The sequence below is a fragment of the Phragmites australis genome, chromosome 14 (assembly GCF_958298935.1).
Source record: "Phragmites australis chromosome 14, lpPhrAust1.1, whole genome shotgun sequence".
Classification (NCBI taxonomy): domain Eukaryota; kingdom Viridiplantae; phylum Streptophyta; class Magnoliopsida; order Poales; family Poaceae; genus Phragmites; species Phragmites australis.
This window is the reverse complement of record NC_084934.1, coordinates 28,468,358-28,602,987: the sequence shown is the minus strand read 5'-3', so window position 1 is coordinate 28,602,987 and position 134,630 is coordinate 28,468,358. Positions and strand designations below refer to the sequence as shown.

General features: G+C 43.4%; 11 protein-coding genes and 3 pseudogenes across 19 annotated transcripts; 7 read left to right on the top strand and 7 right to left on the bottom strand.

Annotated features, from left to right (window-relative positions):
• The first annotated feature begins 6,775 nt into the window (after window positions 1-6,775).
• On the top strand, window positions 6,776-10,404 carry LOC133891254 (cytochrome P450 734A5-like). Of its 2 annotated transcripts, none has more exons than XM_062331961.1 (3): window positions 6,776-7,297; window positions 8,685-9,524; window positions 9,637-10,404. In XM_062331961.1, exons 1-3 carry the CDS (start codon window positions 7,009-7,011, stop codon window positions 10,116-10,118), a joined length of 1,611 nt encoding a protein of 536 aa, XP_062187945.1. In that variant the 5' UTR covers window positions 6,776-7,008; the 3' UTR covers window positions 10,119-10,404. The 2 variants fall into 2 exon arrangements, with proteins under 2 accessions (XP_062187945.1, XP_062187946.1); XM_062331962.1 differs by having other exon boundaries at window positions 6,786-7,297; window positions 8,685-9,520; window positions 9,637-10,398.
• A 66-nt stretch (window positions 10,405-10,470) lies between these two features.
• Window positions 10,471-15,821, bottom strand: LOC133891255 (uncharacterized). The gene is made up of 11 exons (XM_062331963.1): window positions 15,629-15,821; window positions 14,186-14,350; window positions 13,992-14,110; window positions 13,530-13,604; window positions 13,120-13,213; window positions 12,962-13,021; window positions 12,668-12,733; window positions 12,494-12,592; window positions 11,480-11,524; window positions 10,946-11,048; window positions 10,471-10,769 (listed from the first exon to the last, which is right to left on the bottom strand). The coding sequence occupies exons 1-11, from the start codon at window positions 15,734-15,736 to the stop codon at window positions 10,693-10,695; spliced, it is 1,011 nt and encodes a 336-aa protein (XP_062187947.1). The 5' UTR covers window positions 15,737-15,821; the 3' UTR covers window positions 10,471-10,692.
• A 1,334-nt stretch (window positions 15,822-17,155) lies between these two features.
• On the bottom strand, window positions 17,156-19,100 carry LOC133891033 (probable galacturonosyltransferase-like 4). The gene has a single exon (XM_062331719.1). It carries the CDS (start codon window positions 18,712-18,714, stop codon window positions 17,635-17,637), a length of 1,080 nt encoding a protein of 359 aa, XP_062187703.1. The 5' UTR covers window positions 18,715-19,100; the 3' UTR covers window positions 17,156-17,634.
• A 6,996-nt stretch (window positions 19,101-26,096) lies between these two features.
• On the top strand, window positions 26,097-29,491 carry LOC133890995 (probable protein phosphatase 2C 65; annotated as a pseudogene).
• Window positions 29,492-30,621: 1,130 nt separating this feature from the next.
• Window positions 30,622-41,691, bottom strand: LOC133890152 (SAC3 family protein B). 2 transcript variants are annotated; one of them, XM_062330601.1, is made up of 16 exons: window positions 41,097-41,691; window positions 40,030-40,158; window positions 39,207-39,401; window positions 38,144-38,272; window positions 37,260-37,457; window positions 36,835-37,065; window positions 36,497-36,735; window positions 36,270-36,370; window positions 35,944-36,159; window positions 35,170-35,397; window positions 35,009-35,100; window positions 34,834-34,927; window positions 33,936-34,028; window positions 32,899-33,860; window positions 32,693-32,807; window positions 30,622-32,549 (listed from the first exon to the last, which is right to left on the bottom strand). In XM_062330601.1, the coding sequence occupies exons 1-16, from the start codon at window positions 41,540-41,542 to the stop codon at window positions 30,786-30,788; spliced, it is 5,232 nt and encodes a 1,743-aa protein (XP_062186585.1). In that variant the 5' UTR covers window positions 41,543-41,691; the 3' UTR covers window positions 30,622-30,785. The 2 variants fall into 2 exon arrangements, with proteins under 2 accessions (XP_062186585.1, XP_062186586.1); XM_062330602.1 differs by lacking the exons at window positions 39,207-39,401; window positions 40,030-40,158; window positions 41,097-41,691 and having other exon boundaries at window positions 38,122-38,221.
• A 7,033-nt stretch (window positions 41,692-48,724) lies between these two features.
• On the top strand, window positions 48,725-56,489 carry LOC133891293 (uncharacterized). 7 transcript variants are annotated; one of them, XM_062332009.1, is made up of 6 exons: window positions 48,726-48,852; window positions 49,546-49,706; window positions 50,540-50,681; window positions 51,256-52,085; window positions 52,183-53,257; window positions 55,442-56,489. In XM_062332009.1, exons 5-6 carry the CDS (start codon window positions 53,171-53,173, stop codon window positions 56,093-56,095), a joined length of 741 nt encoding a protein of 246 aa, XP_062187993.1. In that variant the 5' UTR covers window positions 48,726-48,852; window positions 49,546-49,706; window positions 50,540-50,681; window positions 51,256-52,085; window positions 52,183-53,170; the 3' UTR covers window positions 56,096-56,489. The 7 variants fall into 7 exon arrangements, with proteins under 7 accessions (XP_062187987.1, XP_062187993.1, XP_062187990.1 ...); XM_062332003.1 differs by lacking the exon at window positions 55,442-56,489 and having other exon boundaries at window positions 48,725-48,852; window positions 52,183-53,202; XM_062332006.1 differs by lacking the exon at window positions 55,442-56,489 and having other exon boundaries at window positions 48,731-48,852; window positions 49,546-49,569; window positions 52,183-53,202.
• A 6,208-nt stretch (window positions 56,490-62,697) lies between these two features.
• Window positions 62,698-63,425, top strand: LOC133890499 (uncharacterized; annotated as a pseudogene).
• A 2,466-nt stretch (window positions 63,426-65,891) lies between these two features.
• On the bottom strand, window positions 65,892-69,554 carry LOC133890498 (uncharacterized). The gene is made up of 3 exons (XM_062330885.1): window positions 68,693-69,554; window positions 67,932-68,155; window positions 65,892-66,834 (listed from the first exon to the last, which is right to left on the bottom strand). Exons 1-3 carry the CDS (start codon window positions 69,141-69,143, stop codon window positions 66,175-66,177), a joined length of 1,335 nt encoding a protein of 444 aa, XP_062186869.1. The 5' UTR covers window positions 69,144-69,554; the 3' UTR covers window positions 65,892-66,174.
• Window positions 69,555-76,175: 6,621 nt separating this feature from the next.
• On the top strand, window positions 76,176-80,390 carry LOC133890135 (uncharacterized). Its single transcript, XM_062330582.1, has 4 exons — window positions 76,176-77,047; window positions 79,350-79,557; window positions 79,736-79,865; window positions 79,956-80,390. Exons 1-4 carry the CDS (start codon window positions 76,326-76,328, stop codon window positions 80,153-80,155), a joined length of 1,260 nt encoding a protein of 419 aa, XP_062186566.1. The 5' UTR covers window positions 76,176-76,325; the 3' UTR covers window positions 80,156-80,390.
• An 846-nt stretch (window positions 80,391-81,236) lies between these two features.
• Window positions 81,237-84,621, bottom strand: LOC133890134 (NADH dehydrogenase [ubiquinone] flavoprotein 1, mitochondrial). The gene is made up of 2 exons (XM_062330581.1): window positions 84,429-84,621; window positions 81,237-82,945 (listed from the first exon to the last, which is right to left on the bottom strand). Exons 1-2 carry the CDS (start codon window positions 84,480-84,482, stop codon window positions 81,485-81,487), a joined length of 1,515 nt encoding a protein of 504 aa, XP_062186565.1. The 5' UTR covers window positions 84,483-84,621; the 3' UTR covers window positions 81,237-81,484.
• A 1,007-nt stretch (window positions 84,622-85,628) lies between these two features.
• LOC133890402 (protein DMP1-like) lies at window positions 85,629-86,179 on the bottom strand (annotated as a pseudogene).
• Window positions 86,180-87,493: 1,314 nt separating this feature from the next.
• Window positions 87,494-109,935, top strand: LOC133891595 (uncharacterized). Its single transcript, XM_062332321.1, has 36 exons — window positions 87,494-87,805; window positions 88,444-89,171; window positions 89,244-89,372; window positions 89,469-89,554; window positions 90,411-90,519; window positions 90,993-91,088; window positions 91,281-91,343; window positions 91,420-91,479; window positions 92,044-92,112; window positions 92,534-92,615; window positions 92,719-92,771; window positions 92,875-92,937; window positions 93,014-94,243; window positions 95,050-96,042; window positions 96,126-96,461; window positions 96,603-96,861; window positions 97,209-97,431; window positions 98,271-98,646; window positions 99,273-99,422; window positions 99,516-99,737; window positions 99,836-100,057; window positions 100,147-100,794; window positions 101,273-101,533; window positions 101,650-102,006; window positions 102,518-102,921; window positions 102,992-103,421; window positions 103,569-104,870; window positions 104,960-105,220; window positions 105,308-105,598; window positions 105,694-106,164; window positions 106,724-107,155; window positions 107,385-107,663; window positions 107,786-108,188; window positions 108,266-108,414; window positions 108,793-108,999; window positions 109,557-109,935. The coding sequence occupies exons 1-36, from the start codon at window positions 87,742-87,744 to the stop codon at window positions 109,674-109,676; spliced, it is 11,628 nt and encodes a 3,875-aa protein (XP_062188305.1). The 5' UTR covers window positions 87,494-87,741; the 3' UTR covers window positions 109,677-109,935.
• Window positions 109,936-110,857: 922 nt separating this feature from the next.
• LOC133889923 (uncharacterized GPI-anchored protein At5g19250-like) lies at window positions 110,858-112,655 on the top strand. The gene is made up of 2 exons (XM_062330344.1): window positions 110,858-111,062; window positions 111,946-112,655. Exons 1-2 carry the CDS (start codon window positions 110,990-110,992, stop codon window positions 112,455-112,457), a joined length of 585 nt encoding a protein of 194 aa, XP_062186328.1. The 5' UTR covers window positions 110,858-110,989; the 3' UTR covers window positions 112,458-112,655.
• Window positions 112,656-115,333: 2,678 nt separating this feature from the next.
• Window positions 115,334-120,866, bottom strand: LOC133890710 (uncharacterized). Its single transcript, XM_062331212.1, has 7 exons — window positions 120,447-120,866; window positions 118,738-118,937; window positions 117,932-118,567; window positions 117,005-117,155; window positions 116,610-116,759; window positions 116,093-116,259; window positions 115,334-115,852 (listed from the first exon to the last, which is right to left on the bottom strand). Exons 1-7 carry the CDS (start codon window positions 120,745-120,747, stop codon window positions 115,745-115,747), a joined length of 1,713 nt encoding a protein of 570 aa, XP_062187196.1. The 5' UTR covers window positions 120,748-120,866; the 3' UTR covers window positions 115,334-115,744.
• Between the last annotated feature and the right edge of the window lie 13,764 nt (window positions 120,867-134,630).

Below are 134,630 nucleotides of genomic sequence, written 5' to 3'. Positions count from 1 at the left end.
CCCACTGGCCCCCGCGTCGTCCGCTCCGGCGACTCGGGGGGCGACCACCCCCTCAGCCCAACACCCCGTTCAAACTAGCTAGATCCGACTGCCAGAGGCGGCCAACGGCGGCTACGAAGCCGGAGCATCGCGGACGTGTTTCCCGCTTCCTCCTTCCTCGTTCTCCCTCCTTCCTCCCCTCCCCTACCCTCTTCAAGTTGTCTCTGTCGTGGCACTTTCGGTCGTCCTCGGCTCCGGCCGGCGGATCTGGGCTTCCTAGGGCCCGATCTATCTTGCGCGGGGGTGGATCCATCCTCGGGAGTCCGGATCCGGGCTCGAGGTACTTCGGCCGCAGTCGCCGGCTGTCTGGCCTGGCGGGCCGCTCGCCGTCACCGGGTCGCCTCTGGTGCCTAGCTCGAGCGACGGCCTTGTGCTGCCCTGTGGCTCCGAGCTCGGGCCCCTTTGCTTGTTGGCTGCAGGTTCCTCAGGTTTGGTTGGCTTTTGTTGCTGCTGCCTGCATTCCCGGTTGTGCTCTCTGTGGCCTCCTGATGTGCCTGTGGTGGCCGTTCGTTGTCATCAACGTGAGGTTCAACCCGTGCATTGCTGCTGGCCAGGCTTCATCCCTGTCGTCTCTTGCTGATTGGAGGTGTCCTTGTGCTCTTGTGCTGCCTTTGTGCCTAGCGCTGCCAATTGTATTGGTCATCTCTCGCCGGGGCCTTGTGCTCTTGCTGGTGTGTGGTCTCTGGTCGACCTGTCGAACCTTTGTGTTCGTTGGGTTGTGCTGTGGTTCGGGGGCTTATGGGTGAAAGCCTTGTCTGGCTTTATGCCATTACTGACGACGGTGGTGTTGTCGAGTGTCATTAACTCCCTGGAGGCGCCATCATTTAGTCCCCCCTCCCCCCCCCCCCGGATCTCTTCGGGTGAAAACCTTGTTCGGCTTCCGAACGAGCGACAACGGTTTCTTTACTACTTCCTTCTTGAAGGCGTTGTTTTGGAGATTTCCTGTGTCTGGTTTTTACAACTAGTGGCGCTATTTGCAGGACGCACCTCTCTCCTTTCCTGCTCGACCCATTCGTTCTCCTGTTCGGCTGGTGTTCCCTTCACCTTGCGGCGCTTCGCGTCAGTGGCCGAACTCCGTCATCCCAGGACCCCATCTGTCGGAGGATGAACTCCTGTCGCAGGGATCCCGAGAGACCCCTTTTTAGAGATTCGGCCGGGGGGATGATCCTGAACGACTTGTTTGGGAAATAAGCGGGAAACAGAAAGAAATGCAGTGGCTGGTGGGAGATGATCGTCCTAGTACGAGAAAGATGGGTGCACTGGAGTTTATACAGGTTCGGGCCGCGCGGGGGCGTAACACCCTACTCCTGTGTGAGTGTTATATCTCTCCTTGAAGGGAATTCTTTAAGGATGTATCTGGTTACAGAGGTGAGCCGTCTACAGAGAGCTTGAGGCTCTTGTGTGCTTCTTGAGGGTTGTCGGGGCTTTCTTGCCTTGTTCACTTTGATTTTTCGGTCTCTTCTCTTGATCTCGTCCTGTCTAGCTTTGTCTCCCTCTTTTCTTTTATAGGCGCGCCGACCTCGACCTATCCAGAATGGAAAAGAGGGGGCACGAACGCCAAGGCGCCACGGAGAAAGGCGTCATCATTCCGTTTTGGCGAAATGACAGGGGCGGTGGAAAAATGCGGCGTGCATCTGTCCACACGCCACTGCGGATGTCCTCCGGCGTCATTAAGAGGGCTCACCGGGTAGCCACAGAGGTGCTCGGTGCGCCCACCCTGTCTTGTTCTTCTGTCAGGGCAGGGTGGCAGGCGGAACGCTTCGATTTTGGCAACGCTATCCCGAGGCACCCAGGTGAAACCGGACGGGACCTGTGCATTTAATGGATCCACGCCCCCCTGCCAGAGCATGGCAGGATCTGACACTAGGGCGTGGGCAGCTGAGAATGTCAGGATATCAGGATGTCAGGCCGCGCGTGCCTATTAAATGCGGTATTGGGCCTTTGACTGGCTGACACCTCGACGATGGGATCCCTTGGGTCGTCGGACGATCTTGCGCGAACCTTCGGGGAACCGAGTCCTCGGGGGCTGCCACGTGCAGCCCCGAGCACTCTCTCCCGAGCACTTGGGGGAGACCTTCGGGGAACCGAGTCCTCGGGGGCTGCCACGTGCAGCCCCGAGCACTCTCTCTCGAGTACTTGGGGGAGACCTTCGGGGAACCGAGTCCTCGGGGGCTGCCACGTGCAGCCCCGAGCACTCTCTCCCGAGTACTTGAGGGAGACCTTCGGGGAACCGAGTCCTCGGGGGCTGCCACGTGCAGCCCCGAGCACTTGGGGGAGACCTTCGGGGAACCGAGTCCTCAGGGGCTGCCACGTGCAGCCCCGAGCACTCTCTCCCGAGCACTTGGGGGAGACCTTCGGGGAACCGAGTCCTCGGGGGCTGCCACGTGCAGCCCCGAGCACTCTCTCCCGAGCACTTCGGCTGTTTGGATCATCGGGGGAATACAGTACTCGGGGGTAGGCGAGAATCCTTCCGATCACTTCGTTCCCGGTACTTGGACTCTGGGGATCATCGGGGAACTGGGGTGCTCGGGAACCAGAGGCGGCGGCTCCGAGCACCTTCTCCCGGGACTTAGCTTTTTCTTATCTCGTAGGGTGGACCTCGCGGGATGGTGACGCATGGCGGACGGCCGGCCCGGTCTCGGGACTCAGGGACCCCTGGTTCCTGATACACCGACACCATCTTTCTTGTGGTTTGGCGTGGGAGCCGTTGACCATCGAATAGTCAGGTGTGTGAGCGGGGCTCCGCCTGTTAGGTTGTCCGGGTGTTCTAGTTGAGGTGCTAGCTGGGCACAGTTGCTTGTTAGGAGGCTTTGCGTGGTGTGGGTGCCATTGGTTGTTCAGGTGTGTCGGGCGGTGTCCTCGTTGTTTGCTGGGTTGTTTGTTACCGAGCCTCTATCGGCTGGTTGTTTAGAGGGTCTGGGGTTTCTTTCTTTCTCTTTTTGTCTTGCGTGCGAGCTACGCTTCACAGACTGTAATGCTTTGCTTGTAAGGTTTTCGGGCTCGGTTTCTCGTATAAATTGGGTTACTCTCTTTCTTAATGTAATGACACGTAGCTATTCTGCGTGTTTGAGAAGAAAAAAAAACTCCTTGTTCAATTTGTCCTCAAGGTGTCTTCCTTGGTGACCTTGTTTACATTGCTTTAACGGCTGATACACTTCAGTTACTTTTAATTTAAAGTAAAAATCTTATGTGCAAAAGGTCAAATGTTGAGAAAGTAGTTGCTGTTATACTGGTTCTATGTTAGAGAACTAGCTTGGGGGCATCTTTGCCCCTTTGAAACGGTTAACATATTGTCATCAGATATCATATTTCTGTCTAGTGTAGTACCAAAGTTCATACGAGGTGATACCGCCCTGCTTTTTTACGTTTGCCAATAGCATTGTACAACATAGTTGATGGTATGGTGATATCGTTGTCGGTTTTGTGTGTATCATCATGATACTTTACTCAATGTTACTATTCATGTGCATTGTACTCTTGCATAGTTGCTTCAGTTTCTATTCAACTTTTGGTGGTAATAAAGCTAGGGTAAGACTTCCCAACTTCTTTTTTTTCCTCTAGAATATGTAGAGAACTACGTATCTTTGTATTAAGAGAAGGTTTGGTCAGAAGACCTTACAATGATGCGTTGCGCGCTAGGCGATCGCCAAAAAACAAGTTTACATGAGGAGTTGTACGCATGATAATGACAACCAAGTTACATAAAGTTCAAAGACTACTCTCTCACGACTAAGCAACCTAGCTGTTTGGCGCCTACTGCAAGCCATAGACTCGCTTCATGTTTGATATTATCAGCCAGCTGCGGTACTGAGGCAGTGGCTTCCCAACTTCTGGGTAACTGTCATTTGAATTTGTTCTGAGTTTACTGATTACCTTGCTTTGTGTTGTGGAACCATTCCTCACTATCCTCAAGAACTGCAAGTAGAATTCTAGTTTCATTGCTGGACTTCTGCGGGAAGCTGTTGCTTCGGCAATTGTTGCACAGGCAGGCTTGCTGAATGGTCGCCTTCAGAGATGCCGTTGGCTGTGCTGGACAATATTCCCTAGCTAGGTTTCAGTTCTACACTCATTTGCCTGGTGAGATATAATTCATCCTTTTATAAAATAAAAAGTAGTAAACAGGAGTATGCCCCTTCTTTTGCAAAATAAAAAGTAGTAAATTCCCTAAAAAACTGAGAGAGAAAATTGTGAAATCAGATAGTGACAAGCTGGGTTAGTTGTTTGCTAACTACGTATCTGAAAGATATTCTGGATGAGATTTGCAGAAATCTGAACAAATCCAAGTATAATTCTCGCATGAATCTTATCATATAATTCCCGTGTTCCTCGAGGGCTGTGAGCAACAACACCTGGTGACAATCCAGTGGCTGCCCTGCTCACCTGCTCTGAACAGTAAACAATTGGCAGAGCATTGGTCAGTCCTTTGAATCCATTCCCAGGCTTTTCTTCCTCTCAAAAAACAAACAAAAAAAACCAGAGGCTGCTAGCTTAACCTGCACCCCCTGATGATGCTGCTGCACCGCGCTGACCTCGACACCCGGCCGGTTCAACCAAACCCACAGCCTAATCATGCCCCACGCGATGTCAACGGCGACGGGGTGGCGGCGCATGCATGCTGTGAACGACGGCGACCAGCTAGGCTGGTCTGCCCTGCACCGCGCGGCCGGTGGCGGAGTACAGCGCGTGGTGACGACGGCACCGAGCTCCCATTGGCCCGCGAGGGATTAGCACAGGCGCCCGCGGAATATCAATCACGTCACGCGCCGGCCCTGCGGATTGTTAATGGCTCGAGTGACAGCCAGCCGGCGGGCCGTCGTTGCGGCAGGAAACGATCGATGAACACAGCGCAGCGCCGCGCAGAACGACCGACCTGCGCGTAATCTTATCTTTCTTTCTCGCGCGCGCGTCTCTGGCTGTGCTGATTCGACGAAGCGATCGGTTCCTCAACGCCCAAGCGAGCGATGAACGAAGCGACGACTTTGAGAGGGCGACGGCTATGACAATGACGATCAGTGCGGTGACGAGTGCTTAGGAGTCAAGCCGGTTTGCCGGATCCATCGTCTAGAAAGAATGCGTGCCGGGAATTAATCTGAACGGTCCAATGACAGAGTGCTGACAGTGGCATTGATGTCGTTATTTTTTGTAGGCGTCACTTCGAGAAACCTTGCTCTCCACGTTTGTTCTGTCGGCTTATTCTGTAGGTTTACTTCTACGTCCTCAATTCATGGCGACTCTTATTTCTAGTTCGGCGCTTTTCGATAGCGATTTGATTTAATACGTGCTGTGTGACAGATATGTGCGACGTGTGAGCAGGGCTTTGCCGATCGAGTTGTGAGAATAATAGTTGTTTGGTTAGTTAACACGCGAATTAAGTTATGTTGGTCTTGTCTATTATCTATTTGTGCTATTTGGTGTGAGGGTTGTCTGTTGAGTTTAGGTTGTATCGTCATCTTAGAGTTGAGTACTGGTTTTCCTCTCTCAAACTGTATTTTTTAAAGATTTTTAGATCTGATTTACTTTATAAATTAGGTTATTTTTTTCTTTTTTATATACATATATGCTATTTTATATCTTAGTTATGAGATATTATTCTGAACAAACTTTCAATATTATCGAACAAAATTTCAATAATAAAATATCAATAGTTACTACTAAAATTTTGTTATAGAATAATATACTGCACTGTAAATATAAAATAAAAACTACTTTATATATTCGGATAAAGGTCACTTACTATGCAGCAGTGCAGTATGGTGACGAAAGCAGAGAGAGTGAGCAGTAGTTTACAGGAGACGACGACGAAGCTTGGTAACTACCGACCGGTGCGGGCGGACAGGCTGTGGCGAGCCAACTGTGCGCGGCTGGCGGCGACAGGAGCCCGACCGCTGCAACCCCTCGCCGCGATTTTCCCGGAGGGAACAGCAACAGAACAAAGGAGCAGACGCAAATGGGCAGCAGCGCCCTCCCCTCCCGGCCGTCGGCTTCCTGGAAGAAGAAATGCGCCGTCACATCCCACAGGATGCAGCAATGCCCGAGAGAAAGAATGCATGGGCAAAAGAAGTAAAATTGGTTTCTGGGGGCTATTGGTAGCCAGCTCCTTTACTATTTTCCTTAGATTTTGAAAGGTGTACGTATTGGTGTGATCCAACATGCCTTGGTTTCCTTTTGAATTCGGGAGAATAAAGGCTTCCGGGATAAAGCACTGACATTGTGCGCTCTACCTTCTCTTCTTAACGCCGGTAATACTGATTACTGAAGCTTGAAATGGCTCTGTTACATTAGCTATCATCAGGGATTAAAATTTCGATGAAATTTTATAAATTTTAAAATTTTTGGAGGATAACGAAATATTTAATTTTAGATTTTTCTTTCAGAACCCACAGAGTAAAGGATAAAAATGATAAAAAAAATTTGGTAAATTTTTGCGAATTTCAATTTTTTTGTTAATGAAAAAAATTGTAAAACGAAATTGAAATCCTTGACTAGCACTGTCAGTTGAAACATGGGAGTAATTACTACTAGTGACAATTGTCACTTAGGGCCGTAGGAATAAAGATATTTACAGAACCTCCGGTATTTCAAACTTCTCCGACCAACCCATCAATTGTGGTAATCCAAACATTATATATGGAACATTACTTCTCCGAGATCAGACTCCATAAATTTTTGTCCCGCTTTCCAAGTTTCCGTCCAAACTTTGTCCTCCAAAAATAAGGGGATCAGACAATGCATAGTGACCTGGACGACAATAAGGTTTACTCAAATACGAGTTCGAAAAACGAAGCTGAAAATAACTTTAAGGCAACACTGATACCAAGAACTCCTCTTCTTCTTTTTCTAGATAAAGATTTCCTCTTATGTTGCCCAGCTATATATATATATAAGCCGGGAGATGGCGGCAGCATATGCCAGGCCTCCTGCCTCCACGAAAAGGCGGGGCAGGTACTACCGGAGCACACCCACGACGTCATGTGGTGGCCGTGGCAGTGGAGCGCGCTCGCCGCCGCGGCGGCGTGCTTCTGCCTGCACGTGGCGGCGGCGCGGCTGATGGAGGCGCTGTGGTGGCGGCCGCGGCGGCTGGAGCGGCACTTCGCGCGCCACGGCGTGCACGGGCCGGGGTACCGCTTCTTCGTCGGCAGCTCCATCGAGCTCATCCGGCTCATGGTCGACGCGTCCTCCCGCCCCGCGCCGCCCGAGGCGCCGCACGACGTCCTCCCCAGGGTGCTCGCCTTCTACCACCATTGGAGGAAGCTCTACGGTAATCTGAATTTGATCGATCGAGCACCGATATATCCTTTTAATTCCTTCGTCCCTTTCTTCTATCTTTAATATTCCAGCTCATCTTTTAGGAACAGATTGATCAAACTTAATCACCAATTAGCCAGCTAGCTTGCTTGCCATTACGGTTTCTTGGTAGCAGAGATTTCATACTGTTCAAATTTCTTTTTCTAATCTTGGTTTCATGGGACAAATCAAATTAACCAGTGGTGCAACTTTACAATGTTTACTATTTTCAAGTTCAATTAAAAGTTAAAGACAAATTAAAAAAACTTGCATGCGCGTATATATAAATATTATAGAAATAAAGAGTAGACGCTCACGCGTAAACCGCAGGAAAGGAGGGGACATGCTTCCATGCTTTTGCAAATAGAAACAAGAACGCAAACTCTAAAGTATGTTCGATTAGGTGACGTTGTTACCTTCATTTCCTTTCATTTCGCTTTGGTACTATAATCCTACCACACCACCACTTGCCTCACTTTAGTATCGATGACACTAGCAAACTCATCTGCAACCTCTCAAGTCAAACCTGGTGGTGTGTTGTCTCCATGATCCATCGCATCGATCTTTCCACCAGGCTGTCAATGTAGGTCAATGGTAATGCGAGTAGATTAACAAGAGTGGTGACTTGGTTTAGCTAGCCGTGCAGATCCATCCGGCAATTCAGAGCTAGAGCACATGCATGCAGGCTTGCTTTGTGCTTCAGTTCTGCACGCATATGATCGAGTATGCAGCATGCCAGCATCAGAGCACTTCAGTTCAGGATCGGAGGATCCACACCAGTTGTTGGTTACTCGCGGTTGGGATTAGTTTATGTTAATCATTGCGGCGATCGATGATAATTCCGCTGTTTGAACGGTTTGTGGAGTATAATACAGCTAGCCCAACCTACAAGGCATCTGCGTTTAATCCAAGTGACGAATCTTGTTGTTGGTCAGTTAAGGAATGATGTGATTTGTCCACATGAAAATACTCAAGTTCAGTGCTGGCTTAGCTTAGCTCTACGGCAACCCATGCCAGTAGATCATGACCATGGTATCACATGCGTTAATGCTGCTTGATTCGTTGTTAATTGCACATGTCTACTTGTTTGATGAGAAATTAATCAATGCCAACACGATTGAGGTGTGTCTGATTTTGTCAAAATTACTGCATATTTTTACACGTGATGGAAACAGGAAACATGTACTTTCCGCTGGCGACAATCCCGACCGTCCAAATTTCTAATTAAAAAAACGCGAAATGCATGGTCATGCTTTGATTTGCACAGTGCCAATATGTACATATCGTGCTGGTAATTTATTGCGGTTTTCTTATTTAATTAGTTTGTGTTAATTTTGGCGCGCGCTCATGCATGCATGCAGGTCCGAAGTTCCTGATTTGGTTTGGGAGCACGCCGCGGCTGACGATCAGCGAGCCGGAGCTGATCCGGGAGGTGCTGCTGTCGCGGGCGGAGCACTTCGACCGGTACGAGGCGCCACCGCTCGTTTGCCAGTTCGAGGGCTACGGCCTCACCAACCTCCACGGCGACGAGTGGGCCCGCCGGCGCAAGACCCTCGCGCCCGCCTTCCACACCGAGAACCTCAAGCGACTCGTGCCGTTCGTTGGCGAGACGGTGCAGCGGATGCTGGAGGAGCGCGTGCTGGAGGCGGCGGGCGGCGGCGAGGTGGAGGTGGATGTCACCGAGTGGTACCCACGCCTGCCGCAGGAGGCCATCACTCTGGCCACGTTCGGCCGGAACTTCGACGAGGGCAGCGTCGTGTTCCGGCTGCTGGACGAGCACGCCAGCTACGCCACCGAGGCGCACACCAAGGTCTTCATCCCCGGCTACAGGTTCCTCCCGACGAGGAGGAACAGGCGCGTGTGGAAGCTGGACAGGGGGATCAGGAGGCTCCTGGCCAGGTTTGTCGCCGGCATGCAGAGCCGCGGCGGCGACCGCCAGGGCGAGAGGCGGGAGGACGGCGGCGGCGTGAGGGACTTCATGAGCTTCATGGCGCCGGCCATGACGGCGGATAAAATCATCGAGGAGTGCAAGAACATCTTCTTCGCGGGGAAGGAGACGCTGACCAACCTCCTCACCTGGGCCACCGTCGCGCTCGCCATGCACCCGGAGTGGCAGGACCGGGCGCGCTGGGAGGTCCTCGCCGTCTGCGGCCGCCGCGGCCTCCCCACCAAGGACCACCTCCCCAAGCTCAAGACCGTACGTACGCACTGCCACAGCATTGCACATGTCATGCACGAGAGTTGCATGCGGCAACGATCGTTATCTTTTTGCTTATTCTTGCGCCAATCGACGGCGGCGTGCTTGATGTGCAGCTTGGGATGATCGTGAACGAGACGTTGAGGCTGTACCCGCCGGCGGTAGCGATAATCCGGAAGACGAAGCGGGACGTGGAGCTCGGCGGGTGCGTGGTGCCGGCGGGCACGGAGATCCTGATCCCGATCATGGCCGTGCACCACGACACCAACGTGTGGGGCGCCGACGCAACGGAGTTCAACCCCGCGCGGTTCGCGGACTCCGAGGCGGGCAACAACCGGCCGCGGCACCCCATGGCGTTCATGCCGTTTGGCGGCGGCGCGCGGGTGTGCATCGGGCAGAACCTGGCGCTGATGGAGGTCAAGGTCGCGCTGGCCGTCGTGCTGCAGCGGTGCGAGTTCCGGCTGTCGCCGGCGTACGTACACGCGCCCCAGGTGCCCATGATACTCAATCCGCAGCACGGCGCGCCGGTCATCTTCCGGCCGTTGTGACCCACGGCTATCCCACATATCAGCTCAGAAATCCTATTGGATTCCATTGATTCCTTCCTGTAAATTATCATCTCTCGTTGTTAACTGCAAATATATAGAAGTATACCATACGTGACAAGTATCGGATTTAGAAAGAAGGATAGAAAAAAAATCTTTTCTAGCTGTTACTTTTCAGACTTCTTCGTATATGTTATTTGGCTCTTTCGGTTCTGAACAGAAAATAGGCAATGCATCTGCCGGCTTTAAGGACTGGGTGAATTCGAATCTTCAACAGTCCTGAATTTCACACAAACAAAATAATGTGCAGTATTTGCAAACATGAGACATCAAAACATGACAAGCGTACCGCATTCCAAATGCCAGACATTATCTCCCAATTCTTAATGGTATCAACACCACTCCTTAATGCGAATTATTCCATATATGGAATATGTTGCAATTTCCATTTAATAGTGTATCATGTCGACAAATCAAGAAAGCAATGCCAAATTGTTCTTGTGAAGAATGCACTTCTTGGGCAAACTTTTCCCCTATGACAAGCAACATCTATACAGGGCGGCATATTACACAGGGCGCCTTCAAAATATTATGGAGCGAAAGGGATATTTTTAGATTCCCAAGGGCCTATACTGATAAGCGCACGAGCTTCTCGATTTCCTTGATAATTAAATCTCTCTCCTCATCAAGTTGTTCATCTTCACCTGTGAAACGGAATGCATTAGTATCGTTACAATTTGCATATCTCAGCAATCTAACAAGGAATCTTCCTTCAACATTGAGTTGCAGTTACGATGTTTGGTTGTATTACTGGCATCAATTGCTTGGTCAAAGAATAGACCTAGGGTTAAGTTGGAAGTTGTAGGGAACACATTAGTACCTTTGCTTGTGGGAAGGTTGTGGAGTAGCTTCAACAATTCTCTGTGATTGTCAACCAAAACTTGAACAATATCACGAGGTTTGTTTGGATTGGCAACAAATACCTGCTTCCATGCAGCCAAAATGAACCTCCAAAAATGGTAAAAGAAAAATGTCTATAGAGTCATAACTGATTAAGAACAGCAGCTAGTCCAACATCAATTTTCAAACTCAAATAAAACCTGATCAAGTACAAGAAGAAGAATACCAGGTTAATAAGACAATGACAAAATCAAGTCCCAGATGGATTATGGTTTGAAATGTTCAACACACAAACTTAACAGAAAATTCACAGGATCAGCAATCCCAGGAGTTTCCATAGCAAAAACATATCACAAGAAAAAGAAAGTGTGTGGAGATTATAGCCATTGAAAGGCTAAACATACGAAACTTAAAAGTGTGGACATGTGATAACTGATATTGAAAAATTATATGGCATTAGGTGGTTAATAATAACTAGTATACAATGGGTGGAAGATAAAAAAAAACATATTACCTTAAAAATGTGGAAGGCACATATCCTGATATTTTTGCTTGAATCCTACCAAAAATTCAGTTTAGTGGAGGCGTTAAGAAAGGATGCACATAGACATGAAAAGCCAGTGACTAGTTATGAAGAAAAAAAAACTATCTATAACTAAAGTGTGTTGTTTCATCACTCAATTGTCTTAATAGAGAAAAATTGTAACACTGTTTTCTTGGGAGTGCATATATTCACAAACTATTTCTGTATTGGGAAATAATGGCTGCTTAAATTTTCACTTTCAGAGATAAATTGCTAGGGGAAGCAAATTGATAGTTAGTGTTGGACATAAATAATGGTGCTATGAATTTTAGATATAAACAGAAAGCCATTCAGGCCTGGATCCCTGGTAGACACCAAAGAAAAACCGTAGTCCGTAGGTGTGTAATTTTGTATATCTTACGAAAACCTTTGGTTGGTGACAGGGATGGAGCTTAGTGACGGCCAACATGGGCCATGGCCGCCCCTTCGAATTTGCAAAGTCATTAGATAATGTATTGGGCACTTGACCTATGAAGTGTTTGAATATGTCTTCTCATGTAATTCATTGCTTTCTTGTGCTTGCCCCTGCTTGTTTTGTGAGCAAGCTCTGTCACTGGTTGGTGAGTTATCCCAAGGCCAGTAAAAGAAAGCAGGATTTCTCATGTCTTGTACTAGTACCAACATCCACAATTGTATTCACTTGACAATGGCACTAGCATATAATAGCTGCTTGGATAGAAAATCGAGTGGCAATTACCCTGTGCTCCCTAATTTTTTAGAGAGCTTGGGCGAAATGTAGTAACTACTATAAATAGACTGAGAATTAACATATACAATGTTCCTTTTTCTTTTTGAAAATACAAGTATACAGCAAAGTTGTATAATCTATACAAAGAATTAAATATCAAACAATCAAGAGGGGCAGAGGAAGTGAAAAGGAAAATCAGTATCGTTACTGATTTTTTTAATATATAAGCAGGAAATCTATAGCAAATAGTCTAATACCTTCAGCAGACCAATCATAATATTTAAGTAACGAACTTCCAAAATGTACCGCTTCATTATTTGGGCATTTGGGGTCTCCAACAGAAACTCTGAAAGAAACTGGAATGAAGCAAATCACTTTTAAGCATCCTATTTCAGTGCTCTACAAGAAATTGCAATACAAAACAGTCTAACCTTCACTGATTGTCTTCTTGTCACATAATTAGTTGAAGATAAAAGCCTTGTGTAGAGTCCAAAAAACTGCACATGTTTTACATTATCAGTAACACAAAGTATGGATCGGTATTTCAAGATTTAACAATATGAAAAAACAACTTTTCATAACAACAAAAATCAACATATATAAAAGATGGTATGGAAGAAGATACAACGAACAGGGTGGAGAAAATCCATTGATCATTTTAATCTGTTGGCATAAAACAAATGTGCATTTATCTGATTTCTCAGAAAGATATTGCCCTCGCTGACCTGTTCGTAATGGGAGCTCAGAAACTCAGAGACTGCATCTTCATGTTTGGTTAGCAGATCCTGCAAACATCTTGTCAACAACAAACATCAATCCTGAGGAACCAAAGATAAAGTCAAATAGTAGAAAAAGAAGATCAAACCAACAAGATTGGATTTACCTTGAAGGTGTTCAGAGCATCAGAAGCAATATCAAAGTTTGGCAATTCAACATACTGGAAAAACAACTCGAAGCTACTTGACTCCAATATATATCTGAAAGAGCACTACAAAATCAAATGCATGAAAAATTAATCAATTGCGAAATTAATTAAACCATCTACAATATTTCCTTTAGTTTTGTTACTAAGTCCAACAGCTGCAGTGTGCACATGCATGTTAGCAGTGGTGATTCTGAGGTGTGCATGTGTTATTTTACTGTATATGTTCATGCTTATAACTATAATGTTTTTTCGGACAAAGGCATATACGTTGGAATATGTTATTGCATGCAGCAATTTTAAATTGCCACTAAATCCAAGTAGTCGCTAAAAAGTAGGAAATGTAGTAAACAAATACTTTCAAGCCTTACTTTGCAAGTGTAGGATATTTTATGCATTCTCGCAACATGTTCCCACAGTTCAATGCAACTTCCAAGTTCTTGTAGCTGATGGAACATAGTTAATAAATCAAGCACACGAGTATTACAACGGCATATACATAGGCACAGATCATAAACAAATATACAAAATAATTTAAGCACAAGCGGGAAAAATACATATGGAAAATTTTCCAACACCAAACATTAAAGATGGCAAGTTGTAGGTAGGAACCGATAGCAAGTTAACTACTGACCAACAGTTCATTACAGAATAGAAAATCATATAAATTCGTGAAGAGAATGAGGAGGCTAGAAGAAAATGGAAGGAACAGAAAGAAGTGAGTTACAGGAAGCAAACAGACAGCTGGTTCTACAGAGCAGTACTACCAAAAACAAATCAGCATGTTCCAATTGATTGTTTTCCATCCTTAACTCGAGAAATATAGGCCTTACCAAACAACAAGGAAATCCAAAAGGTCAACATGATTTTCAATATACTGCACACAGCAATAACTCTCATCAACCTTCTGCCTCAATAAAATGCACCAGCAGTGGACAAGATCTTTTCTACCCTGCGATATAGAACTAACAAGGTTAATAAACTGAATAAAAAGGGGCATCACGATCTATTGATGAAAATACCATACCTCCCAACCCAAGGAAGGTAGATTCTGAACAAAGAGCGAAAGGACACCCTCCCTGCAAATCTCAAGGGCTATCTGCAAAACCTGCTCTTGATTTGGTTCTACTTCTCCATCACCGGAAAGTGTTTGCCTCAAGGTAAGTACATTTTTCTCAACATCTTCGAGAGCCTAATACGAAACATACACAAGTATATGAGCAATCAATCTTTTGTACCATGGTGGTCTGTGTGCATAAGAATGTGTACAGGGACAACAGAAATCACAAAACAACTACAACTGTAAAGCAATGAAGTAATGTTATGGTCGGCAAGACATATAGTAAGAGGAGAGGAAAATGGGCAACAGATCAAAGTGGCGGCTGAGTTTCCATATTAGGATTTAAATAAATTAGGATGTTTAGATTGAGTCTAGTCGGATTGGTTAGGAGATCAAATTCATGAAGCAAATTCTATAGGACATGAAGCAAATTCTATAGGACCTGGTCCTACGAAAAACCATTTCCCCTATGATGACACGTGTCCACTCACTCTCTCTCCTCTTCAGCTCGGCCATTGGATCACGGGATGGATGGTATGGATGATGTTTCACGAGGGTCTTTCTGGACAGGGTCCTGTAGAATTTGCTTCCTCAAATTCAAGTCGGACAGTAGAGATAAGTTTGGAAGGTTTGTTTTGTAATCGGTTAGGATTGTGCGTGGAGTTGGATTAGGACTCGGAATTAGAGCAGGATTCGGCTATTGCCGATTGGAGTCTGTATGCGGCTGCAGCTCTATATATAAAGAGCAGTAGGCCTCTTCAGGAAATCAAGCAATAAATCAATCTAATTCTCATCCCAATTCTCTATTACCTCATCCCTCTGCTGTTGTCGACTTCATCAACCAAAGCCGACACCCCAGGCGTCTTCCAGACTTCGGAACGGGCAAGAAACCGGTCAAAGACCGGCCGGCTACCTCTCACTCCTATCCTCTTCGGTCGCTTCCCCGCGGACGTGACAAGTAAACAAGCCCAATGCTAAGTTGCAAACAGAGCCCAAGTGCCAAATTATCCATTTGATGAACAAGTAAGACAAAAGCGTCATCTTAGTGTCATGATTACTGGCTTGAACCATGGGATCGCAGAGCCACGCAAACCACCAGCAAAACACCCGCATAATCACTTCTCCTCCCAAATTTGCTATTTTGCGGAAGCTCGACAAATTATCACGCAAAACCCCGACCAAGTCCAGCACACTTTTCACTACTAGTTACCAAGTAACATTCCTCAACCAGAGACCTGGAGCATTGTCACCATGATCCAGGGAGTCTGGAGGACTCTACAAACAAAGCAGCCCGATCGCGTGAACAGCAGCCAAGATCCCAACTCTGCCCCCCCCCCCCGTTGGGGTGACCAGAGACGCTATCAGGAAACCGGCACGCGCGGATCGGACGCGAGGGGAGGAGCCGTGTACCTTAGCGCCGGTCTTGGTGTCGAGGGCGACGAGGGACTCCTTGATGGAGCGGACGATCTCCTGCGGCGACGGGCGCAGCCGCGTCGCGGCGCGGAAGAAGAAGGACATCTCGCCGCCGGGCGAGGGAATCCGATGAATCGGGCGGGATTCGGGAGCTCCTCCTTGCTCCGGTCAAGTGCTCTGACGAAGGAGAACACAGAGAACAGGGAAGTGGGCTGCGCACGTTAAGCTTCCGTCTATAGAAGGTCGCCGCGTATAGACTGGAATGCGTCAATCAACGCTGAAAGCGTAAACAAAATGAATCACCTGTTTACGTCAAAGGTAGGAATAGCATCCAGATGCATGCCATTCTAGGTTCTACCACATGAGTAACATATTACAGCAACACTAACAAATAGAAATAAGGCATTAATCTCTGTTGGATGCTAGCTCAACCCTTAGTGCGTCGAGTACACGCATGTAGCTCATTGGGATTAGTTTGTGTGTATAAAGTCAAAAGTGCTATATTAGCTTTGTGTGTATACAGTTGAAAGTGCTATAGTGATGCTATAGTTGTATCATGACTTCAATATTCCTTTATGGCGTAACGGCAATAAATGGCTCTTATGTCTCTGCCTTTTGTATGGGATCATTGCCACATGAAAAAAATCGTAGGAGCAAATATGGTAAATACCACCATCCCACATTTATAAAAGAGCTATCAAGGACAAGGGGAAGCAAAACTTTCCATTCATCTGTATCCCCTCTCTCTCTACTCTCTTGGCTCCTCACTCGCCTCTCTCTAGTCTCTAGTCCCATATAGAGAAAAATGGTGGCTAAGCTTTTTCATCTGTGTTTGTTACTATAGCAGTCTTAAAAGAAAATTCAATAGGTGTTAATTTGGTTTCAAGTATACAAGTTGGATATACTTAAAAACTATCAAAGAACTATGCAATATTAAAATATTTGCTAAGTTTCTCACGGTGCTAACGATCGGTCAAGCATGATCTCACTGAGTTGACCTGTGTTCGAGGTGTGATATCCTCTTAATAAAATCCCAGAGGGACGTCCTTCCTCTCGGTGCTCATTTTTTTTTTTGCTATATCAGAATATTTTGAACACACTGGTGCAACGAATCAATGACACTTTTGCAGCAAAACCAATACAGACACACAAAATTTCTGTGAAAACATTACTTTAGCATTCAAAATTACATATGACATCTAGAAAAAAAAAGAAGGGCACAACATTCTGTAACAAATTAATATTTTGTGGCTATACTACAATAATTAGATATTGGAATAACATTAAATATATCGTTATCAACATCTGTTGTTCTTGCCAATTAGTGACACATCAGTCATACAACAAATCCTTGTCAGTTGATAATATTTGCCATTATCCTTGATTGCCCAACTTTGATGTTTGCAATATAAAGTTGAGCTAAATCCTTTCATGCTATTGCAGATTCTCCAAATCCACGCATGGTGTGCACAGTACGTACATGTACGGTAAACATACAACGAAAATGAAGGAACGAAGGCTCTTGATTGTTTTTTTTTCCCTGTCTGTGTGTGTTTTCAGTAGTGCATGCAAACATACATACATGGTTTTGTTAATGTTTAACTTTCCCCAACTGCACCACGCTAATCTCTTCACAACACACCAGCCCGACTGACCACATGACCTCTACAAACACGACGAATCGAAGGGCAGAATCGTGTGAGAACCCAAAGCGAGAGGGAAAAAAGAGAGCTACACATGTATTAATATTCCCTCCTCCGGTCTTGATCAATATCTTCCAAACTAGATTCGTCCTCCAGTCCTCCATCCTTGAGCTCCCACCTCGATCGAAGTTCGTTGCATGCATTTGCATGATGCATGCACATGTCGAGATCGAAGTGTGCATGCATGCGTGCATTTCATTGCATGCGCCGAATGCGTACGTACACCACTTCCTCTCCTTCGTCGCCGATGTGCCCTTCGGACTCGATCTGTTCGCGGCGGCGCACGCACGGTTGGGTGGTTCACTCCTCGAGCGCGGTCGCCGCGGCCTTGTAGAGGTCGTAGGGCGCCCAGAGGTAGTCGACGGTGCAGGGCTTCCGCGAGTCGAGCCGCAGCCACGGCTTCCCCTTGCCGCTCCAGTGCAACAGGCTGATGGGCCCCGGGTGCAGGCTCCGGCACTTTCCCTCCATGTTGTCGCCGCCGAGCCCGTGCTGGTTCCACCGGTGGTCCACCGGCTTGATGTCGCCGGCGAGCACCAGCAGGAACGGCGGCAGCGAGCCGAGGTGGTAGATCCGCTTCTGCTTCTGCACCGCCATCCACTCCTCCACCCGCCTGGTGTACCCGCCGAGGCGCCACTTGGCCACGTCCATCACCATGACGCCCGTGTTGAAGTAGCACGGCCGGCGGCCGCGGAACGTGGCTCTGAGCTCCGCGTCGGACCAGAACGCGTCGGAGAAGTACTTGGTGAAGTTGGCGTGGCAGTACTCGGGCGCGGCCACCACGTGGCCTCCGAGGTCCACGGACCAGAGCTTGCGGACGTCGTCGACGACCACCACGTCGGAGTCGAGGTAGATCACCCGGCCCACGTCGGCGGGCAGCGTGTCGGCGAGGTAGATGCGCGCGTAGTTGAGTGGCTGGTCCAGCGCGTGGCGCACGGAGCGGGAAATGCGGCCCCGCACGCGCGAGGGGTCGAAGCGGTACACGCTGGGGTCGAGGTACGGGAACGTGGCGCGGATGGCCGCCAGCAGGTCCGGGTCCCGCCGGGCCGCCAGGAAGTGGAACGCCACGTTCTCCGGGCACGCCGTGTGCTGCAGGATGGAGAACACGGCCGCCATGGTGCCCCGGAGGTAGTTGGCGTCCAGCGTCATGGCGATGTCCACCCGGCCGTCCGCGGACCCGCGCGGCGGGCACTCGTCGCCGTTGCGGAACGCCGGGGCCTCCCTGAAGGCCGGGAACGGCGCCGCCGACGGCAGCCGGATGACGTCGACCCGGATGCTGGACACCTCCGTCACGCCGACTAGCAGCAGCGCCAGCAGCAGGAGCCCGCCGGGCATCACCGCCGAGGACCGGATGAGGCGCGGGGCGGCTGTGGTGGGTGCCATCCTGGTCGTCCTTGCTGCCACGGGAAGGGCCGACCGGGCGCGCGGGGAGACGGGTGCTGGCTAGCTAGCTAGCAGGGGGAGGGTGCCACCATCGCCGCCCGGTGGTGTTTGAGGAGGGAGGATAAAGTTGGCAGGGGCGCGCGCGCGCGGAGGGACGGGAGACAAGCTAGGCAGCGACGGACGGACGGAGGAGACGCAGACGCCTAGCGATGGCCTGCCGGCGTATGTGCTCCAGCTGCCTATACTTAGATGGCACATGCACTAATCATCATCATCCCAATCATATCATTTCCCACATGCATGTTAATTTCCTACTTATCTGGTTTGGACTCCAAATGGACAGGGTGTTTAATTTGTGCTTGATTGAGATTAGAGGGTTGGAGGAGCCGTGACAACAACATAATTAATGTCCGAGAGTGGACGGAGTTTATTTATAGAGGGGAAACGAATGTGAGAGGAACTGATGGAGCAGCAGCAGCTAACATGTTGGCTCGCACTGCTCCAGCTTGCGCTAGCTTTTGCGCGTCGAGGGTCAAGGGCCTCCACATCCACCACGCGTGCATGTTTTCCTTCCGCCAGCGTGACGTGTGGTGTTGGTTGTGTTTGTATGCTCCTCTTGTACTGTACAGTATATATGGTGTTGCCATTCTTCATCAACGGTGGTTGGAGGGTCCTGGGATTATTTATATATATATTCTTCAGATAGAATGGTTTCGAAAATTATTCAGAGAGAAAGCTGACTAGACCTGCTCGATCACTGTGCGTCGATTTATCTCGTGAAGGACGTGCAACTGAAAAAATGATGGACGATGCTCAAGTCAATGCGTGTGTCGCAGCCTCACAAGTGTTAGCTAGCTGCAGCTAACAATGGCATCCAACCGACAAACACAAACACTACTTAGAAAAAGCTAATCATTGTCTGTTGCAAACATAACCTTATTATGACTGTCGGTTTACTTAGAAAAAACCGACAGTGATAATTAATATATCAATTATTGGTTGTTAATGAAAAATCGTCAGTTATAACTAGCATTAATTTTAAAAGACAGAGAAATGATTCACTTACAACCATTCGAGTACAATTCAAATACAGCTATATATTTAACCATCCGACGTATTTATGAGTTTTCATCCAAATGATTTCAGCCATTGAAATGGTTGTACGTGTAGCATTATTCTTAAAAAACCAAATCACAGCTTTTTACCTAATGATTTGGGCATCAATGGAAGGCATAGAGATCAAGTCAACTACATTGAACATTGAAATAACAACTAGCTTTGACAATAAATCTTGCCATACAGTACTAAGATCAACTGCTATTTCTAAAGTGACATTAGCTCTTTTTATGCAAGCTACGGCTGTAAGCCTCCATTCCTCCGTCCAAGATCATGCATCAGAGCTGGAAGTCTACAGTTCCTCCCGTGGAGCAAATCGATAAATTTTAGCATGCAAAGTTTGGTTATCAATAGAAATTGATGGAAAGCTTAAACAATTTTACAATAATATATATGAGGAGAGAGAGAACAAGGTGGGAGATATTTACGGGTGCGTTGTCGGTTCACTGACAGTTTTTCTTAAGAACTATAGTGATACTAGAACTTATCAATTCCGTTTCTTTGAAAAAAACGACGATGATGCTATCACTATTGGTTTTTCTTAAGAACTGACGATGAGAAGTTAGTCTTATCGGTTTTTTCCTTGTCAAACATATAAGCAGGTCCCATCGAATGAACTGACAATGAAAATATTTTAATATTGGTTTTTAGAAAACCGATAATGATAGCCGGTCGTGGATTGAGGTTTATGTAACAGTAAAAGTTGAGCAATGATTAAATCGTGTCAAATTAAACCGATCCTCTATGTTAGGAGAGCCAACAAAAGAAATACTTTTCTTCGAAAGAAAACCATATTAATTACTCTTCTAACTACACATATCTGTTTCTGATGCCCAAAAGTGCTTCCCAACCATGACACTAAAGCTGGCTGCAGCTTCCTGTGAGTTTTTTTTATTGATGGACATTGGCGCCACTAACCTTGGCTCAACGAAGGATTCAATCAGTGTACGTGCCTGTTGTCCTTTCTAGCAGTTTAATCTATTTAATAAATCATTAATTCGTCTAATCAAGTTAGAGGAATCATGTTCCCAGGCCAGCTACACACCATCAGATTTCAGAAAGATCTTTGATGCAGCGACTTTCTGTTTTTCTTTTTTTTTTTGCGAGTTGATTCTATGTAGTTTTATGGACACCTCCTGTGTGCTATTTTTTGTTCTTGGATGTAATGTAAGGCTGTTATGGTTGCCATCCACGACGTTCTCTCTCCCCAAAAGAAATCGATGGGTCGAGAAGTTTCAGTCGACGGTGTCGGTGAGTCCTTCAATTATTCAGACTTCCAGATCATGCATTCCCCGTGCATGCAGAACGGTAGCAAAGCATTTGTCCACATCAGAGCATGGCGGCATGGAGCGTTGTTCCAACACTCAACACGCAGAATTCAGGCATGCACAACACGGGGGAAGGAAGGCCTTGGAAACAAGAGCGGGGGAATAATATCCGTGTGTGTCGGTGCACGCTGTGATCACATGTGTGAGCTGAAAAACAACACACTGCAGCACCGCAAATTTGCAACCAGATTTGAAAGTTGCAAACATACCTGACCGGACCCAGAGCAGGTGGTGCAAAGTTTGTTTCTTCAGGAGAGGGGAAGGCCAGCTCCCAGTCCTCCTCCTGCAAATCTCACGATGCAACTTCTGTAACTGCAGACCTGCAATTGGTCTGGGACTTGAGGAGCTTCTCATCGCTGCGCGATTTCGGTACTTTGTCAGCAAAACAGCACAAATATTGGGGATTGCTGTGCAAGCCGTGAGATGATCACTTGCCTAATGCAGACTTGTCGAGTTGTGCAGAGTCAGCCGATTCAGGAAGCAGTCTTGCAAGACCAAATTAGCGAAAATTGGTAACCGTAGCGTAGCCTCTATTCAACAAGGGTATCTGACAATTGCCCATGAGATTGCACAGATCATGCTCCATCTTAGCTTTGTGCATCATACGAAAGAACTGCATCTGATGGTCCAGTTAAATTGAAGATGAAGCCAGCATCTGATGTTTCACTTTGCACCAGGTTTGGCACACACTTTCATTTTACACCAGGTTATGTCAAAATAAATTCCACTTTGCACTAGAGTAAATGAAACATCGTGAAACATGTCTGAAATTCATGAAGTTTCACGAGATTTCGCTGATATATCATGAGGTTTCACCAAGATTTGACAGCATAACCTGGTGCGAAGTGAAACATGTTTTGACTTACCCCTGGTGCAAAGCATTGGCGGGCACAAGGGACAAGGGTGTACATATGTACACCCAAAATTTTGTTACAATTTGTTTTATATATCAATTATATGAACACACAAGTTGGTTCACATATCATCTCTTTACTCTATCCTCCTCTCATCTAATAAAAATCTCCAAAATTTAAATAATTTACCCACTTTGAGGCCAATGGGGTGGCGACGAGCGCGGCAGGGCCAATGGGGGCAAGCGATGAAGGGAGACGACGACGAAAAGGAGGGGTAGGAGGCGTAAAGTTTCATGTCCGAGCCCTTGTCTTCCGACATGGACGTCCTCGTTGGTCGCCATCTCTCGTGACGATGGCGGAGAATAGTTGTGGCCACGGCCCCCTAGCCCAACAAATTTTATGTATTTTGCAGTATATTTTCCCTCAATTCGGTCTCTATAATTTAGTTGGAACCTATTTAACTTCACTAAGGTTCTGTTTGTTTCAGCTTCGGATTCTGGCTTTCAGCTTTTATAATCCGAAGCTGAAACAAACAGACAGCTTTTGGTTATAGCTTTTTAAAATCTGCTGGTTGGATTGTGAGAATCTGAGAAGCTGGTTTTCCTCAGCTTTTGATAGATTGTGAAAGTCTATTTTACTAAACTGTCCATTAAATTTTTTTAGAATCTAGTCTAAAAGCTTTTCACAATCCAGCTTTTTCACAATCCAGCTTTTCACAATCCAACTTTTATAAGCTGTTTTTCAGAATCTTTAGCTGAAACAAACAGCCCTAACTCTCTGATTTTGGATCCAAGCTCTGCCACTGCTCGTGACGATCTCTCGGCGAGCACGGTCGAGGTGTGGGTTTGGTGCGCCGCGCTTTCCCTCCACTAGTGCGGGTGCAGCGGGCCTCTAGATGGGCCAGTAGAATGTGCCTTTGGGCTGTGAGTTTTGCTGTTTTTTCTTTCATAGAATGGGCCCAAGTGCTGTTGCGGTGCACTGGGTGGACGAACGTTTCTTGGGATGGGAGCACTTGATGTGATGTTAATCAGCACGAAGTGCTCAGTTGTGAAAAGATATAATTACTCTAATCAACTTGGAGGTAAAAAGCACGTAAGTGCGGCACCATTTTTTCTTAGCATGGGGAGACCCGTTTCCATTACATAGCAAAGGAATCACGTCTTACAACCGAGTCTCACAGCAAATAGAGAAAGCGAAACAGAGTACAGACTGGACATAGAACAGACCAACAGAAGCAACGACCGAAGAGACTATGATTTTTTTTTAAAACATCAGTACAACTTATAAACATGAGTACACACTTATACAACATCTATGAAAAACCAGAGATATAATGTTTAAAGATTAATAAAGTCATCACACATATCTCACTATCAATAGGTATATCTTAATAAGACAAATAAGAAACTAATGGGAAGTTTGATCTTAATGAGTAGGGTATAACTATCTCCACTAACCATCCAAATTGGAAGTGAAAATTTTACAAAGTGGTGCGTAGCACTGTCTATTTTAGTCGTGCATTTACGTTAAGATTCATACTGTAAAGTTAGATTAAAAAAATATAGAAAAGATAAAAAATTAATAGATAAATAAGAGAAATGAACGATAGAAATTGAGTATGCGTACACCACACGCGTCTTAGATAAGAGACTAAGAATTTGGTGACTTGGGCCAACCAAAACAACCAAGACAAGTGCGGCAGCCAAATAAGTAGATTAGAAATGACTGCCGCTTTTGTCTTTTTCACGAGAGATGCGATGCACGAATCAACGTGGTACTGCTACGTGCGTGCGTGCATCCCTGACGCAAAAGTGAAAGCTCCCAAAAGTAACAAAAGAGCCGTGCTTGCATGCGTGCACCGGACACACGCGGGTTGTGCGTCTGAGTTCACTCGGGTACTGAACGCGCAAGCGCATCCCCTTTTACCCCTCTCTTTTTAAAACCGACGGAAATGACCTTTCTTTGCTTTATTTAGACCACGGCAAGGACTTTCCTTCAGAGTTTAAATTTTCGTCGCGATGGAATTTTCATTCTTATTTTAACGGGTTTTTTTTACGGTTATCGTCACGAATGTATTCTCAAGATCATTCCTTTCAAGGTGTGATTCCCTCATATTTCCTTTCACGATTCTTCTCGAATGAAAGTTGTTGAAGATAAGAGAAAATAAATAAAATAAAAATAAAGAAGAGAATCAAAAAGAAAATGAAATAAAAAAAATATATAATTAAAGATGATCTTACATCTAGCCACGCATACGTGACATACGTCTTACGTTCGGTCACCAGAATTTGTACAACCAAGTCTTTAACTACTAATCTCTGCCTCGATATATATCTGCAAAAGCTGTATAACACACCGCTTGGTTTACCTGAAGCCTCAAGAGAGGGTGGGCACACAAAAGCTTTATGTTTCCTTTTTCTTTTTCCCTCATGACGAAAGGAAATGCAAAGCTTTTGCATGTCGTCAATGAAAATGTGTTTGAAGCTCGTGTTACATGTTGGGTTTCAAGTAGAATATATGTTGATTGCGACATCTTACACCTCAAAGTGCCGTGAACGGTTCAAACACGCTTGAAATAATTGAGAATGTGAAGGTAGACAACGGCTTTGAGAAATTTGCGTTCTTGCCATCGCTCTAATTACCGTTAAGGGTTTTACCACTACTTTTTAATTTATTAGGATTCATACCATTTATTCATAAGAAATGTTTGATTCCTGCATGAATCCTGTTGTTTCCTAGCCGAATTTGGCAAGCTCCAACTCGGCCTCACCGACGACCCACTGGGTCCTCGCTTCTCCTTCCAAATCCAAGCCACAATGAGCTTCACTTCGTCTTGTACACGTGTTTGTGCGTGCCGGTTTGGCTTTGGTCCAACACTGACACAGCTCTCCACGAGAGTAGAGCACCACCGTGCCATGGCGCTTGCCGCCGGTCATGCTTTGGTCGGGCCTGCCAGTCAAGATCCCAATGGATAAGTTCGTCTTTGCACACTTACGTTGTTTGTGCCCTCAGCCAGCCAAACCGTGCCACCGCTTGCCTCTCGCTGTGGCCACGACGAATAATAACAAAGGGCATCTAAGTCTTTTTGCACAATCAAACGTCTTGCCCAAACGTCATCCGTCTCCCATTACGCGGCGATGGCAATAACCAAACAAGTTTTTAAAACTAGTGGTATGAATCAAATAATTATAAAAACAATAGCAAAAGCTAAAACAGTAATTGAAGTGATGATAAGAACGTAAATTTTCCATCTGCGTTGGAAAACCAGGGAGTTCACAGATAAAACGAAACATACGCAGCCGTAAGAACCGCAAGAATTCCTAGTATTTTTGGTTGGCCCCTTTTCTCCCCGTACATTTGGCCACAGTGAATTGGACGCTAGCTCATGGCGGCTCTCCCTGGCGCTCCATTCTCCGTCTAGAACCTGGCCAAAGAACAGGATTTTCTTTGTGGTTTTGTGGCGGTCTGAGGTTTTTGCACTGTGCGTTGCGCTGGTTTTCTTCTGCTTGAATGGTTGTGCAGGTTGAGAAAGTCCCAGAAGACAAGATTGACAAGGATGGTGTGGAAAATGGACTGGCACTTGTTTGAAGGCTATGTCTCTCCACAAAGCACCAAATAATGTTGCTTTAGTCCAACATTGCATCAATCTCTGTAAACTCTGGTGCGTAGTACTCTTCCCTTTTGCCCATTAGTGTTACTGTTCAGCATTGAAATATAGATGTCCAAAGTAAAACAAAAGGAAAAAAACAAAGGTTTACTATATATTTTTTGTCATGCTTAGCCCATATAAGTTACTGTTACAAGTACTCGTTTTCGTGTACCTTTGTACGTAGAGATCGGGATATAATTTATCACATTATTAAAAGAACTAGAGTTGTAATTTACAGGCACATAAATATTATATGCGGTAATATTAGATGCGGTAATTTACAGGCACATAACCGTTCTTTAACTGAGTTTTTCTAACTGTTTTAGGAACTCCGCTAAACAGGCACTGACAGAGGAGAGGAGGCGATGCGTTTTACACGGTAAAGATGACACATGGCAATTTGTAAGGCGAACACAGCTTGAGCCCCAGCAGATTCACATCCCTCTGAGTCAGAGTCTACTGCCACTAGGCAGTGATCCCGACTAGTTGAGCCTGCAGCCAACGGAAAACCCGAGCATTTCCCCTGCCACCGTGCAACACAGGTTCCTCTCCCCCTTCCTTCCCCTTGCCGTGTCGCATTTGAATCATTCAATTCAATTCAATCACTTGAGCAGTCTCCGCTCCCCTTCCAATTCTGAACTCCCCAAGCATCGCGCACCCAGAGCCCCAAACCCTAGCCATCCGTTGATGGGGTGCGCGCAGGGCAAGTGCTGCCTGCCGAGGAGGGGCGGCGGCGGCGGAGTAGGACGAGGAGGGCCCGGCGGCGCCACGCTCGGTCACGCCGCGGTGCCGGGAGCGGGGTTGGTGCTGGAGTACGCCACGCTGGCGGTGGCGGGGCTGTACCCGGACTCGCCGGGGCGGGAGTCGCAGGACGCGCACCTGGTGGCCACGCGCTTCGCGGGGGACCCGGACCTCCACCTCTTCGCCGTCTTCGACGGGCACGGCGCCTGCGGGGCCGCGTGCGCGGGGTTCGCGCGGGACGCCCTCCCGCGCCTCCTCGACGCGGGGGCGGAGTCGGGGCGGCTGGCGGCGGACCCCGCGGCGGCGTTCCGGGAGGCGCTGCTGGCGGCCAACACGGAGATGCACGCGGCGGCCGGGGTGGACGACTCGATGAGCGGGACCACCGCCGTGGCGGCGCTGGTGGCCGGCGGTTCGATCCACGTGGCCAACGTGGGGGACTCGCGCGCCGTGGCGGGGGTGTGGCGTGGGGAGCGGCTCGTGGCGGAGGACCTCTCGTGGGACCAGACGCCGTTCCGCGCCGACGAGCGCGCGCGCGTCAAGGCGTGCGGCGCGCGGGTGATGTCGGTCGAGCAGGTGGAGGGCATGCGCGACCTGGAGTCAGAGGGCTGGGTGCCCGACGAAGGGGACCCGCCCCGCGTGTGGGCGCGCGACGGGCTCTACCCTGGCACGGCCTTCACGCGCAGCCTCGGCGACGTCGCCGCCGAGGCCGTTGGGGTCATCGCCGAGCCTGAGGTGAAGAGCGTGGAGATCACTCCAGCCCACCAATTCTTCGTGGTGGCAAGCGATGGCGTGTTCGAGTTCCTCTCCAGCCAGGAAGTCGTTGACATGGTATTGCTTTCTTTCTCTGCTCTATTTTCCTGTTCCTTCGTGTTTGCCTAATTGATTCATTTTAATGTTAGTATGCTAGCTACTGCACATCATATTCTATGGAATAAACAGGAAAACTGGTTGTGAACATGTAATGTGCCGAGTTTGGTAAGTAGGAGTATTAGCTGCTGCATTCTACCTGAATTTGAATTAATCTAAGGACTAAATTAATCACACGTGTTTGTTCATTTTATTCAGTCAACTAAAGCCATGATGCAGGGCTTTAGATTTAGGAACTAACCTATAATCCTATATATAATTTAGTGATATATCGAACTTAGCTGCTCACCATGGATTACATGAGTATCACACATACTTAGCCGTTTTGGTTATTCAACTGGATCACTTAATTTGGGTAAATTACAGGATTTTGGTTATTTGGTGACCACAGCAATGCATGCTGCGATGCGTAGAACCATTACATATAGTATGAATAAGTTAACTTCCTGCAGAGCACGGTATGATTTCAGATGAGCTTAGTGTATTAGTTATTAGGAATTAGGATAAAGATGGACATCAGTGGTTACTAATGAGTAGTAACAGTTAACCTACGGTATAATTGGTCAATGTTGACATGCAGCAAACAATACAAAAGACCTGGATTTCGGATTTAACTCTACTTTTAATCAAAAAAGAATTCCATAAGCCAAGTTGTTTTGCTCAAAAAGTTAGAACTACAGGATGGTGTAATGATTATGAAATGGTGAGGGTTTTTCTAAGATCGATTGATGTTGTCATTATGAAAGCGATCTCTCTGAATAAAGTCCTGCATAAGTGGAGGTAACTTTATTGAGTAGTAGAAGAATATATTAGCATTTGAGCTGTGATAGAAAATTGACTAATAAGAAGTGTGAGCAGAAAAGGGGAAGGACAAGCTAGGTAAATGACTGTAAGGACTAAGGAGTCATGTCTTACAACACTTCCCTAAAGTATTGCTGATAAAAAGGTATATTGGCCATCTTATTTGTCGCAAAACTGACAGGTCACTTCAGATTGGACTGCTGATTGCTGAATCACTAGGGCTGTACCTGCATTTTGTCAATTTTGTTCTTATTAGGCCCAAACCTGGTCTGCATTTAACAGTGGGATGGTCCCTTCATAAGCTCCTCTTTTCCTTTCCAACATTTTCCCTTAGCGTTCACAGGCTGCTAACAGCTGTTTTGTGTTATCATGCTTTTTAATGTAATAATATTCTATCTTCACCACATCTGCATAGGTGCACCTGTGGTGCGAGTCTGTTATACATGCCAATTTTGGAGCTGTCAAAAGTTTCTTGTTTTACCGCTACCATTGGATTTTTTTTTCAGTAATGATCTAATGCTAAATATGTGATTTTTCTTGTGTGGCTTTTCTTGTGATATCCTCTATGGCTCAGTCTGCATGTCACTAATTCTGAAACTTTTCTGGTTCTCTACAGGTTGCTATGTATCAAGATCCTCGAGATGCCTGCTCAGCAATTGCTGCAGAGTCCTACAAACTATGGCTGGAGCATGAAAACAGGACAGATGATATAACAATAATCATCGTGCATATCCGAGATTCTGAAAATGTAAGTGCATAAAATTTTAAATCCCGTAAGCGTAAAAATGGAATTATTCGGTGACTTGCAGAAATTTATTGTTCTTTCGAAAATTTACTCAGTCAGGTCCTGCAGGGAGCGAGAAAGTGGACTACAGAAGTGGCGGAGCATCAATAGCTTTGCACACAGTACAGTCAGCGATACCTGTATTTGTACCATCAGAAGCGAGCCACCTGAACAGATGTGCTGCTACTGAAATGCGGTCATCATCTTCTGGCTCTCCAACAGAACGAAGCCTCTCCTGCATTGTTCCTTCTCCTTCGCACCCTTCGTTGGTACACGGTAACATATCAGATGCTACCAAGCCTATGCAAAGTGAGAGCTGTATCACATCCAGCAGAAACATGGCATCAGATGGAAGGTGGTATTGAGCGGCCAGTGCACCCGAGTATGTCCCCAGCCTCCTGCTGAAGGTGGAAGTATTGCTGCCAATCTTCTAAATTCTAATTGATGAATGGAGAAAATGCTAATAAGCTCACATCAGTTTGCCCTTTTCGTTGCAGCATTTAAGCTTAAGTGGCACAAATAAAGTTGCATCGTACACGATCACCATACATAGTAAGATCTTATCATAATCCTTCTTTTTTTTTTCCAGATTTTTGGAGAATTATTATAGAGAGCTTGTTGCCTTTTGCAGGTATCTCGGTGGATTGTGATGTTGGCCAGCGGCAAATCTCGGTGTTGTTGCTCGTGTTTTCTCAGAGCACCTGCTACTGACTGGCAACATGAAGGTTCTGATCCAAAGCGGGTCATTTAACCAGGGATTGATCGACTAAGATTTCAGCATGTGTGGCGACTGGGGGGCCACCAACGTGCTGTCTGTGGAATGGAGTTATTCTCTGTTGGTTTATTTTTGTGAACTTTTACACAAATCTTAATTTAAGCTGATGCTTGCCGTGGTATGTTCTGCCGCACAACCAGAGAATCAGGATATGGAATGAAATGTGTGTGCCGTGCAGAACAAATGGATGCTTTCAGAAGAAATAACGAATACGGGACGCTTCTTTAAGCCGCTTCAGAGCCTCTTTGAGTTGAATACGATTAAGAAACGTTGCTTTCTGATAGAAACAGGTTATTAGCTTTATTCCGTTCTTCTGCCCACCGGTTGCCATTGTTGTACCACAAGGTCATCATGGCAAGAGGTCATCTATGATTTGAATCTAGACATAGAGGTGCATGTGTCACCTCTTTCTCCTACTATCTCATCTAAGAAGAATCTTTAAAATTTAAATAATTTAACTACTTTTGTCACATTTTATTAATAAAAATAAATGAAGAAATTAGAAAAAAATTAGTGGATAATCATCTCCTTTTCGGATTCTATCTGAAATCAATCTAATGCATCACTCTTAGCGTATTTGTTCGGTGGTGTTCTCATGACGTATCTACATCTCTATACATTGAGTTTGTACTTAATATTATTATATCTAATATTTATATTTTTATTGTAACACATAAATACTTAGCTATTATTACTGATGTACGGCTGAAAAAGATCACAAAGGATGGGCCAGTGGCCTGTTTGGGACTAAGGGTGCCCAGTCGGGTTCGAATTCAGTAGGTAAATGCGTGCGATGTGCTAGTGGTTTTGTATCCTTCGTGTAGTGGTTTTGTATCCTTCGTGTACTCTCAAAAAACAACCACTAGGCTTACCTAAAACTCCATTCCGATTTCTTTGGTAGCCATCGTTTCTACAGAAGTTACCATCGTGTAGGTAACCAAACTAGGGTGGCGAGATGCACTTGATTCATGAATGATCCAAGAATATGCCAAAAAAAAAAACCCCTTCTAGACAGCTATACTGTAACACCATTTCATTCATGCCAAATATGCAATGACCTGGCAAGAATAGATTTTTCACAAAATCTAATGTTACAACTTACAACAAGTGTGGGAGGATGGTGTAGTGTAACTAACACTTCCAGCCTTCCACGGGCTCAAAAGTAGATGGAAAGCGTCTCGTCGATCCTGTCCTGCAGCTTGGTGCACTGTTCCACTAGCCGAGCAAGCTTGTCATCCCTCTCAAGTGGCACCAGCTCCCTCAAGTCTACTCTTCTCGGTATGTACATTTCATCATTAACTGCATGCACCCCGTTTACCTCGCCGTTGACATCAGCAGGTGGCTGAGGCCCTTCACTAACCTGGGCAGGCAGTCGTGGCGGCAAAGATTTTACCGGTGGGGCGTTGACAGCATCGAGATCGCAACTGATCTCGATGATTTCGTCGAGTGGGAGGCTGGTCGACACAGCAGGCATACTGCTGTGATCCTCCAAAATGGACGCCTCGTCGATAGTGTAGCCGTTGCCAGTAACCCCGTGTTGTGTTGCACCATTAGAGTCAGCTGCAGGAGCCTGATAGAGGTGCTGGCTCAGAACATAAGCTTCCGAGAACTCTCCAGTAGAAAGCTTTGCTAGCCTCCAGTTGTAGATACGCCGGAAAATAGATATCCATCTGGGCACAAGGTAGTAATACGAGTCACGGAGCTCAAGGCCAACACATTTCTGCACCATGATCTTCACTTCAGTGATCACCTGGGTTTCATTTAACAACCCAGCCGATACGGTCAGATATCTCGCCAAGCACTCCTCAAGGAACAACTTCTGATCTTGGATCTGCTTGCCCATGTAAGAACCTTGGTTTAGCCAAGACAAATCATAACTGAACTCCGGAAGCTTGCAACTGTTCATGGCTGCAAGCAGTGGCTGGATTCTTGATGGCAATGACCACCCAATGCTAGGTAAGAACATTTCTGCGAATATCTTCTCATTGCTTAAACTATCCAAAAGATCAATATCAAGAGCTGGCCATTGGTTAGGGTTTGCGTAAGCTGCAGCCGAAATCTCTCCAGCGAGCTGGTTAACAGCATTGTTGAATACTGAAATGCAATCCCCAGGGCCAACTCCAGGGGTGGCATGGCTGTTAAGCTGCTCAAGTTGTGGGTTCAAGTAATTCAGAAGCAACTCATGGGTCTTTACAAGAGTGATATCAGGCTGTGGAGGCAAATTGCTTGTCAGCCACTTCAGGCCCTCACGCAACTTGTCATCATCAAAGAAACCATTTGCATAATCTTCTGTGTACTTTCCAACAAGAAAAACTATCAATAATGAAGCAATCTTTCCTCCAGAAAGACCACTGAGGCCAAGCCTGTCAATGATATACTGTGACGCACAATCATATCCTTCATTATATGTATCGCCACTCAAAATCAGAAGAGGAAGATTGGATTGAGCCGGTATGGAGGCTAACAGACTGCTAAATCGTGCCTTCTGTATTTCCCATGAAATGTTTTCAGACACTAAAAATAATATACAGCTTGTACTGTCGGCAATATCGTTACCGATGACTTGCTGATCACTGGCCCTAACAACAGATAGACAACATGTGTTTGGGAAACTGATCCACTCTGTCCAAATTGATAGTCCTGCAGAAGAAAGAATCAATCCACCATCTTCATTTCCAGAACCCATGATCTTTCTAAGTAACCATTTTGAGGCCAAATTGTTGGTCTGGGATTCCATGGCACGTTGTGGGACAAGTACAAGCAACTTCCAACAGAGGCATCTAGCATCAGGGTTCCTTTCAAGTAAAATGGGACCAGACAACTCAGAAACATTTAGTTGTGACCAAGATCTTTGTTGTCTTGCCTGTCTTTCTTTAAAGGCATGGGCAATGTCTAGCTCGTGGACTGCAAGCTTAGGTACCTTCATTGCAGAAAAGTCTGTGTATTATTATCATGTTTTGACAAGACACCGAAAAACTTACAGAAAACACCATTTCATACAGAAATTACTGTAAGCTTAAATCAGATACTGCAAAAAATATAGCATGTCTAAGGACGACTTACTACTGTAGTATTGTGAACTGGTGGGCCAAGTGACAGAGAATTCAACGCTGCAATAGCAAGAGCGTTTTTCTGCTCCCTAAGATATCTCTTGTCTGCAGCACGCTGCCTCCATTTCCTGAAAAATCACAGAAGGGATCAAAGTTTCATAAGATACCACCAGAGTCCTATTGATGGGAACATAAATAGATCAAGGATAAAAAAACAACCTCAGTATTGTCTTCAGCCTTTCATTGCGAATTTTTTTCTTGGGAGACATAACAGTTGGTAAAGGGTCATCTGCTGGGCCGTTACTATTAATATGACCCACATAGTCCTCATGACCGGACAAAGGGGAGCCAATAGGTGATCCAGGATCGATGAACAGCACTTCACGGTATGGTGGAGTTCCCTCATCCATATCTGTACCAATGCCAGAACCATGTGCCCCGAACTCATCTTCCATTCCATGCATATTGGAGTAATCTATAGATATGCTATCTGCAAGAGGATGTGAAACAATTGGCTCTTCCAAAGCTTTAGTGTGTTCTGTGTTAGCTTGTGACCATGGTATGTCTGCTATTTGCAACTCCACTTTTTTGGGGAACCCTGCAAGACCACAATCTTGGTCTTCAGTTATAAGATCATCAGCCAATTTGATCCTGCTTTCAGCTTTTGGCGAAGCCACTTTTGGTGTTTTCAAGAATATCTCCAGCTTACTAGTATGTGAAGAAACAGCAGTAGGAAAGAATGAATGACTGTCTTTTCTACCAGCCATTGGGGAAAGAGAACTTGAATACGTTGAACTGAATTGTTTATTCGCAGCTTTCGGAGAGGTAATCTGTCTGCCAGAAGTGGGTGAAACAGACCCAGAAAATGACAAATCAAATTCCCTTCTGCCATCAGCAGGAATCGCAAGAGCATACTGTGGTGGAAACAGCTCTCTTTTGCCAGTAGCGAGCCGACCAGAATATGGAACGGTGGTCTCTTTTTTCCCAATAGGAGCACAGACTGGACCGGAAGAAACATCATCGACGACTCTTTGTGATTTCTTCAAATGCACAAGTTGAGAACAGCCAGATGGGAAATCACTTTCGCTGTTAAGGAGCGCTCCTTCTTTTACTAGGTACAGCTCTTCATACTGCCTCAATCCAAAACCATAGTATTCTAAGAGACTTTCAATGTCCTCATCCTAGAAAAAAGAAAGCATAGGATGATCACTTTTCCTGTATTGAACTAGTTCCTGTCCAAGTAAGAGAACACATACCTCCATTGCAAGCCACTCCACGGCATGTGAAATAGGGATACCCTGGCCATTCTGGAGACCACTGTGCAAGGAAGCCAGTGCTTGCCTTCTCAGCTGGGTAGATAATACACTTGTTAAGCCTTACAAAAGTGCACTTGAAATTGAAGAACAAAAAGGCTACTACATGAAACTATACCAAAGTAGTGGGTGCTAAGTAGCGAAAGACTAACTACCATAGAATCATCCTATGCCCACAACCACACAATATGTATAACAATATGCACTATTAATTCACAATATAATAGATTTAGACTATTTGAAAGATAGAATTTACAAGAGGATGGAGGAAGCTTTAGTTAATTGGATGGATTAAGGCTCTAGATTGTATTTTAGGGTGGATTTAGCTCTCTCCTACTCTTTTCCTAAAAAGAGGACAAAAATATACTAAGAAATCAGTATGATGAAACAGGTATATCCATGATTCTTAAAGGGATCAAGTGAGTTTAGCACATCTCACCATAACACCCTTAGTCCTTAGGATAAATTCCTTGTATGCCCATCAGTATGATGAAACAGGTATATCCATGATTCTTAAAGGGATCAAGTGACTTTAGCACATCTAATCATAACACCCTTAGTCCTTAGGATAAATTCCTTGTATGCCACTGAACTTTTGTTTTGTGAATCAGTATACAATACAATGGTCCCACACCACAATTAAAATGAGTTAATTTTATGATAAACACAACTTTTGCCATGCGAAAAAAGTGTTCGCAATTTGAATTTATTATTACAAGGTTAATTCCAGTACATTATTTCCAGCACAACTGAGAACTAAGAAATGCAAGAGCATCTTACGAAGAATAATTTCCACTAAAAAGGTACTTAAATGAACAGCCTTTAAAGACAACAATTCTACCTTTGCAAAGTGAGCATGCATCAAACAAGCCTGCAAATAAGTTGCTTTCCTTGCAAGACGAAAGAACGCAATAAAGTTCCCCGTTCTGCAAGCTCTGAATTGCATAGAAAATGTTAGCATTAAGTTAAAGTTAGTACAAAAATGAGGTACAAATGATGCTTGATGGCAGGACTACCTTGCAACTTCTCTTGCAAACAAGATTTCCGGGCTGCCTCTAATTTCACGAGACATCTTAGCAAGGTCTAGAGATAATTCAGCAGGTTCAACCTAATTCAGATGTATGTACGAGTCAGCAATAATCAGAACACGGCCAACAAGACATTCAATTTACCTCACCTTGTAACCAGGATGCTTGTCTAACTTAAGCAGTGCATAATAACCCCGAAACTCCTTTTCTGTTGAGAAGAAAACACCCTTTCTCCTATGGTCATCATACATTTGAAATAGTTCAACTGATGTTTTATTCATCTGCTCAATGTTGAGGTGTGCATCAAATCCCTCTGAAAAACCTTCTCCCTTGTTGTACTCACATAACTCGTGCATTGCTATAATGTGGAGCCTTATCTGCTCAGATAGAAAAGACAGCTTCAGCATGATAAACTCAAAGAATTAAGAGTGCCCACAGAAAGAAACACATAGGGTGTGTTTGGTTGCCCGCACGAGGTTTCGTAGAGCTGCATCGTATATCTTGAATGAGGGGAAGCAGCCTGAGGGGATCCGTATTCTGAAAAAGAAGTGTGTTTGGTTGGTTGGATGAGCGGATGCAGATTGAATTTGAATTTGTGTTTGGTAGATTGAATCTGAGGCTATATGAGGGAGCTCGCTGTCGCTGACGAGTGGGTCCAAGCCGTCAACTGCTGCATCTGGCCGGCCTGCATGCGACCTACGACCATTTCCAGCGCATGCGCGGATGCAGCGGCCGGCCGTATGGCTGCATGAGCGGGTGCAGCCTTGCACAGCTCGTCACGCCATCCAAACGCGCAGCTCGCGGAGCGTATACGCCAATACCTGCATCCGCTGGTGCGTGCATCCGCCGGTGCGCCAAACCAAACACGCCCATATTGTTTGAAGAAATAAACACAGCAGACGCAGAGACATAAGTGGAATTACCATTTGCTCAAGCATAGAAATAGCTTCTCGATTGAAGAAATGTTGCATTCTAAGATCCATTCTTATCGCTCGCATCCTGTCCCACAAGAAGTTGTATAAGCCCAAGAAATTGTCATCATAGGTGTGATCCAGCAAACTAAGAAGGTATTCCATTGTATTCTGCAGAACTGGCAGAGGCCTTATCAAGTCTGCGTCTCTCTCAGCAGTCCTATTATACTGTATCAATCAGATAAGAACTTCAATCATGCTTCCTGTTATAGGTGATCAGAGATAATTTCAGATAAAATCCTGTCATACTGCCAGGTCGTAAGGACAACATTACATACCTTTTTAACAGCGAGAAGCTCAGTAGTTTGATTTCTGTCTCCACCTAGTCTCTCATACCTATCGAGATCTCCTTTTCTCTCACGCTCTGCCCTTTCAGGCTCTAAGAGAAACAAAGAACGCACATGCAAATTTGTTAGTAACACGTTTAAGAAAAAGGTATATTGAAGAGATGAGAATGACCGAAATAATATCACATGAAAATAAGTCAATCTAGAGCAGTAAGCACCTGGGCACATATCAGGACAAAGCCCAACAATTGCTGCTAACCCTGGTGAGTTTATGTCAGCCAGAGTTCTTTCATTGTTATCATCATTTGATATCATTGGAACCTTTCCCACTGATGTGGCTTGTTTGGGTTTGTCCGCAGAGCCCTTAATTGTTTTTACAAAATCATTAGTATTTTCCACTGGCCTGCTCAATTCAACATGAAAACGAGCCAACCGCTTGGCTTTTGCCTCTTTCTCTCTGCAAGAAACATTACATGAGTCAACACCAAAAGGCACCATGTCTCATTGAAATGTTGCAAGGAGAGAAGTAATAAGTCATATACTGGACCAAAAGTACCTCTCAAGTTCAGTTGAAGGAATAGCATGATCATCATCACTGGCATCCAAAGGAGGGGTCCCAATTCTTTTGGTAGCACTAAGTATAGAAGGCTTTGGCTGAGAAACAGCAGGCGTGTTACGTTCGTTGGAATAAGAGTCCGAGAGACAAGACATATGATGTGGTGGTGAACGTGCATCACCAATGTAAGATTGTATTTGATTCCCAAACTTGGGAACAGATGCATTATACCTGTAATAATGGCAACAAAGCCAACTATGATCAGCAGGCACAATAAGAGATAACTATTAGCTAACTACTTTTTCTAGGGAGTGAAAGGAGATATGTTGTGAGTGTGCTCTTACTAACTACAACTCATTTTCACCCTCACTGCATAATGACCAAACTAGGATGAAACAAAACAAATTCAAAGCAAAAGGCTTTACTTATGGACATCGGCATGTGCACGGAGATTCTGGACTGCATTGCTGCTGCTAAACTCTGCAGGTGATGACCTAACATTTTCTCTGATATCTGAAGGTGGTGATTTGATCATGCGTGTGAATTCTGATGAAGGCGATCTCATCCGTTTTGAAGTTTCAACATTTACATCACCAACGAAGGTATCCGTATAATCTACCAGTCTGTAAAGAAAGCAGGGGGGGAGGGGGGGATATTGTCCACGTTAGCTGCAAGCCCATAGAAAATCTGTCACAGAGCTATGTGGAGGTATGGAACATTCATGCCAGTTTACAGACTACGATAATACTTAGCCTCCTTTAGCATTTCCAGAAAACCATGTGCAAACATTAAGACAATACTAAATATTAGTAGACAATAGAGTAAAAAGAATTTTGCATTTTCCCCATTTTTTTCTTAAGTCATTCTGGAAATGCAACAAAAAATAGAAGAACTAAAATAAAGAATAACTTTCAGATAAACTTGAGTAAGGGATTTCTGCATTAGAAGCTTAAATAAACCAAAGTTCTCTGAAGATTCCTTCAGCGAGAGGTTTGAAGAAGACAAACTTTCCAAAAAAACATTTACGAAAATATTTGTTCAGAAGAAACTAGTGCTGTTGCCTTGGTATTTGGGTTTCCACTGCCAAGATGATGATGTTCAGCCTTTTCCAATTCACCATAAACAAGTAACCTAGCAAAATGGTTGCTGGTTTTTCCAACAGAAGTTACTATTTCATAGTTATCTATTTTCCTTATGAACCTTTATACATGAATAGATATAACATGGGCATGTCATCAGGTGTTGTTAATAAGTTAGCATGTTTGTTATGCACAAAATGTAACAAACCTCACAACCATTCATTAGATACCTCCTAGCATTTGCACCAGCATCATGATGAGCTTCAGCACCATCAACATCTTGATAGGACAAAGTAGGTGACCTAGACCTTTTTGAAATATTATGATCCAACGGTTGACTTTGCAATGGACCAGAGAATCTAGCAAAAGAAGAAGAAAACATATTACAATGGCATAAACACACATGCCTGCATACAGGCACAAAGGAACACAAGCACAAGGCATATGTGCATGCACCGAATGAGATGGCATTGGACAGTGAATTTACACTTGACACATATAATGTCATCAAAACAACATTTTTTTAATTTCTAATTCAACGGATATTATGAAAAGTGTGAAAGTTGGTTTCATCATTCATTGATATCCATTTGAATAAAAAAATTGACAGGAAAAATCAACAGAAATCCTTCTAACAGCGTGTGCGTCTACTGCATCACAGCACTGCCCCTTCTGATATCTGCCAGCATATATCTAGTATGACTCCAACTCACAAGACACAGAAACAATTTCCTATGTGGAAGATAATGAATTAAGGACTGTACTGGATCAGTGCGGCTGATGCCCACAAGGGGGAAAAATCATGAAAATAATTAGTTCAGATCAACAATGTGGGTATTTTGAACAGTTGTAGTTCACAGCACCTCCAGATTCACATGTGTTCACTCATCTCTTGCTGAGCCATAAGTCCATCAACGATAGAGTTGAATTACAAAAATGGTTTGCATCACCAACTATTGATGGACAAGATGCACCACTCTGCCTGTCACATCCAGGAACTAAACGATTGCTATTATAAAGAGGAAAACAAGTTTAGCGTGCATGATGGAAAGGAGACTGGTTCTGGATTCTAAACTTGGATGGTATTAAATTAGGTCTGAACTATCAGCAGCAGACAGGGAGATGACCAACACTACACAGCATGGCAAACAACATTTAGCACTGAAAATACTAATTAATAGCTAGGTAACTAGTGCGGCATTCTTTTTTTGGAATAGTTTGTATTGACATAATAAATGAAGTTAAAAGGTAACAGAGTGCATAATACGGAGAAAATTGTATCGAAGAACTCACTTGTACACATGATCACGAGGATCAGCAATCTGCACTGGATGATGATATTGATAGGTTGATGGAGGTATAAACTGGCTGGCAATGTTTGATGGTGGTGATCTTGCTCTGTTTCCAAACTCTGAAGGTCGCATCCTCATTTGCTCTGAAGATTGTAAACTTCCGTTTTCTAACAATGGATCTGCATAATTCACCAACCTAATAGAAGAACCATTAAGTTTTGAACTCCAGATGGACAGCACTGAAAAAGCTATAGTAGCGAGTTCCAGGAAGACCTTGACTGGACACATATGAAACAAAGAGAACGTTTCTAGAACTATACAACTATGTCTGCTCATCACATAGGATACTCCAGAAAAAAAGAATATTATGTCAGGTGTGCCAAGGCTAGCATCAACTACACACTATGTTGCATATTTCAACATCAGATATCATAATTCACATAGTTTTCCATTTAAGAGGTACCAGTGAAGAAAATGTATCCTACTTCTCACTGTCGACTTTGGTAAAATAACTGCTAAACATAGTGCGCATCAGAGTTTAAAATAAGTCAAGAATATTTGGTACGTCACACACTTTCCTGAGAGGCTGAGGCTTACATGATACTAACATGACACAGAATATCCAGTACCCAAAAAATAGCGAAAAAACAAATAAGCTTCAAAGGAGGATCTAGTTGCCAAAACATCCAGGTATACCTTCGCATGAAACCCTTATGTACTAATCAGTCGCACCATGGGTATAATACAAATGTATCAGATTTCAGACACCAGAATCAACATGATCTCCTTTACAACAAGAGAGATACATCAAGAAGTATTTATACCTTCTTTGTCCCATACCAATATCCTGATCTGAAGGAGAACTAGCACGCGGATTTGACAGAGGCGATTGGGACCTGCTCCTTGAGGAAATAAAAGGATCCACGGGCCTGCTTACTGATGGCGCAGCTGACCTATAAAGAATGCAAGGCATGAAAAATTCCATCAACAAGGAGGCACGGCTATCACAACTAAAACCAAATAATATGGGATGGTTAGCTACTAGTCAGCCATCCTAGCAACGATGGACCTCATCATACATGTTTTTTCATCTTCAAAAAGGTGCAGATATGGACTTTGTATGCATGCACAAGCATTCATAAGGCACCGGAATAAGTTAGATGGTTGATATGTGCAATTTGTAACAATTCTCTATGATGAGACAGCAGACCATGCCTTGATCTACAATAATGGCTTAGAACAGGCCATACTGGAGAAACTAGCTGCATCACCCGCACAATTGTGTGGGTAGATATTATGGCGTATATGTGTATATTTGAAAAATGCAGCTATAATCGATATACAACTATAATACTTACAATTGCAATTTAGTTTTATTATACAACCGCACAATTTTAGCTGTATTATACTATATATCGAGTTAATTTACTTCATTATAATCTGATTCCCCCAAAATAAGTGGCGTAGATTATTCTATTTTTCTCTCTTATTCTTTTAATTATTGTGGGATTTCTAGCCCTTGGTGCAAAGTAGGTGCCTTGAATCGCACTAGTTGCTTATACTTGTATAGATTAGAGTGGTATGATCTGCCAATTGTCACATACGACATTTATACATCCAACCAAACAAAATTTCTCATGTATACATCTACAGCTCCAGTGTAAATATCGTTAATATATGTGATGATCATCGTGAACCAGAAACTTGTGTCGGACTGTTGAGCATGCTTCACGTTTGCACTACTCATATGCCTAATGCTAGGCTACTACTATCTAAAGCAACTTGGATGCAAACAGCTAGTACCGAAACTTACTAGTCAATCACCTCACCTCGATGCCAAAAACTAAAAACACAAACACCAAGCAACGTGGCGAAGATGCACAAAACTCACCTCGGTTGGGGCTGAAGATGTCGAGCGACGTGGCGACCAGTGGCCGCGGCGGCGCCTGGGTCGAGTGCGGAACGAGAGCTTGGGAAGCGCGCGGAAGCGGCGGCGCCAGGAGCAGCCGCCGGGCGTGTCGAGGGTAAGGGTATGGGCATAGGCGGAGACTGCGGAGTGATAGCGGGACGATAGGTGGAAGCCGCGGGGGTGAGCTGGGGGCGAGGGCGAGGGCTCGGGAAGAGAGGGGCGGCGGCGCCGAGAGGGATGACCGGGCGAGCGGAGGGGAAGGGCGGGGTAGCGGCGCCAAGAGGTGTGGCCGGGCGAGCGGAGGGGAAGGCCGAGGTGGCGGGAGATGGGGCGGACGTGGCGGCGGCGCCGGCACCGAAGGCGGGGAAGGCGGAGCCCGGGCCGCGGGTGGAGGGCCCGGCTTGGCGGCCAAAGCCGGATGCGTCCATTGGCGCTGCCGGCTCGCCGAGCACCAAACCCTAGCCGGTGGCGCTCGTCGCCGGCGCGACGGAGAGGAGGGTTTCGAGTTTGAACGAGAGATCGGAGGAGAGGAGGAGGCCGGAGAGGCTCGAAGCTGGGTTAGGCGGCTCGGCGGGGCAAGGGCAGCTGACTTGTGGGTCCATCTGTCAGTGGGTAACGCTGACGTCACGCGGGAACAATTACTGCTAGGCACCTGAAGAATCATGTATTTATGCACATTCGAAGTGAAGCCCGACCTTGCATTTGATCTACACCGTCTATTCCAAAAGATATGGTCCCGATAATTCAGCATTGTCTCGCAAGTATTTTTCAGCGCTACGTGTAGATCTTCACCGTTCCGCTTTTTGGTGCACCCCAAACTGGAACCAATAGGCTCTTGCTAGCCACGCGCAGCTGTGGGAATTATTTATTTTTATATTTTTTAAATCAAAAAATTGTAAAAATATGTGTTTGTTTTGAGCAAATGTAAAAATAGGCGGACCGCAAAGATCTTGCTATTTATTGTTTATCAGGTTCTCAAGGAGGGAGCAATTGTTAGGTTCTCTGAAGAATATGTTCAGAAAGTCCAGACGGCATAGGCCGAATGATAAGTTCAGTAAATTGATCAAATAGTTTGATAAAATTTAAGGAGTGACACACGTGTACATGTTAGCACACCCCATGAGTGGAGAGAGGGAGTGAAGAAGTAGAAAAGAGGCTAATGAACGCGTGAAAAGTTGTACATTTCGAGCGAATATTTTTAGAGTGATTTGCTGTGCGGAGAAGCCACAAATATGAGTGAGTGTTTTATGTGTGTAAATTATTGTGTTAATATATTAAATATCTTATCCATATGAGAATTGTAAATGGACAAATTATGCATGAATATATTATACTAGAAAATAAAGCGCCATTGGCGCATCATATGACCGTCGCCGAGGTTAGAGTGTGCAATAAGTCTATAATCAATTTGTGAGAATACTAACATTTCAGATAACCCATTTGCTACACTTTCCTAAAGAAGTATAATTCTTTGATGATCATATGTATCTATTTTTGCATCCATGAGCTATTGCCCAAGTGAGCTAGTTTTTCTCTGTCTGGCAACTTTAGGTGAGCAAGGAATCCAAATATACCTTTTTGTGACTGTGATTCTATGCTGATCTTCTTGTAAAAGGGTACTTTATCTGATCATGTGTCCCACCAGATGTAGCATTAGTAATTGCCCAAGCAACTTCTCGTTAATCACACTATACAAGCAAATGAACACACATTACACATCAGGATAATATAATCAGCAAACATGACTGAAACATACACATGAAACTCGCATCAAAGACAAAGAGCATCTATTTAGTGTGGCGTCATATGTCAATATGTGTATGCTTGTGACTTATAAGAATGTTAAATTACACAATTACAAAAAGGATATCATTGTTTTAAGCTATATGTTTCTCCTCTCACCCTATCAATTTGCAAGATAGAAATATTTTGGTTCAAACTTTACAACCTGAATATGTTAATTCCTTGTTTCTAGCCGTTAGGTTGGAGATGTTCCAGCAAACTTCATCTTTTATGCCTTTCATTTCATTTGTAATGCATTGTACAACGGTGGTCAAGATGAAGTACTATGAAAACTTACACATAACCTTGGCATGAATTAACCCATATTTCCTTTTCTAAATGATACGCGCAACATGTTTATATACAAAAACAAGAAAGAAATAGTGTTGATGTATAAGCGGTCAATCAAATCTTCAATCAGCAACAAAGCAAAATGAAACACATCATATGCATCTATATTTTAGCTCGAGAATTTCACGAGCTAGAGATATAGTATAAAAAATAGCCTATTAACGTACTGAAACAACTGCTATTATTCGTATCAAACCAACAACGATTCATAAAAGCTAAATTTTGTAATCAATGGTGGGCCAATACTGTTTTTTTTTGCATATGTATTAAGACGCTTGATCTGATTTATTTTCTAATTAGAAGATGTGAAGTGAATTATAAAGGTTTTATTTGGTCTTAGATGCTATATGTCATCAGCAAACATTATCTTTCACTTATTTAAAGATAGATTTGATGGTGTTCCAAGAAATTTAGAGCAACATGATACTTTGTGTTATCTTAATTTAATAGAAGAAACATGGTGCCTTTGGTAGGAGCAGCATTGCCATTGGTGTGTGGAAGCACTTAAATTTTTGCATGGTTGCAGCCATCATCTTGGTCAAATGAAGAACAATGTTGAAACTTGCAAATTAGCTTCACTGCTGAATTGTAGATAAAAATGTTTGTTTCTTAGTTTGATAAACAATGCCTAACATTCCAATAAGGTAAAAGCGAATGCGTATCTCATGCTTGTGACACCGTTTTCTTTTTCTCGTTTGGTTGATCTATTGCTAACACTAAACAAATTATTGTGAGAAAGGAAAGCATTCAACTATTTAGGTGACTGCTAACTGCTAATGACTGCAAGTGCAATAAGGAAAAAAAGAAGGAACTTATCAAAAAAAATAGTGAAATATAGAAAGGTAGCAATAGATCATTCAGAAAAATAGACATATGAAGGGTTTTTTCTCTCTTCAATATCTTTGATTCTATTTTACTTGCATTTATCTAACAGTGTATATGGGCGAATTTTCTATTAGCTTTGCTACTGCATTGTAACCCCAATAGATTTATACTGAAATCACAAAGACGGAAATAACATTTTAGATTAGTGTGCTTTGACATCAACTTTACCATTGTCACTCTTGATAACCTGCATTGAATTTACAATCTAGCATATGTACTTCTGATAGTAACATATGTTGCGACAATTGCGCTGGCTTGCTCTACATCCTTCCATATTTACAGACCTGCGTAATCCATCAGCCGTCATAACCAAAACAAAGAGGTAAAAGGATACTGTCTAACGGAGAATCTATGTCATATTATATAAAGTACAACTTGCTTCCTATGTCACCTTCCCACCCACTTCCGACCCCGCCTAATAAAAAACATAAAAAGAACAGAAGAAACTCTCACAAAACCGAATAAACCCAGACCGGTTCGTCCTCCTTCCCCAATCCCCACCCACCTCGCCCGCCCTGTCCTCCTTCCCCAGTCCCCACCCACGCAGTCTGCTGGCCAGTTGGCAGAAGAATATTCTAGGCACAAACCTTAAAGACTGTAGTAGTATAAACTCATTCTTGAACACAATGAACAATCATATGTAGATCTTACAGTTGGGAATGCTAATTAAAACAGTACAAATAACTCTTTCATTACCCATTAATAGAAAAAATGATTTCATTATTGCTCATAAGAATAAACATAACGTCATTGACAAGTAGGGCTGAAAATAAAGCTCGAGGCTTGTGAGACAACTTGGGCTCGAATAGGCTCGGCTTGGTGACCAAACGAACCGAGCTCGAGCCGCCTTCCCAGCTCGGTGGCCGAATGAGCCGAACCCGAACTAGCTCGCGAGCGGCTTGATGACTCGGTTGCCGGCCTAGCCCATAGAGCCCAGCGCTAGGCCTTTAGGGTTCCAACTTCAAGCTCCAACTACTAATCCCAATCTCCTATACTCCCAGTCCAGAGATGCGTCGCCCTCACCCCTCACCCCTCAGGCCTCAGGTCCCGAACATGCCCACAACCTCACTCCCGATCATATTCCTGTCGTGCCACCGCCTCTCCGCCCGCCGCTGTCGCTGCCCGCCGCCTCTCCGCAGGTCGTAGCCCCTAGTCTCGCCGCCTCTCTGCCCATATCGCTGCCACTCGTATGCCTGCATGGATGTTGTATGCCTATATGGCTAATTGGCTATTAGCCTGTCATTGTTGTGTGCTGTATGACCTGGTGACTGCTGTATGGTATGGACCTGCCTTTTGCAGTGTTGCCATGACAATATGGTATGACCTGCTGTATGACACTAAGGTAAGTAGTAAGTTGTGTTGTTCCGTTGCATTGTGGCATGGTCAAACACAGGATGATGCTATGATGTTGTTTTGTTGCATTTGTAGTTTTAATTCATTTGTGTTGTTCTGTTGCCATGACAGTATGGCATGACCAGCACTGTCAAACACAGGATGATGCTATGCTATTGACATATCATGCTCCTTATTATTATGTACTCAATATGTGACCATCAAATCATTGAGCCTTCCTCACTTGTTCTTGGCTGTCGACTGTCTGTTGGTAGCCTAATATATCAGCTGAAATGTTCATGCTCATACCTGAATTAGTCTAACAGAACAGAATGGCAGAAGAGAATGCAAAATGAAAACCCTAGCACTCCTGGTTTGCGAGCCAACCGAGCCTGAGCCGAGCCATTATTTCAGCTTGATCTTGACTCGGCTTGGGCTAGTTTCCACCCCTATTGGCAAGTAGCACACGTGCTTGTAATAAACACTTGTTCAAATACTAGATAAATCTTAAGAAAAATAAGATAAAATTTAGTTTTGAATCACACAGAAACCCAAGACCATGGGAACGATCAACCTACTTTATTAAAGGAAAAAATCATGACTATTAGAACCTTCAAAATCATATCATGCAAATATAATCAAAGCCATATAAATAAGCAGGTCCACCAACAATAACAAAATAAACACAACAGAGTCCATGATGGCACCGGACGATCCCCCTCAAATACCACCTCGCCGGGCCCTTCTAAAACGCGCGCGCTAGGAGCCCAACTAGCAACTTTTCAGACAGTCGCCTCCACTTTTTATTTTTGGAAAATTTTCCCTCCCGCATCTTTCTATTTTTGGAAAAATTTTCGAATAAGTTATCCGAATAAAGTTAATGAGAAAAGTTTTGGAAAAAAAATATCCAAAAATGGAAAGTATGCCTGTCAGGGAGGCGACGTGATCCAGACAACGCGTGTGAAAAAGAATTTTCGCACCTCGCCCCTGTCATCACGTCAAGAGCACACAAATGTGTAGAACCCCACCGAACAAACCAAAACATCCAACATCACTTTTCCCAACTGACACCATTAACACCGGGATAACCTTGCAAAAAACCAGCAAAATTTACAAGCCTAAGGTGAAATGCAACTCCGAAAAGGAAACTTCGGAACCCTGAGATTCCACCGCTATTATCTTGGATGATGAGTAGTATAAAATTATTGTACATGACTGTCCTATATTTATACGAATCCTCTAGAGTTTTTTGGGTTCTAAAGCATACGATTGTATCTAAGAAAGTAGTCTTTGGACGTATAAAAATTATTCGCAGATGTTAAGATACTCCTTAAATAAGGAAATATATCCTTAAGTTTAAGGAAGACATAATCCTACTCGAAGAAGAGACTGGAGGCTACATATCAACTACTATATATATATACACACACGTAGCCAGAAGATCCTACGGAGGACAAGTCGGAAAAGAAGTAACAAGCGCTCAACAAGCCTCAAGCCTTCTGCAATCGCGATCTACATTAACATCTCGTCGAGACTACACACGAGAAACCTTCGACTAGGTTTATATTCCATCTAGGCTAGCCAAAACCTCCCTTAGGCCATCTCCAGCAGCTACCTCAAATTTTCATCCTCTAAAATACTATTACAGCATCCCCTATTTGTTCATCTCCAACAGCTACCCTATTTTCTACCTTCTACTCCTCTTTTCTCTCTCTCCGGACCCGCTGCCAGACTCTGTGAACAGTACTGCTACAGTAACCAGCATTGTTTTCTCTCCTTCCACTTGAAGTCTCCTTTGTAGCACTGTCGCTACAGTACCGCTACAGTGTTACGGGTGCTACAGTAGTTCCGCAAAGTTGCTGGGTCCTTCCTCTCTCCGCAGTACTGTAGCGACACTGTAGCACCGGATACCGACTCCGCTAAAGCTGCTACAGTACCCCCCCGCAAAATCAGTGTAGCAGCCGGATCTAAAAATGCAGACTCTGCTAGAGATGGCCTTATAATCTTTCTCGAGATCAATAAAGGACATATGATATAGAGCTATTATCTGTAAGAGGTTTGAACTTGTATAAATCTCTATCTTCTGATGCTCGATCTGGCACACCCAAATTTTAGAAAGTTCATCAGGGATTAGTTATTCATTTTACTTCTCTCCGTAAGGCTTCGGCCGCAAACTCAAGAAGATAAGAACATGAACCACGGAGACTAGAAGAGATTGGCTAGGTATACGCTGTGTTGTTTTTCAATTGTTATCTGGATTTTTGTAAGTTCAATGCGTTTGCTGATCTCAATATATCCTTCTAAGTTTCTTTAAGATAATCGCTAGCTCATTCTTTTTCTTATTATTCAGTGCTCTGTGCTAGTATCTACTCACCTACTGATGTTGCATTTTACTACCAAAATAAGATTTTACAGAAATGTTTTAGAGTTGCCATTACCTTATCAGATAAAGACTCCAAGGATCTGATATCTTAAGATGTTCAATTTATTATACTCTTAGTTAGTAGTGGTTCAGATAATGACAACTAATTAGCTGTAATTTCTTAAAGTAATATGAAATTTCCAGCATTGCTATAGTCAAATCATGATTTAGTTTTACTTGTAAAATTTTAATATATTTAAATTATACTTTTAACAAACTTTATACTTATATATTGAATTAAAAAATTTCCAATAGACACCCTCAGCGATGAAATTTTGACTCCGTCACTAACTCTAATCATATATTTATAAAATTAACGGTTTACTAATCCTCGAGGATAGCCACGGATCCACCAAAACATCGAAAACGAATAGTGCAACAACATGGCTATTCAGTTCAGAGGCAATCGAAACGCCACGGAGAACCTGACAGTTCGTGATGGCCCACCACACCGAGGTCTTCGCCGTAGCCATCCACCCGTATTCATCGGCGGAGAGGTGTGGAGAAGTTTGTGTTTTTTTATGGTTTGCGGTGACAGTGTCCGGCGTTGAGGTGGTCTGAGAAGGAAGGTCTTTGTTTACAAATTTGCTGCCAAGTGGAGGGGAAGCTGCTTATCAAGAGTTCGCTAGTTTATTGGAACTGGCCTAAATGAGTGCACCACTGTATTTAAGAGTTAAGGAACGTGTTTTAACTTGAGTCAATAGCAGAAGACTGAGACCCTAGACCAAATAATTGAGCGGATGAACTGGGACCCAGCAACTCGAATCTTAAAGCCTCTTGGGTGGTCGATCACCAACCAGCCAACAATGGCCGTACAACACTCCCAGTAAAAATGCCCCTCCGGTTCCTGTCTCTTAGGGCTTCGGTTTTCACTGTGCGACCAGGACCGGTCCAACTTCTAGGAGGAGAGGACAACGAAGCTTGGAACGGCGGAAGCGGCGTCTGTCCCTACTCCCAAAAGCAGTGGTACGGTCCTCGGCTCCTCGCGGTTGTCTATTCCCGACCAGTTTCTTGGCATTGAGACATTCTTGTGTTTTTTTACTACAAAAATTGATATTCTTTTTGAGGGAAATTTACTGTTTTATGTGCTCTCCGTTGGGAGAATCCATCCCAGTCCATTGTTGGGTATGGATCGTGTATTTTGCTAGAAGTTGAGGTTTTTGATGATTTGTTTGGTGTTTTGGTTACCCACAAATGAAAAAGGTGGGGATTTTTGGTGCGCAGTCCAAAGGAAGCAGCTCCCGTGCGCCCCCCATGGGCCACGGCAGTGCGACTTGGGTCGGCAGCTCGTCGGGTTGTGTTGTGCGGATCTCTAAGACTCTAACGCCCGGGGCTGCGCATTCGGTTTGGTGATCTTAGACCCTGATGGGTAGAGCTCTGGCTACATCAGATCTGATGTTTGTAGGTGAATATAAATTGATTTAATTATATATTTTTAGTTTAGAATGTAAACAAGATGAACTGTATAAACACTCCGAGCTCTAGTTTCACGAATTTCTGGGCTACAGATACCTTGCTCCAAACATTCTTGGAGCTAGAGCTCTGCCAAACAATCCTTACGTTTCTTGATCAAAATTCGTTGTTTTTTACTTTCTTGCTTTGAAAGTTTTATGCTTTGCTGTGAGCTAACAAGATCTTGGTTCTGTGCATCTCTTACAGGGGTTCTGGGTTCAGGACTTTCAGGTATACAGCTTGTGAAGACTCGATCTTGAATTCTTGTTCCGATTGAAATTCTGGTAGCTGGACGCGTGGGTGCGTGACGCCCAGACTTTATGGTCCGAGAGTAATATTTGTGATTCCATAGAAGAATAATCAATTTAGTAAGTCTTCTTTGTGTTTAAGATGCATGATGCACCACTATCTATCTATGCAAAAGTAATGCTATCAGAAGTAGTTACAGTAGGCAAGCTATCGAATAAAACTCGCATATTTGGCTCCATATTTCCATTTCTGCTGTCATATTCCCAATAAAGTTTCTCTACTAGTTATTAAATGAATCTAGTTTCTATACTAACTTGGCCGGTATGCGTCGTTGATCCTCTTTTGCTGTTTGCGGTGTGTTGAGTTTGTGGTCCTTGTACAACTGTTATTTGCTTTCAATAGAAGCAGAGCTTGTTCTCCGATAAAAAAAAAGTTTTCTATGCAAATGTACAATCCTAGATCTTAGTTATACGAGTCATTCATAGTTCTATCTGTTCGATAAAGCTTCCATGATACTTCGTCCGTCCCAAAATATAGGGCGTATTAGGATTTGGAATTTTTTGAAAGTATATTTTTACCATTAATTTATTTTGCAATATATTATCAATTGCTACAAAATCAATATCGTATTAAAAGATCTATGAAATACGGATCTATTGATACAATTTTTGTACATTAAAACATGCGTATAATTTGACTAATTGTTGGTCAAAATTTACGAAGTTTGACTTTTCCAAATCCTAATACGCCCTATATGTTTGGGACGGATGGAGTATTTCAGATGCTATGAAACATCTATATTAAAGGAGCCTTGATTGTCATTTAGTTAGTGGAGACAACAGAATGACCAATTCAATCTTATTTGGCAAATTGTAGAAAATTTATGAGGATCTTACCTATGATGTAATTATATTTTGGGAAATTAAATGATATAGCATCCTTGCAATTTTAGGTCTCCTCCCAAGTTCTCATAGGTCATTCTATCTGAAGTATAATGCCTGAAGTTCACTCATATTGCGAGGAAAGAAATCAATGAGGCTTTCTTTACATTGCGCAAGGTTGCTTCTGGGAAAGACCTGAAAACATATCTTATGGTAACCTGAGTTCTACCACCTCTTTCGTTCCCCCTTGTTTTCTGTTTTAAGTAAGCTGGTGGTGTGGTCCACTTTTCCTACTGGAGCATTTTTCTTGTAGTCAATTGCAATCCTGTGGTTCATTTATATAATTGGGAGCTGCTTCAGCTTCTTGACTCTGTCTTACACTAGTAATCTCCTTGTCTACTTTCTTGCTTGCTTTCACCTTCGTTAATTGGTATTTATCTAGGTAGAATGCTTTTTTCTATGTCATTGTCAATTTTCATATCTCTACATGTTTGTGTCAGTAGCATTATGCTTTTGGTAGCACATCTTTAAATTGGCAACTAATGCGAATTTTAGTACGTGGTAATTAGCACCCCTTGCTTTATTCCTGGGTCCACCACTGTTCGCGAACCGTGTAGCGTGGATCGGAGCCACTTATTAACATTGTTCTTTTTTTAGATGGCCGATTAATTCTTTTAATACTGACTTCCCTAGAACGGTTAGCTTTTTTTTTTTCTTGTTTCACTCGTTTGTTTTTCTTTTGTGATGGCCTATTAACTTATTTAATACTGATGTTTCACATATGCAGATGGTGGCAGCAGCAGCAGCTCCTCCTCCCCCTCCGCCTCCAGGGCCTCCGCCTCAGCGTCCGCCTGATGACAAGCTCTTTTGCCCGCGGCAGGATAGCGTGGAAGTAAGTGCTCATTTTCCTTAGGTGAAGTTACTGATCTAGCTCACAAATAGTAGTTGTTTTGAACAAATGTGAAGTTAATTTTTCGATTTTTATTATATATGTGGTTCTCTCACGGGTCTAATAGTTGAATTATCACTGCACTAGACCATTTGTTTTTCTTTTTGTAGTTAATAGGACATCATGAATGGTGTTAATCATTTGTTTAGGAGCACGATGTTAATTAAGAGCATCCCGGCTTATAAAACCATCGTGCAGGATATGCCTATTTATGTGTATGACATTGCAGAAAGCGAAAGAGCTACTGTGTACAACCGAATGCTTTTTTTCATGAAGTCTAGGCAGCGAAAACTGGCGCCGTTCACAGTTGGTCCTTATGAAGTACCTGTTACTCCAATCGAAAATCCCTAGACCCGGATGAGCAGCCACTATATTATCAGGCTCATCAATGGACAGAACCCAACCTACAACGTTGACTGCATGATTAGAGATACTGACCTATATTTTGTGGCTTTTCGCCGTCGCCTGGTTCTGAGTCCAAATGAGGCACTTCTTGAGGAGAAAAGAATGCAAGGCATGGCATCCTCCAGCGAAAAGAAGAAAAACAAAACACCACAAGGCAGGGTACCAGGTTGGGGAACCTGGTACCGCTTCAGAGGCACGGATATGGAGGTGCCGGCGTTTCTTGATGCTCAGGACAGTGGGATTTCGTGTATGTATGGCCCAAAGTAAGTGATTCGTTGCCTATTTGACTTGTGCTTTTCTATTCTTTTAAATGTTCGGATGCCCTGTTTCTGGTGTTCTGATGCTCTCTGTTCTTTGTAGGGAACAAATTACACCAGGGGGCTTCACGGCTGCTGAAGATATGTTGCTTACCATGGCAACCTTCCAAGACAACCCGGTGCCAAGCCGTGACATAATGAGAGCTTGCAACAGGTTCAGTACAATGGTCTGTGAGCCGTCAAGACTCAGATCAATGTACAGGGAAATGATGATGAGGGTCTCGACAGGCATGGATCCTCACATTCTCTCGGATCTACTGTGGGAAAACATTACTAACTGGAATCAGTTGGGGAGTGAAGTGTTGTTGGGTCATCTCATCGGCTGCCTGGACTCAAATTATCAGCTGCCTGAATGGTGTGTAACGCATCATAATCTAAAGACAATGGATGATCTGGTTGGACATCATGGGGAGATTATGTTGATCAAGCATGATTTGGCTTTAATGAGAGGCATTACTGAAGACGAGATAAAAAAGCTTGTTCAGAAAGCATTTCATTGTAACAACGGTCCGGCGGACCGCCAAGATCCTGGTATTTAGTGTCTACCAGGTCCACCAAGAGTATGTTGATTCATTGGGTTCTGTGGTCTTGGTGGCAGAGAGGATTGGGGTTTATGGTATTTTGGATGACAATGGCTAGTAACATTGCCCAAATCAAGAGCACGATTTTGTGGCGAACACTCGGTTAACACACCAGGTTTCTTACCATGGTAAAAGTCACGAGAGGGGTTCTTTCAGTGGGAATGAGCAGATTTTGCAGGCTTTTGGATGGGGAAAGGGTTGCCTTTTTGGTGTACCCGCTGGTCCACCTTTGCCCCATCTTGCAACCCAGAACTCAGTAATGATGGTGATGACAGCACGAGAGATTGACTTGCTAGGAGTGCTGCCATTAGAACAATCAGCAACTCCAACTGAATTTTTCTCAGTGCCTACTGGCTTAGATGCTTTGTCTGTCTGTTTTTCCCCCAAGATTGCCTCACTTTATATTGTTTATTGCCCTTTACATTACAGTGGCCGCTTGATGTGTTCGGTATGGTTGCCATGCGCGACAACATTGACCATAATCGCAACATTATCTTCTACCGCACAAGGGATAACTGCCAAACCCTCACCAAAGAGGTTTGTAGCATTTCTTATGCGTCATTCTTTGTTTTGTTTGCCTCATTCTATGCGGCCTAAGACAGCTATTATAATTTTCTACCAACTTTCCCATGCACATGTCTGCCTTCCTGATTTTCATTATCATGCAGGCATGCGTAGAGTTAATTACCATGTTGCTTTACACACTCGTAGTGTCTCTGCGCTCATTGAATTCTGTCGATGACCACCTTTAATGAGTTTATAGTAGAGAGCCTGTTACACATAGTGATCAGATATGATTGCTTCCTAGAAATTACCATGGCTCATGTGCGCGTAGAATTGCTATGCCTTTTGCTTGCATTGGAATCATGTAGACAGACAGCTCAACCTATGTGTAAACAAGCAAGGAGAGGAACATATGACATGCATATCATAAAAACCAGTCATATGTCTATGGTTTGATCACAAAGAAATTACCATTTCTGAACACAACACAAGTCAGACTCGACTAATTACAAATTCATTCGTAAAAAAACTAATTATTAATTCAAACTAGCGGCACATGTGTTGGACTCGACTATTACTGATTTAGCACATTGACTGAAGTTATTAACCTCTTACCTCCGTAATATTGGGATGAAGGTGTTAGGAGTATAGAATCCTAGTCCCTTATGTTTTTATTAGTAGAGTCCTTTACGTATTTGTTATTAGAGTCATTTTTGTGCACTCTCTCATATACTCTATATATTGCCCCATTGGAGGCTATTATTGAATACAAGTACTATTCATAACATGGTACCAGAGACAAGGTTAGGATTTTCTCTTCTTTAGCCACCACCACCGCCGGATCTAGGCCCACCCCCCAGGGGAGCGATCTCAACTCCTGAGGGTGGCCTTGTCCTTCTGTCTGGTGCTACACATCTTCATTTTGATATCACCAACACGAGGAGGTTGCTGTTTTGTCGCTGCTGCTGCCGGATCTTCATGGGGACGTGGCTCTGCTTTTCTGTGTGCTCTGCTGTGTGCATTTCTCTGTTCACCGTGTGGAGGAGCTCTTGGGCAGCACTTTTGGCTGCACGTCTGATGGTGCGCGCTATTTTTTTATCACATGCAGTTACAAGGCTTTTGTTCTTGTCCATGTCGTGCTAGTGCTGTTGCTTGGTATTTCCTTTGCTTCCACTGTGTCCGCCAAGTCCATAATTGCTCCTTTTGAGTTCATCTATGCCGTGCGATCCCACAAATTCCTTCGTAAGACAGCTGATTTTTTTTTTTTTGTGGTTAGCCAAATTTCATCTTTGTTTGGCTAATCTTTCCTGTCATTATTGATGCAACTGTGCTATATAGGCCTTTTTGTAGCTTTAGTGACAACGTTTGTTGTCTTGCTACTCATTATTGCTTTATTTGTAATTTTTGATCTAGGGCATTCTTTTGTCATCTTGGACTTTATGTAGCTTTGGTGACGACTTCTATTTGTCATCTTGCTACTCGTCGTCACTTTGTTGCGATTCTTGACCACAAGGGCATTCTTTTGTTGTCATCGCCATGACTCTACTCATTTGCTTCGTTTTGCACCTCTTTGGCTTGATTCGACAAGTTACCAAGGATTTTCAATTGCAACACTATTGCATACGTCTTGCATTTTGTGTGTGTGTGGGGGGGGGGGGGGGGGTTGTTAGGCGTATAGAATCCTAATCCTTTACGTATTCATTAGTAGAGTTCTTTTTGTGTACTCTCATGTACTCTATATATTGCCCAATTGGGGCTATTATTGAATACAAGAACTATTCATAACAAAAGGAACAGGCTGCCTGCAATTTTTCACCTGACTCAAAGTCCCTTAGGAACTCAGAGCCCTTTACATGCCCCCCCCCCCCCCAAAACTAGTTTCATATAATGATCGCGTTGATAGTTTCTGGCGTTTCTCTTCTAAATTTGACATAAAAACATTTCAGTTTTTTTTTGCAAGGCGTTGGCAAACAAATATTCAAAATAAGACACCTTTAATGACTCTTGATTGTTTGCGCACAACAAATATCCTATTCTTTTTGTCGCTAATGCATTGAGCTAATATGTTTCACCCATCTTTTTTTGTATGCACGCTACATCATTTATGCTATGCAGTTTCCGTTTGTTATACTGTTCCGTATTGATTATGCTGCTTAATATTCACCTCTTTCGCTCCAGTTTTCCTATTTATTCATTAATAGTGTTGCTTGCATGCAGGATCCAAATTTAGTACTGGTAGGTCCCACCCGCGCTGTTGTGGTGTTCTCACCGCATCCTGTGATCATTGAGGTTGACCTTAAAGTGAAGGGCACTACTGAAACCGAGGATAAAGACTTAAGCTTCCTAGCTGTGCCGTACGCGTGCGGTGGTAAATTATATTCACGCTTGCATAATTGTGCTTACACTAGCAAGTTTAGCACACTGGAGCTTACACTTGGCTGTATTGTTTCCTCTGTGGAGGCCACAATATTTGTGAGAGTCATTCGTGGGTCATGGCCAGATGGTTTTCACGGTCAATTTGCTGCTTTTACCACTGGTACTGATGGCAAGAATACCTTTGGCAAGAATGCTGCCAGTATTGATCACGAGAAAATTGTCTTGCTTGATTCTAGAGGTGAGAAAGTGCCTGTTACTGGTGATGGCAAGATCAAGCTTTCTCGGTGTGTTGTTTCTGTTGAAATTAGGGGAGAACTGAAAGTTTCTGTCAAGGCATGGAAAGTTGATAATGTCTTGAAAAAAGAGAAGGTTTTCACACCTTTGAAAGCCGGTTTAAGCGATGATACGCTTGACATTGGCTTCTGTAAAATGGAAGTCACTGTCGCCTGGTCGCTCATTTCGGCTGAACCTGTTCTTGCTGAGTCAGTATTGTAGCTGCTGGTTCTGAAGTGGTATGTCGTGTTAAGTTATGATTCTGTTGAAGCTACTGGGGTAAGCCCAAAGTTGGCACGTGAGACATCAGAAGGTGATAATAATGTTGTGGAAGATGAATTGGTTTTGACAACTAGGAAAGTCAATAGTACCTATGGTATGCTTGATTCAGGCTTTTGTAAGATCGTGCTTGATGTGTTTATTTTGTAAGTACCTATGGTCACTCTCATGTCATCCTGCTTGATGTTATAATTATACTGTGCAGTGATATGTTATTAAAGTTTCAGAATTGATATGGTAGCTATTGCTTCTGAAGTGGTATTTTGTGATTTATGCTGATATTGGGATGTGTTTGCTGTATTAGCTGCCAATGTGACAAATATGGTTTTCTAGTCTTGATCACCTCTATTTTAGTTTGAACTGCTACCTCTTGGGACATGGTCTTGGCATGTAGTCCGCTGTGAGTTGGGGGTCCGGGACATGTTTTCTTCTTCATCTTTCCTTTCTACTGTTTTTTTAGCACTTTACAGTCATGCGCTTTAAGACTGTAGGATAAATATTTGTAATAGATTCACCGGCAAAAGGCCCGTCAAATATTTGTATGAAGACGCAAACCAGCTCTCGCGCCCTGTACCTATGTGAGAAGCCACAACGGCGTCAGAAAAACGCCGGGGGCACGCACCTAAGATCATCTTCAGCCGCTTCTCTTCGCAAGTCCAGTTTATTTTGTAAAGGATTTCTCGTTCCATTCAGTGTTTTAACATATGAGCGAAAATAAAATGTACGAGAACAGGAAGGAGAATTAGGAAAAAAAACAAAATGAACGAAATATGGTTGGAGGTTGTCTAAAAGCCGAGTGATTTACGTACCCTTTAAGTTGAAGACTTGGACTTTGAGAATTGCATCAACTGATTTGGGCCTGACCCATGTGTGTTTAGCGTGTGTGTTCAGCCTGTTGACTGTGCATCATGATGGCGTCACGGCTTATAAGCCGGGTTTTGTAATAGGAGGAGAACGGTTACAACTTGAACTCAATTACTCTATGGAATACTTCTTCCCCACGGCTCCTCCCATGTTCTCCCTCTGAATCGCTTCTCCAGTTCGTGATCGACCTCACAGGCCGAATCGGGTTGACAAGAACGTGACAATTGATATCAGAGTCGTCCGCTACCCACTCTGGCACCACCGTGGAAGCCGTCGAAGTTGGAGGCGTAGATGCCAACCACGATGGATGGGTTGGCAAAGTATCGAGCTGATGATCCATCAGACCTTGGATAAACTCAGCGGCATTGAGGCGTGGCGTTCGACGACCGAAGAGTCCCTGGGTACGCTGTTGTTGAGGATCAAGAAAGTGTCTGCTCGAATCCAGACGTTGGAGTCGCTACCTCGAGCGTCTTCAACGCTGACAATTCCAGTCGAGGTGACTCTGTTGAAGGTGGCATGCCCACTTGGGTCGACCTTAGACTGGTCCCACGAGCACCGCGTCGAAACATTGAACCAGGATGATGGCTTTGGGATCCTTGAGACCCCGCGGCCACTCCTGGTCATAGGTGTGTATAACTCTACACATCTCAAGTGGATCAGGATGTGAGGAACCGAACCGACCAAATTGAATTCTAATTAATCATTAAGTCGATCATTTACACAATCACGACTACAATGATTAATCAGAATGCAATCCCGATAGTCCTGATATGTGTTTTGTGTCCAAGATCATAACACACACCTTTCTAACATATATCGTCACAACAAAATTTAATAAAGAGCAAGTAATAAAATTATATTATAAGTCTTTAAGTAGTTGCCGCCCCTCACTGTGCGCGCCGCCGCCATCCGGGATGGAGGCCACGCCGCTAGAGAGCCAGCAGCCGTGTATGTGGTGGTCGTCGTGGACCACCTTTGCGCCACCATGGTGTGCGGCCATGGGCGTGCGGCGCTGAAGTGGGCGCGTCCCCGCGTCACTTTGAACGCTACCGCCAGAGATGGTGCGGCTGCCAAGGACTGCCATGAAGCCTCGCCGGAGCCACGTCGCCATGAAGTAGTAGCGTCCGACAGGGAGGAGGGTGGGCGCCGACGGAGGAGAGGTGTGGCCGGAGGGTGGGTGTACCACCCTAGCGATACCGGCCGCCTAGGGCCGGATCTACACCACTGCTGGCCGCCACCTTGAGGGTGGGCTCTGCCGCCGACCTATCGCTCGACGAGCTATCGTGGTAGGCCGGATCTATGCAGTGCGGCCAGCCTCCTGAGGGAGACATGTCGACGCTTGCCGCGCCACTACTGGCCATTACTCTGGACGCCGCCTGGAGGGCGGACACCGCCGGAAAGAAATCGGCCTCCATTGTCGCCCAGGGGTTGGTACGCAGCCAATTGTCACTGCCCGAAGGGCATGAAGAAGACGCGCTAGGTCGGTGGGTCGACCGTCACCATCGCCTTAGAGGTGTGACGCCGCTGACCGAGGGCTACACGGTCAGCTTGTTGCCGCCTTGGAGAGGTGGCACCCACTCCTATCTTGGTCGGTCACTGTCATCGATGTGCGATGAGCTATGAGGGCCACAAGAAGATGCACGTCGATGATGGTGGATATGATGTCCAGTACGGCGTGGATGACGACGATGGTGTCGCTGGCCGTTGCGAGGTCGGGGAGGAAGGAGACGAAGGATGGCGACCTCCAGGGACCTTGGTTTGGTAAGGACGTCCCCCACAGTGTTGCGTTGATCATTTGTCGAATGGAAGGACATCATGATTGTGCTTACCGATGTGTACGACCTACGAGCGTAGCGTAGTCGCTGCCGACCTTGTTGATGGCGCGGTAGTTGTTGGAACCATTGACTGCCTTTCGTTGATGTTCCAGCCAATTAGCATCTTCTCTGTTTATGGAGGAACGCCGTCGTGTAGAGCGAGATGCATCTGTGCTTTGCTGTTCTTCCTTGCTTCTGTGCAGAGGCCTTCGTGCCTTTGGTTCTTGCATCTGTTGTAGTGATTGCTCAATAGAGAACAAGCGTGCGTGATAACGTATTGTAGTGTAGATTGCAATAAACAGTAGATAGAGAACAAAGAGTAGAGAGAATGATTGGTTGTATTGATTCCTGGGATATTTACATATTTATACATAATAAAAATACATATCTATTAGGAAGGTATTCTTTCCTAATAGATACTACTCTTAGTAATTGAGTGTCTTCCCAATAGATACTATTTTTAGTAATTGATCGTATAGTTGTATTAAAAAGTGTATTCATAACAGTAGCAACAACTGGGTACCCTCAGAAGTCAGAAAGAAGTAGCAACAAGTAATACCTTACATATTCCCAGGATTAGCATCTTATGATTCCAAAGAGAAAGGAAGAATCAGTAGCATCTTTGGTTATGATTGCTTTGCCATAAGAAGTATTAAAAAAACGTTTTAAGTAGACCTGATCCACAGAATAATGCCTAACGTTGGGCTACCCCGATTTGACAGGCACCGATTGCAATGCATATGCGTTTCTAAACTCTAGCCGGCTGTGCAAGTGACGTGATGCTGAGATAGCGACCCAACTCAACGATTATTTTCTGGGAAAACTGCAAACCCCCTCCCCCCACCTCAAAAGTCACTTGGATTTTGACTTTCTCCCCTAAAAATTGTTTTGTTGCAAAAACTCCCCCAAAAGTTTAACTTTGTTGCAAAAAACCCCCTAAAAATTCAAAAAAATAAAAAATTTATTAAAAAAATTCTAAAAAAACTAGAGACAATTCTAAGACCTTCTGTGAAATTTGTTTTCAAAAATAATATCATTTGCATCATATTTCATGGAGAGGAAGTTTAGAAAAAAAAAGAAAAATGTGCAGCTCATTTATTAACTCATGTTATTTTAACTTTTTCATGTCTACCATTATTTTTCCTACACAAATAATTGTTTAAGTAAACTAATAAAAGTGGTTTCACTAATTTTGGGTGTGTTATGGATTAGTTATGAATTAATCTATCTGCAACATATTTACTCAATCCTGCACTTTACAATAACTATTTCAAGATTTCATGTATTTTTACAAGATAGAGGATCATGTAAGAAGACTAAAAAAATTTTGTTTCAAGATTTTTGGATTAGTAAATAATTAACTATGCATTTAACTCGAATTAATAAATGAGTTGCACGTTTTTCTTTTTTTTTCAAACCTACTATCCATGAAATATGATGCAAAGGATATTATTTTTGAAAACAAATTTCACAAAAGGTCTTATAATTGTCTCTAGTTTTTTTAAAAAAAAATTGTGATTTTTTTTTTAATTTTTTTGAATTTTTGGGGGTGTTTTTGCAACAAAATCAAACATTTAGGGGGTTTTTTTGCAACAAAACAATTTTTGGGGGGAAAGTCAAAATCCAAGTGACTTTTGGGGGGTTTTTTGCATTTATCCCTTATTTTCTCTCCAAAATCGAGTGCCTTTTGACGCTCCAAACCCAAACCCATGCATGATTGGACAGGGACAGTCTTTCACCCTGCATCTCAGAGATCAGATCGAGCCTGGCCGGCCAAGCTCCAGGCTTGTTGCTGGCGTCGGTGGTGGCGGTGTGGGGACTGCTCTTCCTCCGGATGCCGGATGGTGAAGGACAGGGTGGAGCTGTGCACAATTGTGCATGCAAGTCATAAGGTTCTGTTTGTTTGCTCTTGACTGTAGATTTTAGATTGTAGATTTTAGATTGTAGATTCTACAAATAAACAATCAGATTTTAAAAATAAATTCTATAAATATATATCTAAATTATAACACAATTCACAATCTATTTAAGGTGAGCTTCTACAATACATGATACAGAAAAACAAACATAGCCTAAAGGGTACGTAAATCGTTCGGCTTTTAGGTGTCACACATAGGTACAGGTCGCGAGAGTTGTTCGCGTCTTCGTACAAATATTTGTCGGGCTTTTTCCTGATGGATCTATTACAAAAATTTGTTGGGCTTTTTGCTGATGAATCTATTACAAATATTTATCGTAAAAGTATCTGTCGTACACGTATTAAAGCGCATGACTGAGAAGCAGAGTTAAAAAACCTTCGGTAACCGCCCAAAAATCGCGGTTACCGACCTTCTCAGTCCGGTCCGGTTTCAGAAACCGAACGGTAACCGAAATTTGAATTCAAAAAAATCAAAAAAATCAAAAAAAATCAAAAAAAATCTTTTAAAAAAACTAGACACAATTCTAAGACCTTCTGTGACAAAAATTTCAAAAATAATTTCGTTTGCATCATATTCTATAGGGAGAAAGTTTGAAAAAAAATGAAAAAAATTGAAGCGTGCGGCTCAGTTATTAACTCACGTTAAGGAAAAGTGTAACATGCAAACACATATTTTTCTTGTATAAAACATATTTTAAGAGAATCTTTAAAATTGATTTCACTTTATTTAGAGTTTTATTAAATTCTCTATGATTTTTACCAAGTTCACAAGCATGAATATGTTAAGAAACAGCACTGTAATTAACTTTTTCATGTCTACTATTATTTTTTCTACATAAATCATAGTATAAATAAGCTAATGAAAGTGGTTTCACTAATTTTTGAGGTGTGATGGGTCAGTTATGAATTAATCTAGTCGCAACACATTTACACAATCATGCATGTTACAATAACTAGTTCATGAGTTTATGTATTTTTAAAAGATATAGGATCATGTAAGAAGACTAACAAAATTAGTTTCATGATTTTTGGATTAGCAAAGAGTAAACTATACATTTAACTTGGTTTAACAAATAAAATTTCTCATAGAAAATTTTAAATTTTTTATGAGTATAAATACTTTTATCATGTAGATCATGTTACAAGGAAGCCAACAAAATTTGTTTCACTTAATTTGAAGTTCAGATGAATTAGTTATTGATTTTACAAGATTGAGCCCTTTTTTAGATTTTTTTGTTGAACTGCGCTGAAATTCGATAAAACCGCTCGATAAATTGAGAAAACCGAGCGGTTACCGACCCAAACCGCTCGGTAACCGACCAAATCAAAAATGCGAGAAAATCGCTCGGTAACCGACCAAAACCAAGCGGTTACCGAGAGGGCAAAAACACGATTTTTTTCGCAAAAATTCAAATCTTGCCGAATGAATTTTCTCCGAATTTTTTTGAATTTTTGACCGGTAACCGCGGTTACCGCGATATTTCGGTTACCATCGGAGCTCGGTAACCGAGCTCCGGTCGGTAACGTGAAACTTGCTGAGAAGTGCTTAAAAAAACAGTAGAAAGGAAAGATGAAGAAGAAAACATGTCCCTGACTCCCAGCTAAGTCACAGCAGGCTACATGCCAAGACCATGCCCCAAGAGGTAGCAGTTCAAACCTACTCTCATGATACTGTTGGGTCCGGCACGCCCATACTAAAACAGAGGTGATTTAAGACTAGAAAACCAGATTTGTCACATTGGCAGCTAATACAGCAAACACATCCCAATATCAGCATAAATTACAAAATACCACTTCAGAAACAATAGCTACCATATCAATTCTGAAACTTTAATAACATATCACTAGAACTCCGCCTATGTTGTCTTGACATAGCCGGTCCCAAGCCCGGGTAAAGGAGGAGGGTTGTGATAGGCTTGGCGAGATAACATAAAAACTCAGCCACTCTTATGGAGATGAAATCCGAAAGAAAATCGTTGGGGCGTAACCCTCTTAGCGACGCGCCACATTGGAACCCGGATGTGGTGTTAAATGAGCAAGGGCCGGGCCGTCACTCCCTTGGTGGCGCGCCGTATCTTGATTTGGATACGGTGATAAGTGGGCAAGGATCGGGTCGTCGCATCCTTAGTGGCGCGCTACATCGGCGCCCGGGTGTAGTGAAAAATGAGCAAGGGTCTTCGCATTTGACTCGACGAGTGTGAAGGGTAAGGAAGCTAGCCGAGCCAAGTAGGATCCGCTTAGGTAGCTGGAACGTAGGGTCCCTGACGGGTAAGCTACGGGAGTTAGTTGATACAGCGGTGAGGAGACGGGTTAATATCCTATGCGTCCAAGAAACCAAATGGAAAGGACAGAAGGCGAAGGAGGTGGAGGATACCGGCTTCAAGCTGTGGTACACGGGGACAACTACAAATAAAAATGGAGTAGGCATCTTGATTGACAAGAGCCTCAAGTATGGAGTGGTAGACGTCAAGAGGCAAGGGGACCGGATTATCCTAGTCAAGCTGGTCGTTGGGGACTTAGTTCTCAATGTTATCAGCGCGTATGCCCCTCAAGTAGGCCACAATGAGAGCACCAAGAGGGAGTTCTGGGAAGGCCTGGAGGACATGGTTAGGAGTGTACCTATTGGCGAGAAGCTCTTCATAGGAGGAGACCTCAATGGCCACGTGGGTACATCTAACACAGGTTTCGAGGGGGTGCATGGGGCTTTGGTTATGGAAGCAGGAATCAAGAAGGAGAGGATGTCTTAAGCTTTGCTCTAGCCTACGACATGATCGTAGCTAACACCCTCTTTAAAAAAAGGGAATCCCATCTAGTGACCTTTAGTAGTGGCCAACACTCTAGCCAGATCGATTTCGTCCTCTCGAGAAGAGAAGACAGGCATGCTTGCCTAGATTGTAAGGTGATATCTGGAGAGAGTGTTGTCCCTCAACATAAGCTTTTGGTGGCTGACTTCCGCTTCCGGATACGTGTCCAGCGGAATAAGCGCGCTAAAGTCGCTAGAACGAAGTGGTGGAAGCTCAGGGGGGAAGCGGCTCAAGCTTTCAAGGAGAGGGTAATTAAGGAGGGCTCTTGGGAGGAAGGAGGTGATGCAAACAATATGTGGATAAAGATGGCGACTTGCATTCGGAAGGTGGCTTCCGAGGAGTTTGGGGTGACGAGGGGAGGTAGAAGCGAAGCGAAAGATACCTGGTGGTGGAACGAGGATGTCCAGAAGGCTATCAAGGAGAAGAAAGAATGTTTCAAACGCCTACACTTGGACAGGAGTGTTGACAACATAGAGAAGTACAAGGTGGCGAAGAAGACCGCAAAGCGAGCAGTGAGTGAAGCAAGAGGTCGGGCGTATGAGGACCTCTACCAGCGGTTAAACACGAAGGAAGGGGAAAGGGACATCTATAAGATGGCCAAGATCCGTGAGAGGAAGACGAGGGATGTCAACCAAGTCAAATGCATCAAGGATGGGACAGATCGACTTCTGGTAAAGGAAGATGAGATTAAGAATAGATGGCGAGAATACTTCGACCAGCTGTTCAATGGAGGAGGTGAGAGCTCTTCCATTGAGCTAGACGACTCCTTTGATGATGCCAACAGGCGTTTTGTACGAAGGATTCAGGAGTCTGAGGTCAAGGAGGCTTTAAAAAGGATGAAAGGAGGCAAGGCAATGGGCCCTGATGGTATCCCTATTGAGGTGTGGAGATGCCTTGGAGACATAGCAATTGTATGGCTAACTAAGCTTTTCAACCTCATTTTTTGGGCAAACAAGATGCCCGAAGAATGGAGGCGGAGTATATTAGTACCAATCTTCAAGAATAAGGGGGATATTCAAAGTTGTACTAATTACCGTGGGATTAAGCTGATGAGCCATACGATGAAGCTATGGGAGAGAGTCATTGAACACCGCTTACGAAGAATGACAAGCGTGACCAAAAATCAGTTTGGTTTCATGCCTAGGAGGTCGACCATGGAAGCTATCTTCTTGGTACGACAACTTATGGAGAGATACAGGGAGCAAAAGAAGGACTTGCATATGGTGTTCATTGACTTAGAGAAGGCCTACGATAAGATACCGCGGAATGTTATGTGGTGGGCCTTGGAGAAGCACAAAGTCCCAACAAAGTATATTACGCTTATCAAGGATATGTACGATAATGTTGTGATAAGTGTTCGGACAAGCGATGGTGACACCAATGATTTTCCAATTAGAATAGGACTGCACCAAGGGTCAGCTTTGAGCCCTTATCTTTTTGCTTTGGTGATGGATGAGGTCACAAGGGATATACAAGGTGATATCCCATGGTGTATGCTCTTTGCAGACGATGTGGTGCTAGTCGACGATAGTCGGACGGGGGTAAATGGAAAGTTGGAGCTGTGGAGACAGACCTTGGAGTCGAAGGGTTTTAGGCTTAGTAGAACTAAAACTGAGTACATGAGGTGCGATTTTAGTACTACTAGGCACGAGGAGGATGAGGTTTGCCTTGACGGGCAGGTGATACCTCAGAAAGATGCCGTTCGATATTTGGGGTCGATGCTGCAGAAGGATGGTGAAATCGATGAAGATGTGAGCCATCGAATCAAAGCCGAATGGATGAAGTGGCACCAAGCTTCCAACGTCCTCTGCAACAAGAGAGTACCACAGAAGCTAAAAGGCAGGTTCTATAGGACGGCAATTAGACCTGCGATGTTGTATGGCGCAGAATGTTGGCCAACTAAAAGGTGACATGTCCAACAGTTGAGTGTAGCAGAGATGCGCATGCTGAGATGGATGTGTGGCCACACAAGAAAGGATCGGGTTCGGAATGATGACATACGTGATAGAGTTGGTGTAGCATCAATTGAAGAGAAGCTTGTCCAACATCGTTTGAGATGATTTGGGCATATACAATGCAGGCCCTCAGAAGCGCCTGTACATAGCGGAAGAATAAAGCGTGCGGATAATGTCAAGAGAGGTCGAGGTAGACCAAACTTGACATGGGAGAAATCTGTAAAGAGGGATCTGAAAGACTAGAATATCACCAAAGAACTAGCCATGGATAGGGATGCGTGAAAGTTAGCTATCCAAGTGCCAGAGCCATGACTAGACTTGCAAGATCTTATAGGTTTCATCTCTAGCTTACCCTAACTTGTTTGGGACTGAAAGGCTTTGTTGTTGTTGTTGTTGTAATAACATATCACTAGGCAGTATAATTATAACGTCAAGCAGGATGACATTGAAGGAATGACCATATGTACTTACAAAATAACCACATCAAGCATGATCTTACAAAAGCCTGCTTCAAGCATACCATAGGTACTATTGGCTTTCCTACGTGTGAAAGCCAATTCATCATCCAAAACATTGTTATCACCTTCCGATGTCTCACATTCCAACTTTTGGCTTTCCCGTAGTTTCAACAGAATCATAACTTGACATACCACTTCAGAACCAACAGCTACAATACTGACTCAGCAAGAACAGGATCAGCCGAAATGAGCGACCAGGCGACATTGACTTCCATTTTACAGAAGCCAATGTCAAGCGTATCATCGCTTAAACCGGCTTTCAAAGGTGTGAAAACCTTCTCTTTTTTCACAACGTTGTTATCAACTTTCCATGCCTTGACAGAAACTTTCAGCTCCCCCCTAATTTCAACAGAAACAACACACCGTGAAAGCTTGATCTTGCCATCACCAGTAACAGGCACTTTCTCACCTCTAGAATCAAGCAAGACAATTTTCTCGTGATCAATACTGGGGGCATTCTTGTCACAGAAGGTTTTTGTGCCATGTGCACCAGTGGTAAAGGCGGCAAACTGACCGCGAAAACCATCTGGCCATGACCCACGAATGACTCTCACAAATATTGTGGCCTCCACAGAGGAAACAATACAGCCAAGTGTAAACTCCAGTGTGCCAAGCTTGCTAGTGTAAGCACAATTATGCAGGCGTGAATAAAATTGATAACCACATATGAATGGCACAGCTAGAAAGCTTAAGTCTTTATCTTCGGATTCAGTAGTGCCCTTCACTTTAAGGTCAACCTCGATGATCACAGGATGCGGCGACAACACCACAACAGCGCGGGTGGGTCCTACAAGTACTAAATTTGGATCCTGCATGCAAGCAACACCATTAAATGAATAATTAGGGAAACTGGAGCGATAGAGGTAAATATTAAGCAGCATAATCAATATGAAACAGTATAACAAACGGAAACTGCATAGCATAAATGATGTAGCATGCTTATCACGAAAAGATGGGAGAAACATATTAGCTCAATGCATTAGCGACAAAAAGAATAGGATATTTGTTCTGCGTAAGCAATCAAGAGTCATTACAGGTGTCTTATTTTTAATATTTGTATGCCAAAAAGCTGAAACGTTTTTTGGGTCCGAATTCAGAAGAGAAAAAAACCAGAAACTATCAAGCGCAATCATTACATGACACTAGTTTAAAACAGACCGAGGGACAAAATGGAATAAGAGTTCTACCAATGCATTGTTGTTCTTGTGGTGGTGGTAGTGGGTGGGTGGGGGGCATGTAAAGGGCCCATAGTATCTAAGGGCACAATCTGAATCAGGTGAAAAATTGCAGGCATTCTCCCCAAGGTTGCCGCCTATACCTGGCAACGTGCTTCTGTTCCTTTATCCCAATATTACAGATGTAAGAGGTTAAGAACTTCAGCCAATGTGCTAAATCAGTAATAGTAGTGTCCAACACATGTGTGCTAGTTTGAATGAATTTGTAATTAGTCGAGTCCGACTTGTGTTAGGCTAGGAAATGGTAATTTCTCTGTGATCAAACCATAGACATATGACTCATTTTTATGATATGCATGTCATATGTTCTTCTCCTTGCTTGTTTACACATAGGTTGAGCTGACTGTCTACATGATTCTAATGCAAGCAAAAGGCATGGCAATTCTACGCGCACATGAGCCATGGTAATTTCTAGGAAGCAATCATATCTGATCACCGTGTGTAACAGGCTCTCTTCTATGAACTCCTCAAAGGTGGTCATCGACAGAATTCAATGGCTACGTGTGTGTAAAGCCACATGGTAATTAACTCTACGCATGCCTGCATGATAATGAAAATCAGGAAGGCAGACATGTGCATGGGAAAGTTGGTAGAAAATTATAATAGTTGTCTTAGGCCGCATAGAATGAGGCAAACAAAACAAAGAATGACGCATAAGAAATGCTACAAACCTCTTTGGTGAGGGTTTGGCAGTTATCCCTTGTGCGGTAGAAGATAATGTTGCGATTATGGTCAATGTTGTCGCGCATGGCAACCATACCGAACACATCAAGCGGCCACTGTAAGCCCCCTCTTGTCGCTGCAACCTTGGCCGAAAAAATCTGGAGAGTCTCCAAGGGATAGGCCCTGTATTGTGGTGCAGGCTTATATGTGAAACGCATGGGGAGGATCCTTGCTGCACGTAGTTGCAAAAGGATTCAAATGAGCTAAGATCGAGTCCAACTGCAGCAGAAGTAACAACAGCAGCAGCAGCAGCAGTGACAATAAATAGCATGTCCAGGGATTGCATCTCAGATATTGTAGTTTACTAGTAAAGTGTCTAACAAACATCAAAATAAAAACAAACACATAATAAAGTAGCAATATTATGCTCTATCATCGATGGAGAAAACAAGACCTGGATAGTACTAGGAAGTTCTTTGGGCTAAATGCCCACCTGATTTGCATGCAACTAGGTTGGAGCCCAGGTGGGTGGCCGCCTCCTCGATGGAAGGCTCTGCCAACCGAGCTAAGCTCCGATCACGATAGTACTAGGAAGTATCAAAAACCGAGCTAAACAATCTAGAAGATTGTTTGATAGTACAAGGAAGTATCTTCTAGATTGCTTATTTCAAGCGACCGAAAGCCACAATCTTCTAGATTGCTTAGTTTGAAGCGACGCAAAGCTAGCCCTAGTTACAGTACCGATGGAGATAATCAGTGGAAAACTCACTGGTGTCCTCAAATGAACCGTAGCCTCTGGACCATACATAATTCCAGTCACGGCGAAATTCGCTAGCCAGCCAGGCTTCATAGTCCCCCCCAGTAATCTCCAGATCCGCTTTCTCCCGCTCCTGCCTCCTCATCTCCCATTCCTCCATCGATTCTTCCCTCTTCACTTCAGGGATGGTCGTCGTTTCCTCAGTCTCCTCAAAGTTTGCCTTCCATGCGGCCCATTCATCATCTTCCCAATCCCTTCCGAAGGTGGCTTTTACCAGAGTCTCGGAACTGTTGGTAGTCTTCTTCTCGAGCCCCTCCTTCGCCAAAACCTTCTGTGTCTCCAGAGAATGCAAGACCTCTTTCTCCACTTCCATCCACCCCATGGATGCCGCCCCCTTCGCTTCGTCATCCTCCGCCATCATCCTCTTCCTCCCCAACGCCTTCCGCGTCGCTACCGTCTCCATCTCGAACGGGCAGTAGGGCGGCGGCGGTAGGGCTTCGGCCACACAAGCAACTTGATCTCCCCCACCTCAATTGATCTCTCCCCTATATATATGCGGGGATTCAGGATAGCCACCGAAGAAATCGACTCGTAATCGGTTGAGATTCGATCAAATCCGGCGACGAGTGCTTATCCAAACGACTCGGGGAAGATTTGAATCAGGGGGTGCTGGAGAAAGAAGAGCGGCCAACCGCCTGGTCCACCGAGCAGAGAGAGGAGACGGGGGAAGATATGGCGGCGGCGGTGGCCAGGACTCCCAGTCCTCGGTGAGGCCGGTGCAGCCAAGAGATAAAGGGGATCCCCGCTCGTGTGATTCGGAGAAGAGAGAAAAAAGGGGGAAGATGGCGGGCAGAGGAGAAAGGGAGAAGAGACGTGGTCCAGCTCGGGCTTCCCCGGCCCCAAGGGAGGAAAGAAGAGGGAAAAAATGGTTACGGCCCAGAGAGAGAAGAGAGACGCACTGGGCCGAAGGAGAAGTAAATCACTGCAACTGAGGAACGATCTTGGAGTGAGATAGGCTCTGTTTGGATCCCATTTACTTTCGATATTCAATGCTTTTATACTCGATTTATGATAGATTTTGTGCGGTATTCTATAGCTATTTTGCGAAATTGATGTGGGTTTGTGATGTAAAACTAGCGGTAGTTGTATTTTGATTTGTTAGGGTTAGGTATTATTGACGAATTTGGAGGTAAATTTGTATGTATGAGCAGGCAGGAAGCATAAAGTTAGAAGGGAGATCCCAGTGTAATTGTTTTGTAGGTCGTAATTGCATATGAATTTTTTGAATTGAGTTACTACTGCTAGCTGTTGTTGATGTATGTGATCTGTTTGAGTCATGATGAATTATAACTCTAGTTGCAACATGCTATGTGATGATTGGTATTTTAACATGTGATTCATTTTTACTCTTGCTGTTATTTTGTTTTGCATGTATGTATTAATTTGATATATTATCTTGTGTATTAACCTAACCAATTACTAGATTTGTTGTTGTTACTGGGTTGGTGATTATGATATGGTAACTGATATGGGATATATGTAGTAATCGGTGTGTTATCAGTGTAGGTACTATGGTAGCTCTCATAATTTTTGTGAAACTACTAGCTGATTATCGTGACATGGTTACTTATATTTCACTCAGGTAGTAATTGATATGATGTATGTGTAGTAACTAAGGTGGATACTATTGTAATATGTATGCGTGGTAATTTTTTTGTAGGAACTGATTTAACTCTTGATAGCATCTTATCAGCTAGAACGCATTATCGTAATGTGCATGCCCCCACGATGGTAATCGAAGTAGTCATGCAATGGTAACTCCCAGTACTACGTATACCAGTTATAATCCTACAAATTATGTTGCAACTGAAACATGAATGAATAAATAGAACCAGTAATCCATAAATTATGATCGTAGTAACTAACACAATACTTTTGTCACAACAGTGTATAACTTACAATCTAACTTTTTTCACTGAGATCCTAACCGTCTTGGCTTTTGGATTTCGTCATATGACATTTCATCTTCTTCCTCGTTCTCACTAGCATTTTCAAAGTCATCTTCGAGCTCTCGATTTACTCTTGGCCTTCCTCGCTTTCTTCTGCCACGACGAGCTTTGCCTTCCCGGCCAATGCTACAATTATCTTCTTCCTCATTCTCACTAGCATATTCAAACTCATCTCCGAGCTCTCAGTTTACTAGCATATTCAAACTCATCTCCGAGCTCTCACTAGCATATTCAAAAATAACTGACCCATCACACCTCAAAAATTAGTGAAACCACTTTTATTAGTTTATTTATACTATTATTTACGTAGGAAAAATAATAATAGACATTAAAAAGTTAATTACATTATTGTTTCTTAACATATTTACTTTATGCTTATGAACTTTGTAAAAACCATAGAGAAATTAATAAAACTCTAAATAAAGTGAAATCAATTTTAAAGATCCTTTTAAGATATGTTCTACATAAGAAAAATGTGTGTTTTCATGTTAACCTTTTTCCTTAACATGAGTTAATAACTGAGCTGCACGTTTCAACTTTTTTCAATTTTTTAAACTTCCTCCCTATAGAATATGATGCAAATGACATTATTTTTGATTTTTTTTTTCACAGAAGGTTTTAGAATTGTGTCTAGTTTTTGTTAGGATTTTTTTTTATTTTTTTTTATTTTTTTTTTATTTTTTTTCGATTTTTTTGAATTCAATTCGGTTACCGTTCGGTTTCTGAAACTGAGCCGGACCGGGATGCTCGGTTATCACGCATTTTGGTCAGTTACCGATGAATTTTTGAACCCTGGCCTGGAGACTCCGCCGAGGATAAGTCATGAGAGGTTAAGAGACATAATTGAGATTGCATTACACGGAAGGGAGCTGCCTGACTAGGTAAAATCCATCTAAGCTAGCTACGCACGTCTTTAATAATCTCAAAGTACAAGATAAGCATGATGTGAAACTATTGTCCTAAATGAGGTATGAACCTGTATAAAAACTTCTATATGTGTTCATTTGATTCGTCTATTCGAAGCATCCCATCTCTTTTATAAGTTTGTAAGATCGCACGGTTTACCAATCATCTACAGTGGCATCAACCGTGAGGATCATGACAGACGTTGAAGATTGTACACACGAATGCCGTCGACTTCGCCCAAACCTGCACTGATGATTGGTTTCTCAGACGAGGGATTTTCCAACAACTTCACACATCTCTCCAATGAACCGGTGATTGATCGGGTAAACTTCGATGAAAAATTATGTTGCGACGATTCTAACAACGAGGTAAGTCGCTTCATGGATCAGTACGCCAAGGACTACGGTATCGAGTTCAAACCACTCGGCTGCCAAGACAATCGTGAATACACTATTCATCATAAGTCAGGATCCTCCCCCACAATTTATAACAACATGGATTGTCGAGATACCTACCCGAAGCAATCTGATGAAAAATCCATGATGGATCTAGATTCTTCCTTCAATGGATATTACCCCCGAGAAGTAGCCTCCACTGACCACACATCCCTAGAACCGAAACCCTAACGAAGCGCAGGGTTTACCGTCTCCTGACCTCCATCAAGGGACTCAATGTTATAGATCTTCGACGGCGCAGAGGCTCCTCCTTCTACAAAAGCCTCTTATGCACTCTCTGACTACATATCTGACAACTCCCACTGGTAAGGACTGGATAAACTCAGTGACAAACCTAACAAAGTAGGTTCTCATTAAGCAACATACTTGTGGGTTGTCTTCAGAATGCGGACTTTGTAAGTGGGCTGTCCCTTATCTCTCCAGACTTCATAGTTCGGCTTGCATCAAGTAGTCTATGGGTGGGTCGGTTGCTGAATTTTTTTATTTATACATTTTTCATTTTCAAAATTAATATAAATATGCGAGCATTTAAAAAAATGAAAAATACACATTTCTCATGTGTTAAACGGGTGAGAAGAGTTCAGCGGGTGAGAAATATAGATCTTCCACTGAACGTACCATAAATGACGTGGTCTTCTAGCCATCTGAGTGGGTAACGAAAAGCTTGTGATTCTTTGGGAAAAGCCAATGTGCATCCTTGAACTTCCATTTTGTAATTTCGGTTGCATAACTTGGACTGATAAACGAGACATTCATGTCATTGCTGACATCCTGATGCTATTACAACACTATAGTACTGCAAAATTTGATTATTTCCATTCAAAGATGGAAAATCTAATAGTAAATTTGAGAATTTTTCTCCCAAAATGTTGAAATAGAATAAATGAGTGAAATCAACATCAAACAAATCATCATATTTTTTAAGGTATTCTAGTCATTGCACACTCAGACTGACAATCTCCCAAAAAAATTAAGCTGATCAACAGCCAGCTTCTCCGGTCAACAGCTTTTCAAACAGATGCTTCTATGGGCAACCAAATTATCACAAAAGCTATGCCAGAGGCGGCCGTTGTTGTGTGGCTTTGGCGTCCTAGGCAATCCATCTAGAATCAAGCCATTTGGCATGGATTCAGGCTTCTGGAATGGGGAAGCTTCTCTCACATGCTCGCCTCGTCTTCTCCTGTTTGTCATCTTCCTCCTGTCCGTTGCGAGCATCGTTTCGCCATGACGATCTTTAGACCAAGGTTCTTTCGCTTTCGTTCCTCCTCTTTTTTTTCTACGGTCGTGCATGCCTCTTGTAAAGGCTGCGAGTGTTGGTTCACGCTTTCGTTTATGTTGGATTATCAACTGAACTTACTGAGTTCATTATGAATGGAAGCCGCCGTGAAGCCTGAAGGATTGCAGCTCTATGATTGGCACTGATGAACTGAACTTGGCTTCTTGGCTTCTGATTGTGTCTGAAAAGGGGACAATCTACTCGGTTTCGTTCGAAAGCAGGCAAGCAGCAGTAGCAGCACCAGCAGTCGTTGGAAAGGTGAGCCTTGGATTTCTAGGAATCACAAACGCAGGCAACCTTGTTTCGAAAGAATGCAGTCAACTAGGTTGCTGTGAGCCTTCAGTAAACTACTGATGCCGATGCTCCGGGAAAGATCAGGGAAAAGCTCGTGTCGTGCGATAGGACTGCGCCATTGCACCCACCAGCCATGCAAAGTTGCAGGCAGGAAAGAAGAAGAAAGAAGGGAGAATTCACTCAATGTCATTAAAGAACTTGTTGTTCCTTGAAAATTTGATCTTCCTTCGTTGACATCGATTTTAACTTTGTTTACTTCTCTGCCACCGCTTCTCCCGTCAAAAAACACTGTTCATGTGGTACTGTTCATGTGTGGCGCAGCGGCTTCTGCTTTAAAAACAGTGGTCTTCTATTTTTCAAAAATTCTAGAATTTTTTTACGTATTCTATAATTTATGTACAACCTATTTTAATTGAATTAAAAAAAATTATATAAAATTTAAACTAAATTTTAAAAAAATTACTTTTACAACTTCTAACAATGGTTAGGCCCCAAATAAAATCCAAAAAATATGATAAAATTCACTAATACTCTTATTATATGATGGACTAATTCTAAAATTATTTACAAACCTAAGTTATATGATAAAATTTAAAAAATAAACTCATTTTTCACCATATAACCTAGGGAAACAATAAGCAACACATGATTTGGTACATTTATTTTTTTCACATTTATATGTTTTTTCAATGACATTTTTATCGGTGCACACAACTATTCGCTTGTTGTGGCTCCAATCATCGCGTCGTCGGTCGTTAAATTGCATCTATTAGCTACATAGTATGAGATAAGCAAACATACATCTTCAAATACATATAATTTCATCACAAGTTAGTTCAAATCAAATCCCTATTAAAAAAGATAGTCCAAAAAAATATATGAACATCGGATAGTCCGGTGTGTACCCATCTCTAAACACCGGATTATCCGGTGTGTGCACTGATGTCTCCGTAAAAACCTTCTGAAAAACCCTCCAGTGTGTACCAAGCTTATCACCGGATTATCCGGTAAGTATTTTTTTTCTCTGGCACCAAAAATAGATTTTTCTAGAAAATTGTCCAGTATGTACCCATTGCCAACACCGGACCATCCAGCGCTCTCTTCAAATTTGACGTTAAAAACTCTTTCTCTGCAAGAAATAGTCCAGTGTTGCATCGCTTGAACACCGAATCATCCGATGCACTTCATCACATTTTGCCTATGTTGAAATGGTCCGGTGTCACCTTGTCCCAACACACCGAACCATCCGGTGCAGACAAAAATTTAAGCACTGGACAATTCGATGAGGCAAAAAAGATTCAGGGAAAAACAAACCTACTTCAATTTCCTTCCAACTTTGGTTAGATATGATCACAATTGCAGTATATAGACATACTAAAGTAAAAAAAACTATCAAATCAAATCAACACATTATCAATCACCCATCAATCACCCATCATATATAAATCAAAGCTCATCTCAACTTGATTTCTAAATTACCTTTTCTGTTGAAGAGAAACAATAAGCAGTACATGATTTGGCACAATCGCCATACCATGTGTAAGTTTAGTCGTCACTCGTCAGAAAAAAATCACAACCCTTCAACCTCAGCAAGATCGCTGCTGATCAGTGTCAGCGTCAGACTCTCAACGGCCTCTCCACAAATCTGTTTGAAGAAATGATATGCCAAAGCAAAGCTCGCCGGCCGGTCCACTCCGACGACGGCGACAAACACCACACGCAACCTTTTCAACTCGTGACCGACGTGATCTGTACCTCGGTCTGCACAACGCTTCTCGTGATCAGAGAAAAGGCAGGCAGGCAGTACAGGGATCCGCGTCCTGATACTCTGAAACTGAAAGCGCCGGCAGGGCAGCAAGCGAGCGATGCACGGAGGCTGGATGGATGGATTCTGCAGTTCCTGCTGCTCGTGGAGTGGTTGGAGGCGTCAGTTCCAAAAGGAGCATGGCAGCTGGGCAGGTGGGATCCGAGCATTATCGGCTGCGTCGCCGCTGAGATGCTCAGGATTGCGAGTGCGGTGGTGCTGCTGGCATCATGCGTTGCCTTGCCTCCCGTTATGTTTTGGTTCTTCTTCTCCAGGAATGCGTTTCACGTGGTGCGTCACAAGAGATCACGCAGTGCCATTCATATGAAAGGGTTGAGAGTTTTTTTCTAGTTGCACAGTGCTTATTTTGACTTAAATCAGTGGCTGTAATTAACAGTGGAGATTAGACACTCCTGTATCATTACATGCAGGTCTTGGACCTGCTCTCTCTCTCTCTCTGAGTGACTGTCATGAACTTTCAGCGGTGTCACTACGATGTAACGGCGATCAGACAGCAGAAGACATATCGAGATACCGTCATGAAGTAGGTGCGCACAGGAACAAGAAACGACAGGGCCACAGCAAGCGACACATCTCAGTTGCTGGCCAGGGGCTGGCGCGGACGTACACGGATACGAATACCAAAAAAAAAAGCGTTTCCCGTGTAACCACCGCTAGTCCGCAGCCGAAGCAAAAGCAAAGCCGTCGGTGTCGCCGTCCCGTGTGACTGCGTTGCGCAGCCGTGGCGTGGCGTGGCGTGATATATTACGCGCGGCCTCGCGGGTCGGAGCCACTGGGCGCGCGCGTGCACGCGAGAGAGCAAACAGCAAAGCTAGGCCAAGCAAGGCTCGCGGCGCGGCGCGGCGCACTCGCACGTCATTGCACCGCCGCCGCTCGTGGAATGCCCGGCCACATGCTGCGCCGCGTCCTCGACGGCTTCGACTGCCTGCACCCGCGCCTTCGCCGGCGGCACGGCGGCGCGGGGGCGGGGGCGGCGCCGTCCAAGACGCGCGTCACCGTCCGCCTGTTTGGCTCCAGCAAGGCCACGCCGTGTAGCGGCAGCAGCAACGGCGGAGGCCGGGCGGTGACCATCCGCGTGGCGACGTTCAACGCGGCCATGTTCTCGATGGCGCCCGCGGTGGCCGCCGAGACGGCAGCGGCTGCGGGCGCGGGAGCGGGAGGGGAGCGCGGTGCTGCCGGCCAAGTGGGCAGCCCGGGCGGCGCGCGTCGTCCAAAGGGCATCCTGAAGGCGCAGGCGAGCCTGGCGCGGTTGCCGAGCAAGGCGCGCGTGTCCATCAACCTCCAGGACAACGAGATCTCCCTGGAGCGGGGCGGGCTCTGGCGAGGCAAGAAGCAGCCGCAGCAGAGGCGGGAGGCAGGGGAGGCGCGGCGTCGGAGCGTGGAGGAGGTGCTTCGGGAGGCGGGCGCCGACATCATCGGGCTGCAGAACGTGCGCGCGGAGGAGGGGCGCGGGATGCGGCCGCTGTCGGAGCTCGCCGAGGGGCTGGGCATGCGGTACGTCTTCGCCGAGAGCTGGGCGCCCGAGTACGGCAACGCTGTGCTCTCCCGCTGGCCCATCAAGCGCTGGAAGGTGCACCGCGTCGCCGACCACTCCGACTTCAGGTCAGCCCCCTCTCCCCGATGCGTCACTCCCCATCACACCATCGTCCTGCACTTACCAACCATCTCCTGCACACACTTCAATGAATTCACCATTGTCCTGCACTTTCTACGTCATGACGCGTGAACTTCGCATGAATTTGACATGAAACGTATATACGTCGTGTTCCAATCCAACTAGAGCCTAGAGCTAGCGCCATCAAATTTCTCAAAAAAAAAAATGTTTGGTTGGTGGAGTCAGCTTTGAGTTGTTTCTGCAAAAAAAAAGAGGTGTAGGAGCATGGAATTCAGCGCTGGATCAGCCATGTCAGGGCCTGCCTAAATCTTCTATTCTGTTGTTGAGCCGACGCCCCGCTGTAACGGTAAAACCCGCACCACTTTGCCCGACCGCGGCCCGTGACACATCACATGTCAGAGCTCGCATGAACACCTGTGGCCCACCTTGACAATGACTCGAACTCGTCGGCGCTGCCTGCCGCCGGACAGGAATGGCAGCTGTTGCCTCGCCATGGTAGCGCTGCTGCCGGCTGCTCTTCTTCTCTCTCTGAAATGATAGCTGCCCGCGTTTCAGTGAACAGTAGACGAGTAAATGGTGCGCGCCAGGCCAAATGCGCCGTCACGCCGTGTACCGCGTCGCGTCAAATTATACTTCAACGCGTCTTGATTTAGCCGATTCGGCCATTATCGTGGTTCACCTGAAATTCGAGCAAAGCGTTCAAATGCCGTATTACTGCTCACCTAGTTTTATCTAGTGATTTCAATTTTGTTTTACAAATTTTTTCGTTCACTGACGAAAATATCGAAATTCGTAAAATTTCGATTATTTTTCATCATCTGTTATGTGGGTCTCACATGTCAATGACAAAATTAGATATTTCGTTACCCTTCAAAATTCCCGAAATTCATGAAATTTTACCGAAATTTTGGCGAAATTTGAATCCCTGGCTTTACCTGCCGATTATTCGTCGAATGCATAATGGTGACAGTTAGGGATCAGGAGCGTTACACACTGCAGCAGGCGGCAAGATGCTTACGGAGTAAGTATGGCGGATGTCATGCATAATTCAGCTGCTGCCGGATTATAAAAAAGATTAGGTGAGCTACTCCATTGTCTACAAACTGAAACCAGGGCGGCCAGCAAAATGTGCAGGCTTGCAGCGTCCATAATCCAAAGGCAAATGCGCGTCTCGGATGTCCCCACAGCTTTACCAATCCTAGCTTTAGTCCTAGACTAGGAATGGCCATGTCCACGTTAGTTTCGGCGAAAAGGATCAGACGCCATCGGTGCAGAAGGTCAGGTGCTCACTAGCTGCTGCTGCTGCTGAAGGGCAGGGGGAGAAGAGAGGTAGGAGAAGACACCTCGTCATAACGCTGTGATCAATGGAAAAGGGCAGAAATTTTGCCGTCTTGTGATCGATCTCTGCGGCCGAGGGGTCGTCGTCAGGGAACTGGTAGCTGGGCAGGGCCTTTCTGGGCAAGACAACTCCCTGGGCAACGGCCTCGTGGATGGGAATGGAAGGAGATCCTCTGATATAACTGTATCGTGAGATAATCATTGACAATTGAATTAACTCTCAGTAGGCTCAGTGTAGTTACGTCAGAGAAACCGCTTTCGGATGGAACCCCTTGCTCTTGCCCATGCTAGGAACCGGAGGAAGTTATTGCAGGACGCTTGGTCGCAAGGTATAATTGTATATATAGCCGGCACGGTGTTTTCCATTATTATTATTTTTTCTGTGCAAGCTGTCCGATTTCCCTCTTAATTCTGAATCGACTCTTGTGTACTATAGGAAACAAACCGATTTTGAGTCTTGATTTTGATACTGCTGGTATTATATATGATATATAAACTACTAGTAGTGTTTTGATATTTTTCTGAACTCGCTTGCAACAGTCTTCGACGAGTAGAGTTTACGTACGCTCGCATGAAGATCTTTTTTTCCTGTAAGGAGTAGAGCAAAACGTCTAGTAGCTCGCAAGCACAGCTAACGTTGCAAGCTTTGAGAGATAGTTTTAAGCACGAGCAACTCGTGTTACCAAATTAATGGCCACAGCGAAGTGTCATCTGTCAGGCTGATGCAGATAAGCCATGAAATTGAAGCACAAAATACCCTGAAAGCAACACGGCGACTGTGCACTCGCTGTCTGAACATAATGGCATTGCCATGTCTGCCTCATCCAACGCCACTGATTATTTCTTGAAAGGAACAGCTGTGATCAATGATCTATTCTAGGGAGAGGGAAAAATGACTGTGATCGATGATCACTCACAGAGCGAAGCAATGTGTCTGCACTGTGGATGCAGGAACGTGCTGCGAGCGACGATCGAGGTGCCAGAGGCCGGGGAGATCAACTTCCACTGCACGCACCTCGACCACCTCGACGAGGGATGGAGGATGAAGCAGGTGGACGCGATCCTCCGGTCCAGCGACGGGCCACACATCCTCGCCGGCGGCCTCAACGCGCTAGACGGCACCGACTACTCCCCCGAGCGCTGGGCCGACATCGTCAAGGTAGTCACTGGCTCTGCATTTGCCTGACGTTGCTTCTGAATGGCTGCAACCAAAGGTCCTGTTTGCAATGCAGGAATTTTTTTTCCCCTGGACCCTACGGAAATCAAACTGTTTCATGTGAAAATTCATGCGTTCCAAATAGACCCATGATGTCGTTTGCGTTTACGACATTTTGCAGTACTACGAGGAGATCGGCAAGCCGACCCCGAAGGTGGAGGTGATGAAGCACCTCAAGGGGAAGCAGTACGTCGATGCCAAGGATTTCGCAGGGGAATGTGAAGCTGTGGTGGTTGTGGCCAAAGGGCAAGGTAGATGACACAATTCTCTGATGATTTCAGTTCAGTCAGTTTTCATTTGCTGCTTACTGAAGCACTGAACCTGCTGTGTATGGACTTCAGATGTGCAGGGGACGTGCAAGTATGGCACCAGGGTGGACTACATACTGGCGTCACCAAACTCACCCTACACGTTCGTACCTGGATCCTACACGGTCATCTCTTCAAAAGGAACATCAGACCATCACATCGCTAGGGTCGATGTAATGATATCTCAGATCAAAGAGACAGATACGGAAACTGGGAACCAGAAACAGAGATAGTCAGGATGAACAAGAGCTCAAGAAAAGGAATTTGGGATGCTAAATAATTTTTTGTCTGAGTTCTTTTGCGTCGTTTTCTTTTTGGGGTGATATGGGTTGCTTTCAATTGTGTATACAGTTATGGTTGTTGGAGTGAGACTGAAGAAGCAACCAAGAGGTTGCAATGGCTGGCTGCTGTGATGTAACCAAGAAGTGGAAGGAACGTATTTTGATCTGGTTTCCCTTCTGTTGGTCACCATCTTGCGTAAGTTTTTAGCTTCACTGTCTTCAGGTGGAAGTTCTCTATTGTTGAAGGCATTGCAGCAAACCTGGTTGCCGTAAAAGAGAAGGGCTTGACTTGGCAAGAGTAATTTATACTCATGACTTCAACTTCGAAACATGATTCATCTTATAAAAAGAACCATATAAGCTTGATTCTGAGAAGACAGAATAATTTTCAAATTATATCCCTCATCTAACAAGAATGCATCAACCAAGAGAAACTGGCACAGAATTGCCTCAGCGTCAGGGAAGAAAACAGTAGTATCGGAAGGCTATCACAGTTCTTGTGACTCACCTTTGTTTCAAGGGAAATATGTCCAAGCTAAACAGGGCCTACTTTGTTTCAAGGGAAATCTGTCTGCGTGCTCACAAAGTAGTTTGTTTTCAGAGACCTCATGGAAAGACTCCATTCAGTTTGTTTCCATGCCTTGCCAGCACAAATCTCTGGAGACAAAGAAATGAAAGATCCAGCCGGCAAGCTCTGCCTTAGCTTCCTATCTAATCCTGGCAACAACTGAATACGGTACACTGTACCAGCTGATGGACACAAGCTGCAGCGAACAGTACTATTAAGCAACAGGTCCAGATTATATACGTTGATACCACAACCACCCTGAATCTCAAATGATAGACCATGGAACATGCATGGCCGGGCCACTGGCCCTTGCATCCGAAGGGTGCATACCACCTACATGCTTAATGATGCTCGTGCATTAGATGCAAACATAAGTCCCAGATGTGGACATAATTTCAAACACCTAACTCAAATTCCAAGATAATTAAAGCCAAATCATAGTTCAACATTAAAGAGAAAAGCAGGTAAACATACACATCCACAGTAATATTATGCTGGATCATGTAACACACATGGTACAATGCCGAAGCTTGATTCTACTTAAAAAGGTTTTACTAGTCCATCAAAATTCACCAGCTGCTTGAGTGCATCAAATAAAGGTTTCAAGAAATCAGGAAAGATGCATTTCCTTACATAGAAATGAGTTCCATCAGTATGCATTATTTCAGTGAAATAAATCAGGAAACTAGTACAAGAGCGACATGGCTGCCATCTTATGCAGAAGCCGCCAGTAGCTCCCTCTCAGCTCGCTCGCGGATCCTCCTTTCGAGCTCTGGCCTGAAGTGCCTGATGAGCCCCTGCACAGGCCATGCTGCAGCATCCCCAAGGGCGCAGATAGTATGCCCTTCAATCTGCTTTGTGACCTCCTGAAGCATATCAATCTCTTCTAGCTTCGCATTACCAACCTTAAGTCTCTCCATGATCATCCATAGCCAGGGTGTGCCCTCCCGGCAAGGTGTGCACTGCCCACAGCTCTCATGCTTGTAGAAGTATGACAGCCTAGCAATCGCATCAACGACATCCGTGGATTTGTCCATCACAATAACTGCTGCAGTACCCAGTCCAGACTGCACAGCCTTCAGTGCATCGTAGTCCATCAACACATCATCACAGATGTGCTTTGGCAACAGAGGAACAGACGAACCACCAGGAATAATTGCAAGCAGGTTGTCCCATCCTCCTCTCACACCTCCACAATGCCTCTCGATCAATTCCTTCAGAGGTATGCTCATTTCCTCCTCCACAGTGCAAGGTTTGTTCACATGTCCTGAGATACAGTAGAGTTTTGTTCCCGAATTGTTCTTGCGCCCAAAGCTTGCAAACCATTCTGGACCACGCCTAAGAATTGTTGGGGATACAGCCACGGTTTCAACATTTGTCACAGTTGTGGGGCAGCCATAAAGCCCAGCATTGGCTGGGAAAGGTGGCTTCAGCCTAGGTTTGCCTTGCTTCCCTTCAAGGCTCTCCAGTAGGGCAGTCTCTTCACCACAGATGTAGGCACCAGCCCCAAAATGTATATGCACATCAAAATCATAACCAGATCCGCAGGCATTCCTACCAAGAAGTCCAGCTGCATATGCTTCCTGCCGAGCTTTCTCCAGGTTGTGACGCTCATTTACATATTCACCTCTAATGTAGATGTAAGCAGCTGACGCCCTCATTCCAACTCCAGCAATAAGGCATCCTTCCAGAAGCTTGTGAGGGTCATGACGCATGATTTCTCTATCTTTGCAAGTTCCAGGCTCACTCTCATCAGCATTAACAACAAGATAAGAAGGACGTCCGTCTGAGACCTTGGGCATAAAGGACCATTTGAGACCGGAGGGGAAACCTGCACCTCCACGCCCTCGGAGACCTGATTTCTTCATTTCATTCACTATCCAGTCCGCCCCCTTAAGAACCAAATCCTTGGTTCTATGCCAATCACCCCTCTTCATTGCGCCTTTCAGGAAAGGGTCATGCAGACCATAGAGGTTGGTAAAAATGCGATCCTCGTCTTTGAGGCCACCAAAGTGAGTCTTCTCTGGAGGTGGAGGAGGTGGTGGAGGCTGTGGAGTGCTTGATGTAGTAGCAGCCTGGGTGCTGAATGATCTGCTAGCAGGACAAAGTCCAGCACCATTGAGAGAACGAGCAGGCTGTGCCCTTGATAGAGAATGCAAGTACTCAATTGCAGTCTGAAAAGAAATATAGAAATAAGGTGCATGCCAGTGTCTGAGCAATGAAATGACATTAAAAGTGATTACTACATATATGATAAAAAAAGATCATCGCTGGTTATTGCAGTAAGACACAAAAAACAGAAGTGATTTTCAATGGAACTCTTGACATTCAACGAAATGGGATTTGGAAATACCATGGCAAACATAAAATCATAATTCTGGTTCTTTTGTCTTAAGTTTGTGAACTTGCAATAGAACAAAATGCAAGGAAAACAAGGAATGACAAAGTGGTTTTTTGGGGGGAGGCACCATGGCCCAGGCTATATAATTTTCTACTCAGACTAGATGCAAATCAAATTACTTAATGAAAAACACATGTCTGCATTGTTCGGGAGGAAAAGAAATACATAGAAACATGAAAAATGCATGATAAGATTTCAAGGTTTAGGCGAGTTCCTAATTTCTTAAAGCAAGCAAGGCTCCACTGCATCACATAGTATCTAATTATAAAATTTTAGACTATAAGCTACATAGCAGCCTAGCAGGTGCCAACAAGGCCAGAGTATTAATTCGATATTATATAATTACCAATACAAAACACAGTTCTCGGTAAGTTACAAGTAAGAAATTTAGATGATCCTAGCAGTCTATCACAACATACATGTCCACGTAAAAGGCAGGTTTCAGTATCTGCTACACGATTTCCTGAGGTACATGCTCAGAATTATGAATAAAATACTAGGAATAAAACAAAGATGCATTAAAGCTGTAAAAGGTATGTGCAACAAAAATCAAGTGTTGACTACAAGATATAAATATATCACATTCATGTCTGAGCCACCACTGTTTTGGAATTTTAAAATATCCCTAAAGGCCCTTATTTCCTAATAAGGTCGTCACATGTGGTCCGGGTTTTACTAATTGAGATAAGAAGACTATCAGTTAAGATTCGATCAAGACAAGGAGAGTAGCATTTCATATGGTTTTATCAGCAATGTTGGAGCAATCTGGAGTAGCATGTTTAGTTTCAGTTCATAGCTGAACTATAAATGTTGCAGTGCAGTACCAGCAACATCTCCCAACTAATCATGAACAAACGATGAACTACACCTCAAGGATTTGAAATTATGGAATAACCCCCGCAAAGCTGAGAAACCAGGAGCCAGATGGACTTGGAGTAGGAGATCCCTACAGACGCTACGAGAGTAAAACAAGGAACCAGGAGCCCCTCCAATATCTGACTCTCCACCTCAAGCCCACTCTTAGTCTCTTCCCTTCTCCAATCACTAACATGTCGCTACCCTCGGAAGAGATTCATCACCATGTGCCAACGCAACAGCAACCGGAGCCCTTCCCCACCCTCCACAGCTCGAACCCACCGCCCTCACAGACTACAGCACCGCCTGGTCCAACCCTCACGCCGGATTTCACATCCTCCCGACCGGGAGATCCAACCGAAACGGGGTCATAGATAGGGGGAGGGATAGAGGGATCGGACCTTGCGGTCGGGGGAGATCTCGGCCGATCTGAGGAGCGCCCGTCGCAGCGCCATCTCCGCCTCCGCCTCGCCTGCTCCGCGGCTCGGCCCGAGTCGAGGGTCTGGTCGGATTGGGGGAGATCGGGGAGGGGAGGAGAGAGAGATGGATGGGTACGGACTGCGGACTGCGGAGAGAGAAGCGGCTGCGTGGGCGGGCTCCTGACCACTGGCCCGAAGGGGAAGCTGCGAGCGAGGCCTGGGCACGCAGGCACACGCGTCTTCGTTGGGTGTCTGGGCCTGGGCCTGGTTCTGGTTCTGGGCCTGGGCCGAGGGGCGGATCGGTCTAGTCTTGAGCTTTAATTCGATTTTGGGCTGGGCTCCAATGGAGTAGACGGGAGATTGTGCCAACGCCAATGGGCTACAGTTTCAGAATGTGGGCTTTGATTGTCTGGACTCTGGAGGACTGGAAGAGAGAGGAATTTTTTAAGTTTCAAAACGAATTCTCAACAAAGGTTTCGTGCTATGTTCCATGTCCAAGTTGTGTTTTAGAAAACATTGGACTTGAATCCAATACGGCTATGTGCGACAAATGATGCCAAACTATTGTTATGTTGTGTATCCTACTGCATATTACACCACACGAAGAGAGCATACCACCGATGCACGTCGCTTAAAAACACTAAACACACTCAATGGTGTAGATAGATGAGTATCAAGTTTTGAATCCTGCTAGATAGAATCCAAGGTGGACTCAGGAGGGTTGGGGGCTCCAGCCCCCTACTATTTCGTAGATAACGGAGCCCTCCAAGTCTCCTCTAACAATATTTTACTAGAGATGAAGAAGAGAGAGAGAAAAGGAGAGGGAGAGAGATGGATAAACCTCCTACGTGGCTCATCTGCATCCATCATTGATAGAGCCATATCGCATTGATTCCACCGCCGCTCTAAAAGACAGTTTCTCGATCCAAGCCAACAATTGCACATCTCTTTTTACAACCAGGAACTAATAAATAGTGCTAAAAAATACAGAAACTGTATCAAATTACCATGGTGAAACTAGCTAGTTCTTGACCTCTGGGGTTTTGGCGACAACAGATCAATGAGGCAAGTGTGGCAAAACAACAGTGCATATATGCACACGTGCACGTACGATAGACAGAGAGCATGTCATGGCTCTACGATGATGCAACACGTGCAAACCAATGGAATTCCCAAGCCGGTCTACTGCGACGCCAGCGAGCTAGTCTCGGGCAGCGCCGTGACCACCTTCTGCTGCTGGTCCTTGAGCGCCGGGTAGAAGCACGCCACCGTGTTGGCGTCGCCCAGCAGCGCCACCGCCGCGAACACGGCCACCGCGAAGGCCGCGTGCACGAAGTCCGCCAGCCGCAGCCGGTACCTGGAGAAGTCCCTCCCCCTGCTTCTGGCGTCGTCGTCGGAGAGCGGCAGGCGGCCCCGGGGAGTCACGAGGCCGTACTTGACCTTGCCCTCGGCGCCGACGTAGCTGTCGGTGAAGGCCGAGAACGCGCAGAGCGCGAGGAGGATCGGCGTGAGTGCGTGACCACCTTGTTCGCGACGTGGCGGTCGCCGGTGCTGGTCACGATCGGGCTGAGCACCTCGTACACAATGCCCGTCGCCGTCGGCATCAGCTTGAGCACGTTGCCGATGCTCTTGAACGTCGTGTTCGCCGTGGCCCCCACGGTGGTCGTCGTGCTCTTGGTCTGGTCTGTGGCCGCCGTTGCTTTCTTCGGCTCTTCTTCGATGCCTTCCTCCATTAGCTTGTCCTTTTCCTACTAGTGTCTCTTACTTCATTGTTGTGTATTTATAGGCCGCTTGGGTGTAAAACAAATAATGCATATGCAATTAGGAAGTTGCTTGGGGGAAAATAATAGCTTGATTTGGCAGTAATGTGATAGCGATCAAACATGATGTGATAAGTGCCTACCGTTTGGTGAATTTCTTATAACCTCTCGTATATAAAACATAAGTTATTTCTAATAATAACTCTAAAATTTAAATAATTTATCTATTTTTATCATTCATTCTTATCCTTCAGCCTCTGGCTATGGATATGAGACTTATTTTACTAATAAAAATGAATAAAGAAATTAGAAAGAAAATTAGCGGATAGTCTTATTTCTATATTTCGGATACCATCTAAAATCAAACTATGATATCGCTCTTGACATATTTATTTGGTAGTGTTTCCATATTGCATACACATTTTCATACATTGATGTGTCTTTTGTTTGATGTCATCTAATATTTGTGTTTTCGTTACAATACACAATCACATAACCATCTTGATGGATGTAGGGATAGATCCGAATTCCACACCATCGTATTGATTTATCGCACAAGTGAAGTCGATAGAGGCGTAAAAGGCGTATCTGCACACTAGGACCATGGGGGACTCCATGGTTTTCATCGGTGGGTGGAGTTTGGCTCGCCGACAAAGGCCATCGACACTCAGTTGAAGGCAGAAGCTCCAGTTGTCGACTCACGGTGGCGCGAGGGGATGAGATTGTTTTTAGGGCAAGAGAGGATGAAACTTGCCATCCACCGAAGCCCATCTCGTGCGAAGGTGTGCGAGTTTTGAGTTGGTACGGTTCTGTATCGTTAGAAACATGGGTCATCTGATCGATGCAGAATAGTCAGCTGAAGTCTGTCCTAGCTAGTGGCCGATTCAGAATTATAGACAAAGCTTATCCAACTTAACATAATTTAATATGCAACATAATAAAGTTTGAATTTTGTCTTATATAGTTATATAGATCTTAGGCCGATACAAATTATTAAAATAGTTTATAGCCTACTGTGCCACCAGCTAGATCCGCCACTTGTACCAACCTACATTTTAGCGGACCGGATCAAAGGTTCGACGGGCAAGCTCTAGACCAGAACCCAGAATACCCTTTGCCGATCCGACGACAGTGTCACACAGCGACACAGGCACAGGTTCAGACTCGGGCTCGCCCGGCTGCACCCAACCAACGACCCAGGCCGCGTGGCGGACCCGATTCAACCCAAACCACGAGTCCACGGCCGAACCGCCCCTCGGACGAACAAGCTCCTCTACAGACCCCGACCCACCCACTCGCCCTCGACCCTCGTCTTCCTCCGTCCGCTTCTCTGCCCCCTCCAAACCCTCGGCGCGCTCGCGAACCCTCCTCCCGGACGAGGGAACCGATTTCGCGTCGGGGGAATCGAGTCCGCGCGTCTCCGAACCCCTCCCCTTCATCCCTCCGCGGCGGCTCGCCGATCGCTCCCGCCGCCGATCTCCAAAACCCTAAGCCCTGGCGCGGTAGGGTTTGTGTTCGTCCGAGCGGCGCCCGCCATGGCGCCCATAAACAGCAGCAACATGGAGCAGCATTCGCAGCGGCTCCTCGAGGCCGACCTCCGTACGTCCGCGATCCCTCCGGCTCCCCATTTCGTTTTCCATTCGCTGTCACGGTGAATTCCCGATCGAGTTCGCGGTGCTGCCCGCGATTTCCCTAGGGGTTCGGATTAGCTTTGTTTTTTTGAAGTAACAGAGTTTTGCCGTTCTCGCAGTCTGTATCGAGCGTTTCTCCCTCCCTCCCTCCCTCCTGTCTTTCTGTCTCTCGATTCAATTTATATTTGAATTCCTCACGAGTTTATGTTTTAAGCGTATACGAAGTGTTTCTTGGCATTTTCTGCCACGGTTGATCTTAGAAGTGTTCGCTGAGGTGTTTTTTTTATTAAAAAAAATTCTCTGTCTGCATCTCTTTGTTTTTTAACACCGATTTTCTCATCAATCTCGTGGGTTTTGCTTTTGCTCACCCTCCCGAATTTTTCCATTTACCGTTCGGTTAATCTCTTTAGTTTTTCTATTCTATCTTTCAAACATTTTCCCAGCTAAGATTGTTTTTTAGCTGCTAACCTTAATTCCACAATTCCTGTTCTGAATTGTGCATAAAAATGCACCTTTTCCATCTTGCAAAATACACATTCTCTTTGCTCAATACACATGCTTTTTCTGGCTGTGAGTGGTCTGACCCTTTGCTCTAATACTCTGCAGCTGTGCAAGTCAGGCTGCAGCTCGCCATGGAAGTTCGGGACAGCCTAGAGATGACCCACACTCCGGACTACCTCAACTTTCTTCGTTACTACTTCAGGGCCTTCTCAGCAATCCTCACCAGTTACACCCAGCCGCAGGGCACTGAGAATGCTGAGCACAAGCTGCGGAATGTTGTGATCGAGATCCTCAACCGCCTTCCACACAGCGAGGTGCTCCGTCCGTTTGTGCAAGATTTGCTTAAGCTTTCTCTCCGTGTGCTGACACAGGACAATGAGGATAATGCTCTCCTCGCCATCCGAATTGTGTTTGACCTCCTCCGTAACTTCCGCCCTACTGTTGAGGCGGAGGTGCAGCCGTTTCTTGATTTTGTTGTTACCATATACCGTAAGTTTCCCAATACCGTCGCCTACTTCTTCGATAATCCCGACGCCAACGCCAATATATCTGCTCCCGTGCCCATTCAGCATTTGGACCCCACTGCTGATGCCCCAGGCACAATAGCAATGCCTGGCGGGGGGCAACTCAACCCAAGTGCACGGTCATTCAAGATAGTCACGGAGAGCCCTCTTGTGGTGATGTTTCTCTTCCAGTTGTATGCCAAGCTTGTGCAGACAAATATCCCCTTCTTGCTGCCACTCATGGTGTCTGCCATTTCTATCAAGGGGCCAGACAAGGTGCCACCACATCTTAAGACACCCTTTAATGATCTGAAGGGTGCGCAGGTCAAGGTAGGTCTCAGCCTGTCGATTTTGGTTACCATATCTGTAGAGTTCGTAATGGATTGCTTGTTTCTGTTGCAGACTTTGTCATTCCTGACGTACCTGCTGAAGAGCAATGCAGATTACATAAAGTCATATGAAGAAAGCATATGCAAGAGCATTGTGAACTTGCTTGTTACATGCCCTCCTGATTCTGTTTCAATCAGAAAGGCAAGATTTGACCTGGAGCTTTCTCAAATTCCTGTGATTATATGCACATTGCTTTGAAAAATACTAGTTTCTTTATCTGTGTACGCTGAATTGCAGGAGTTGCTAGTTGGTCTGAAGCAAGTTCTCAACACTGAGTACAGGCGAGGGCTGTTCCCCTTGATTGACACACTTCTTGATGAAAGGTGCGGAGATTTTTTTTGTCAGCAATTGTCGCTTTGGTGTCTAAATCCAGCTATTCTGGTTTGTTTTGAAATGTGGGCTTTCTGGGCTCTCATTCTTTTTTATTTTATTTCATGAGTTAGCTACATCTTGAATTCCTTTTTTCTTTTTCTTTGGGTGCTCTTGTTTCATAATTTGTAAGAGGCAAGCCACTTTGCTTTGCGGAGTGCTTCATGTGGATCTGTGACCATAACTTGTTTTCTCTTTTTTCTTTGGGTGGCTCTATTTGAAGTTACTATTAGAAGGCTGAATGTTCCTAAAATAAACAGCTAGAAAGGCCAATAAGCTCTTTTCTGTCAATCTAAGGGTAATGCGAAGAGATTGGTTCCCACTGAGGACCAATACATTAGACAACATATTCTGCAAAAAAGAAATAAATAAAAACTCTGAAAGCATGTGAATTTCACTCCTGAACTCTTAAAACCGGTGCAATAATAATCCACTTAGCTAAAACCACTCTCGGGATAGTTCAAGGGGTAAAATGGACCTGTTCCTTAATAAAAAAGCGCCTTTTCCATGACTTCTATTCATTCGAATCCTGTCAATTTTAGTTCTCAGAAAATTACTGTAGAATTGTAATTAGAGAAATTTTTTATCTATGCATGAGGCACAGTATCGTGCCAGAAAATAGATAAAGTGCATCTCAAGCTGCTCATTACCTTGTTTACTTATGATAGTTGTGTATGCAAGCCAACTGGGCTGGGTACAATACACTTTTGTCTTTTCTCCCCTTTACAGATGTTGTAGCATTCATTGTTCTACATGTTCTCACTCCTAGTTTCAATCATTTTTTAACACCTCAGCTGTTTGTTTTGTCAGGGTTTTGATTGGCACAGGTCGAGTTTGCATCGAAACTTTAAGGCCTCTCGCTTATACCCTTCTTGCAGAATTGGTGCATTATGTTCGAGAAGATCTTTCTCTTCCACAGGTTGAACATGTCTCTTTTTGATTTTTTTTGACTCATCTATCTCGTCAACAGCTTCGGAGCAGTCTTTTCTTTCTTAGAATTGCAAGCATATTTGTCACTGTTATGCCCCCCCTCCCCCCCAATAAGAGCTTTTACGCTTGCGTAGTTGCTTCAATGAACTTCGTTAAGTGAAGCTGTAATCTGATTTCTCCATTGCGGACACCATCGGTGCAATATTATGATGGTGACATGGCTTAAGCATCTGATTTATTAGCTAAGCTAGGTGCCTTGCCATATTTCTGTTTGGCTATTCGAGATACTACGACTTTCCTGGATACAGCATAATGGAACTAATTAGTCATATGAATGATGTTGTAACCCTTAGAAGATTAACATCACTTTAAAGGCATTTGTAATTATATTGGATCTGCTATATTCATGTCTTAGTTTTGATGATGTTGCTACAAAAATAAAGTGACTTAACTTTTGTGCAGTTGTCACGTATCATCTATTTGTTCTCCCGGAATATGCACGATTCTTCATTAACCCTTGTAATTCATACGACGTCTGCTCGTTTGATGCTGAATCTGGTATGCTTACTATTCTTTCTTTGGTAGCGACAAATAGGATTTACATTTGGGTACAGTTTATGTTTTTGGACTTCTTTTCCTTCTCTAACTCTATGCATACGAGCATAAAAAACTTTATATATAACTGTAAAATTTGGCAGTAGTTTTTATATCAGTATTTGTAAGTCGCTGCTTTTCCTGGTGTTGCTTTAGGTTGAGCCCATATATCAAAAAGGTGTTGACCAGCAAAGCATGGATGAAGCACGAGTTTTATTGGTAAGAACTGTTTGTTCATAATAGTACACCAGTTGTTTTTCTTAATCAACTATACTTACTAGCTTGAAAATGATAGGGGCGGATATTGGATGCATTTGTTGGGAAGTTCAGGACACTGAAGCGAACAATCCCTCAGGTATACATCATGTTCTGTGATAATTTTTGGTGAGCAGGGCATGCTGGAAAGTAAAACCTTTGCCTAATTGATCGGCACATGACATGAAAACACGGGCACATGCGATAGATATTGTAATACTACAAAGTCCAAAATCCAAAATTAATGGTTGAAGAGATGGGGTTGCCGGTTGAGAACAGACATATAGATGAAATTATACTGTTCTGTTGGAACTGTAAAGCTCGTAACAGGTGTAACATCAAAATATGTGAAAACCTTGCAATGAAGTGGCGAACATAGTGCATTTAGTTATTGCCCGGTTATTCTTTGCTGTGCTCTTTAGGTTCTTCAGCCCCTCATCCCTACTCCATACACACTGGCATGATATGCTCTCCTTTGCCATCACTTTCTGTCTGCATGATATGCAATCTGCCATTGGCACTTGATGGCATGATTTACTTATGTGTATCTCATGACCGGATTGAACCATGGTCTTTGTCAAATAGATGTTTTAAACAGAAATATCAGTGTTATCTCCTTCCGTTTTGTTGCTTATACGGTCACCTTACTCTTCTCCCTCTCTAGTTGCTTGAAGAAGGTGAGGACGGGAAGGAACAACCTAATTTGAGAATGAAGCTTGAAGTTCTATTGCAGGTATGTCATGTGACTGTTTATTTCCTTGGAGTTAGCAATACCTTTCTTTGATTGTTATCGCTGACTGCCCTCGCCCCCCCCCCCCCCCTTCTTTCTTGAGGCAATCACAAGATGACGGTTGATCTCGATTGAATTGAATTTTCTTAACCATAGATAATTTTTTAGCTCAAATTTCTCAAACAAAAACGGCATGCCTACTTTTAAAGATTACTACCCCTCTATCCGCTATGCAAGCAATGGAAAGCTTCTCCACCATGTGCAGGTAGCCACATTTTTATAAGTTTTGTTTGTTAACCAAACATGAAGAAGCACTCAGTTGCATTCCACTTGTTGACAGATGGCCATGGCCACGGGATACAAACTGAGGCTGTTATGTTTTTACTGATGATTCGATGACCATTTGTTTTGGCAAATTTTACAGACTGTGCTGAATTTGCAACCCCCTTTGGAGCATACTAAGGAAATTAACGACTACAAAAGTTTGATAAGGACACTTGCTATGGGTATGTATTATTTGCTATAAACTATATGCGCAATTCCACGTGTTTAAGCGTCTACTATTAGTGGCTACATTCAAATTACTATTTCATATTGAACTCATTCTAGGAATGAAGACAATAATATGGAGCATAACACATGCTCATTGGCCACGCCCACAGGTATTATGAACCTCCCAAATTTGAGGATACCTTTTTGGCCATTTTAATATTGTACTTGGGCTTTAATCCTTTATTGCTTACAATCCTGTAATGTGGTGGACAGCAACAAAATCAACAGTCTTCTAATTTATCAGTTCAACCCTTCAGGGGACTGCGAGAGGATGAGGTCCATCACACTGGAACTTTCTTCTTTTTTTTGTTTGATTGAACTGTTGCTAATCAAATTTGATTGTCTATTTTAGGTGCGGAAGACATCAGGTGTTCTGAAGTCTGGTGTTCACTGTTTGGCTCTTTTTAAGGAAAAAGACGACGATAGGGAGATTCTGCAATGTTTTTCACAGATGTTAGCTATAATGGAAGCTCGCGATATAATGGACATGTTTTCCTTTTGCATGCCGGACCTCTTTGATTGCATGATAACCAACAACCAGCTCTTGCACATATTTTCCACTCTTTTGCAAGCTCCCAAGGTTCTCCGGCCCTTCACCGATGTATTGATTAATTTCCTTGTTAGTTCAAAGCTTGATGCCCTGAAGCAGCCAGATTCACCTGCAGCAAAGCTTGTCTTGCAACTTTTCCGATTCTTGTTCATTGCTGCAGCAAAAGCTCCGGAAAGCTGTGAACGCACACTTCAGCCACACGTGCCTGTAATAATGGAAGTTTGCATGAAGAGCGCCACTGAAGTTGAGAAACCCCTTGGTTACATGCACCTTCTCCGTAGCATGTTCCGTGCCTTGAACAGTGCTAAATTTGATTCATTGATGCGTGATCTTATACCCTCACTGCAACCCTGCCTCAATATGTTGCTGTCCATGCTTGATGGGCCGATAAGTGAAGATATGCGCGACTTGATTTTGGAGCTTTGCCTAATTTTACCTGCCCGTTTGAGTTCTTTGCTACCCCACATTCCTCGTCTAATGAAACCTCTTGTTCTTGCTCTAAAAGGTAGTGATGACCTTGTGAGCTTAGCTCTACGCACACTAGAGTTTTGGATTGACAGTCTGAACCCTGATTTTTTGGAACCTAGCATGGCAAGCTTAATGTCGGAGGTCATTCTTGCTTTATGGTCTCACTTGAGGCCGCCTCCTTACACATGGGGCACCAAGTCCTTGGAGCTTTTAGGCAAGTTAGGGGGTCGAAACAGGCGATTTTTGCGGGAGCCTCTGGCACTTGAATGCAAGGAAAATCCGGAGCATGGGTTACGTCTTGTTCTGACTTTTGAACCTGCAACACCGTTTTTGGTTCCTCTAGACAGATGCATACACCAAGCTGTTGGTGCAGTTATGCAAGGTAGTGGTATGGAAATTTTCTACAGGAAGCAGGCTCTTCAGTTTATTCGAGTGTGTCTGAATTCTTTGTTAAATCTGAGGGAAAATGTACCTGGTGAGGGTGTGAGCCCTGGCGTTCTGGGGACATTGGTAATCTCTTCATTGGATCCCTCAAGACGTCGCAATGATGCTTCAGATATGAAGGTTGGTAGGAGTGGTATTGAGCATTAACATTTTTAACATTGCTTCTGATGTAGTTTAGTAGTTTTGTTCTGCATGCCTCTATTATCTTATGACATTTGACATCCTTGATTAATTGATTTACATTTTCCTGTTTTTTTATTGTTACTGAACTTTCTGAAGTGGCCGTAGTTGTATTTTGACTTACATTCAAAGAAATTATGAGATTCACACTGTGTAGTATAGTATCATTGACATGTTTCACCAAGAAGGTGATTGTAAGCTTGCAAAGGTACATGACTTTAATCACCATATTAAATTCCCCCATAACCAGCGCCAGCATTGTAAATTATGGATGCTTATCATTTTGGAATAATATTTATTACTAAACTAATGTAAAACCGAAGCAATTTTCATTCTTTTGATTATAGTGGCACTGATGCTGTTCAGTTTTCTCCTTTACTGTTACAAATGGATCTATGTATTTGTATTGTTAGTTATTACCATGTACCACATGCTGACAGCTGATTACTGGAGTTGGTGTCTTGGTGTGATTTTTGGGATGTCTTTGTAACTACATGGCAAATCAGGTGTTACCACAGTAGCAATGTTGGACAATCCCCGTCATTACTCCAAAGCAATCTAAATGATTGGCGTGAATGGTCATTTAGATATCTTTTTTTTTGTAACTGTTACATATTACTTCTTAGTTTCTACTGATTCTTGTCCAAACAAAATGAATTTTCAGATTATTGGAGTTATATTTTCTTTCTGGTGGCCTTTGTGCTCTAGTCATCTTATTGATGCATTCTTGTTTCTTTGGTTTATAGGGAGATTTAGGTGTGAAGACAAAAACACAGCTATTGGCTGAGAAATCTGTTTTCAAGACTCTACTTGTAGCTATCATTGCAGCTAATTCCGACACAAGTATTTATGAAGAGAAGGATGACTATGTTGTCGATATATGTCGGCATTTTGCTATGCTTTTCCATGTTGATTCACCATTCGCCAGTCAATCTGGTTTTATGCAGCCTATTGGTTCTTCCCTCCCATCTAGCATCAACATGGGATCTAGATCAAGAAGCAACACCTCATCTAATCTCCGGGAGCTGGATCCCTTAATATTTTTGGATGCGTTGGTTGAAGTGCTATCTAGTGAAAATCGTCAACATGCAAAAGCTGCCCTTTCTGCTTTGAATACTTTTGCTGAGACATTAATCTTTCTTGCACGTATGAAGCACACTGGTATGCTAAGGGGAGGTCCTAGCACCCCTATGCTAGTTTCTAGTCCATCTTTGAATCCAGTATATTCTCCTCCCCCAAGTGTGCGGGTTGCTGTATTTGAGGAATTGTTGCCACGGTTATTGCATTGTTGTTATAGTAGCACGTGGCAAGCACAGATGGGTGGTGTAATGGGACTTGGAGCGTTGGTTGGTAAAGTGTCTGTGGAGACCCTATGCGTCTTTCAGGTCCGAGTTGTACGCGGTCTTCTATTTGTTCTTAAGAGGCTTCCAGTGCATGCAAACAAAGAGCAGGAGGAGACAAACCATGTCCTAACACAAGTTCTACGGGTAGTAAACAATGCAGATGAAGCAAACAGTGAACCTCGCCGACAAAGTTTTCAGGGAGTTGTCGAGTTTCTTGCACAGGAGTTGTTTAACCCAAATGCTTCAATGGTCGTGAGGAAGAATGTGCAGGCATGCCTATCACTGCTTGCAAGCAGGACTGGCAGTGAGGTCTCTGAATTGCTTGAGCCGCTGTATTCACCGTTGCTTCAGCCTCTCATTTCACGACCTCTTCGCTCGAAGAACATTGAGCAACAGGTACCTTAGATTTTTAAGTTCTGAGTCATTCAAACTTGAAGTCCACAATATGAATAGATTGACCCCCCCCCCCTCTGTCACAGGTGGGTACTGTTACAGCTTTGAACTTCTGTCTTGCACTGAGACCACCTCTTCTGAAGTTGTCTCCTGAGCTTGTCAATTTTTTGCAAGAAGCTCTTCATATTGCTGAGGCTGATGAAACTGTGTGGGTCACCAAGATGATGAATGCAAAAGTAGTTGTGACTTGGAACAAACTAAGAACTGCATGCATTGAACTACTCTGTACTGCAATGGCATGGGGAGATCTAAAAGCTCCAAACCACAGTGATTTACGAGCAAAGATTATTTCAATGTTTTTCAAGTCTCTAACATGCAGGACGACAGAGATTGTCAATGTTGCCAAGGAGGGACTTCGTCAGGTGCTTTAGCTTTACCTATGCTCTCATATATTGACATGAAAATTTAGAACATGTAAATTTTACTTTTATTTGCTAGTTTCTTATGCTTTGTTCTTGATATTACAAATTTGTTGTGTCTTTAGTGATAATTGTATTTTATAGGTTGTTCAACAGCAAAGGATGCCAAAGGATCTTCTACAGAGCAGCTTAAGGCCCATCCTAGTTAACTTAGCAAACACAAGGAGTCTTACCATGCCGTTGCTACAAGGATTGGCTCGCCTGCTTGAATTACTTTCAAACTGGTTTAATGTCACTTTGGGTGCTAAGTTATTGGATCACTTGAAAAAATGGCTGGAGCCAGAAAAGCTTGCCCAGAGCCAAAAATCTTGGAAGGCTGGGGATGAACCAAAAATAGCGGCAGGTCTGAATCTTTTATGGATTTTTCTTATCTGCCTCTGCTATGTGTACTTACTTCATGACATCAAGTCTCAAAATAAATGCACATTACTCCAGAGTTAGTAACTATATTGTATTACTCAATTGTGTTTATAGAACTACACTAGATTTGTGAAGTAGATTATCCTGATCTGCATTGACAAACATGAAAATAACCAACCCTTGATTTGTTTGAAACTAACTAGTTTGAAAAGGACCAATTTTTCTCTTATATGTGAACTTCCTTTTCTTGTAACTGATCTTGTCTCGTTTGCTCTTGGTTGGGAGTTATTCTGATCTCATGTCTGATTTTGCTTTCCATTTCTTGGGCAGCTATGATTGAGCTTTTTCACCTTCTTCCCCCGGCAGCAAGCAAATTCTTGGATGACCTTGTTACCTTGGTAATTAATCTGGAAAGGGCACTTCCTGAAGATCAATTTTACAGTGAGATCAACAGTCCTTACCGTGCTCCACTTGCAAAATTTTTGAATCGCTATGCTGTGGAGGCTGTAGATTATTTTCTTGCTCGATTAAGCCATCGAGAGTATTTCAGAAGGTAGACACTTTGCAAATTCAAGTTTTTCTTGATGTTGAATATACTTGTCATCAGTGAAGTCATATTAAAAGAAAAAGAAACTCGACCTTGGGGAGAGACATCTCCCAGGTGTTGCCCCTAAGGTAACCGTTTTTCTCAGGGAGGTACCCACTTTGCGAGCGCCCAGGTTCAAGCCTGGGTGGGTGGCCTCCTCATAGGGAGGCTCAACCAACTGAGCTATCGCTCAGTCCTCTCAGTGAAGTCATATTTAACTGCAACAAACGAAGTTTAGTGATATTTAAATGCAAACACTTCATCACCACATGCTGGTTGTTTATATGTTTATATTGGTATACTTCTCCTTTAGCTTTTACTGTACCATTGCTGCCATACCATTGGTAAAGTGATTGCGTGTGAAGAATTCAGCTGGCCTGATTCAGAAGTTTTTTTGGCTATACTGGATAGTTCGTGATATATTTTTTCCAATCTGCACCTTGTTGCTGCTCCTTTTCTTTTCTGTCATTCTTGCCTTTCGATTTTTTCTCAGTTCTCATATCAACCAGCTGTGTTGTAATGAATCTGATTGGCAAATAATATTTGAATGGCTTTTGCATATCAGTAAATTTTCAGTTCGATGTATGTTATGTTCTGTCCTCATTTTCATTTTTTGGTTGCATACCATAGCAAAACATTGACCTGCTATTCTGGTGTATTCAAATTCTATTTTAAATATGTGAATAACATTTAGTTCTATGGAGTTGTTATTGCTGAGATGCACCACCTACTTCTAGGCTTAACATTGGGATTACATGGATTTAGCATGCTCAAAAATTGTTTCCTATTCCTTCTTAAAAATTTAGGTTTATGTACATAATCTGCTCTGATACTGGGGAGTTAAGGGATGAACTTGCGAAGTCACCTCAGAAAATACTTGCCAGTGCCTTTTCTCAGTTCTATCCTCAAACTGAAGCAGCTCCTACTCAACTATCTTCCTCTGTGAAGGATGAAACCCTTACTGGGGCTATATCTGAGAGTTTTACTGGACAATCTTCATCAAACATGGTTACTGGTTCTGATAGTTATTTTAATGGATTAGAGCTTGTCTCAGCCCTTGTGAAATTGATGCCTGAGTGGCTCCATAACAACCGGATTGTCTTTGACACGCTACTACTCGCTTGGAAATCACCTGCTAGAATTGCTCGCCTGCAGAATGAGCAGGAATTGAGTTTACCCCAGGTAGCCATTGGTATTGCTATATTTGTTTGTACATTGCTTGTGTATAAAATCTCTGACATCTAGTATTTGCGCCATACTTATGTAAAAATAATATTTCAGTTGTCTTTCACTTATGAATCTTCTTATTATTTGTTTGTTTTCACATATTAACTACTTTAGTTTGTGGCATCTATTTTCTCACTTCTTAATGACCATTTGCACTACAAAATTGTCAGACAAATTGGATGCCTGAAGTTACTTAAGATACCATTCTTTAACTGTAGATGATCTTGTGCTCCACATATACTATTCTCTATTATAGTGTTAACCTTCTAAAATGATACTTAAACACTTCACCACTGCAGCAGATTGACAATCCTAAGCAACTTGTTGCAGTATCATATGGAATTTAATGCTGGTGTATGCAAGAGCTAAATACTCTGTCACTCGACACTTAGTCATTCTTATGCACAAGATATCTGATATATGTGAATATGTCCTTCACTCCTGTACAATTTATAAAATTGCTGTCATGGAAGTTTTGAGTCGCTTTCATACCCAATAATATGTCTGTCCTTTATTCCTTCCATGTCGTACTTGTCTACTATCTGATGCCTTTGGGTTATATAATCTTGCTTTCTGTACAGGTGATGGAGAGTAAGCGGCTCATAAAATGCTTCCTGAATTATTTAAGACACGATCGTACTGAAGTTGGTGCACTCTTTGATATGCTATCAATGTTCTTGTATCGTAGTCGGATAGATTATAGCTTTCTTAAGGAATTTTATGTCATAGAGGTAACACCATTTCTTGTCTCTGATTCATGATGGTTATCTTTTTGTGTATTTATTGACTCTTTCTTTTCTTATCATCTTTACATGTTCTTCTAGGTTGCTGAAGGGTACACTCCAAATTTGAAGAAAGCTATTCTTAACTACTTTCTGAACATATTCCAGTCAAAACAATTTGGGCAAGATCATTTAGTTGTCACCATGCAGATACTTATCCTTCCAATGCTAGCTCATTCCTTCCAAAATGGACAAAGTTGGGAAGTTGTTGATCCTTCTATAATTAAAACTATTGTTGACAAGCTTCTTGATCCTCCAGAAGAGGTAACTATATGAAACATCACACTACCATAACACCTGGCAACAGCCAAGTTTTCTTTATTCCTCGCATGTCGATGTTGATTTTTTTTTCATTTCTCTAGGTCAGTGCTGAATACGATGAACCATTAAGAATAGAACTCCTTCAGCTTGCAACATTACTTTTGAAGTATCTACAGAATGATCTTGTTCACCATCGAAAGGAACTCATAAAGTTTGGTTGGAACCATCTCAAGCGTGAAGATAACTTCAGCAAACAGTGGGCCTTTGTGAATGTTTGCCATTTCTTAGAGGCCTATCAAGCTCCTGAGAAGATAATTTTACAGGTAGTTTGACATAAGTTTCTTTTAGATTAATTGTGCATTATTCATCATTTTCTTACATCCAGCTACCAACATGACATCATTTGCCCCAGGTTTTCATCGCACTGCTACGGACATGCCAACCAGAAAATAAGCTGCTGGTGAAGCAATCTCTCGATATCCTCATGCCTGCCCTTCCTAGAAGACTTCCTCCTGGTGATAGCCGCATGCCAATATGGATCAGATACACCAAGAAAGTCCTTGTGGAGGAAGGCCATTCAATTCCGAACATGATTCACATATTCCAGCTTATTGTTCGCCATGCAGACCTTTTTTATAGTTGCAGAGCCCACTTTGTTCCTCAGATGGTCAATTCTCTTAGTCGCCTTGGATTACCATACAATACAACAGCGGAAAATAGACGGCTCGCAATTGAACTTGCTGGATTGGTAGTGGCATGGGAAAGACAGAGACAAAGTGAGATGAAAGTCGCACAGGAAAGTGAGAGCCAGAATCAAATAGGTGATATGCTTAATCCTACTGTTATTGGTAGTGATCCAAAACGCTCCTCAGATGTTCCAACATTTGCTGATGATTTGAGTAAGAGGGTGAAAGTTGAACCAGGCTTGCAACCTCTCTGTGTGATGTCACCTGGGGCATCTATACCTAATATTGAGACACCTGGATCTTCGGGGCAACCAGACGAGGAATATAAACCTAATGCTGCAATGGAGGAGATGATAATTACTTTCCTTATAAGGGTGACTATCTTTTACCTTTTTGTCCTGTACATTACACACTGAATTGCATCAGAAGATTGCGCTTGTTAGAACACCAAGCTGATAAGTTTCTTTCTTCATGTCTTACATTTTGATGCGCACTTGCTTTTGTGGTATACGTGACATATTCTATTGCAATTTACTTCCACTTGAGGCATATGCTGCTTATATCACAACACATAAGAAAACTATGCTTTTTTCATTGAAACAGACAAGACAAATACAATATTACAGTTTCCAATTTTATTTCATTTGTGGACCAAGGAATTTGTGTTAGAAGGCCCGTTGGTCTCATCTGAATTTTGGTCATATAGTGATAGTGTAAAGCTACTACTTTGTACCACCTTACTAGAGTGTTCGACAATCAGCATATCCACAGCTATAGTTTAGGCATGAAAATTGTGTTTCTTTTTCGCATTGGAGTTGCATGTACTCATAAATTAGTTGATTTGGAGAACAGGTGTCACTGGTGATTGAGCCTAAGGATAAGGAATCTAACTCAATGTACAAGCAAGCTCTTGATCTACTGACTCAAGCTCTGGAAGTCTGGCCAAATGCTAATGTTAAATTCAATTATCTCGAAAAATTGCTTGGGAATCTGTCACCCTCTCAGTCCAAGGACCCTGCAACAGCCCTTGCACAAGGCCTTGATGTTATGAACAAAGTATTGGAAAAACAACCCCGTCTCTTCATCCGGAATAACATCAACCACATTTCTCAAGTAAGTAACTTCAGATCATCCTTGTTCTCTCGATAAGGTCTTTGTTATTTTTCTATTTTGATGGAATTAAGACATATTTTTCATGCTTGATGGGTTTTTGTACTTATTCTGGTTAGATACTAGAACCTTGCTTCAACAACAAAATGCTGGATGCTGGAAAGTCACTTTGTTCCTTGCTAAAGATGGTATTCAGTGCTTTTCCCCTTGAAGCAGCTACAACGCCACAAGATATAAAGTTGTTGTATCAAAGAGTTCAAGATCTCATTCAGAAGCATCTTGCTGCTGTTACAACTTCACAGATATCACTTGAGCTTAGCAATGCCAACTCAATCATAAGCTTTGCACTGTTTGTCCTCAATGCGCTTGCAGAAGTACAGAAGAATTTCATCGATCCATTCATTGGTTTGCTTTTCCGTGTCCTTCAACGTCTTGCACGTGACATGGGATCTTCTGCTGGCAGCCATGTCCGACAAGTATGTTGAGTTATTGATGCATTATGGTTATGTTCTTTAACTGGCGTGTATGCATTAGCAAGTTTAACATATTTGGCTGCTAGCAATCTACTTTGAGTTCTCTTATATTCTACTTATTATCTTTTTTCACAGAACTTGTATGACTTTAGCTAACCTTAGTACCATCGATTAGTTTGAACAATGAACAGTTGCAGTAAGATACTCACATATCATGGGTGAAAAACAGTACACATTTTGTCCAACAAAATCTGTCACATTGCGTACATGTGAAGACGTAATTGTCAATCTGCTAATGAGCATTAATTCTTTTCCTCCTGCAAAGTTTTTTTGTAATCAGTCTTAGTTCTCCAGGGCCCTTTTGCTTTCTTCTGGAAAGTTTATTTTTTGATAGTTTACTTTCGCACCAAAAAACCATTGGATGACTACATCTAGCATATTTTGTTTTAATCATGTCTAAGCTCTGATGGTCTATTACCACGTCAATGCGTCATTGACTTTGCAACAATTTCAGGGACAGAGGCCTGAACTGGATTCATCAGTTAGCTCGCGTCCTACTGTAGATTCTACTGTCATATCTAACATGAAGACCGTCTTAAAACTCATAAGTGAGAGGGTGATGTCCTCTTCTGATCACAGAAAATCTATGGGCCAAATACTTCATGCACTTCTTTCAGAGAAAGGCACTGATTCCAGCATTCTTCTTTGCATACTAGACATGATAAAAACTTGGATTGAGGATGATTGCAGACTTGCTTCAGCTACTGGCTCTGTTAGTTCGCTTAACCCAAAGGAAATACTAACTTATCTTCAGAGGTTATCGTTAGTTGACAGAAAAAGCTTCCCCCCCTCTGCACAAGAAGAATGGGATGCAAAATATTTGCAGCTACTTTATTCGCTTTGTGCAGATTCAACCAAGTAAGGACATCTTTACAAAGCAATTCATTCGAATCTTTTGTCATCTGTTTAATGATTTCTATTCCTGCAGATATCCATTGACTTTTAGGCAAGAGTTCTTTTATAAGATTGAGAGACAATACATGATTGGGCTTAGAGCTAAAGATCCAGAAATGAGGAAGCGATTCTTCAAGCTTTACCACGACTATGTGGGAAAAACACTATTTTCTAGACTGCAGTTTATAATACAGTCGCAGGACTGGGAAGCAGTGAGTGATGTTTTCTGGTTGAAGCAAGGGCTCGATCTCATTTTGGCTATATTAGTAGAAAATGAACCAATTACACTTGCTGCAAATTCTGCTCGAGTACCAGCGCTTATGATAGCAGGGCCAATTCCAGATCGCATTACCATGCCACAGCAAGTTCCAGATGCTCAGGAAAGCATGGATGGCACATCTTTATCATTTGATTCTCTTACAACAAGGCATGCTCAGTTCTTAACTGAAGCGAGCAAGCTTGTGGTAAATACCTGCACCCTGGACTATGCTGGTGGCCTGGTGCCCAGGATTACTTGCTTTATGCCATGCATTTTTTGAAAAAAAAAACTTTTTCGACCTGAATGTAACCCATGTTTAGGACTAAATTGTTATTATTCTCCAATCTTGTAGGTGGCAGATATCATGGCTCCGTTGAAGGAACTTGCATTTGCTGATCCCAATGTTGCATATCATTTGTGGGTTCTTGTCTTCCCAATTGTTTGGGTTACCTTACATAAAGAGGAACAAGTTGCACTAGCTAAGCCAATAATTGCCCTTTTATCGAAAGATTACCATAAGAGGCAGCAGGGATGCAGACCAAACGTAGCCCAGGCACTTCTTGAAGGTCTTCATTTGAGCCATCCTCAACCACGCATGCCTAGTGAGCTTATCAAATATATTGGAAAAACTTGCAATGTGTGGTATACTGCAATTGCCTTACTTGAAAGTCATATGGTGCTTATGAATGAGGCCAAGTGCTCTGAGTCCTTGGCGGAGTTATACAGACTTCTTAATGAAGACGACATGAGGTGTGGATTATGGAAGAGAAGATCAATCACTGCAGAAACAAGAGCTGGGCTTTCGCTTGTCCAGCATGGTTATTGGCAACAAGCACAAAATCTATTTTACCAGGCGATGATTAAAGCAACTCAGGGAACATACAATAACACTGTCCCAAAGGCTGAAATGTGTCTTTGGGAAGAACAGTGGTTATCCTGTGCGACTCAGTTAGGTCAGTGGGAAGTCTTAGCTGATTATGGTAAAGGTGTGGAGAATTATGAAATTCTTTTAGACTGCCTTTGGAAGGTTCCTGACTGGGCATATATGAAAGAAAATGTTATTTCCAAAGCTCAGATAGAAGAGACAGCAAAGTTACGCTTGATTCAAGCTTTTTTCACCCTCCATGACAAAGGTACTAATGGTGTTAGTGAAGCAGAGAACCTTGTCAGCAAAGGTGTTGAACTTGCACTAGAACAGTGGTGGCAGTTGCCTGAAATGTCTGTGCAGTCCCGAATGCCTCTGCTGCAGCAATTTCAACAGTTGGTTGAAGTGAAAGAATCCTCTAAAATACTGCTTGACATTGCAAATGGGAACAAACCAGTTTCAGCAAGCTCTGGTGCCAATTCCAACCCGCATAACTCATTTGCTGATCTCAAGGATATTCTTGAAACATGGAGACTTCGGACTCCCAATGAATGGGATAATATGACTGTTTGGTATGACCTGCTCCAGTGGAGGAATGAGATGTACAATTCAGTAATAGATGCATTCAAGGACTTTGGCCAAACAAATCCTCAACTTCATCATCTTGGCTACCGAGATAAGGCTTGGAATGTGAACAAGCTTGCTCACATAGCTCGCAAGGAAGGTCATCCTGATGTTTGTGTAACTATACTGGATAAGATGTATGGTCATGCTACCATGGAAGTTCAGGTGTCTTCCTCGACCATTACCATATTTATAATACTTCATATTGCATTATCTTCTTATTTTACTAGTTTGCGGTTCTGATCTGGTTGCAGGAAGCATTTGTGAAGATATGTGAACAAGCTAAGGCTTACTTAGAAATGAAAGGCGAACTAGTCAGTGGTCTTAACTTAATCAATAATACCAATTTGGAATTTTTCCCTGTCAAGAATAAAGCAGAAATATTTCGTCTCAGAGGTGACTTCCTGTTAAAAATGAATGACTGCGAGAATGCAAACCAGTATTATTCGAATGCAATAGCTCTTTTTAAGCATTTGCCGAAAGGATGGATTAGCTGGGGAAATTACTGTGATATGGTATGCCTATGCTCCTTTATGTCGTTAATAATGTGCCTTCAAATTTCTAGATTTGTTGACTAAGTTCAGTTGTTGTGCTCTTTGCAGATTTTTAAAGAAACAAATGATGAGGTTTGGCTTGAGTACGCCATCAGTTGTTTTTTCCAGGGCATCAGATATGGAGTTTCAAATTCAAGGAGCCATCTAGCTCGAATTCTCTACATGCTCAGCTTTGATACACAAAATGAACCCGTAGGAAGAGCTTTGGATAAATACCTTGAGCAGCTGCCTCATTGGGTTTGGCTTTCATGGATACCTCAGTTATTGTTATCGTTACAGAGAAATGAAGCCCAGCACTGCAAATTAGTTTTGCTAAAGATAGCTCAAGTTTATCCACAGGTAACAGCGATGTTGCTGTGTTAGTTGTATTCATTGAACTTAGAAAATGCATATTCTTGTTCCTGGTCATATATATCTGAGACATGTTGTTACAGGCCCTGTATTATTGGCTTCGTACGTACTTGATGGAGCGCCGTGATGTTGCTTCTAAAACTGAAATGGGAAGGAACATGTTGGCTCAGCAGCGTATGCAGCAAGCTATGTTGGCAAACAATACTGCCAATAACTTATCTGATTGGAGTGCGAGGGCGTCTAATCATGCGGGTGGTAACTTGACTTCCGACAACCAGGTTCATCAAGCCACTCAACCAGGTGGTGCTACCGGTTCTCATGAGGGGGGTAACCTCCAAGGTCAAGAGCCTGACAGATCTACTGTTGAAGGTGGTGCAAGTACCAGCCATGATCAAAGTCAACAGAGTTCGACAGGTGCTGAGGGTTCACAAGTTCCACTAAGACGCAATAGTGGACTTGGTTGGGTAACTTCTGCAGCAAGTGCATTTGATGCTGCAAAAGACATAATGGAAGCTCTTAGGAGCAAGCATACTAATCTAGCCAACGAACTTGAGGTAAGAAATAACTAAGTAACTTATGTTGTCATTGGAAATCACGTTAATGGGAATAGTAAAAAAATAATAATAATTATGTTACAACCTTTTTGGTTTTCTTTTACGGGGTGGGGATTGGGTGACTACGAGTAGGTTGAGCCAACAAATGAACTTTTATGGCAATGCTGAATTCTGAAATGGAGGGTTGTGATCTGTTTGCATGTCTTGAAAATGTAACAGAGAGTGGATAAGATTGGTATAGAGTAAGATGTTCCATACTAGTCACAGTATAGTTTAGCAAAGCTAGCAAACATTTAGAAGGGGCATAAAGTGGTGAATATTTACTGTATATAATAATGAATTTTGTACTAGTTATCGAAAAGTTTACAGAGCTAGCATTTAGAACAGACAGAAGGTGGTGAATATTTACTTCTTAAGTTTCTAGTTTTGATAAATTGTTATTATGATTAAAGAAGCTTGTGAATACAGCATGAAGAGCACTTCTAAGCTTCTCCAATGCTTGAAGGTTTCATGTTATACATGCTGATTGGTAGTCTAATGTTATTTATTGCTGGTTCAGCTTTTACTGTCAGAAATTGGATCAAGATTTGTTACTCTGCCTGAGGAAAGACTTCTTGCTGTTGTTAACGCACTGCTTCATCGTTGTTACAAGTATCCAACTGCAACCACAGGCGAGGTTCCACAATCTCTCAAGAAGGAACTCTCTGGTGTATGTCGAGCTTGCTTTTCGCAAGATGCTGTTAACAAGCATGTTGATTTTGTCAAGGAGTACAAGCAAGATTTTGAGCGTGACCTTGACCCAGAGAGTGCTACTACTTTTCCGGCAACCCTTGCTGAACTTACTGAGAGATTGAAGCACTGGAAGAATGTTCTTCAGAGTAATGTAGAGGATCGGTTCCCTGCAGTATTAAAACTAGAGGAAGAAAGTAAAACACTTAGGGATTTTCATGTAGTTGATATAGAACTCCCAGGGCAGTACTTCACGGATCAGGTTGGTCGCATGATCATTTTTTTTTTCAGTATCGAAGTCAATATATCACTTACAGTTGTTGCATCATCAAATGGATGCTTTGCCACTATGTTTTGAAAGTAACAATGTTTTTTATCTTGTGAGGAATGTCATGTGACTTCATTTGCAATGTGATAGCTTCAGTATGCTATTTCCCCTGTTGTTACACTGGTTACCCTTTCTATATTCTTACATTTTCTACCTGCTGTAGGAGATTGCACCTGACCACACTGTTAAGTTGGATAGAGTTGGACCTGACATACCAATTGTCCGGAGGCATGGTAGTAGCTTTCGACGGTTGACACTCATTGGTTCTGATGGTTCACAGCGCCATTTTATTGTTCAGACATCGCTGACCCCAAATGCTCGAAGTGATGAAAGGATGCTGCAGCTATTCCGCGTGCTAAACAAAATGTTTGACAAACACAAAGAATCTAGGCGGCGCCATCTAGCTATCCATACCCCAATAATTATTCCTGTTTGGTCACAGGTGAAATACTCTTTTCCCTTACTCTTTTACATGAGACAACAAATTGTTATCCTGAACTATTTGCTTCCGAGTACTAGTGCATGGAGTCCTTTGGCTTGACACATAATTTTGTCTTTATTTAGGTTCGGATGGTTGAGGATGATTTGATGTACAGCACTTTTCTTGAGGTGTATGAAATTAACTGTGCACGTCATAATAGAGAGGCTGACTCGCCTATTACGATATTCAAAGAGCAGCTTAATCAAGCCATTTCAGGGCAGGTCTCTCCTGAAGCAGTTGTGGAACTACGTTTGCAAGCATACAACGAAATTACTAAAAATATTGTTAATGATAATATCTTCTCCCAGTACATGCACAAGATTCTGCCAACTGGCAATTATCTCTGGACCTTTAAGAAACAGTTTGCAATCCAAGTGGCTCTCTCCTGCTTCATGTCATATATGCTGCAGATTGGTGGCAGGGCTCCTAACAAAATTCTATTCGCAAAAAATACTGGGAAGATCTTCCAGACTGATTTCCATCCAGGTATGCTTCTTGACGGTTATGAATCTGTGTAAATAAGGCTTATGGAAGGTTATGATTTCTCATTTGTTTCATTGTAGCTTATGATGCAAATGGAATGATCGAGTTCAGTGAGTTAGTTCCATTTAGGCTTACACGCAACATGCAAGCTTTCTTCTCGAATTTTGGCGTTGAAGGTCTCATCGTGTCGGCCATGTGCTCAGCTGCCCAGTCTGTGGTTTCACCTAAAGTGAGTATTTACACTGAGCATGCTTTTACATTTCAACAACAATGAACGGTTGAATTTCTGTAGGATAGGCTAAGAGGGTGAATAAGAATTCCATTGTCTTGTTATCTCATCGGGAAAGTCCTTATATGCCACTGAATGCTTGCCTCATCCCTTATATGCCACACTCATCGTCTCACTAACACGTCGGCTGGACCCACCTTGTCATTGACATAATGAGGGATTTTGCAACTTCAGTGTCATATATGGAATTAGTGCCTATTTTATTGTGGTTGCAGTTGACCTTGCATATTTCTTATCGGATATGAATTTCTCTGATGCATTTTTCCCTAGTTTTCTAGCCTGAAAAATGTGATTGGATTGTCATTTCGTGTTTTTCAGCAAAGCCAGCACATTTGGCATCATTTGGCTATGTTTTTCCGTGATGAAATGTTATCTTGGTCATGGAGAAGGCCACTTGGCATTCCATCGGTCCCAGCCGCTGCTGGAATGATCAACCCATTGGATTTCCAACAGAAGGTGAAAAACAATGTGGAACATGTGATCAGTCGTATCAAGTCAATATCACCACATTATCTTGCTGATGAGGTATGCTGTTTATTTTATCTTGATTTGTGCCTGTTGTTTTTCTCAAGAAAATTCTTTCTGGTCCTGTGCTGATTAGCCTAGCCAGCGAGAAGCTTTTACAATGATGATGCCATCACAGGAAATGTCTGTTCTTTTTTTCATGGGTGCGGCTGATTGCCTTCTGCAAATAGAGAATAAAAATGCTTGTTGTGATGAGATATTGATATGCCATAGGATTTTAGGTTGTTTGCGTGTAATTCTAATTTTTTGGGTCCCATCACCTCACATTTTACCCTTTTTATTTGGTACTGTAGATGTTGCCATATGATGCATCCAGAGCACTGACTATAATGAGTATTCTTACTGTTATTCATCCCATAAAATTATGATATTATGAAAGTGCTTTTCAAGACAATCTAGTCATATAATTTTATGTTTCCAATCTAGTTAAATGTATAGATTGGAAACATAAAAATTGTGACTAGAGGGAGTATTTACTTTGGTCTTACCAATAAGAATACAGAGGCGAATCATTTAAGTTGCGCCACCTCTGCTCATTCATTCTCATGTTATATCAGGAGGAGAATGCAACTGAGCCGCCTCAGTCGGTCCAAAGAGGTGTCACGGATCTGGTGGAAGCGGCATTGTCCCCGAGGAACTTGTGCATGATGGATCCGACATGGCACCCATGGTTCTGAAGTCAGCCCACACATTCTGATTGTAGCCTGACCAACAACTGGCGTGTGTTCAAGTTCATTCTGATTCATATCTGGTAGTCAGCTATTAGATGCTGTACATATTTCCTTGTCTGGCAACCTTAAAAAATGTTATGTAGATAATGCCAGGGTGTCACCCGTCCCTGCGTTAAACTGATGTATTGGCGTAGCCTAATATTAACCAACTTTAACTCGAGGGCAATTGATTAATGTAATGTAATCTAGGATTGTTACGTGCTCCCATGCCTCGTGCCGTCCTGCAACGTTTCGTGAGGAGTCACACGCCTCTTGAATTCTGTCCAACGCGGACAGGTTGTTTTGTAACGAAGCCATCATGTTCTGTCCAACGCCTCTTGTTCTGGGACAGCTCAAATAGCTCTACCACCTGACCAGCGAAGCGATCGACGCTGTGATCTTGGGAACCTGACGAGACGATGAGATCCCGTATCGCACTGCACCGACGATGAGGTCCCTTTTTGTGAGGTGGCACGCTTGCTTTCTTCGTGCGCGGAGCCGTAGAGTCGGTCCCAACGTCAAGATCGTGGTGGTGACCGACGTCTGTGCCGGACCAACCGAACGCCTTTCTCTTGCTCTGGTTGCTGGACAAGTATTAGTGCACGTTGTCTAGCTTAATGAATTTGAGTCTCTAGTTGGTATGTATGACGTGATAAGTATATCAACTTTTTCTGTAGTTCGAGCAACACCGACATTACAGGAACCACGACCGAACGTGTACTTTTTCTATAGCTCGAGCAACACCGACATTGCAGGAACCACGACCAAGCGCGTAGTAGAGAAGACAAATTGAGTGGGATTGCCCATTTCCAACACGATAACAAAATTGTATCAGATTTTGCCAATATCATCCTGAAATCTCTTCTGCGTTTTCCAATCTTACTGTTCTTTACGACCAAGAACAACCCCGCAACTTAAGTAGGCTTTTCAGAGGTAAAATGCAGAAGAGGCACTAAATTGCAGAGAGGTGCTAATGCCGTATAAAATCCTTTTGAACTCTAAAACCGAAATGCAGGCACCGAATTACTAATTGTCCACAAAGTACAACCATAAAAGTGGCCTACAAAATCACTACTCCGATAAACGAAAAGGAAAAATAAAACTAGGGGACGCTTTTCGGAGAGACCGGAAGGAAGCGTAAAAGGAATAGCGGTGGTTGGTGACAGCAACTTGCCTCCTTCCTCCTCACTCTTATACCTGTCGCCCCTGCCTTACTCTTCCTTCCATTGGAGGCAAATTAAGCCGTAGCAGCGGCAGCACCGTGTAAATTCGAAGCAAAAATGGATTCCAGGATCTCCCTCCTCTGCTTCCTGGCCCTCGCCTCTTCCCTCCTGCACTGCGCCAGATCTGATGGTAAGACGCATGGCCTCTTGCCTCCCTGCACTCGCTCACTTTTTTGTGATGCTACCTGCTGCTCCAGCGATCGGGCTTCCTGATCGGGGTTCTCGTGCTGTGGACTCGAATCTGTGCTCGTATAATGGGTCGGATCTGAAGCATTGCGATGCCTTTTGCTTTGTGTTTTCTTGTGTTGCGAGGAGGCAAGCGATGATTTGTTTTGGTTGCTGTAGTGGTGAATTCGATTCATCTGCTGTGAATTTTAACTTAGTAGCTGATTCATTCATGGTGATATGGCAATCTGCACAAGTTATATAGTGGTCTTATTTTAGCCATATGAGCTAAGGATTGTACTGCTCAAGATCTGCTCATAATTTGTTACCTGTAAATGTTCCCGAGTGCTTTTGATTTGCTGATGTCATTATCAGCTTGTCTTCTAAGATCTCTGCTTTCCAAATCGAGCATCACTCTTTGTTGGCTATCCAATTCACAGTTCAGTAGCTCTACTATTTTAGTGCAAGTTGACCTTTGGCTGTGCAAGATCCGATATTCAGATCTTCTTGTGTCAGAAACCACAGTGTTTTATATAGACTTGAGCTACGTGTCTCATTCATCATTTTTTTAAGAGATGGATCACTCACTGTTGCTACTTAAATTGAGCTGGTGTCAGGTGTACTACTAGGCACATGGTGCAGTTCCAGTGCATTTAGCTGAGATGTGCATGGTTGCATAAAAAAATGATTTTGCATAGTACAATCGTCATGTTTGGAGATGAATGAATGATAAAGAAACTACTTTGTGCTGGTCAAGATCTGAAATACTCATACTATGCAGTAAGAAATTGATGGAGCTATATGTCAAATTCGGCATCGTTTTCGTCATACTGAATCTCGCTTTCCAGGCAGCGACGCTCAGCTCCTCAAGGGCATCAACAGCTACCGATCCTCCCTCAAGGTCCCCGCGCTGGCCGAGAACAAGAACGCGGCGTGCCTGGCCGACCAGCTCGCGAAGCAGTTCAAGGGGCAGCAGTGCACCAACACCACCGGCGCCAACACCGTCATCGGCACCGAGCAGCAGTTCCCGGACTACCCCAAGTACCTCGACCACTGCCACCTCAACGCGTCGGTGACCGAGGACGGCCAGGTGATGCCGGCGTGCGTGCCGGGGCTCGTCCCCGACGTGGTGCTCACCAACTACACCAAGTCGCAGTACAACCGGTTCCTGAACGACACCAAGTTCTCCGGCGTCGGGATCGCCAACGAGGGGGATTGGGTGGTCGTCGTCCTCAGCACCAGCACGAGCTCCGGCGACTACTCCCCGGCTCCGCCGGGCTCGAATTGGGCGGCTTCGGTTCAGCCGTTCAGCCAGCTGGTTCTTTTGTTGGTAGGCTTTGTGATCTTGCTGATGAAGTGAGAGGCTGGTCATGCCGGCACAGCGCAAAAGAATATAGCTTACTAGCTTACATTTGTGGCGCGCATTTTGCATTATTCAGATTTCAGTTCAACTTGGTCCCATCGGCAATATGTTATTGTTCAAATTTGAATTCAACCTGGCCTCTGGTATGGATTTGAATGTGCTGCTCTGCCTGATTATTATTTTTTCTTTACCATAGCTAGCAGAGTGGTGCGCAATTGCGAAGCTAGCTGTTTTTAAATTGGTACCATTACTTTGTTACAAGATAAAATTAGTTCAAACTCTTGAACTGACAAACGATATTCTTTTTTAAACGAACCGGCAGGAGAGCTGCCAATTACATTAATAAGAAAAAAAAAACCCGACAGGTTGACATGCCCAGGTTAATTAAGAGAAAATCGAGCAAAAACCACAAAACAGAGGGCTACAAACCTAACTAAACTAGATCTAAAGCACCACAGAGACAACACTGAAAACTACATCCAAAGCGACTGGAAGAGGAAAGAACCGTAACAACAGACAAATGCCATTCTTAAACGTTTTACTTGTAATATTGATTCTTAATTTACCAATGGCCGTCTGCGAAAGCTGAAGGTAAAACGTCTTACTCCCGATGAAGATCAAGAGGCTTTTTTATTAGGATTAACCAAGCTGGCTGGTGATCCAGACAAGATATTGCAGCCGCGGGTCAGAACTGGCCGACCGGCCGGCCGGCCTTGCTGCTACGAGCAACTGGAAGCGAAGGCTTGCGCACGGCGGCGGCGTGGCCTTATCCCGGAAGACGCTGGCGTCGGGCCGTGGCTGCCCGGCACGGTAAGCGCTACCGTCTCCTCGCTGCTGGCGATCGAGGAGGCTGCAGAAGCGAGGCGGCGGAGGGCGCTCTTCTGACCGGAGGCGAGGGCGGGGCCTCGGTCGGATCAATAACGGCCGCACAATTCCAATCCAACGGGCACAAGGACGCAAGGGGTGGACGGTATTTCGTTTACCGACCAGCACGGATCCGCGTCTCGCCGGAGCGACGCCGCATCCCAGATGTCCCCCGCATCGACGGAACTGTCCTGGAGAATCCCCTTTCCTCCCAACTGCCCCCCGCATCGACGGAGCTAAGCAAGAACTGTGGCAGTCAAAATCTCTGTGTCCTCGTCCAGTTTGATCCAACATTTCTCCAGGCTGAACCAAACACCACTTTAGTCTTTAGGTTGGAAAGCTCCCAAGATTTCGAAGTATCGTCTGGGTTGGCAGGAGCGATAATGTTTATGAATTATGGTGCCCGGACATCTTATTTATCCGTCCGCGCTGTAGCATTTACCCAATCCACCAGATACACGGCAAAAAGCACCCTAAATGTTTGTCACAGCTTCTTAGCTACCAAAAATTATTTGGGCCCAGGAGGCTGTGCCATCTGTGACCAGCCTGACTACGACATCTCGATCATCCTTGTTCTCCGGGAAGACATGCCCGGCCGAAGAACACGACGGTTTGCCGATGGCATCGCAGTCCTCGCACGGCTCACAATCCTCCTTCAGAACCACTCTCTCTAAATTGGGAGCTCGCTCCAGCACAGCTCTGGTAAATGTTATTTGTTGTTCCAGTGGCCTAAAGCCAACCAGTTGGAGCTCCTTCAAGAGCAAGTTCTCACAGCTAGGAGGTAAGCCAAAATTTTGTCATGTCAAAACTAGAGCTATGCTAAAAGTTAGTCATGCCAAATAATATTTAGTTTGAGGCCAAACCAAAATTTTGGCTAACCAAAAATCGGGACGGCCATTTTAAATGCTAAAATTTTATCTAATTCTGCTATAGAAAAAATTTAGCCGGTCAAATTTGTTAAGGCGTGGCTAATTTTTGGTCTGGAACTAAACGAAAGCCAATTTTTTTAAACGTGGCTAAACTTTGGCTTGGCTTCTTGGAGGCAAGAACCAAACAGCCTGTTAGTTCTTCCAGTGAAGGTCCTCTGCCTTGCGTCGCTATCTGCATGACAAGCGTTATCCCACACCTACATTTGCATCAGCAACCTGTTATCCGTTCAGTTTGATTTCTAGAACTAGGTCCGCCACATGGATGCCCCCGCTCCTCGTCCATGAATAGCCCGCCGTGAAAGAAACGAAAGGCCTCGTGCATATGATCAGTTGGCGCAGGCCTGAGCAGAGCGGTGAGCAGGAGAGAACCAAGCAGGCCATTTCCGTCTGGCCTGATCATCTGTGATCCTGCGTTTTCCGCAGGACGTCGAGAGCTCGACCGGAGTCTCATGAGCCGAAGCACGTTGGCGCGTGCGGCGGTGTGGCAGACGGCACGGCAGTGGTGCACCGAACCGGGCAGGCGTAGGCGAAAGCAAACAGTTGTGAGTCTAAGGTCTGTTTATTTGTACTTTAAAAAACTGTGCTTTTGATTTTTCTGAAAAACTACTTTTAGATTTTACAACAAATTTTTAGTTTCTCAATATACTACTTTTAAAAAACTACTCTCAACTAGCTTTTCAGCTTCTAATGCATTTCTTCAGAAATAAACTTCTCCCTTATTCAAAAACCACCAACAAACCTATTTATTTAAACTTCTGACAAAAAAAAAAAAACCAAAAACAGGCTAAAACAAACATGCCTAAGCATGCAGTGCCCCAACAGGATCCCGTGTACTAACATTTGCATTTCGGCGCTTCAGTTTTTTGTATTTCAACAGTTTCACCTTCTGCCAAAATAATCCAATTATCACCAAAAGCCTGCCGTATTGCCACATCCCTTTCAAAATGTTGCTGCCTTAGCTCAGGAGGAAAAGAAAGTAAATTCCATCCGTGTGCAGTGAAGAGCTTGTCTATATAATGAGCCACAAGCGAAAGAGACCATAGGAGTGCGAAGTCCTGATCGATTTGTTTCAGTTTACAATCCCCATAAGTTTCACCAATTATAGTGGAAACAATAGTATAGCCATACGAATAAGTATGGTACAACATATAAGACAACATGATACACTGGACATTAGCATATACCTCCTGTGAGGAGAAAACTCCCAACTTACAAACTACAATTTGTGTATGCACATCAGCATATACCTCCTGTGATCTAACAGCCCACGGGTGCTCCAAAACCCTAACGAGAACCAAAATCTGACGAAGCTCACTGGGGCTATCAAAAAGCTGGAGGAAAAAAAGCACTACCACGTCGCTAAGTAACACCTTTTGAAACTTCAGCATGGTCCAACACCGGTAGGAAACTAAAGATCATATCCTGGTGTAACACCAGTAAAAAACAATATAATGAAAGCACACGCCTCAAATTTTAATTGGCCAAACCCCTTTAGATCCTTCTTTTTGTAAGTATCATCTTCGGGTTCGAAAGATGGCGAAGGTGGCTGCTGTCAACAGCAGAATCCATTTCTTTAGACCAACTTGGATGCGGATGTAACTGCAAGATCGAGTTCCATGTAACATTAGAAGCTTAAACCACGAATTTACAAAAGGGCATATTTGTAGCTCAGAACGAGATTTCTAACCAGTTAGCTTACAGTCTCCAAAAAGGAATTACTAAATTTTTGAGCATTTTATTAATGGAACTGATTAAACTCGTACGAACACAAACAGAGAAGGCAATTAGTAGGTGTACATATCGCAACAAGACACAACCATAACAATTATCACATCTAACCTCATAGTTGCGGAGCAGACTGGCAATCAACATTGATATTGCAAGAATCACAAACTTCTGCCCAACACATGCTCGACTCCCAGAACCAAATGGAAGAAATGATTCGGACTTAGGACATTCGGTGGAAATATTGATCACATTTGAGCCTTTAGGCGCTGCTAATATTTCTGCAGTAAATTAACAAAACGGAGCAACGAAAGAATTAGGAAGAGGTTAATCACCAAGATCTTGCAGAAAGTTTCTAAAAGGTCTAACAGATGTCTGACTAATCTAGATGCACACCAAAAATAATGAAATTGATGCATAGTCTTCAGAATCTTAATGTACCATGTATTTACTTCACATAATACCATTTCTTTATAACGACCTGTTACTTATATTTCAATTAATACCCTTTCATGCCATAAACAAAATTCTCTCCAACATGTACCATAGTTCCAGAAATGCAAGAGTTTGGCCCCAAGTCCAGAATACTAAGACAGTGTGACCTTGGATTCAGTGGGAGGGAGAGAGAGACCTCCAAGATCAATATCCTTTTTCAGGAACCGATGAAGATTGAACTGGTCAGCATCGTTGCCCCACATAGAAGCATCCATTTGCACGAGATGCAAAGGAACAACCAATATCGCTCCAGCTGGCACAGTGATACTGGATTCAAGAGTCAAATCTGCACTCAAGGAAAATGAAATCAAAAGTGGATCAACAGTGGATAACATATGATACTTAAAATTGACCTACAGCTGACACATGCTAAAGTACATGTCATCGCACTATCACAGTACATATAAGCTCTCTTGCAACTAGATGTGTAGACTAATATCAGGATTAAACTTGAAACCATCATGGTCTCAATACATAAAAATCAGGATGGACAAAAGATATATCCATTTGCAGTTTAAAAATCATACATACCTTGTTTCAAAGAACATCGCTGCAGAAGAGGTCCAGCAGGCAAAAGGCGAGCAGATTCACATACAGTAGCAAGTAGGAATCGCATCCTAGGCACGTCATCAACCTCCAGCTCAGATGACTCATTGCAAACAGAAACAATATCTGCATGTAACTGCAAAATAAAGCAGCATGAGAACGAGGTGTAACTCACCAAAATAGACAAGCAAACAAAGATGAATGGGTAATAGTGATCTAATGTCTGTGATCCACATATAATAAAGTAGTACAAACCATGGTTTCCTGCATTCTGATAGCAATTTTCCAGTTGACACCAAATTTTCCCCACCAAACCTTACCAAAGTTTGGCATCACCAAATTTTGGTGACCAATTTGGCCACCCATGGTTTGGCCAAACATTGGCAAGGAAATGAATTAGCATTGGCAATAGGGAAGGGAATCTTACCAAAATTTGGTAGCAAACCAAATGCTAGCCAAATTTGGTCAATGCTACCGAATTTGGTTAAGGTAAGCATTGGCAAAGATTGGTTGCAAACCAAACACACCCAAAACTAAACAAAGCATGGTTCATGTGTTCATTAAACTTGGCAATGATGCAGTGTTGGAATGGCATTACGCAATGTTAGTATCACATTGCAAGATCGCAACAAGTTGGATAATGGTGGTCCCTTCTAGTATCTTATAACCAAAGGCCTTCCAGATTGTCCACACTTTTGGAAGATGCACGATGTTACATTTTAGAAACCTTTCCTTGCTGGCAATGGAAGACGAATTGAGTTCTTTCTTATTTACATAATTAACATGTAAAAATCCATGAGAGTTCTATTCATTTGAACAAGAAAACAACAGCAAGCATTTATCAATTTTAACATCACAAGAGAGCAACCAAATAGTTTGTAACAGAGCAAAAATAAAGGAACTAATGTGTACCTGATCTTGCAACTTCGGGGACAAGACAAGCCTTGCCAAAATGTTACCAATCAAGTTACCAGAAGTGGAGATACCATGCAACATCAAACCCATGATGTTTCCACATATTTCCTCTTCTGAACTAGGTAACCCTTCAGTAGCCCCGTGGAAACAACAACCTGACATCATGCCATCTAAAACACCTCTATTTGGCTCTTTTATCATCCCTTCGCCTTTCTGACAGGATCTCTGATCAAAATAGTGAGGTGTATTATTTTGGTCTCTTGCTTTTCTGATGATGCCCTGCGTTAATATCTTCAGCTTTGCACATATTGTCCGGTACCTCCTATAATCAGGTTTCCAGAATGGAGGAACAGCATAAGAAGCCCAGAAGCAACCATCCTTTGCAACCATCATAAGAAGTTCCTCATAAGCAGAGGCGTCAGACCAATTGAAGAAGGCATCACCGAGAAGTGTTGCACCAATGATGTTAAACGCCATGTGCTGGGAGAGAGATTTACTGTCCACAAAATCCTTGGACATGATAGAGTCAATTCTATCAAGGACAATGTCGATAATTTTGAATGAACCTCGACCAGCACCAACTGTAAGTTTTTCATTCAAGAATACTTTCAGAGATTCTCTCCTACTTTTGACCTGAAAATTGTAGAACATAAGAATTATAAGTAAAGAGATCAGAGCAGCAATTGAATGTGCTATCTACTAATAACTATTGTTACAGAAACATATACATCACTACAAACTAGGAACAAGTAAAAAGTAATACTACAGAACCCACATGGATTTTGTTGCATGGACACACATACCTTCTCGAATGAAGAAACGAATAGACCAAGTCTTCCACAAGCTAAATCATATGTCCTCCCAGTCAATGGTAACTTATCTTCAGCCTTTGTTAGCACCTCTTTAATTAGAGTAGGGTCTTTAACTGATACAAGTAGTTGAGAAGGTCCTAACCACAGCCGAACAACTGGGCCATAGCTGCCATGTAATTTTGATATAAAGCCTACAAAATGAACAAAGCAAAATACCATCAGAAATCAGAGAACACATTGTATTATAAATTAATAAAGAAGGTTTGTCAGTTGTGGTAACAGGGTTAAAATATCGAACAGTATTTTTCCAGATTTACAGTAATAATTCATAAAGTGGTAGACTGGTAATTCACAATAGCAAATCTGCTAGCCATATGCATTAGATCATTTTCTAAAACATCACTAATGCTCTGCAACCACCTATTCATTTACACAAAATATCTGATAAACCATGTAAGCTTGAGCCTTGAATGACATGGGCCGTAAAGAGTTGAAATGGGACATACCATGCCTGTGCTCATTAACGACAGCACTATCAATGCTGGATCGCATGTGACCGAAAATTATTCATCAACAAAATAATGCAACTACTTATGGCTACCCATTTATGTCTGGTAGTATTTCAAACACAGCACACTCAATCTTACGCATAGTAAGTTCTGTTGAAAGTGCCCATTCCTAGGAAAATTAGAATATTCAGTTAAGTCTATAAATTAACAGACATGAGGTTGATAGAAATCTAATCTGATAGCGATGAAGAAAAATTCGTCAATAGCAAGCATTTCAAAGTAAACTGGTTTCCTCTTCTGCTAATTTTTGTTTCTGAATCTCAAGAAGGGAAGAGTTCAAACATTACCAACATTAGGATCATGACGTAATGAAGAGGCAACAGCTAGATCGTGGTAATACAGAAAACCTAATAAATTGCCCAAATTTGATTTAACCCACAACTCAGAAGTGATCTAGCTATTATAATAATCCTACAATATCAAAGTTATATAAATGTTTTAATCAAACTCAAGCAACGAGACAATGTTTAGAGAATCACCATATCATCAGCAAACCCTCGCAAATACATCACAAATTAAGGTTAACTGTGCCAACCAGTGTACTTGCTGTGTGGACAAAACATCAAAGCTAAGTGAAGCGATTTTATATCAAGATTAGCCTAAATGATTTACGCAAAATGTTGTACCAATTGCACAGATCACATCTAGTTAAATAGAATTTCCAAAAGAGTCAGCCTTCACTAGCTTACGGACCCACAAGCTATAACTTCGATCCTAAGTTGTCGTGTAATTGGCCACATCAAATCAGTCAAATTACATCCCGAACAACTCCCAGCCAGATCAGCCTAAACTAAAGAAAAATTCCACACCAATCAATCAATCAAAACAACACGAAATTCCCAATCGATCAGTTCTCAAGTTGCTAGCTTGTAGCCAAATATCCCGCATCTCAAGGAGTTAACAAGTCTCGAATGGAACTGCTCCAATCACATCCAGTTCCCAATCGAACAGTACCCAAATAGACACCCGAGCATCTCTTGTGGGCCGTACGAACAATTTTACCCAGCGAAGAGGTCGCGCGCGCGCCAAATCCAATCCCAACCGACCATAACCACCACCAAACCCAACCAAGTAAATCGAATCCTAGTTATATGAACGAGGAACGAGAAGGAACGGGGCGCGGCGACGAACCGGTGATGTCGCCGCCGGCGCGTAAGACGGCGGCGAGGCCGGGGTCGGCGAGGAGCGCGTGCGGCCCGGGGAGGCGGGACCCGAGGGCCCAGAGGCGGAAGAGCGCGGCGAGACGGAGGAGCAGCACCCAGGTGACGGCGAGGAGGCCCGCCCACAGCAGCGCGTTGGTGCCGCGCTCGGCGTAGTCGCGGAGGAAGGCGCGGCCGCCGCCGACGCACGCCGGCCAGGCGGCGGGCCCGGCGGTGATGAGCGCGCCCAGGAGGGTGAACGGGACGGCGGCGGGGTCGCAGGATGAGGCCATAGCCGCGAGAAGGGGGAGAAGGGTGGGGGCGGAGTGGGGAGATGGGGCGGTCGCTGGCGATGGCGGGATGGTGGGCGGAGCTGTGAGAGCTCGTGCTCTCGCTGGAAGGTCGCCTACGGCTCCTCTAAAAAGATCAGTATTTTTCCCCTTTAGTCCACTTACATTTTTTAAATTGAAAAGGACGAACTTAACAAAGTTTTGGTAGAAAGTTGGTGCTGCAAATCGGTAAACAAGGTACTCATCGATCTTTTTTAATTCAATTAATAACATTATTTTTTAAATTGAATATTTTTTAAAAAAACTAATGTAATCAATTAAATTAAATTAAATAGGGTCGATGCGTAACTTTAAGTTCACTAATTTGCACCTTTGGCAGAAAGTGTGTGAATGCAATTTATCATTGTTAAATTAATGAAATTGAAGTTTTTCCAGACATATGGTTACCACTGTTTTTTTAATACAGAAATATAATAATTGGGCAACTAGTCCACTGAACAACTAAAGAAATCGAAATAATTGTCTTTTTCATGTGTATATATTTTTTCGATAAAGGAAACTTTTATTGAACTCAGACAATTATCAAGGCAATACAATCGTACTGAGAACATTTCCGGTCTCTGTATAACTAAGATGCATACAGCAAAAAAAGGAAAAAAATAATAAAAGTTTAACTTAATAAAAGTTTAACATAGGTGGAAACATGAGATGCTAAGGCGCGCCGATCCTCCGATTAGACAGTCATCCATAAACCTAGGCAAAACACTCCCTGACCACCTGCTCCAAATGCTGACACGCTACTATAACCATATCCCAAGAATCCGATGTCTGTAATATAGCCTAAGTATGGAGCTAGTGAGTACAAATATAAATAACCTGCAAGTGAGAAAAAATATTTTTCTTATCAAACATCATATCATTCCTGCATAACCAGAATAACCAGCAAGTAGCAGCTGTCCCCTATAGAACTTCCGATTCCAAGTCTCTCCTAATACCCTGTAACCAAGTACCAAATATATGCGATATACTACGAGACCAGAAGAGTCCTGAAGCCACTTGTATTACGAATTGGTGTCACGTCCTAAAATCCGTAATGGTGTGTTTAATATTAAACATGAGTCGTTAGCTTCAAGTTCGAATTTGAAACGCTTTCGATCACCAGATTGAAATTTGAATTACGAATTCATGATCAGATACTTCTAAGGATGTTAATCACGACATAAAAATTTCGTAGATTTTCGGAGCACAATAGCACCTCAATTTGGATTAATGAGGTGGGAGAAAAGAAAATGAGAGAGCAAATTGAATTAGAAGCAAATTTGGGATTGATCACTTGCATGTAGGCCCATTTGAGTGGAAAAGACCTCTCCCTCTCACTCAAAAGGGGCAGCCACCCCTCTCTCTCTCCCTCCCACTCCCCACGTCTCTCTCTTGTTGGCCGGCCACCCCACAGGAGCTCACTCCCTGTCCCCTCTCTCTCTAGCTCTCTCCCTTTCCCCCTTGGTTTCTGTCTCTACAAGCGAAACCGAGGTACATATGCGGAACCTACATGACCACACGTTCTAGAGCTACTTATCCGTCCAAACCTTTTTCGTTTTTCCGAAGGATTCGAGCCGGTGTTGATCTCTTTCGGTGTTTAGGTTGAAGTGTTTGGAGCACCAGAGTTCTTCTTCGTTCCGGACTTTCCGCTTCTTCCCGAAGGTCACAAAGTGGGGCAAAATCATCCTTGGAGAGTCCTTTAGGCTTCCCATGGCGTGAACGCGTATTTGGATGATCGATTTTGGATTTGGATCGATTTTTGTGAAATCAATGCGTTCTTAAGCATTAGGAGCGAATTATGGATTTGGATGAGATTTGATTTAGGAATCGAGTTGCTAGGTGGTTAGTTAAGTTCTAGGCTCTCTAAACTCTCCCAAACATATCCCTTTTAGAGTGGAAAAGATCGCAAATCAATTTGGTAAAGTTTCCTCTCAAATAGTAGCAGTTCTGGAAAATCCGGAACCTCCGAAAAATTGTCCGGAGGTTTCGCAGTCCGAAACCTCCGCGAAAAAGTGCAGATAGTCCGCAAGAATACGGAGGTTCCACGTAAAAGTGCAGAGGGTCCGCAGTTACTATTCATCAGATGCGTGAGGATTGTAAAATTCATAATTAATTCATCCGAACTCCAAACGACGTGAGATCAGTTGCGTTAGCTTCGTATGAGTGTGAACTACGTGTTAAAAATATTGGAACTCCAGAAAATACTTTTGACAATTAGTGAGTTAATTAAATATGTTTCGGTTTGTTTAGATCACGGTTAGTTGTTGCCATGTCCTAAAATTATGAAACTACTTTTGTGAGCCTTGTATTAACATGCTCTACACATTAAAAATACTATGAGCCATGAGATCAATGTTTGAATTCCGTTGGTTAATGAAATACACGTTGAGGTTTAATGAGTCATTGAAATGGTTTCGATCTTTAACATTTCATAATTAATTGAATTTAAAACCCTTATATAGTGTATGACCATGTTTAGGTAGAGTGTTTCTAGTGTTCAAGTTGAATCGATCAACGAATCGGTGAAAACATATTTCCTGTCAATGTCCAAAGTGTCCGAAAAAATGTCCGGATGTTCCGGTGAAAACACATTTGCCCAAGTAAATTGTCGACCCGTTAAATCAATTTCTCTAAGATCAAAGCTATCAATGACAACATTGAACAGAAAAGTCCAACGGTCATTGTATCTGTTTTAATTCTTCTCGCTACTATTCCTCGAAATATTGAAATCCTCACCAAACAGTGTTGGGAGGTGGTTTTGCTAGCAGGCACTCACTAACTCCGCTAGGAAACTAGATTTGAAATCGTCCTGCGCTGGTCCATAGACCGCCATAAAGATCCATTTAAATTTATCTATCTTGTTGCTTAGATGAAATTTGACCCAAAAAAATTCCCCTTCCACAATTAGAGACAAATCTAGAGTGGATGCATTAATCCTGAAAAGTATTCCTCCGAACCTCCCGCGAGGAGGGAAACAATGACAAACAAAATATGCGCCACCTGAAAGGTGAGCCAGATTCATTCTTGATACCTCTCTCTTCCCTGTCTATAATAAAGCCACAAAATCAAAATTATGCTCCCTAATACCTTTAGCAACATGCTGATATTTAGCCAAGTCAGAGATACCTCTGCTATTCCAGAAGATGCCTTTAAGTGAGAAACATTTTTGTTGGATTTTGTTCTGTTGTTCATGGCCTTTCGCCCTTTTGTCTTAGAGGATGATTTAGATTTCCTAGCGGTAGCCATGAGGTCACAATTTTTTGTGCCTAGCTCCGCATCATCCCAATCTCACTCCAACACATCCTTAACCAAGTGAGCGAGCAGGGCACCGTCAGGTTCGGTGTCCTCGTCATCACTTCCGTCAAAAGGATTCATCTCTTTTGTGAAACCATTATTTGGGAAATTATTCGTTGCTTTGGGATTAGGTGTCACCTTCATTATGTCTACTTCTACATGTTCCAAGAAATTAATAGATAACGCTATTTCATTACTACAACTACCCAAATATACACCTAATTTACCCAAATTTGAAGTTAATCTATCATTAGGTAAGGAAGCAAATGAAATATTGGATGTAGATTGTGGCATACCTAAAAGAGTATCGCATGAGGGGGTAGCCGAACGTGGTGACTTGGTGAAGTCATTTGCCATCCTATCCTTCATAGGAGAATCCAGATTACGGGTAGCAGTCCGCTTCATGGCCTTGACCATTTGTATGTTCTTCCGCCACAGCGATGCCTTCCGCTGAGAAGACCGCATTAGGGCGACTACTATGGCGTAGGCCATCAAGTGCCATCTGAGGGGCCATCACAGTGGGCTGAGTATCATCGTGTCCCTTGACCACACTGCCCATGCCTAGGGATGCAAGTAAGCATGTGGATAGAGGCATCGTCAATGTAGGAAAAGCGACACCCGGCGCAGCCTGAGTCAGCGTAGCCATCTAAGACAGCGCATCCACCTGAGATGGCGCAGTAGCCCAGGGCGCGAGAAGTGTCAAGGAAGTCTCGTGCCCATGGCGGATGGCAGCTGGCGCTCATAGGGGCAACGTAGAACCCAGCCCAGTCACCCGAGCCGGCACAACCATCAGAGCCGGTGCAACCACCTGAGCCGACACAACCATCTGAGATGGCGCAGCAGCCCTGGGTGCGAGAAGTGTGTAGGATCAAGGATACTGACTAGAGGGGGGTGAATATGCGGTTTTAAAAACTAATTGCTAAGCGATCAAGAAAACTTACGAAAACAAACTAAGGATCAGTAGAGCAATAAGTAGAACAACTAAGAGCTAAGTTGAGGTTTGCAAACCTAGGGTGACATGCAACAATTTATAATCTAGGAAGATAAATTACTTGATGTAAATTACATGAAAGTGAATAACTCAACGATAAGGTAAATAGCTCAAATATGACATAAGAGATTTTTCCTATGGTATCGGTGATTTGCCGATCACCCCTAATCCACGTTGAGGTGAGTTTAAGCTTTAAACCGCTTCTCTATCAAGTATTCAATTCTCACACGAGAAAGGGCTCATACCGAGCAACTTGACCTTAAACCAGAATTGAACAAGAACTACTCAAAACGTCGATTCCACTAGCTAAGCACTTTACTGCTCCGGCAAGGCGTGCTCAAACCTCTCACAATCACCAGCACGACTCCTTCACAATCTTCCTTGAAGGGCTCGACGGTGCCACAACCTCCAAGCCGTCTAGAAGGTGGCAACCTCCAAGAGTAATAAGTTGATGATGCTTGCTTGAAGAATCACAAGTGCCTAATTGCTCAAACTCTTTGAAATTATGCACTAGTTGCTCTCAACCTCTCAAAGATGCAATCACCAAGTCAATGGAGAGGGAGAGTAAGGGCAAGAGTTCAAGGTGCTGTATTTATGTGCTAGAGTCAAGAGGTGCATTCAATGAACCAGTCATGCCCTTATTTATACCCCTCTACACAAAAAATGATCGTTACTGTCGTTCTAACAGTTCTGCGCAAGTGGTAGTCAGACCCCAGCACCATTGGCGGTCAGACCGCCCCCGTACAACGGCTACAGACAACGGTCAAAATTAATTCTAACAGGCTGGCGGCCAAACCGCCGCCCTTCTCGGTCAGACCGGCACAATCTCGATGGTCAGACCAACAGACCCTGCGGTCAAACTGTGGGACCCAAAACTCTCTGTATGATTCTTGATCATACCGGCACACCCTTCGGTCAGACCGGGACTTGGTTCTACTCAGTATTGGAGGAGATTTTATACATCGGTCAGACAGCCTGAAGGGCCGGTCAGACCACCACTCTCAAAAGAGTAAGACTGCCCTGGTTCATTATACAGCGGTCAGACCGCCGCCTGGGCCGGTCAGATCGCTAGCACACAGAAGCTCCCAAGTGCAGTATTTTTGACGGATTTTCTCAAACTATAAATTTTTAACTCTATATGAAATGCAAGTTTGAGCAATTTGGCACCACAGAAATCTTAATTAAATACACATCAACCCCTCTTAATAGTATGACACTTATCCTATCAATCCGGTCAATTTTTCTTCTCTAATCTCTGTTGACTGGTAAAAGAAAATGTCCTACAATTATACCTTTGCCTTGAGCTATCCATTATTCATGTTTTCCACTCATACAACTTCTAGCTCCGCAATATCTTTGTGACTAACATTTTCATAACTCATTCAAACATGTTAGTCCACAAAAGACATATTGTCATTAATTACCGAAACACGAATTAGAGGCCTAGATGCTTCAACGTGTCGAATAAGTTTTGCGCCCATAGCAGATGACAGACGCCGTCGAGTCCACCTAGCATAGGTCCGACAATTGCGTCATTTTGGCTGCATGCATGCCTGAGGCGCTGCCTGGCGGGGCTGATTGATGTCGACATCTTGGATTGAAACGTGTAACCGCGATATGACTCGACAGCTGTGAAAGTGATAATAGGCACAGTCCAGACCGTCCCCCATGTTACATCTGCCGAGAGCACATCTTCATGGTTTTATCAGCCTGCATAGGGACCAAATTGTGTATTGTTTCATCTAACGCATGAGTTTCATTCGTTTTTACTTTTTTGGATCGTTCATCCGACCCATTGGTGTGGTCATCATTATCATCGAGCAAGTTGTCATCAGCATCATTAAAATCCCCACTCAAAGGTGGATCATTCGAACCATCATCGACGACAAAGCTCGAATCTTCAAGAGCAAAAGTGACTTCATACCTATCAAGGCCAAAAACAATTTCCGTTTTTACCGGCAGTAGATTGTCGCCCATCATGGCAACCTGCATGCGAATAATGCCTCGCCACTGAAGGCATCTCATGTCGATCTCCTGCGGAGCGCCAAGCACTATACCAATAGCCTAGATGGCCAAATAGTGTCGGTACGCATGTGAGATTCCAGAGGCATGCACCCAGACTTTGTTTAGTTGATAGTGGGGGGGATGGCACATTGGATGACATCCATTCTCCAAAAGAGAGTGTTACCCCGTATGCTTTAAGACGAAATTCAACTTTGACCATCTTGTGAAGCTCCTCAAATGTAGGGAAAGCCACAAGAAAGATGTCCGCTCCCTTAGGGATTGCCTCTCAGTTTCAATCCGAGCGGATGAGATCTCTAAGTTCATTTTGAATCACTTCTGCTGTTACCCGGCCACCCGTGATAGAGACGATAGCAGTCAGGGATGACTGAGGTACGATACCTTTATGCGCTGTCTCAAAGATATGAAAGAACCCAAGTTTGGTTCCTCTGAACTCGAAGAGTGTTGTATTTGGCTTAGGCAGCCGGAGCAGCGGACACTTGGTAGGTAGATGAACCTTTTTATCGCAAATATCACAGTAGAGGATCGCATTGCATTGCTCCGCAGTATGTCCTTGGTCTTACACTGGAAGCAATATAGCTTTTTTAACTTTGAAGTCCTAGATGGTTCATGTGTATATATGGGTGCATGTACATCCTTAAGTATGCCTCGAGATTGGTGCAATTTTTTTATACGTTAGGTCATCTCCAACAGCTACCTCAAATTTTCATCCTCAAAAATACTATTACAGCATCCTCTATCACTATTACAGCATTCCTTATTTTTTCATCTCCAACAGTTACCGTATTTCTTACCTTCTACTACTTTTTTCTCTCTCCGGACCCACTGTCACCCTCTATGAACAGTATTGCTACAGTAACCCGACAGTGTTACCTTCCTCTGGACTCACTGTCAGTCTCTGTGACCAGTGGATAGAGGATATAGTAGACCGCACTGTAGCGCTGGATAGAGTAATCTGCAAATTTGAAAACTTTGTTGGAGTTGACCTTAGGATAGTGGATGCCACCCGCATATACAACATGTTTTTTCTGTGCCTTTTTCTCATGCAGGGTTCGTACTATTAGGCAAGATCTAACAAAATTCAGCAAGTTTGCCTCCAATCCGTTGCAGCTTGAATTATATTTATATCAAACTTCGTCTTAAAATCAAAGGAGAAATAAAATATTCTCAAACTGAATTCACCAAGCCATACTTTCTGAATTGTGTTGCAAAACTCTGAACGACAATGGGCGAAACGCGCAAAGCGACTCTGTTTTCTTTGGGGGAAATGAAAGACACGCAGCAGCATTCGATACACACGCTGTCAGATTCAGATCAGAGCGTATCCACGAGAGAAAAAGCACACGATTGATTGCAGCTGGAGATCGGACGGCTTCAGGCTGTTCAGTTGCTTCGAGGAACTAGAGAATGCAATACTGATCATGTGACTCCCTCCCTTAACCCGCAGCAATTTTTCGATCATTCTTGTGTGATCACCTGTGTCCCTAGTGAACCTCGCACCCCCGTTTCTTTATGCTCTGCGTTGACTTCGTGCGATCCACGGCACTAAAGTTATGTTTGGTTTCTAAAAGGAGGTTTCATAGAGCTGGATTTTATTTATATATATATAAGGGTTGAGTTTTTGTTTGATTGATCAAATTTGAGATTGTATGAACGGATTCAAAGTTAAAGATTGTGATTTGTTGCGTGTACGAAGATGATTTTATGACGCTGACAAATGAGCTCACCTGTATGAGCGGATGCAGTAGTCTGTATTGTTAAGTCGATTGTGGAATGAAGTTTAAATCGAACTTAATATGAGGTCAGACTGAATGTGTATATTTATATCCGTTAGATTAGGTTGTAACAATAAATACGAGCAATTAAACATGTTTTTTAAAAATTATATATATCCACAAAACAAGATGTAGTAAATTTAGGCAATTAAACGCACCCTAACCAATTTTACCTGGCGATCTTCCAACCTCCGGCGCAAGTCAATTGGCCGCTTGAGCTAGCATTGGCTTGACGGTAAAGGCAGCTGGGTTCCCTTTCGGCGAGATCATCATATTTTAAATGGTTTGACTTTGCAGCTCAGGAGAGGAAAGCGACCTGGATGTGCACTGGTTCCGAGGTTGATATGCTCGATTTCTTTTTTTTAGACCAGAGGCATGGCCTGCTTTTTATAGAAAGCAAGATTGCTGGGTTACCAGCTTTACAGGAAGTTAGCATAGCAATGAGACCCCGAGTGGTAATGAACCAAAAAGGACTCATTACATCTCTACTAAAAACATGAATAGGTTCCGATTGGGGGTACCTTTAGAAAGCCGGAAAGAGATGATCTTTTCGCCAAAATGCACGGAAGTTTGTTAGGTATGGATTGGGGCTTCTATATCTAGTGTGCGTATATAGAATATAATATGTGATGTGAGTTTAAATATTATAATATGTACCTATGCTAAGTAAAAGTAAGTTCGGTCGTAGTGTGATCAACAAATAGTAGTAGCATACTACGTGGCCGAGACGGCGCATGCCGCACAGCTCAACAAGGGGACACGTGTAGCGCGCTAGCCAGTGCCGTCCGTGAAGGCGCATGACCCGTGCACATGGGCGATGCCTGATTGGACCGGATCCCTTTGCCCACCACATCTTCTTACCTGTCTTTCCTATTTTTTAATAAACTGTCAATTAAAAAAATGAAATTTCTGTAAACACCCTCAACTTATGTTTTTAGAACCCTCAATTATATAAATCACAATGGTTTGCCGACGGAGGCAACGAGGCCCACAACCTTCAAATTAATGGGCCAGTTGCAGCAAACATCGTAGCGGCTATTTTAGAGAGAGAGAGAGAGAGAGAGAGTGTATATATATATATATATATATATATATATATATATATATATATATATATGTCTTATATGATTTTAGTAATTAATGATAACATAGGTAATATGATTAATATATTTGTTAAGTATATGCTATTGTAGGTCTTATGGTTGTAATATATGAAGAAGTCATCGAACCTGGAACTCGAGAAACATTAAATTAGACGAGTTCAGAAGAAAATATACTCACCGGATAGTCTGTTGCTCGAGAAAATATACACACTGGAGTGTTTTGTCATATAAGAGGAGAGAAAGCTGAACACTACACTGAATGGTCTGGTGTTAAGTTCTGAGTGCACACCAGAGTATTTTTCAAGACTTGTGCATTTCTTAGAAGATGAATATATACACATAGGATGATCCAATGCTCAAAAGATGTGTACCAGAGACTTTATTGAAGTATCTTATAGGAGAAATATTTCGGTGCAGAAGGATTGCATATACCGGATAGTTCGGTGCTCAAAGAGGATACACAACAGAGTATTTCTCCAAGAGAATATGAAGATCTACACGTCGGATGTTCCGATGTCCTAAAAATCTACACGTCGGATAATGAACAGTATAGAAGAAGTGGCTCGATTGGCTTTACACACATGATAGTCCGATGATAGAGTTCAAGGTTACACCGGAATATCTGATGTTCGCATATGTGTTTGAGTGAGGTTCCAACGGTTAGTTTGTACTGTTGTACACACCATGGTTCGATGCTTGTACTAATGTTAACGCCGAATGATCCGGTGTTCACAGTCTATTTAAGCAATTAGTGCAACGACTAGTTTGCGATGTTAAGGTTATAAATACACTCCCACTCGACCATTTGAGGGTGTTGGACTTCATAGAAGCTCATAAACACTTAAGAAAATATTCAAGCCACCAAAGTGCTAAAAGTGATCATCTAAGGTAATTAAGCATATGAATAAGGAGTGATTAGTTCTAATAGGTATAAAGAGAGTTGCTGCTAGGTGCTGCTACCTAGAAAGTGTACGAATGAGTGATTATATATTGTACCAAGTGGTACGTCAACACTTTGGAGTCTTGGTGACTCATCGGCACCATGAGCCTTAGTGCCTCATGCTTGCTGATCCTCTGACTTAGTGTGAAGTGATAGCAAGATGCTTGTACGAGGACGCGAAGACCCTTGTCTTGGTGGCTCAACCTCCGAAGTGAAGACAATGATAAGTGGACAAAAAAAGACTTATAATGAGACCTTACTTTGGTGGCTCAACCTACTTGAGACCTAGGTGGCTCAAAAGTCGTGATCGGGTGTCGTCTAGGAACTATAACCTATGTGTCTGCTTTAACGTGGACTAAGAGTGACGTTTATGCTATCGATATCACGAGATAAAAATTACTTATATCAGGTTTGCCTATCATCTTTACATTTTTATATTTACATATTTGCAATCGATATTTACAAGTTATCATCATAGAATAGTTTACTAGAATTAACTATAGGTTGCAAACCTTTTAAACGATAGAGTAGATACACTAGATAAATCTAGACCATATTTAGATAAAAATTGATATAAATTTATCTTATAATTTTTTTTAAAATAATTAATTTTTGTTATCTTAATTCAATCTATTCTTAGAATGCCATCCATCCTATCCCAACACACACAACTTCTCAAGAAGCCCATTCCTCTCCTCTACCGCATCCATTCTGTGGGAGCCGATCGGCCACCCAACAGACCATGTCGGGCCCGAACTCGCAAGCCGATGTCCCTGTTGGACCCGCTCAGGCCACAACCTATTGGACCCCGGCCTCCGTCTCCCTCCCCTTCCTTGCCAAGATCGCCACCGCCACATATCCACCGGGACAGTAGCAAATTCGGATAACACAACACATCCTAACCAATTTTGTCCAGCAATCTGCCTACCTCCTAGGGATGTCAATGGGGATCCGATCCCTGATTCCCCGCAGGGAATTCCTCTATTAGGGGACGGGAATAGGGAGATTTCGTCCCCTGTGAACTCATATGGGGACGGAGACGGGAAGACGCTCCCCGTCCCCACTCCCCGCTATATTCTCGATATCACATATATATATTTTTCTTAGTATATAAATATACAAACATCACATTATGTAGAGTAAATAATAAATTACTCTTATTCTTTTTTGTCTAACATATGATATTTAAACAATATCAATAAATTACTTATTTATACAATGTACATATTGTTAATATAAAAAATAATCAAATGTCATTCAATTTTACATCCCCATTGAGTATCTGATCCCGTAAATTTCCCGTAGAGATAGGGATGGGAGAAATCTTTCCTCCAATAGCTAAATGGAAACGGAGATAGGAAAGCATTTCCCGATATAGATCGGTCCCGTTACAATCCTTACTACCTCGGACGCAAGTCAACTGGCCACTTAAGCTCTAGCATTGGCTTGGCGGTAAAGGCAGGCAGCCGGGTTCCCTTTCGGCGAGTTCATCTTGTTTTCAATGGTTTGACTTTGCTGGTCTCGGGAGGAAAGTGACCTGAATGTGCACTGGTTCCGAGCTTGATATGCTCGATTTCTTTTTTTTACACCACAGGCATGGCCCGGCTTTTTATAGAAAACAATGTCTGCTGGGATCAGAAGTTAGCATAGCTTTGAGGCTTTAAGTCTATCTTTAACGAATATTTGAAAATTCGTTTTCTATAATAATATTACAGCATCTCTTAACATTATTATAATATCTTTTTTTTTTAATCTTCAACAATTACTCTATTTCTTACCTTATATTACTCTTCTTATCTACTCGGATTCACGTGCATACGCTATGAACAATGATATAGGCTCACGTATCTATCCGCAAAAATGTCGCCACTCACCTCTTATCCGTAACACTATTTACCCGATACGAATTCTGTTGGAGCCGGAAACCGAACGTCACCATCCTGCATTTTACTGTAGTACTCGAAAAAAAGTACATATACGGAGTTCGTTGAAGATGGCATGAGTAGTTTTATGAACAAAGAGAACCCATTACATCTCTATAAAAACATGAATATGTTCTGATTGGGGTACCTTTAGAAAGCAGGAAAGAGATGATCTTTTCGCCAAAATGCACGGAAGCTTGTTTGGATAGGTATGGATTGGTTCTAATCGCTACCTATGCTAAGTAAAGGTAAGTACTATCTTAATGTGATCAACAAATAGCATACTCTCTCTTACACAATACATGATGTTTTAGACTTAGCATATATATATATAGTGAGATGAAAGGTAACATGATTATTTTACTCTTTTTTATTGTACATTGGTATATGAGTAATAATGATGTAGTATGATAAAAAAAAAAAGATTTGCATTGAGAAGGAGAAACTTAATAGAGGGATAAGATTGTAAAATCTAAGATAAAATTATCTTAAAAATGTAAAACCCTATGTATTTAAAAAAAAAGTCAAAGAGACTAAAACGTTGAGGGAGAGAGTACTACGCTAGCCAGTGCCGTCCGTGAAGGCCTATGGCCGGTGCACGTGGGCGATGCCTGATTGGACCGGATCCCCTTTGCCCACATCTTCTTACATGTCTTTCCTAATTTTTTAATAAACTGTCAATTTAAAAAAATGAAATTTCTGTAAACACCCTCAACTTATGTTTTTAGAACCATCAATATATATTATACTCACATCACACGCATACACATTAAAGATGTATCTAGTCCTTAAATATGATTTTGTTAATTAACGATAATATATATGGACTAACAACTATATTAAAAATTGTTTGTAGGACATTTCATAGAAGATACATAAGTGATAAATCATGAATTTATTGAGAAATGTCATGAGATCAAAGAGATATGCATCGGGGTCATTGAGCTCTAAGCTACAGAGGGAAGAGAGGAAGATGACGGTCTTAAGAATATTGATAATAAGCGTGAAGATCAAAGTTATTTGTGAAGATCAAGTAACTAAAGGTATGAAATTGTCAGTTGAGTTTTATGAACTAACTCGTGTGCTATATGATTGAGAGAAAGTTAGGGTTATGTTCTATATGAAGGCAAATATTGAATTGAGATATTCAATGTGCTGAGCTGGAAGAGCAAGATCAAGACAAGCTTAGTGAACAACTTGTGTGCTTGATACTTGCGGTTCATACCTCGATGGTGAACCAGATAAAGATGATGTGAAAAGAAAAAATTTCAATGCTTGGTGCATAGGAAGCAATCAAGTAAAATCCATCAAGCTTCTAGAAGATCAAGAGATGACTAAGATGGGAAGTGAGGATGAGCATTGTCATCAAACTCAAGTGAAGAGTTGATGACAAGCCTAGAAAAAATATCAGGACTCGGATGATGTGTTCGTCAAGTCCAACGAAATTGCTAGCTCAAGGCAAAAGTATAAAATATAGTGCATTTTCTTTTACCGGTCAATGATGATTAGAGAAGAGGAATGATCAGATTAATAGGATAAATACCGTACTATTAAGAGGGGTCTTGACGATTGCTTGAGTTTTACCATGTGTCGATAAGCTCAATCTTGCATGTGCATACTCTCTTTAGTAGGATACTATATTTTGCAAATAGGTTTGGCAAATAGCTCAAGTCAATATCCTACTTCGTGTGGCATGTCACTAAGTCTGCAAATGTATTTTGTAAGTGGTCATAGTGAATGCTTTAACTCTTGGTCGCATGGAACCTTTAGGTTGCAAATTTATTTTGGAAAAGTTTAAGG

Bases quoted from the DNA above. Each gene is read 5' to 3' on its own strand.
- LOC133890135 (XM_062330582.1), top strand. From the start codon at position 76,326: ATGCCCGGCCACATGCTGCGCCGCGTCCTCGACGGCTTCGACTGCCTG. The intron at 79,558-79,735 runs GTAGTCACTGGC...GACATTTTGCAG, and splicing joins GCTGGGCCGACATCGTCAAG to TACTACGAGGAGATCGGCAA. The intron at 79,866-79,955 runs GTAGATGACACA...TATGGACTTCAG, and splicing joins GGTTGTGGCCAAAGGGCAAG to ATGTGCAGGGGACGTGCAAG.
- LOC133890134 (XM_062330581.1), bottom strand. From the start codon at position 84,482: ATGGCGCTGCGACGGGCGCTCCTCAGATCGGCCGAGATCTCCCCCGAC. The intron at 82,946-84,428 runs GTCCGATCCCTC...ATTTCTTTTCAG, and splicing joins AGATCTCCCCCGACCGCAAG to ACTGCAATTGAGTACTTGCA.
- LOC133890498 (XM_062330885.1), bottom strand. From the start codon at position 69,143: ATGGAGACGGTAGCGACGCGGAAGGCGTTGGGGAGGAAGAGGATGATG. The intron at 68,156-68,692 runs GTGAGTTTTCCA...AACTACGTGCAG, and splicing joins CGGTTCATTTGAGGACACCA to CAAGGATCCTCCCCATGCGT. The intron at 66,835-67,931 runs GTTTGTAGCATT...GCTTGCATGCAG, and splicing joins GCCAAACCCTCACCAAAGAG to GATCCAAATTTAGTACTTGT.
- LOC133891255 (XM_062331963.1), bottom strand. From the start codon at position 15,736: ATGTCCTTCTTCTTCCGCGCCGCGACGCGGCTGCGCCCGTCGCCGCAG. The intron at 13,022-13,119 runs GTAAATCCAATC...AGATGTTTGCAG, and splicing joins ATGCTCTGAACACCTTCAAG to GATCTGCTAACCAAACATGA. The intron at 11,525-12,493 runs GTATTAGACTAT...AATTTTTGGTAG, and splicing joins TTATGATTGGTCTGCTGAAG to GATTCAAGCAAAAATATCAG.
- LOC133890152 (XM_062330601.1), bottom strand. From the start codon at position 41,542: ATGGACGCATCCGGCTTTGGCCGCCAAGCCGGGCCCTCCACCCGCGGC. The intron at 36,160-36,269 runs GTATGTAATGTT...TGATTGATACAG, and splicing joins AGCTTCTCGCTGTTAAAAAG to TATAATAGGACTGCTGAGAG. The intron at 34,029-34,833 runs GTAGAATTGTTG...TTATCTACCCAG, and splicing joins TGCATGCTCACTTTGCAAAG to CTGAGAAGGCAAGCACTGGC.
- LOC133890710 (XM_062331212.1), bottom strand. From the start codon at position 120,747: ATGGCCTCATCCTGCGACCCCGCCGCCGTCCCGTTCACCCTCCTGGGC. The intron at 118,568-118,737 runs GTATGTGTGTCC...TACAATTTTCAG, and splicing joins TCGTTTCTTCATTCGAGAAG to GTCAAAAGTAGGAGAGAATC. The intron at 117,156-117,931 runs GTACACATTAGT...TTTATTTTGCAG, and splicing joins CCCCGAAGTTGCAAGATCAG to TTACATGCAGATATTGTTTC.
- LOC133891254 (XM_062331961.1), top strand. From the start codon at position 7,009: ATGTGGTGGCCGTGGCAGTGGAGCGCGCTCGCCGCCGCGGCGGCGTGC. The intron at 7,298-8,684 runs GTAATCTGAATT...GCATGCATGCAG, and splicing joins CCATTGGAGGAAGCTCTACG to GTCCGAAGTTCCTGATTTGG. The intron at 9,525-9,636 runs GTACGCACTGCC...CTTGATGTGCAG, and splicing joins CCCCAAGCTCAAGACCGTAC to CTTGGGATGATCGTGAACGA.
- LOC133891595 (XM_062332321.1), top strand. From the start codon at position 87,742: ATGGCGCCCATAAACAGCAGCAACATGGAGCAGCATTCGCAGCGGCTC. The intron at 91,089-91,280 runs GTATGCTTACTA...GTGTTGCTTTAG, and splicing joins CTCGTTTGATGCTGAATCTG to GTTGAGCCCATATATCAAAA. The intron at 92,938-93,013 runs GTCCATCACACT...TGTCTATTTTAG, and splicing joins GGGGACTGCGAGAGGATGAG to GTGCGGAAGACATCAGGTGT.
- LOC133891293 (XM_062332003.1), top strand. From the start codon at position 51,775: ATGAGCAGCCACTATATTATCAGGCTCATCAATGGACAGAACCCAACC. The intron at 52,086-52,182 runs GTAAGTGATTCG...TGTTCTTTGTAG, and splicing joins TCGTGTATGTATGGCCCAAA to GGAACAAATTACACCAGGGG.
- LOC133889923 (XM_062330344.1), top strand. From the start codon at position 110,990: ATGGATTCCAGGATCTCCCTCCTCTGCTTCCTGGCCCTCGCCTCTTCC. The intron at 111,063-111,945 runs GTAAGACGCATG...CTCGCTTTCCAG, and splicing joins GCACTGCGCCAGATCTGATG to GCAGCGACGCTCAGCTCCTC.
- LOC133891033 (XM_062331719.1), bottom strand. From the start codon at position 18,714: ATGGCACCCACCACAGCCGCCCCGCGCCTCATCCGGTCCTCGGCGGTG.